The following is a 144,179-nucleotide window of genomic DNA, read 5'->3' as shown; positions in this document are numbered from 1 at the left end:
AGTGGCTACAGGTGTTGGCTACTGACTCTGGGTACACAGGCGACACCAACTTATTTTAAGCCTAAGGGAGAGACGGTTTACTAACAGTATCAGCCAGGACCTGGCAGGAAACAGATGGCACAATCCAGAGTGTTCAGCTGAAAAAAATGTAATGGAGGGACTATTTACAGAAGGGCAGGCAGGATGAAAGGAAGCAGCGTGGGGCGATGAGGCCCCGGAAACAACAAATGCCGGAAGCGGTCATCACCTCTAGGACTGGCGGGCTGATGGTGGAGGGACCGGGTCGACAGAAGGCAGGGAGCGCTGGGGCGGGGAGGGGACTGCGGCCACCCATGGGACGGCCCGGTCCCTTCCATCTCCTGCTGGTGCCTCCCCTTAGCAGAAAATTCAGGAAGCCCCGGGACAGAGGGGCCTCGGTGAGGCTGCCCTGTAGATGCCCCCAACCACACGGCAGAGGAGGGCAGAAGACGAAGGGATGCAGGTGAGGAGCGTCAGCCCGTGACCCACTCGTTTCATCCTGACCCCGCCCACTCCTCTTCTGGCCCGCCCACTCATCTCATTCTGACCCCTCCCACTCCTCTTCTGGCCCACCCACTCGTCTCACCCTGGCCCCGCCCATTCTCGTGTGGCCCCGCCCATCTCGGGACTGTTGGCTGCCTCTCTAATCCAGCCAAAAACTGGCACCTATTTAAGTGGACCAAATATTAAAGGGACCATCACCATCTCCTGTGTTTCTTCTCCCGGGGACAGGCCCGCGGGGTTCATTCAGCAGAGTCTTCCAGCCTAGCTTCCCCTAACAAAGGAGCGTTCTTCCCTGTCTCCCCCACCTTCTCAAAGATGAGCGAAGCAGCATTTAAGAGCTGTTTTTCTTCTCTGCGCCTGTCTCTCTTAACCCTTGGCGTCTCTCTCACTTTTATTTTTTTTAATTTAATTCAAGAGAAAGGAAGCAACAGAGACCAGATCAATTTCCAGACTGGCTGTGTTTACATCGTCGTGGGACAGCAGGCCCCTTGTTGTCTCTGTGTGTAAGGCACACACGTCTGCTAAGGATTTCTGCTGAGGAAGGAGGGGAGGGAGGAGAAGGTGGGAGGGTCCCGAAGCTCAAAGTGTTACCCAGGAAAGAGGAGAGGAGGCACTTTCTCCTGATAACCAGCAAAACAGAGAGAGAAACAAGCTTCAAAGCGGAAAGCAACCTTCAAGGCCTGAATACAAAATACCCACTTTAGAGGGAGTGCTTAGGGCCAGACCCTAAGGCCCTCCTAGTGCCTGGTCCAGCTGTTTTGGAGATTTCAGAATCTCAAAGCTTGGGTGACAACAGCTTTGAAAACTTTGTGTGGTGATGGGAAAGGGCAAGTTGGAAGGGGAGTTTTTGTATTGTATCTCTTTTTTTGGTGATGAAGATGGATTTTATTTAAATTGTGGAAAAGGGCGGTTTTCTTACCCCTGTTAGATTTTCCCAGGGCACCTGGAAGATCAGAAACCTGATGAGTTTTTATAAGAGCTTCTCTCCAGTGGAGGATGGTTCTACAAAACGGCAGGTCAGGACGAGACCCACTCGGAAACATGCTTGAGTCCCAAGTACAGGTGTGGCGAAAGGAGGGATGAGGGACTGTAAGTGGCCAAGCCATGTCTCTTCGTCTTGGTCTTGGGGATCCTACCCATTTTCCCTTACTGTTTTCACAAAGCATCCATGGTAGCAGCCAGGGGTGTGGTGGAGGTAGAGGCCAGAAAAGTCCCTAGAAAAATGCCCAGTGGTGTCAGAAGTCTGGGCTGCTCCATTTCCAGTATTGCTCCATTCATGGCAGGGCTTTTGGCCTGGTCACATGGGCCTGAAACCAGGAAGTCGTCTTGGACTCCTTTCCCCAACATCCCATAGTCCAACAATCACCAGGTCTGACTGAAAAAAATAAAACATATTTATTGTACACCTATGATGTGCCCAGCACAATCGAGGTAGTGGAGGGGATTACAGGCATAAGGACCTCATTATTAAGAAGCTTGCCATCTTATCAGGTGAGACAGTAATCAATATATAAACAGTCATCTCAGACTGCGTGTCAAACTGTTTTTGTCTATTGGGTATAAGAAACTGGCTTAATTTCCGTTCTGGAGAAGTCTTCAGGGACTTATGATCGGCGGTTCAAAAGTGTCATCAAGGACCTGGGATTTTTCCATCTTTCTGCTCCAGCACCTTGTTTTGCTTTATCCTAAAGCCGGAAGCAAGATGACTGTAGCAGCCCCAGGCATCACATCCAGATTTTACCAAAGCCAGAGGGAGTAGAACGCTCTTCTCCTGTGACACTCCAAGGAGAGAAAGAGACCCTTCACTAGAACCACCACCCCCTAGACTTCCCTCAGATCTCATTAGCTATAACTGGGTCACCAGCCTATTCCAGAACCAAGACTAGCAGAAAGTAATGGAATTAACTTTAGATCAAAGAGGAGAGAGTCTCTGCCCCAAGGGGGTGTGTGGGAGGATGTAGTGGACCAAAATTCGGGTTCTTTTCAGGAAGGAAGAATAGGGGAGCAAATTCTGGGTTGGGAGACAGCTGTGTTGATTACAATATGTAAAGAGCATTTCAGAATTAAATGGGGGAACAAGATAGAGGGGTGAGGAAAGGGTGTCTTAGACCTTACCTTATTGCCACTGGCTGGGGTTATGGTTGTAGCCTCTTAACTGGACCTGCAGCCACTGACCTTCGCTCTCCTCCACCTACTCCATGAACCCATTCTTCACGTTGTCCCATTGGATCTGCCTACAGTGCACATCTTGGGCTTCCCCAGTGGTGGCTCAGTGGTAAAGAGTTAGCCTGCACTGAGGGAGATGGAAGAGTCATGAGTTCCATCCCTGGGTCAAGAAGATCCCCTGGAGAAAGGCACGGTAACCCACTCCACTATTCTTGTCTGGGAAATCCCATGGGCAGAGGACCCTGATGGGCAATAGTCCATGGGGTCGCAAAGAGTCTAAAGCAACTGAGCACGCACGCACAATAGGAATCTGCTTATGTCATTTTATTGGTTAAAATGCTCCTGTATCTCCTTATTCACACTGAATAAAATAACTTTTAGTGTGATAAAAATCATTGAATACTTAACCACATGCAAGGCAGTGTTCTAAGCACTTTCTGTTATGTTATTTAACTTACCTCTCAGGGTATAGGTGAGCTAATCAAACACTGGTGTGTATAATACACTACCACAAACCTAGTGGTTTAAACTACACAAATTCATTACCCTCCCTTCTAGAGGACAGAAGTCCAAAATCAGTTTTAAAATCAAGACATCAGGAGCAGAGCGTTTTTTCCAGAAGTGCTGCATTTTCTCGCCTCTTCTGCCTTTTAGAGGCTGCCAGTGTTCCTTGATTCCTGACCTTATCGCTTGACCTGTGTTTCCATCATCACCTTTCCTTCTCTCTTTTCTGATTTCCCGCTCCCCCTTCTAAGGACCCTTGTGATTACACTGGGCACCCCTGGATAATCCGGGATAATCTCCTGTCTCAAGATCCTTAACTTAATCACATCTGCAAAGTCCCTTTTGCCAGGAAAGATAACATAGTCACAGGACACAGATATTAAGCAGGGATATCTTTAGGGAGCCGTGATTCTGCCTACCCCTCTCAAGGTCCTATGTCAAGAAGTAGTGGAACCAAGGTTTAGAATTTCAGGCTCCGCAAGCCCTGGAAGAAGCCATCCCTCCCTCCCAATCTAGTTGTTTCGTGTTTAACCGGGAACGTTTGTCTTGCATGCCCCAGCCCCTCTTGTGGCTCATTGCCACTTAACCTTGGGACCCAGCTCACGGTGACCTCTATTGGAAAGGCTTCTTGCCTACTTTTCTACCCCTGGACCCTCAGCTGGACTAGGTGTCCCTCTCCTCTGTTCCCACATACCGGAGCTCACTACTAAAGTCTCACTTGTAGCTCTGATGGGAACTGGCTTCTGCGGAGCACTCAGAGCTCAGGCAAACTTGTTGGTTGGTTGGCTGATTGGCAATGAACCCATCTTGAATCTTGCCTCCTCCACATCATCCAACTTTCTATTTCTGATTTCTGTAGCCAGCAATGATAGGAGGTGAAACTTTTTTTCCTCCTTCTAATTTATATGTGAATTAAAACCAGCCTTAAACAGTTAGACATTTATACTTTTATACATTTATACCATTTATACCCTTACGCATTATGCTGTAGCTCAGCAGCCCTTTGGGAAGCTAACTCATCAATTGCTAATGGCAGAAGGTCAGAGAAGGACAAATAGAAAAAAAAAATACTGACAAATCAACCCAGACCCTTCATCTGAACCATTTTCTTAATTCTTGAAATTCCATAGAACTTTCTCATTTGGCTCATATGCCATCCACCTGTGGTTCAGTTGGTGAAGTGGGTAGGGGGAGGGTGGCCTTGAATAACTCAGGCGTGCAGCAGTCTCTAAAAATGGGTTATTCATGAGGATGGATAAAGAGAAATATACATGGTGGGGTGGGGAGATGCAGGAATTTGAGGAGTTTCACATCTTGTGCAATAAAAGGGATTATCCATCCACCAACCACTGAGGTTTTAGAGAAGTAAAGTAGCTGTCCCGAGGATGCAGTTATGACCAGTCCTGGATTCAAAGCCAGGTTGTGAATCAGAGATTGGTTGGTTTTTCTCTGAATTGTGTTAGCATCATGTTTGAGGCTCATAGTCACTTAGTTGAAACCTCGAGGGACTAAACAGGTTTGAATTTAGAAGTTTTGAGATTTTAGAAACTTATGTTCATTAATACTTCTGTAGCAAAACATATTAATATTTTCACTAAATGGGTCTAGAAGCCTCAGATCAGCCATTCATCATCAGGCATGACTGTACCACTAAATTTGGGATTTTCAGAGATTTGGGGGATTTGGGAGTTGCAGATAAAGGGTTGTGGAGCGGAGCATCAAAGGAAATAAGTGCATGTACATAGTAATGAACGTTTGTTGAAGAGTGAATATTTGCCACACGTTCTGCAAAGCTCTGGACGTGCATAACTCTCTCAGAAACCTTGCAAGGTAAGTATTATTACTATCTGCACGCTCAAAATCAGAGAACAAGCATGGGTAGGCTAAGTAATCTGCCTAAAATCACTTCAGTCCATCCATCCATCCATTCAGTCTCCGTTTTAATTAACAACTTACAGTTAAATCTTTTGAGAATAACCTTTTCTTATTGAAAAGTGAAATATTTCCAGAGTGACTGGCTGGACACTGGGCTTTGATCAGAAAGTCCATCGTTTGTAGCTTTAAATTTCTGTTCACTTTGTATTATCTTTCTTGCTTTAGTAGCAACCAATTCATGCAAAACAGGTAGATTTTCAACACGGTTTTGAACCTTTGAACACGGTTTCAGGTCTTGGAAAGTTCAAGCAATAACTTGTGGCTGATTTCATATATTCATTTGCTGCTTGTTGGACATCCACAACGTATTGGCACTTTCCCAGAATTAGATCTATTTCCGATAAAGCAGAAGAGTGTGAACTTCTACTAAAGCAGTGTTTTCAAATTAAAGTTGGATGACTGAGGAAGGCTTTTCCTTAGTAATGAGGCTCTAAGAGTGGATGATGAACTTGGCCATGAACAGTGTGTTCTCTCTTCCACATAACTCAATTTCCTCTAGAATGATAACCTTTGCCTTCCCTAAAGTAAGCTAATAAAACTCACAGGAGTGGTTTCCTTCTACTGTACCTAATATTTTTTAGATTAGACTTTCAATATTCTCAAAGATTTATTAGAAAAGCATCACCATTCTAATAATTCTTGACATAGAAATTCTTGAACTCCACATAACCACTCAAAATTCTGGAAGAACAATGTGTTTGTTTCATCTTTCCCTTTTTCCCTTTTAGAACTTGAAACTATTGTGCAAAACAGAAGTAACCCTAGCTACCATGCATTTGTTTTGTGATTAACTGAATTTTATTATTTCAGGAAATTATAAAATTGTTTTTCCATAAATGTGTTCTTTAAAAACTTGTTTCAATATTAAGTGATTTTATTATGCCTTCAGTTCAGTCGCTCAGTCGTATCCGACTCTTTGTGACCCCATGAATCGCAGCACGCCAGGCCTCCCTGCCCATCACCAACTCCCGGAGTTCACTCAGACTCACGTCCATCGAGTCCGTGATGCCATCCAGCCATCTCATCCTCGGTCGTCCCCTTCTCCTCCTGCCCCCAATCCCTCCCAGCATCAGAGTCTTTTCCAAGGAGTCAGCTCTTCGCATGAGGTGGCCAAAGTACTGGAGTTTCAGCTTTAGCATCATTCCTTCCAAAGAACACCCAGGGCTGATCTTCAGAATGGACTGGTTGGATCTCCTCGCAGTCCAAGGGACTCTGAAGAGTCTTCTCCAACACCACAGTTCAAAAGCATCAATTCTTCGGTGCTCAGCCTTCTTCACAGTCCAACTCTCATATCCATGCATGACTACTGGAAAAACCATAGCCTTGACTAGACGGACCTTAGTCGGCAAAGTAATGTCTCTGCTTTTGAATATGCTATCTAGGTTGGTCATAAGTTTTCTTTCAAGGAGTAAGCATCTTTTAATTTCATGGGTGCAGTCACCATCTGCAGTGATTTTGGAGCCCCCCAAAATAAAGTATGACACTTTTTCCCCATCTATTTCCCATGAAGTGATGAGACTGGATGCCATGATCTTCGTTTTCTGAATATTGAACTTTAAACCAATATTTTCACTCTCCTCTTTCACTTTTATCAAGAGGCTTTTTAGTTCCTCTTCACTTTCTGCCATAAGGGTGGTGTCATCTGCATGTCTGAGGTTATTGATATTTCTCCCGGCAATCTTGATTCCAGGAAATGAAAATATCCCGATAATAAAGTCTAGTGGGGGAAAAGATTATCTATTAAAAAATTCAATACAGGCAACTTTGAACAAATTTATTCTTAAAAATAATAAGTGCCTTATGCTGGGGTGACTTGCCCTTCAATGTGGTCTGCTATTCAATACTATCTTAACAAAGCTCCCCCTGGTGTTTAATAAAGTCCAGTTTTCCCCAATTCTTTTTGGACTCCAAGTGCTTCTAATTATCTTTCAGAGCTATCCATTGATACCTCACAGATTATTACCAAAGCTCGAACATTTGGCCAGATTTTGAAAAATGCTGAGTAGGTAGTAATTCCTCAACAGATGCTTATTGAATGGACCGGGATAGTCTTACCAACCTCACATGATAAACCAGACAACCAAGGCAAAAACGCAACTGTTCTAAGCCTTCATCTCCTGGTTACGTGACCTTGGTCAAATTGCATCACTTCTTTATTCAACAAAATTCATTGATTGTTAGTCCATGCACAGTACCATCGCCCTGCCCTTCTCGGCGCAGGGACACAATAGTGGGGAGACAAGTGTGGTTCTCGCCTTCACAGAATATTTTAAATAGAGAGTCTCAACTTGCTGTGTAACAGAATCACCCAGGGGAAATGCAAATTACCAGACGCCCCTCCCTGGACCTACTGGGGGTTAGAGGGCAAGAAGGGGAAATAGGGAGGTGATAGCTAAAGACTACAAGATTTCTATTTAGTCTAAACTGACTCACAGACATAGAAAACATGCTTATGATTGCCAAAGAGGAAGGGGGGAGGGATAAATTAGGAGTTTGGGATTCACACATACACACTGCTATATATAAAAATAAGATAACAAACAAGGACCTACTCTATAGCACAGGGAACTATACTCAATATTTTGTTATAATCTATAAGGGAAAAGAACCTGAAAAAGAAAAATATATATTTATATTTATTTTTATTATATATATATTTATATTTATAAATATGTATTTCTTTTTCAGATTCTTTTCCCTTATAGTGAAAGAGAAAGTCACTCAGTTGTGTCTGACTCTTTGTGACCCCATGGACTCTAGTCCATGGAATTCTCCAGGCCAGAATACTGGAATGGGTAGCCTTTCCCTTCTCCAGGGAATCTCCTGCATTGCAGGCAGACGCTTTACCAACTGAGCTATCAGGGAAGATCTTTTTCCCTTATAGGTTATCTATAACCTATAGGTAATAGGTTATAACATTTTCCCTTATAGGTTGTATGTATTTCAGGTATATATATAACTGAATCACTGTACTATATATCTGAAACTAACACAATATTATAAATCGACTATAGTTCAGTAAAAAAAGAAATGTTATCAGGACTTTAGGGACTCCTTTGCGTCCATTATGATCACATTCTCATACTTTCTCAGAAGTGTCATTATTCTGACTTTTATGATAATAATTTTTGTTTTTTTATTCTTTTATTTTGTATTTTGTAATTGTCATGCAGTAAAATGGATGCTTCTACTGTTAAAAATAATTAAACACTCTCCGACATAAATCACAGCAGAATCCGCTATGATCCGCCTCCCAGAATACTGGAAATAAAAGCAAAAATAAACAAATGCGATCTAATTAAAATTAAAAGCTTCTGCACAACAAAGGAAACTATAAGCAAGGTGAAAAGACAACCTTCTGGATGGGAGAAAATAACAGCAAATGAAGCAACCGACAAACAACTAATCTCAAAAATATACAAGCAACTTATGCAGCTCAGTTCCAGAAAAATAAACGACCCAATCAAAAAACGGGCCAAAGAATTAAATAGACATTTCTCCAAAGAAGACATACGGATGGCTAACAAACACATGAAAAGATGCTCAACATCACTCATTATCAGAGAAATGCAAATCAAAACCACAATGAGGTACCATTTCACACCCGTCAGAATGGCTGCGATCCAAAAGTCTGCAAACAATAAATGCTGGAGAGGGTGTGGAGAAAAGGGAACCCTCTTACACTGTTGGTGGGAATGCAAACTAGTACAGCCACTATGGAGAATAGTGTGGAGATTCCTTAAAAAATTGCAAATAGAACTGCCTTATGACCCAGCAATCCCACTGCTAGGCATACACACTGAGGAAACCAGAATTGAAAGAGACACGTGCACCCCAATGTTCATTGCAGCACTGTTTATAATAGCCAGGACATGGAAACAACCTAGATGTCCATCAGCAGATGAATGGATAAGAAAGCTGTGGTACATATACACAATGGAATATTACTCAGCCATTAAAAAGAATACATTCGAATCAGTTCTAATGAGATGGATGAAACTGGAGCCGATTATACAGAGTGAAGTAAGCCAGAAAGAAATACACCAATACAGTATACTAACACATATATATGGAATTTAGAAAGATGGTAATGATGACCCTGTATGTGAGACAGCAAAAGAGACACAGATGTATAGAACGGACTTTTGGGCTCTGTGGGAGAGGGAGAGGGTGGGATGATGTGGGAGAATGGCATTGAAACATGTATACTATCATGTAAGAAATGAATCACCAGTCTATGTTTGATACAGGATACAGGATGCTTGGGGCTGGTGCACGAGGATGATCCAGAGAGATGATATGGGGTGGGAGGTGGGAGGGGGGGGTTCAGGATTGGGAACTCATGTACACCCGTGGTGGATTCATGTCAATGTATGGCAAAACCAATACAGTATTGTAAAGTAAAATAAAGTAAAAATAAAAATTTTAAAAATTTAAAAAATTTTTAATTAAATAAATGAAATTGACTGAGGTAATAACATATTCAAAAGCAGAGACATTACTTTGCTGACTAAGGTCCGTCTAGTCAAGGCTATGGTATTTCCAGGTAGTCATGCATCGATGTGAGAGTTGGACTGTGAAGAAGGCTGAGTGCCGAAGAATTGATGCTTTTGAGCTGTGGTGTTGGAGAAGACTCTTGAGAGTCCCTTGGACTGCAAGGAGATCCAACCAGTCCATTCTGAAGGAGATCAGCCCTGGGATTTCTTTGGAAGGAATGATGCTAAAGCTGAAACTCCAGTACTTTGGCCACCTCATGCGAAGAGCTGACTCCTTGGAAAAGACTCTGATGCTGGGAGGGATTGGGGGCAGGAGGAGAAGGGGACGACCGAGGATGAGATGGCTGGATGGCATCACGGACTCGATGGATGTGAGTCTGAGTGAACTCCGGGAGTTGGTGATGGGCAGGGAGGCCTGGCGTGCTGCGATTCATGGGGTCGCAAAGAGTCGGACACGACTGAACGACTGAACTGAACTGAATAGTTGCACATATCTGTGACTATACTAAAAACTGATAAACTGTGTGTGTTAAGTGGGTGAACTAGATACTATGTGAATTATATTTCAAAGTTGCTTTTTTTTTTTTAAGGCACACACATTGTATAAGCAGATTCTTGAAAGATGGATTAACCAGGCAGAAAGTGAGAGTACAGAGAGAAAGGAAAGGGGAGAAAAGGAAGAATGTTCCAGGCAGATGGGACTGTGAGAATGAAGTCCTGAACTCGAGGCGTCTAAGAAAATAGAAGAATTTCCATAAATTGTCTCTTGGAGGGAGAGTAGGGCCAGGCCACAGAGAGGTTTGTTCTCCCTGCTTTGTTCACTCCAGGCCGGGGGCTCCCAAAATATGTTCCCTGGTTTGCAATCAACCAGAAGCAACTTGATCAGAGCATCACCTGGGAGCTTATTAGAGATGCAGATTCCTCACCCTAGCCTGGGATGCCCCACGCCAGACCTACTGAATCAGAACCCTGGCACCCAGCTATCTGGGTATTAACAAGTCCTCCAGCTGATGACCCTGAAGTTTGAGAACCTCTTCTCTTGAGTTCTTACAAATCCAGCTTCCCCGCCACAGAAGCCAGTGTTTTTTTTAACAGTATAAATGTAGGTATGGTACCCCTTTGCTTGAAATCCTCCAACCTTCCCCTGTGTGCTGGCTTAGTAGGCAGGGGGCTGACCCAGTTGGGTGTATACTTTTGAAGGCCCCTCTGGCAACCCGCTTCAGTATTCTTGTCTGGGAAATCCCAAGGACAGTGGTGCCTGGCAGACTACAGTCCATGGGGTAGCAAAAGAGTCAGACACAACTTAGTGACTGAACGACAAACAATAGGTGGCTGCTCCTTGGAGAACAGATTAGAGAGAGTAAGGATGAACATCTGGCGACAGACAAGGAGGCTACTACAATAATCTAGGTAAACACGATGGGGAGCTGGACTTTCCCAGCAGCCTTAAGGAAGGCAAAAGCACATCTACTTGAGAGAGGCGTAAATAGAACCAACAGGATTGGATTTTTGTTTCCAGGTGGCTTCCTGAATCTTTTTTATTTTTCATTTTTAAATTGCGGTATAATATACATAACATGGGCTTCCCAGGTGGCTCAGGGGTAAATAACTTGCTTGCTAATTCCGGAGATGTAAGAGATGCCAGTTCGATTCCTGGGCCGGGAAGATCCCCTGGAGGAGGGCACGGCTATCCACTCCAGTATTCTTGCCTGGAGAATCCCCTGGACAGAGAAGCCTGATGGGCTATAATTCATGTGGTCGCAAAGAGTCAGACATGACTGAAATGACTTAGCATGCACGCATGCACGCACGCATACATAACATAAAATTTACCACTAACCATTTTAAGAGGGTAGTTCTCTGGCATTAAGTACAGTCACATTGTTGTCAAATCATCACTGCTGTCCATCTCCAGAACTTTATCATCACCAGACAGGAAGTCCACATCTATGGAACAAGTCCCCGTTGCCCCCTTCCTCAGCTTTCTGTCTCTAGGAATTTCTCTGTTCTGGATAACTCCTATCAGTGGATTCAGGCAGTATTTGTCCTTTGCGTTTCTGGTTTGTTTCACTTAGCATAATATAGTCAAGGTTCATCCAAACTGTAACATGTGCCAGAATTTCCTAATTATGGATGAATAATATTCCATGGTATGTTTACACCACCGTGTTATGTATCCATTCCTCTGTGGATGAACACTTGACTTGCCTCGATCTTTCGGATATTGTGAACGATGCTCCAGTGAACATTGGTATAATAATATCTATTTGAGTCACTTCTTTCCTTTTTTTTTTTGTTTTGGTATCTACCCAGAAGTGGATTGCTGGGTCCTGTGATTATTCTGTTTAACTCTTTGAAGACCTGCAAACTTGTTTTCCCCAGTGCTGCACCATCTCACATTCCCATTAGCACTGTATGAGTGCTCTAATAGCGCCACACCACACTAAGATTTGTTGTTTTGCTTTTTGATAACAGTCACCGTGATGGCTGTAATGTCCCATTGTAGTTTGGATTTGTGTTTCCCTAATGGCTAATGATGTTGAGGATCTTTTCATTGCTCATTGGCCATTTCTGTATCTTCTTTAGAGTCTTTTTGAGTCTTTTGCCAATTTTTTTTTTTTTAGAGACTTTTTGATGTGGACCATTTTTTAAAAAATCCTTACTGAATTTGTTACAACACTGCTTCTCTTTTATGTTTTGGTTTTTTGGTTCTGAGGCAAGTGGGATCTCAGCTCCTGACCAGGAGCTGAACCCGAACTCCCTGTATTGGAAGGTCGTGGACTGCCAAGGAATTCCCTCTTTGCCCGTTTTTTAACTGAGTTATTCGCAAGCTTTTTTCTTTTGCTTTTGCTTTTGTGTTGTGAACATTATTTATACACATTATTCTGATGTCCATCCCTTATCAGATACATGATTTGCAAATATTTCCTCCTGTTCTGTGGGTAGTCTTTTCCTTCTCTTGATAGTATCCTTTGATGCGCAGTTGCACTCTGAGTGCCAGCGGTACCTCAGGACCTAAGGAAGCACTAGGAATTTAGCAGGAAAAAGACATAGGATGAGGGGAGAGGGTGGTGGATAAAGGCACTGAGAAAGTCACCCGTTAAGACCCTAGCCTGCTTCCCAGGGCTGAAATCTTGAAGCATAATCCTACTTGGCATGTCAGAAGCATTGTCTATTATTTCTGTAAAATCTTCCAATTTCCCCAAAGCAAAAAGATACTTTGGGTAATGAGAAGGCCAGATTTTTGTTAGTTTTTGAGAAGGCAAATAAAGATCCCACTGCAGGCGCCACAGAATACGCGAGACCCCAGAGAGACCTGCACAGCTGATGGACCCTGGAGCTTAGATCTTGTTAGTTTCAAGGTCAGTCCGCCTCTGGCCTTCTGAGCCACTTGGGAAATTTTCTGAGGACAAAATCAAGGCTGCTCATCAGCATTGCCCAGAGGAGCTACAGAAGAGGAGGGATGGGTTTGGAAGGAGGGTGGGAGCAGGTCTTCTCTGATCAGTTGGGTCTCCTCCCTGAAGGGGGCCAGCCCCACTCATTGTGATCATAGACCGAATGGTTAAGCCTCCAGGTTACAGGAATAAGAAGTTGAGGCAGGTAGGGGACAATGCTCATTACACTGCCGTTGGTCTGGTTCTAAGAGGAGGGATTTTTCCATAAACAGTCTTCTCCCATCACCCATTCATCCTCAGGGGAGGAGCAGACACTCATCAGACCGGTGACTCTAGAAGTCATCTCTTTGCCTTTTCCTTTGGGAAACTGAGTTCCTGCAGAAAGCACTCTCCTTTTTAGATATGATTCAAGGTCAAGCTCTACATCTCCAAATGATGCTTCACTGCTGAGGAAAAATGTGCAACTGAGGAAACTTTAATTAACCATGCCAGAAGAAAGACTGGATTAGTTTTCTGTTCTTGCTACAGAAAATATTAGAAAACATAGTTGTAAGGAGATAACAAAGAGTAGGTAGCAATATATATATATACAGGATCAAACAATTGATTAAAAATAATGTTAATGTTTCTGGATTTGTGATATTTGAGATATCTGTAAGCTTTTTAAAATTGTAATTTTTATGATTTATTTTCTCATTCCAAATACATAGATACTTTCACACATAATTTCATATTCACAATTTTGTTCTTTTTCTTAAAAGAGTCACATGTTTTAAAAGTATCAAAAAAACCTAGATTTTGAATCTAGAATCTCATAAAACCTAGATTCATTTCCAGTTCCCCTCTCCAGTTAACTCCAAGATTCTGGAAAGCTAAAAACTCCTTTTCCTGGTCTATTTCCCATCCTAAGTCATCAGTCAGGTCATTCAGTGTCATTTATTAGAGGCTCCATCATGAGCTCAAACGGTATCATAATGATAAAAACATGCCAATAACACATTCCTCCTATCATAATGTCCACCATGGATCTGAAATCTGAAGGTTAAAATCTCAAAGAAGTTGAAGTCTAAAATTTTAAAATTCAAGTTCAAAGGAATTAATCAAATATTTTTGCCCTTTCAAGTTAAGCCTGAAATTCAAATTCGTTAGGTTAATTTTAAAATGAGTGACAGTCTTTCCCCAGTTTCTTCTACTTGGTTCCAATTGGAGGGAATCTTGGTGCCTTGGGTAGATGGACAGACTACCCAAGGAATGGTATGGCTATTCTGTAAAGAAAGTAGGGATGTCTTTAATGTTACTTCTTGAAAAGAAAGAGTGGAATTCTCCCCTACCCCCTAGGATAGTAAACAGAGTGCCACGGTTATTAATTTTTATTCCCTTCTCAGGCTCTCAGACTGATCAAGAAATCAGTTCCCCGATGAAAACTCCAAGCCTCAAGACTATGCCTCCAGTTGCTGGTATCTTCTGGAGAAGGCAATGGCACCCCACTCCAGTACTCTTGCCTGGAAAATCCCATGGACGGAGGGGCCTGGTAGGCTGCAGTCCATGGGGTCGCTGAGGGTCGGACACAACTGAGTGACTTCACTTTGACTTTTGACTTTCATGCATTGGAGAAGGAAATGGCAACCCACTCCAGTATTCTTGCCTAGAGAATCCCAGGGATGGGGGAGTCTGTTGGGCTGCCATCTATGGGGTCGCACAGAGTGGGACACTATTGAAATGACTTAGCAGCAGCAGCAGCAGCAGCTGGTATCTTCAAGGCAGTGGTTTTCAACTGGGAGTGGTATTTGTTCCCTAGGAATGCCAGCCTGGAGTGATTATGTTCCTACAGTATATCTGGAACGCCATCCATCACAGCACTTTTCAGAAGCGTTCACAAGAGGCAAGACTGTGGGTGGCCCTGGCCCCACACCTACTCATTGGCAAAGCAAAAATAAACACACACAAAAATCCAAGCAAAACTGTGGTCCTTAGGGCAGTTATCCAGGAAAAAATTATGTTTAAGAAACCATTGTGTTGATGTTGCCAATGACGTCGACAGCTGAGTGTTGAAAGAGGGCAAAGAAGGTCTTGTTGTCAACCTGATCAGGGGAGAGAACCAGTTAATCCCAAGAATCTATGAGTTGTGTGCATGTTTCTTTGGGAAACTACTTCTACTGAGAAATTAATTTTGCAAGAAAGTAGGGATGTTTTTAATGCTACTTCTTGAAAAGAAAGAGTGGAATTCTCCCCTATCCTTTGACGTAGTAAACAGAGTGCCATGGTAATTGATTTCTATTTCCTTCTCAGGTGCTCAGATTGATCAAGTAATCAGTTCCTGATGAAAACCCCAAGCCTCAAGACTATGCCTCCAGTTGCTGGTATCTTCAAGGCAGTGGTTTTCAACTGGGCTTGATTTTTGTTCCCCAGGTAGGGTTGCCAGATTTAGTGAATAAAACATACAGGGTGCCCAGTCAAATGTGAACTTCGGGATAAACAACAAATAATTTGTCCGTATAAGTCAGTTCCAAATACTGCATTATTTATCTGAAATTCACATTTCATTGGGCATTCTATATTTTATCTGGTAACCTGGTGGCACCCAGGGGATGGTGCTGGCAAGGTCTAGAGACATTTTTGGTTGTGACAACTCCTGGGATGGGTAGAGGCCAGGGATGCTGTTAAACATCCTACAGTGCCAGGGAAAGTCTCCCACCACAAAGAATTATCTGGTCCAAAGGGTCAGTGGTGCCAAGGCTAAGAAATCCTGCTCTAAGGCAAACCTTTTCCTTTCAGCTTCCCCAGAAAATAAGGCTCAAGACTCCTGCCTGACATCCTGTGCCCGGAGCGGGAACACATTCATTTATTTTTAACATCTCAGCATGACCCACGTTCACAGCAGAGACGCAAGCATTCTTTCCTCTTCGCTTTCTTCTATAGCTCACAAGCAGACCAAGGACATGCCAGCCAAGATAAGACTGCATTTATGTTCAGTTCAGGGGTATGTGAAGGCCTGGCTGTGCCTTGAGTCTCTTTTTGGGAAAGCCCCAGTGCAGAGCAGCCTCACAAAGCAGCCCCGAGGAGCTGGGAGTGGGGATGCAGAGGGCCCTGATCCATCTCATTCAGGCCAGACTTGCACCTTCCTGCCTGGGAGCCACGCAGCTGCACGTCTCGTAAAGAGACTCTTTCTTTGCAGGGCCCAGGGCTGGGGGTGGGAGGGAGCCGGCAGCAGAAGGTGGGGATGGTGTGACGCGGCTGTTAATCAAACAGCTTTTAAAAGAGCAGGAGAGGAAGGAAGCACACGGGCGGGGGAGGTTCTGGTTATGAGATGTGTATAAATTCGCGGGAGGTTATCTGAGGATATTCATCCCGAGCCCTATTCACAGTTGTCCCTGAAATGAATACCAGAGCATTAGCATTCAGGGGTCATCGCTCCTTCTGCAACAACCAGCCCTCATTCCCTTCCCTCCCCAGGGACCCGTGTGTCACACGTGTCGGTGTATGTACAAAAGAATGAACATGCAACTTAGCCATCCAAATTACAGACTTCCATGTCCCTAGGGAAAAAACTGCTGGTAGGTTCTTTTCCTTTCTTTGGTTAACTTTTAACCTAAGGAATAAAAAAACATTTTTTTTTCTTTTTTAAGCCACTAATTGCTGACTCAAGGAGAGAGAACAGGGTTTTTTGAGAATTTAAAAATAAAACTCCATTTGGGTATTCATTAAGTCAAGCAAGATGAATCAGACTTTTGGTTGTATAAAAACTTGGCTCTTTATGGAAAATCTGTCTTTGCAGTTCTTTGATTGCTGGAGAAAAGAATGCAAGAAACAAAACATAAGAAGAGGGGCCGGGTAGACAGTTTGATAAACACCCGGTTAGCTTCAGACGTGGCCTAGCATGGTCTCAACAACAAAATGGGGAGACCGAGGACTCGGGGCTGGGTGGGAGGCAATGGCAACCTGATGTTCTCACTGGCCATTCATGCAGTTTGGGTCCAGTAAAGCCCAATTTAATGTCTGTAAATTCTCTCCAAGTTTTAGTGATTTACTGTATTTCTTTCTGGAAAGTATTACAAACTAAGTTATTAATTTAATTGAAGTATAGTTGATTAACAATATTGCATTAGCTTTAGGTGACCAGCAAAGGAGATTCAGTTATGTATGGTATATGCATATATATTTTAGAATATTTTTCATTGTGTGTTATTATAAGATGTTGACTATAGTTCCCTGTGCTACACAGTAAGTCCTTGTTGCTGATCTATTTTATATATGGTAGTTTGTATCTGTTAATCCTATACTCCCAATTTATCCCACCCCGTCCCTTTCCCCTTTGGTCACCAGAAGTCTGTTTTCTATATCTGTGAGTCTGTTTCTGTGTTGTATATAGATTCATTTGTATTATTTTTAGATTCCACATACAAGTGATAGTGTTAATATTTGTCTTTGTCTGATTTACTTCACCTAGTATAATATTCTTTAGGCCCATCCATGTTGCTGCAAATGGCAATATTACATTCTTTTTTATGACTGAGTAATAGTCCATTAAACTAAATTATTAGTTAAAAAAAAAAAAAACTGGCCTCTTTATCCATTATAAAAGTAGTAGCATATCCAAGGGGAGAAACTCCAAAACACAAAAAACGTAAAAAGGAGAGAAAATAATAGTTGAATCATATTTGACTCGTAATTGAATACTTACAGAGATGACCTTTGCTTTTGACCTATTTCTTTCCAAGTTTCATTCTAAGCTTAGATTTTGGCTTAAAATCTTGTGATGATGACTTTAAATCCAAGGTTATATCTCGTGTTCATAAAATAAAAACTATAATTTATGGAACATTTACTATTTGCTAGTCACTTGGGTGAGCACTTTATGTACCTAATTCCACTTAACGGTCAAAACCTGATAAAGAAGATAACTGTTGTTACTTACTCTTATGGATGAGAACCTGAGTCTGTTACTCACCACCTAGTAAGCAGCCGAACAGGTATATCCTACTTTTTCCACTTAACATTGAGCCTGATCTTTTCCATATTAAAGTGAAAGGAAAGTGAAAGTGAAGTCGCTCAGTCGTGTCTGACTCTGTGCGACCCCATAGACGGCAGCCCACCAGGTTCCCCTGTCCCTAGGATTCTCCAGGCAAGAACACTGGAGTGGGTTGCCATTTCCTTTTCCAATGCATGAAAGTGAAAAGTGAAAGTGAAGTCGTTCAGTCATGTCTGACTCTTCAAGACCCCATGGACTGCAGCCTACCAGGCTCCTCCGTCCATGGGATTTTCCAGGCAAAAGTACTGGAGTGGGGTGCCATTGCCTTCTCCATTCCATATTGAAACTCTACTTAAAATTTCTTTTTAACTGTTGTCGAGTATTATGAGTTGCCATATCCCATTTTACAAAACAGTCACCTACCACTGGACATTTGGGTTATGTCCAGTTTCTTGTGGTTATGGGTAATGTTGAACTTCTTTTATTTGTGACTATGGATAAGGCAGTGAATATCTTTGAGCAAAGCTATTTTTGGATTTAGATGTTTTTAAGGATAGATTTCCAAAAATGGAACTAGAACTACTAAAAATGTTTTGAAAGGAGCTCTTGCCTATAAGAGTCACCTTGATGTCCAAATGGGCTACTTAATTTCTCATCACCAATGGAAATTTTTTTGAAAAAATAGTTGATTCTTTATAGTACATTGACATTTTATATCGACATAGTACATTATTTATATTGAATTTTGCTTTATAAGGAAGCAGGTCAAAAATTTTTTTTCATTCATTTGTTGGCCAGATATAAACCTTTTTAATGAATTTTTAATCCAATTATCTATTGGGGTTGTAATGTTTTTCTAACCAATTGCAATGAACAATTAGCAAATACTTTGTCATTGGTCATAGTCTCAGTATTGTCCTCAGATTGCTATTTCCTTTAACATTTGAATACCTTTTTCATAACACTTGAAAATGTTTATTTAAACCTCTGGGTGTTTTCCATTGTAACATCCTTCATGTAAAGTTTAGCTACTCACTTCTCTTTTCTCCAAGTAACCTGTTTTTAACTCTCCTGAGAGGTTTCTTGGTAGTATTTATAAAAATGAAGTTTCAAAATAACACAGAGAGAAAAACAACACCATCCTATCTTAACCCTAGCCTTACTTGGATAATTGGTTACTGTAAACTTCGCATCTCAAACCAGCCAGAACTGATTCGTGCAGGCCAGCCCCAGGCATGCTTCAAGCTTTGCCATCCCCCTGGCAAGCCAGCCTGGGATTAATGGATGCTCATTATGTGATGTCAAAAAATATCCATTACAACTACTTTGAAACTCTTCTTCCACGCAGATCCGTTTCCTTTGTTCCATCCTCAGTGGAGACAGAACAAGCGGGACATTGTTTCAGGCAAGGATTCCTCGTGAGTAGCACCAGCCCAGTTGTGCGGTGGGCTCTTGATAAATATTTCTGGGTTGAAGCTGATATTTAACATCATAAATCAGAACTATTCTCAGGCTTCCTTTCTCCAAGTTAAATGAGCTAATAACTTTTTTTTTTAACCCCTTGTATCATCTCTGCATCTCTTTCTTCTGGGAGCTCCCAGCCCTCTTGAAGCTTAGTCTCCAAGCTGAGACAGAAAAGTCTGTGTCCTTGGGTCACCCCTGCCCCACAGCTCTTAGGGTTGGGCTGAGAACCACTAGCACTTTCGCTGGCAGTTTGGCTCACCCAACGATGTGGTGTAGACAGTCCTTAAGCACCTTTTCCTCCCTGTCATAGTTGCAGGCTGAGTCACAGATGTAAGGCCAGAAGGAACAGGGCTGCCTGGGGACAGAGCTGAGCCCTCAAGTCCAAGAAAGCCAGGCATGAACAATCACTAACTGTGGCTCACAGTTCAGTTCAGTCGCTCAGTTGTGACTTATTGCAACCCCATGGATGGCACCACACCAGGCCTCCCTTTCCATCACCAACTCCCGGAGTTTGCCCAAACTCATGTTCACTGAGTCGGTGATACCATCCAACATCTCATCCTCTGTTGTCCCCTTCTCCACCTGCCTTCAATCTTTCCCAGCATGAGGGTCTTTTCACATGAGTCAGCTCTTTGCATCAAGTGACCAAAGTATTGGAGTTTCAGCTTCAACATCAGTCCTTCCAATGAACACCCACAACTGATGTCCTTTAGGATGGACTGGTTGGATCTCCTTGCAGTCCAACGGACTCTCAAGAGTCTTCTCCAACACCACAGTTCAAACGCATCAATTCTTCGGCGCTCAGCTTTCTTTATAGTCCAACTCTCACATCTATACATGACGACTGCAAAAACCATAGCCTTGACTAGATGGACCTTTGTTGGCAAAGTAGTGTCTCTGCTTTTTAATATGCTGTCTAGGTTGGTCATAACTTTCCTTCCAAGGAGCAAGCGTCTTTTAATTTCATGGCTGCAACCACCATCTGCAGTGATTTTGGAGCCCAGAAAAACAGTCAGCCACTGTTTCCACTGTTTCCCCACCTATTTCCCAAGAAGTGATGGGACCAGGTGCCATGATCTTCGTTTTCTGGATGTTGAGCTTTAAGCCAACTTTTTCACCTCTTCTTTCACTTTCATCAAGAGGCTCTTTAGTTCCTCTTCACTTTCTGCCATAAGGGTAGTGTTATCTGCATATCTGAGGTTATTGATATTTCTCCCGGCAATCTTGATTCCCGCTTGTGCTTCTTCCAGCCCAGCGTTTCTCATGATGGACTCTGCATATAAGTTAAATAAGCAGGGTGACAATATACAGCCTTGACGTACTCCTTTTCCTGTTTGGAACCAGTCTGTTGTCCCATGTCCAGTTCTAACTGTTGCTTCCTGAAATGCATACAAGTTTCTCAAGAGGCAGGTCAGGTGGTCTGGTATTCCCACCTCTTGAAGAATTTTCCAGTTTGTGGTGATTCACACAGTCAAAGGCTTTGGCAGTCAATAAAGCAGAAGTAGATGTTTTTCTGGAACTCTCTTGCTTTTTTGATGATCTAACAGATGTTGGCAATTCGATCTCTGGTTCCTCTGCCTTTTCTGAAACCAGCTTGAACATCTGGAAGTTCACAGTTCATGTATTGCTGAAGCCTGGCTTGGAGAATTTTGAGCATTACTCTACTAGCATGTGAGATGAGTGCAATTGTGCGGTAGTTTGAGCATTCTTTGGCATTGCCTTTCTATGGGATTGGAATGAAACTGACCTTTTCCAGTCCTGTGGCCACTGCTAAGTTTTCCAAATTTGTTGGCATATTGTGTGCAGCACTTTCACAGCATCATTTTTTAGGATTTGAAATAGCTCAACTGGAATTCCTTCACCTTCACTAGCTTTGTTCGTAGTGATGCTTCCTAAGGCCCATTTGACTTCACATTCCAGGATGTCTGGCTCACAAGCTGGCATTACATAGAATTTTAGCCAGTTTCAACAAGAACAGATTGTCATAGGCAGTGAAAATATTTGTCAGAGATGCAAGATGATATAGTAAAGAGTGTCCTAGTGACTCTATGTAACTCTCAAAATGATTAAAATATATTCTGAGACTGGCATGCATTCCCCTTCCTTAAAATATCCTCAAGAAAAAAAATCATACTAATAAAAATGATCATGTCATGAGCTTTGTCTCTGTGTCACTTTATATTTGAATAGTAAGATGGGCTTCCTTGTGGCTCAGATGGTAAAGAACCCACCCACAATGTGGGAGACCTGGGTTTGATCACTGCATTGGGAAGATCCCCTGGAGGGAGGCATGGCAACCCACTTCAGTATTCTTGCCTGGAGAATCCTCATGGACAGAGGAGCTTGACTACAGTTCTTACAGTCACAAAGAGTCAGACACGACTGACCAACTAAGCACAGCACAGCACGGTCAGATGGTGGAGGTTATCACTACTATTTTGCAATAAAAGAGCTACAGATTGGAAAAGAGATGGGTCTTAACTGACATCCGATGTTTTACTTCAAAACGGATGGTATGTGGTTTGAATTTTAAATCATCAGAAGTTTCTCTTTCCAATGTTTCAAAGCCTTGTTGTTGTTTAGTCGCTCAGTAACATCCAACTCTTCATGACCCCATGGACTGTAGCCTGCCAGGCTCCTCTGTCCATGGAATTTCCCCGGCAAGAACACTGGAGTGGGTTGCCATTTGCTTCTCTAGGGGATCTTCCAGACCCAGGGATCCCACCCACATTTCCAACATTGGCAAGCAGATTCTTGGGCAGACTAAATGAGCTTAGAAGCTGTGCAGAAATCTTGGTCACAGGTGAAAGGGATCCCCAACAGAAGTCAAAAAGAGATCGGTGCCTTCACTCTGGGGTTATGGCTGCTTATGAACAGAGTAGTAAGATCCTAGTTTTTAAGAGGTTTCAAAGTGGAATCAGGAAAAAGATATGCACTATTTTCACCAGAAGATGGTCACAAGAAAACAGCAGAAAGCATGCAATCGGAATTAAACTTCTAACATTTATTTTAAAAGTCTTGGAATCCTAAAACATTAGTGGTTACACATTTCTAAGTTTACTAATGACTCTTGTCAAACTTTACTCATATTTTGTGATAGTTATAGGCTCTGAAGATAGGCCAAAATTAATACTAGTAATAACATTCTCACCACCTTTCTGTGTACAAAGTGCCCTAACAAATTCTTTATGTGTTATTTAATTTTATGAAACATGTATTATTATTCCCACTTTACAGATGAAAAAACCAAGGCTCAGAGAAATTCAGTAACTTAACCAAGATCACATAGCCAACATGTCTGATTCCAAAGCTTAGACTCTTAACCTTTAATCAGAGCTGTTTGAAGCCTGGATGAACCACTACCTACATGGCCTTAACTAAGTTTCTTAAACATTCTGAGCCTTATTTTCCTCATATATAACATGGATTTCTGTAGTGCCACCTGTTGTTTTTGTCTGCCCAGCATCTAATTCTCCTTTGATTTCCAGTAGCGTTTTAATTTTCTCCTGGTGGTCACCCTCTTCTATTCTTGTGTAGCACCTGTGACTCAGATGGGCTGATCTACCTGTCTGGGCCGTAGGAGGACATGTGGCCCAAGTCTGCCTGACTACCCTCTTCCAGCCTCCTGGTCGCCGTTTCCACCTGCTCGGGGTCAAATAGCCACATACTTGCTTTTCTCTAGAAAAACTGCTTCATGCTGCTTCGCAAAGAACTCACAGCGAAGAGCTGAGACCATCCATAGCTACCTGCGAGGACAGAGGCAAGAGTGAACAAAGAAGTTAGTTGAGGCAGAAGCTTTTTCTACTCAGACTCAAGAATGAATCCATTTTCTTAGATTCTCTCACTAAATCACAATTGCTTAATTATAGGGACCTCTGGAAAGTCAAGGAAACTGAGTTTGAACTTGCTTCTAGAGCTTTCCTTCGGCCTTTCAGAGGAATGTAAGAAGGGAAATTGGAAGACAGGCAATCCTCTGATGCTGAAGCCTAGAAGAAGCAACTATTGATTTTACCTGGCAACGCCTGAGGATTCCTTTTAGTGCTTTTAAGCTTCCCTTGCTGAAAAGTCCTACAAAACAGTAGAGTATTCTTGCCAGATATATTTTAAATTGACCCTACTAGTAAGAAAAAATAAATAGAATATCAGCTACCCATAGCCTTTCAGAAATGACTACTACATAAAGCTAAAATTCCTTCTTTTATTGTCAATTTTAGTGACCTTGGATCTAAATCACCTCTTCCATCAGTCCCTCAGAAGGTCATTTTTAGAACATGACTGTGAATATATAAAAACACAGGGAGAGACATCACAAGTGACAGTTTTAGTGTCTGTGGTCAAGGTGCTGAACTGGATTGATTTACAAGTCCTATCACAGCAAAGTAACTGACCCTTCCCTGGCTGGTACGCCTCTAAGCAAGCTTTGAAACAAACCAGCTCAGCATTTAATTCATCTCTCCTTTGACTGTTAAAGTGGCCTGTGTTAAGTGTAGCCTTCTTCTGATGAATGATATAGTGTTGGATTCTTTTTCTGTTAAATTACACAGTCCCAGGTTTGACAGTGCCTCACCCCCTGACCTTGGGCCAGGCACTTAATCTCTACATCCAGGTGGCTGCTCTTAAAACGGAAGATGTTAACATTGACCTGAAGATTCAGGAAGGAATAACTTATTAATGATTGGAGAGCACTTAGGATGTATAAAACACTATAAAAATCCCTTCTGCAGTAATATACGGATAGCATAAGCTAAGCACGTTGCCAGAGTGGAAATGAACCACTTAGGTGCCATTTTGGTATTCTGTAACATTTAAACAAAAGAAGATAGCCCTTTTCCACCATAAAGTTTTTGCCAAGGGGAAATCAGTTCAAAGTAATGGCCACTTGTAAACTTTGCTTCTACGCATCCCCCTGTGGCTGTTCTGTAAGGATCTGGCGTGACCCAAAGCCTTTTTTCTGTGCCACACAGTCTGGGGCCTCCTCATTGCCTTTGGTTGTTTAGGTAGAACGCAAAGCTTTTATTCTCAAACATGTCAAAGCAGAAAATGCTAACAGGTTTGGAGCATTCAAAGGTTTGCTCCACTGTAGTGGAGCATGGGGAAGAAGAGGTGGGCACACAAGTGAATATCTTGTCAAGCATCTTAGTGTTTTGATGTGTATTAAACACTTGCGAAGTAAATGTGGAGAATTTCCTGTACTGGAATGTGAAGCATCTCTAGACCAAAGAGGCCAGTTTAAGACAACACTTGAAAGAGATGGTACCCACTGTCACAGCGGACGTGTCATTCTTTTTGGCCACTCAGCATCTGTTCCCCATTCCAATGTTAGGGAAATCCTCCTGCCTTAGAGGTTTTGGTGGGAGGTAGAGTTTGCCTTTGCTCTAGAAGGTGAAAATGCAAAGCTACTTGGTTTCCCAAAGGACGACTACAGGACGGAGGCATGGCAGGCAGAGGCACCTACACCAGACTTTGAAAATCGAAGAAGTGATACAAAGAACGAATCAGAAGGCCAAGTAGCAATGTGGAGGGGTCTCAGAAGAGACAGGTCCTCAAGCGCGGACCTTCTCCACTCAACTCTCTCCTCCCCCTACTCAACAAGTGTGAACAGCCTTCCATTTGCCACTGCTGCTGCTGCTAAGTCACTTCAGTCGTGTCTGACTCTGTGCGACCCCATGGACGGCAGCCCACCAGGCTCCCCCGTCCCTGGGATTCTCCAGGCAAGAACACTGGAGTGGGTTGCCATTTCCTTCTCCAATGCATGAAAGCGAAAAGTGAAAGTGAAGTCGCTCAGTCGTGTCTGACCCTCAGCGACACCATGGACTGCAGCCTTCCAGGCTCCTCCGTCCATGGGATTTTCCAGGCAAGACTACTGGAGTGGGTGGGGTGCCATTGCCTTCTCCATCCATTCGCCACTAAACACTCATAAGTATGGAGAATTCAGACATCTAATTGAGGATGGATGGAGGCATGAAAGGAGAGCTATATCTTAAAGATGGAAAGGAAAAGACACAATGGGGAAATTCTCTTTGCATGAGTGTGGTCACTCTTTCAATTTCTTTAGAAAGATAAAAGTTATTGCACCCGCCAAAAAATCAACAATACGTTGGATGTTTTAAACATGGAAAGAAAGGATGAGACTCTCGGGTGTTAAGAATTCAGGGATGAGCTCCTCCACAGCCCACCCTCCAGCCCTGAAAGACTGTCCTTCTCATTGCTCCAGACTGTCTGATGCAGCCTTGGTCTAACTACCTTGTGTTCCTTACCGCAGAGCCTGCAAACACCTGCCACCCCATTTCCTGTCCACCACCACTCAGTTCAGCTCCTCCTGTCAATGTTACTTCTTCAGCCTGAGCTGCGTGCTTGGTTGCTGTAATATATGCAGTCACATCCTGTGCAGACGCCCGGACCAGCTGCAGGGGGTAAAAGCCACAAGCCACAGTGCTGTGTGCATGGATCCCTCTTAGGGCAGGATCACATTTGGGGTTAGCTACCCGCTCAGAACTCATACTGGAACCCAAAGAACCTGAGGGCCTGTGCAGAGAGGGCCTTGGTCTCTTGCCTTCCTCCAAGAAGGACCCAGCATGTTGTTGGGAGTGGCCATGTGGCAATGATGTTACCTTGGCACGGTCTTGTGGAAACAAGTTGGGCTTTTGCACAATTTCTGGATTGTGTTGTGTCTTTTGCAGTTTTGTGATCTTGATTCTTATTTTCTTCTTATTCTCCCTTAGAAAGTTTTAGCCTTCTCCTAGTGTGTCAAAATCAATCAATCAATGAAAGACATCAAGCCTAGGGGTTTATGTCCAAGTTTATATTTGTATCAGAGGCTTAAAGAGGACAGTCCCCCCCCCCCGAGGGGCAGCATGACAGCCAGCAAAGCGAGTGGCCCCAAGAGGATGGGAAAAGTCAGGGTGGGGGGAGACTGTCTTTCCAGAGGTAAAGCTCGGCCTGTCTGCGTTTCACTAAAGGGAAGAGGCAGTACCAACTCCCGGGATATGTGCTCCTAAACTCTTACATCTCCTACCTGATTATGCCAGGAGACTCTCTGTAGATAGGGTGAGTTATTAATAAACTTATTTGCTTCTTTATTGTTTCAATTGTTTTGTCCTGCTAGGGACCCATAAGCAGCATGGAATAAAGTTGATCTGCTTTGCCTTCATTTTGGTAAAGATAGCCAAGCTGTTATCCTCTCAGTTCTGGGCTGCTTTTCTCGTGAGGTTGCTCATTCTTTTATTGAATACATATTAAATGAATTCACAAATTGAGCATCTCCTATCAGACACCATGAGGGACTGGAAATATCATTGCGAGCACAAGGGTCATCTTCAGGGAAACTCACAGCCTGGTGGGCAGATAAAATTTAATCAAATGAACAGAAATACATTTGAAGTCTTCATTGGGATAACTGCTATGGTGCTTTAAGAGCCTGCATCAGGACAAGGGATCACCTAGTGGATGCTGGGGGAGATGGGGGTCAGAGAAGGCTCCTTGAGGAAGTGACGACTGAATTGAGACTGGAAGGATGAGAAAGGAGTTACTGTTACCGAGTCCAAGGTTGCTCTGCCTGCTGCACAACAGGCCAATGGACTGGAGAGGAGGTGTTGAGGCAAGGAATTACTTTATTCAGCTGACTGAGAAAGTGGTAGACTAATATTTCAAAGTAATCATCTTTAGGGGGTCTGGATGCCAGGTATTTTTATGGATCGCAGATGAGGGGAGATGAATGAACAAAGTAAAAAGGCCATTAATCTAGCAAATATCTCCTAGAATGGCAAACCTCAGGCAGGGGATGTGTTAACTTCTTCCATCCTGCAGTCTACAGGTGGACAGCGTTCTGAACAAAGGCACTTTAGTTTACGGTCAGAAAGAGGGGCAGGACTCCCTGAGGCAGGCCATTCTGTATAATTACAATTACAAAAGCAACGAAAAGCAAATCAAAGAAACAGTCTCAGCATGCAGTAAGAAATAACTTTTCCCTGCAGCGTTACTACTGAGGGAATGAAAAACGAATATTCCAGAAAGAGGGACCAGCCTTTGGTTTGGAAGGACAAGACCATCAAGAAGTTAAGCTCGAGTTGCTCTAAGGATGGAAAGGATAGTGGTTGATGTTTCAAGAAGACAAAGTAGCCTGATATCGGCAGAAGAGTCAGCTTTTCTAAGCCTGGAAGAAGGTATGTGGTTAAGGGGTATGTAGTGGGTAGCTGTGGGTGGTGACTCCTGGGCCTTGATAGAATGCGATGTCCCAGAAGGGATCCAACCTGTGGCTGGTGCCATGGAAGTTTGCAGTGACGGGCACAGGGCCTCCCCCACACTGTGCCCTCCCTCCCCCCAGTGTCTGAATGAAGACAAGGATTGACACCTGATGACTAACATCAAAACCACAAAAAGCAGCTTAACATGTTAAGGAGAGGCAGTACAGGCAGTGGCGCAGACCCCTGTGGCTGGAGCCAAGGCATTTAGGCTCAAACCCCAGCTCTGCCATTCAACAGCCTATCTTGAGTAGTTACTTGGCCGCCTTGTGCCTCAGTTTCCCTATCTGTAAAGTGGGAATAACTGTATATCTTTTATTGGATGGGGAAGATTTTAACTGGTTAAGACACGTGAAGTTCTTAGAGGTGTCTGGTACAAAGTGCCATATATATGTTACAGAAAAAGTAGCAGCCAGACATAAGACCCTTCTCCAATTTTCTTGGGCCCCATAGGGCCCCTGGAGACTGATATAACCTGCGGGAGCAAGAGGGGTTCCAAAGCGGGTGGGACTTCCAGCCAAACTGAGTGGGGGCGGTTGAGGTCAGAGTTGGAAAAACAAATCCTAACATCACATTCTATGCACCCAAGTTCTCAGATCACCTCCCTTTAGGATTACTGGACAGTTCAGAAACAATTCTATTTTCGGAAAATTAGTTCTGGCTGTAGACTGAATCAAAGACAAAGAAAGATGACTGCTTTTAAGGGCGATCAGACGCGGGGAGCCACGGAGATCACAGAGTACTCGAGGCCTGGAAACTGGTCCCTTCCGACGCAGGGTAAGGATCTCAGCACCAGCGCTCGTCATTGGTAGGCAGGCCTGGGAACCCCCGCTAACCTTCACTGGAAATAGCGTTTCGGGGAAAGCGACCCCAATATTTCACATGCTCTGTGGCTAAGTAGTGCGGTCCAGCTAGCTGCAGGCTCAAAGAAGAAAGCAGCTCATTCGTCTTTCACGACACGTCTAGGAAGCTCACAAAGACGAGGCAAGAGCCCGTCCCTTCCCTCGCCGGGACCCCGCCCCAAGAAAGAAAGGCAAAGAAACAATCTTGTGAGACGAGCAGGCCCAGGGACTGGCCTCCAGGGCTCGGGAGCCGGATCAGCTGTGGGCCTCCGGCAGGGGCCGCTGCAGCCCCGGGCAGGTGGCTCGAGCCGCTCCGCCCCCAGGCTCGTTGTCCAGCCCCCGCGCCCGGGATCCGCCGCGGTCCCCGCCTCCTACAGGTGCGTGGGCGCCGGGGCCGGGCCGTGCTCTCCGCCGCCTCCCTGGACTCCGAGGGTCGCGATCGAGCACAGGGCGGCCGGGTGGGCGCCGTGGAGGGGGGCTCCCGGGGAGGTCGCGGGGTTGTGAGAGGCGGCCCACTGGGACGCGCATGCGCGGATCAATTGCCTCGGCAGGTTCCGGGGTCTGCGAGGTTGGGGGGGAGGCGAAGGGGCACAGGGGAAGGGGGGAAGGGGAGAGAGTGGAGGTGGGGTGGGGAACGGGGAGGGCGAGGGGGGAGGGGAGGGCGAGGAAGGGAATGGGGCGCGGACCCCGTTTCTTCGGGTGGATCCAGCTGGCAGTCCCCCACACCGCCGGCAGACACGCGTGCGGAGGCCGGAGATCGGGGGTCTTCCCGGCACGGCGCGGGGTGCTAGCTGCGGCCGGAGAGGCGAGGGAGGGGACCAGAAACGAGGTTGTAAAGTCAGGTGCCTGGGGCGGGTGGGCCTGGTAGGTCGCCGTGAAGGAGGGGTGGCCCGGGGGACTCGGGGCAGGGGTCCCCGTTGAGTAGAGGCCCTCCGGGCCCTGCTGCAGGCCGAGTGGCACACGGGGCGGCCTGGACCGGGTGGTGGGCGTGGGAGGCGCGGCCGGGTTGGGACACAGTTGTAAAGCTGCAGTTGCTGGGGGTATATCGGGTTGTGTGAGCGTGAGACGTGAGCCGAAGGGAGAAGTGGGGGCCAAGGAGGATGGCTACCTAAGGCTTTTGGGGGAACGTTCAAGAGTTGAGGCTTCACTGTGAGCTGGGAGCCTTGTGTTGGACATCCGAGGCGGGGTGCACTGGTGAAGCCCCGGGAGGGTGAGCGATCCAGCGAGGTAGGAGGAAAACAAGGAGCAGCGAGAGGTTCCCCAAGAGGTGATCAAAGGGGTCAGAGGCTGGACCTGGTCCAGGTGGACCGCTGGGTTTAGCAAGGTGGAGCGGGCTGGTGACCTAGATAAGAGCGAGCGGTGAACTGGGGAGAGGAAGTGAGTCTCCCAGTGTTGATAGCTGGGGCCTGGTACTTCGCATTTGTCTGACTCATAGGTGTTCAAACAGTATTTATTGAACACCCTTGGGAGTTTTTGTAGTTCCCTCTCGATGTACTTTAATGTTTTGTAAATGCTTTTTCTCTCGAATTCCTCATATAACCTTACATTTATTGTATTGTATTATTGTATTTTTAAGAATTGGGGTGCCCCCTTTCTTAACAGGGAACATAGAGACATTTTTCTGATTTTCTAATTGGGTAGGTGAGTTCCAGGTTTCCCAAAAAAGCCTGGTTAAGTGAGGATTGCCATTCACCGAAACTGTCAGTGTTTGAGAACCTATCCTGCGCTCAGAAAGCTCCCGACGACTGGGATGAATGAGTTTATTTTCTTCCCTGAGGCCTTGCCACCTGAAAGTCAAATCAGGGCCGGATAATTGGAGGCTTTACCCAGGGCAGTTTTCACCCTGAGGGCTTTTGGACCAGACAAACTGATGTCTTCCTCCTCTGACTCAGCACAGTGGGGGCCTTCTTACCCTCCCGATATTTGCTTTGGCGATATTTGCTTTGGCGTTTGAATTGGGTTGAGTTTGTGGCAGCTAGAACTACTGTCCATTCTGATCCCCCAGAAAAGCACATAAATATTGACACAGAGGATTCTTCTGATGAATACTTTGCAGTAGCATCTTGAAAATGTTTCTCAGGTGGCACAGTGGTAAAGAATCCGCCTGCCAATGCGGGAGACGCTGGCTGTATCCTTGGGTTGGGAAGATCGCCTGGAGAAGGAAATGGCAGCCTATTGCAGTACTCTTGGCTGGAGAATTCCATGGACAGAGGAGCCCGGCTGGCTATAGTCCACGGGGTTGCAACTGAGCGACTAAACAGCAACAACAAAGCATATTGAAAATAGACTTCTGTTCTGAGCATTTACAAATCGTGGAGATAAATTTCAGGTGGCACTGTTCTAAAACAGTGTTTATTTTAAAAAATTTTTTTTTAAGTTTTTTTTTAAACCTCTCCTTTGTTTTCACATTTACTGAGAGACTTGGAGAATATCTTGTAAATTAATGGAAAATTTAGCAAAACAGTTCCCATATTCATTAAAAAAAACTCGTGTTTTTTTTGTCTTGTAAATGTTTTTTATTTAACATTACAATTTCGACTTTTACCTAATTTCCAGTTGACGATCAGCAGCAGTTTGAAATACTCCAGCTTTTTAGTACCTTTTAAAGTTTTAACTATGAAACTAAAACTAAACTTGTAGTTTTTAACTACAAGGCTGAATAGTATTTCCCTGGATGAAATACATCCAGTGATGAGCTATATCTGTTATGGATGAACCACAGTTTATTTAGCCATTCATAAGTTGATAGGCCTTTGACCTGCTACTATCTGATAGGCCTGTTGAACGTAAATAATTTCACAGGACACCAACATCAAACAAGGCTACACTGTAATCATGATGAATCAGGACAAAATAAGACTTCATAACTAGGTCTAAGGTGAAGTGAAGTTGCTCAGTCGTGTCCAACTCTTTGTGACCCCATGGACACCAGGCTCCTCCGTCCATGGGATTTTCTAGGCAAGAGTACTGGAGTGGGTTGCCATTTCCTTCTCCAGGGAACTTCCCAACCCAAGGATTGAACCCAGGTCTCCCACATTGTAGACAGACGCTTTCCGTCTAAATAAGAACTTTCTCTAAACCATGAAAATGACAAAACACCCTCCTATCCTGGCTAGTAGGAGGGCCTATTGCCTCTTGACCAATCCCAGCACAAGCTTTACTTCACTCCCTCCTCTTTAGATCATGTTCCTTGAAATATCCAATAAAAGGAAAGTTTTCCCAGACAACATCCAGTGTAGATCAGAGCCTCTTTCCATGACTCTCCCTGCTGCTGCTGCTGCTAAGTCGCTTCAGTCGTGTCCAACTCTGTGGGACCCCACAGACGGCAGCCCACCAGGCTCCTCCATCCCTGGGATTCTCCAGGCAAGAACGCTGGAGTGGGTTGCCATTTCCTTCTCCCACCCGACACAAGCCCAAATCCTGTTCTGAGTCCTAACTTCATCAAGATGGGCTTCCCTGGTGACTCACTGGTAAAGAATCTGCCTGCAAGGCAGGAGATTCGGGTTCGATCCCTACGTTGGAAAGATCCCCTGGAGGAGGAAATGGCAACCCACTCTAATATTCTTGCCAGGAAGTCCCATGGAGAGAGGGGCCTGGCGGGCTACAGTCCATGGGGTTGCAAGAGACACACTACTTATCAACTAAGCCACACCACCAACGTCACCAATATGTCACCAATATGCCTGCAGCCCCTCACCCTGCGCTCCTCCCTCCTTGCACTTGCTCAGCTGCAGGTGTGTTCCTGGACTTTCGCCGGAGAGCACACACACTGCATAGAAACACATCTACTGAAAATCCTTGCTTCCACTCTTGTCTCCATACATTCTGATTCTCATCCTCATTCTTGTTACTAATGTCTTGGGAATTCTTCCTTTATTTTTTTTTAAACACATGCAAATAAGTACTCTTTGCACTCTAGAATGTCATACAGGAAGAATCATACATGCATTCTTTTTTTACAGCAACCATGCTGCGTATTGTGAATGTGTCCTTGTTTATTGAACTCATCCCCTGCAGATGGTCATGTAGGTTGTTCTAGACTCTTCCAAACAACAACTCTGTAGATACGTCATGTTGAATGTGTGCGAGTCTCACTGTTGTAAAAATGTCCAGACGGGATTGCTAGGTCAAAGGGCAAGTGGATTTGTAATTTTGGTAAGTTGTCCTCCAAAGTGATTGTAAAATGTTGGGAAATGTGTTCTTTTTCTATTTTTCCTGTACCTACAAAACTTTAATCCTGAGTTCTTCCAACAATTTGCGTTCTTCCACTAGGTAAAAGTCAGATATGTCAGCTACCCTTTTGATGTCATGGATGTGAATATTGCCTTTCTCTGTGTCTTTGTCTTTCTCCGTTATCCCTGTCTAACTCCTCAGGGACAGATAAAGATTTAGTCAGTGTGCTTTAAGACTCACAGATTTCTTTGACATGATCTCATCTTAATCCCATTTGTTGTTACGGTACATATCTTTCCGGCCTCGTTCAGTTCTCAGTTAGAATTTACATTCTCATAGAAACTGTATTTTGACTCACAGTCAAGCCAATGGCTCTCATACCTTTTTAAAAGTATCAGAACCTGTTTTTCAGATGAATTTTCCCATCTAACTCCTTCCTAAACCTCTAAGGCTGTGGTTCTCAAACTTGAGTGTTCATCCAAATCACCTGGAGCCAGATGGGGGCTCTGCCTGAAGAGTTCCTGGTTCAGTGGGTCTGGAGTGGAGCCTATGACTTTACATTTCTGATGAGATCTCGGGATGATGCTGGTCTGGGAACCATACTTTGTAAACCACTGTTCTAGGCACCTCAGAGCACTTGAGAGTACACACTGTAAATAGCCGTTTAGATGGTGTTTGTGTGAACACCATGAAGATTGCTATTGAAGATTTTTGTTAAGGCTATTCTTTTATATATGTGTGTATGTGTATACACATGCTAAGTCGCTTCAGTTGTGGCTGACTCTTTGTGACCCACTGGACTGCAGCCCACCAGTCTCCTCTGTCCATAGGGATTCTCCAGGCAAGAATACTGGAGTGGGTTGCTATGCCCTCCTCTAGGGGATCTTCCGGACCCAGGGATCGAACCCGCACCTCTTTATAGCTCCCGAATTGGCAGGCCTATTCTTTACCACTAGTGCTACCTGGGAAGCCCACATAGGGGTGTGTGTGTGTATATATATATTTGTAGAAATATGAACGTTTTCTGATTGTTTCTGTTTGTTTTGTGATTTTTCTAAAGTCCATCTCAGTTGTTAGCGCAACACAGAAAACCTGATGCCACCTCTCTGGATCGTCCCAAACCGACTGTTTTCCCAGCTGTACTGTGGACTGACGTCTCCAATCTCCACACAAACCAAGATTTGCCTAACAATGGCTCGTCCAAGTTCAAGTAGGTCTTTCATACACAGTGCCATCACCTCCCTCTGCAGCCCACTCTCTTCCTTCCTTTTCTCCATCACTGGTTTCATGTCTGAGGGGCGCTTGATTGGTCCAAGAGTTAGTTAGCCTTGGTCGCCACTGCCTCCCGGGGAGACCAGAGAGCCCGCTCCGTCAACCGAGGAACCTGCTTCTGGTCTTGCTCAAACCTTCAGTGCCTTAGCACCGATTGGCTACGCTTGGAAGGTGGCCTGTGCCCGGCAGACCCTGACTGGGTGGCCTGGGCCAGCCAGAGGCAATGCAGGTCCACACTGGCTTCTCCCGGCGTGGGCATGGAGGGGGCTCCCACAGCCTGTGAACCACTCAGGCCCGGCCGGTTGGGACACAACCTTTCCTTATCTCACGTGCGAGGGCTGCAGAGCCGCAGCGCCCAGGACAGCGGGAGCCGGAGGCGGTGCCAGGACTGAGTCTCCGCTGCAGGAGAGATAACAGCAGTTCCCAGTCTGGCTCTTGATCCTTAGCCTGGGATGATGCTATTTGGCTCAGGCCACCGTGTGATGCCCAAGTGCTCGGCGCAGAGCCTGGACACAGGGAGCCCTCACGGAAGGCGAGCTGCTGCCCCTGTGGGTCTGAGCTTGGGCAGGAGGATGCCTGGAGATGGAGGGCCAGCCCTTGTGTCCTGGGGCGCACGCTGCGGGCTGTGACCACGACTCCCTGCTGCCGAGTCATTCTGTGCGTTCAGTCCCCTTCCGTTACCCCAGGTCTCCGGGGCCGTCTTGTTAAAAAGACCAAGTCTCCCTGGAGCTGTAGAGGAGAGTGTGTCCAGAGTGGGACGGAGCATTTTTTCATGGGGAGGGGCCCTCATCCTCACCCTGGTAGTGATGCTGAGGGAAACTGGAATTAGCAGGATCCTCCAAGGGAAGTGAATTTGGGGAGGAAGGGACGGCTTTTGGGGTCCAGTGGGCCTGAGGTCAGCCCTCACACCACACAAGCTTGCTTTTACTTTTAAGAAGGAAGATACATTCCCACTCAGTGTGTGTGTGTGTGTGTGTGTGTGTGTGTGTGTGTGTGGTGTGTGTGTGTGTGTGTATGTGTGGTGTGTGTGTGCTTAGTCAGTTTCGACTCTGTGACCCCATGGACTGTAGCCTGCCAGGCTCCTCTGTCCATGGGATTTCCCAGCCAAGAAGACTGGAGCAGGCTGCCATTTCCTTCTCCAGGGGATCTTCCCGACCCAGGGGTTGAACCCACGCCTCTTGTGTCTCCTGCATGGCAGGCAGGTTCTCTACCTCTGCGCCACCTGGGAAGCCTTTTTTAATCCTCCCAGCAGCCCCGCTCTCTCAGGAAAGCACACTTGTGCACATGAAACAGCTAAGGAGACCCAGACAGCAGAGAGTCAGCAGTTCACGTAGGATCCCACTCGTGGGAGATGGTGGGGGTGGGGAGTGGGCAGAGTGGGGCTCAGAGCTCGGGCTGTTCACCCCAGACCCCCGCCCCTTTCTGCAGACGTCGTACTCACACACAAGGTGCATAGGGCCATCTTGAAGATTTTTATTTGGTTATCTTAAAAGTATAATCTCATGCAAGGTCAAGTTTCAAAATATAAGCAATTGAACTGGGACGTAAATGTCCAAATGAAACACTAGATTGACCAAGATTTTCCTCTCTTTAGATATGGCTGACTTCCGGAAGTGTTTTGCAAAAGCCAAGCACATAGTCGTCATTTCCGGGGCTGGCATCAGTGCTGAGAGTGGGGTTCCGACGTTCAGAGGAGAGGGAGGTTACTGGAGAAAATGGAAAGCCCAGGTTGGTAATGTTTCCAGAACTCTGAAAGGCTCTGAATGAAGCCGTTTAACAGTTTGACTCAGAATCTCTATCAGAGGGGAATGTTTTGAAATTTTCTGTGACCCTTTTATCCTGTTCTTTTTGGCATTGACGCAAAGTCCATAGGATTATAACCTCAGCAAAGCCGCCTCCTTTCTTTCTCAGCGTGTATTGATTATCCTTATTCAGATAGCAATTGGATTTCCTCTAGTAACCAAAGTGGAACCGGGAAACTTTGGTTAGCATAATTCATTACTTTTCTATTCATGTTGAAATTAAGAATTACACATTTTTAAAAAGTTCCTGTGAACTTTACAAATGAAAACCAGTGTTGAGTTGTTAAAGGCTTAGGCCTTGATGCTCAAAACTTTGTACAAAGGTCATTAGAATATAAGTTCTCTGGGGGCACGGAGTTTTTAAAATTCAGTTTTTATTGAGATATAACATACATGCAATAAAAATCACCAATTTTGAGTGTACAGTTCAGTGAGTTTTGACAGATGTATATATAGTGGTACAACTGCCGCCATAGTCAAGGTGTATAACATTTCTTTTTTTTTTTTTACTTTATTTATTTTTATTTATTTATCTTGGCTACACTGTGCACAGGTGGGATCTTTGTTCCTTCATCAGGGATCAAACCCTGCATTGGCAGGTGGATTCTTATCCACTGTACCACCAGGGAAGTTTGGAGGAATCGTACTTTTAAAAATATGTATTTTATATATCCTATTACTATAATGTATACAACTTTTTTTTTTTTTATGTGTAGTTGTATGTGTGTGTGGACCTATAAAAACCGAGTTTTCCCACTATGGCCATTATAGCTCAGTTGGGCGTTTTGCATTTTACTTTTCCTGGATAAATGAGATAGCCATCATGTCATGTGGAGCTCCATGAAAACGTGGCTTCCAGCCTAAGTTACCTTCCCATGTGTTGCTCTATGTTCGTAGCTCACCTGAGTAGAAGATGGGACGGGTTACGATCTTGCTGGGGAAATTAAACCTAATTTCTCCAGGGCCCCATGTGAACCTTCCCAGGACACCCCCTGGAACTGTGTGCCTGCCGCCCACAGCCAAGGGCGCCTGGGAGTGTCCTCCCACCTAAGTCCAGTGCCCCCGCGGCCCGGCTTCCAGAGCATCAGCCCTTCTTTCCCCCCTGACCCCCGCCTCCTGCCTGCCCCCCAGGACCTGGCCACGCCGCAGGCCTTTGCCCGGAACCCGTCCCAGGTGTGGGAGTTCTACCACTACCGGCGGGAGGTGGTGCAGAGCAAGGAGCCCAACGCCGGGCACCTGGCCATCGCCGAGTGCCAGGCCCGGCTGCACAGGCAGGGTCGACAGGTGGTGGTCATAACCCAGAACATCGACGAGCTGCACCACAAGGCTGGCACCAAGAACCTTCTGGAAATCCATGGTGAGAGGCCCTTGGTCTTCATGGGAGGGGAAACCAGACCAGAAAACACATGTGCTGCTGGGGCCCAGCTGGGTCCACCGAGTCAGAGCAGCATGGTGCCAGGACCCCAGGGTCTGGTGCGCAGACCGCCTGGCCTGGAGAAGCCGGTCTCATCCCTGCGTGCTCTCCCCTCCCCGGGGGTCCTGTTGCGGGGACCCTGTGCTCCCAGATGGTCCCCACCCCACCCCCACCTGGGCGCCGGGAAGCAGGAGGTTTGGGCCGTTGAACAGCTGGGGCTCTAGCAGGATTCAGGCTGCGAAGGCCTGGCATCCCTGGGAGGTCCATTTACTCTCCCTGCCCTGCCCCTGCTCCGTGGGCACTGTCCGCTCCGGCTGTGTTCCTCCTCCACCCTGGAGCCTTAAGGGGGCTGCCAGCTCAGTGACCTTCCCTCCTGGGAGCCCACCGGGTCTGTGACACCGAGGAGCTTGTCTGGGGTCCCTCTGGTTTCTCTTCTCTGCTTTCACTGACACCCTCCTCTTCCCTCTTCTCACTGAAAATCTAATGAATTTGTTCACACGAGAGCATAAATGGGTATGCCAGAATTTCTTCCCAAGGGCATTGGATAGTCTGTGATGCTGTGTTGAGCCGCTCAATCGTGTCCAACTCTGCTACAGTTTGGACTGTAGCCCGCCAGGCTCCACTGTCTGTGGGATTTCCCAGGAAAGAATACTGGAGTGGGTTGCCATTTCCTCCTCTAGAGGGTTGTCCTGACCCAGGGACTGAACCTGCATCTCCTGCATTGCAGGTAAATTCTTTACTGCTGAGCCACCCATAGAAGCCCTTTAATAGTCTACAAAAATTCAGTGCAAAGAAATGCATTTCAAATTGCAGAATTTCCAGAAGCAGTGACCCAGTGGGGCTCCACGCTCCCTTCCTCCAGTTTAACCATCTTCTCAGAAAATAAATCTCTGGATGGCCTGACCATCATTGTCCTTTTTGACCAAACACTACTGCTGGAGGGACAGGATGCCACAATTAGACCAGTCTGGAACTTGTGCCCCAGCTTGTATTTGGGGAATGTGACTGACAGCTTCATCAGCTTGGCGTGGGACAGAGGAGGGGGGTGGTTTCTCAAAGAAGAAGGCTTGGAGAGAATGGACCAGCGTGTGTCCCCTGCTGTGTGACCTGCTCAACGCTGACTATGTAGCGAACTGAGGTCACCTTCTATGGGTTAACTCAGTAAGTCTTTGCCAGTTTTAATGATTATTTTCTTCATTTATTATTTGATTATTTATTGAGCTGCTTTTGTAGAAAAGATTCAAGCTTTACTAAGTCAATATTAAGATTTTGTAAAACATATCCCAAGCTACTGAGCTTTCATCAGGCGTATTCTCAGTAAATCCTGCCCTTAGGGTTAGGTTGTCTTCTTCTACCCTGTTGCACATTTCGATTCCACCTGAACACCTGGGTGATCAGAGAGCTCCTTGGTCACGCAGTAACTTACTTCCTGTCCCTCTCTCCTCTCCTGATTACGAAGTCCAGGAGGGCATGTGTTCTGGCTTTTTCCATCTCACTACATGCCTTGAGGTTCCCCATGAAAGCCGGGATGGGTGCATTTGTTAAAGTGATGTATAGAAACTAAATCATTTTGTACTCTTTTAGACGTGGAGTCCGTTGCTCCCGATCATACTAAATTCCGGTCTTGTTCAACTTGGGTTTTTCAGGCAGCTTATTTAAGACTCGATGCACCTCTTGTGGAGTTGTGGCTGAGAACTATAAGAGTCCAATTTGTCCGGCTTTATCAGGAAAAGGGTAAGTATACTGCACTCTGGAATAGGTGTGTGCTGTTTTGCCTCTCCAGTTGACTATAAACATGAAGAAATTGAATATTCATCTATGACTCCCATGGATATTTATGAGACATAAAGCTAGAGACAGTACAGCTATATTGTAAGGGAAATATTTTGCTCACAGGTTACAGTAAGTGAAAATAACAGGCTCTAACTCTATACATTATGATCCCAGCTTTGTATTTAAACACACATCCACCCTCACCATGTAAATGTATCTGTATGTAGATAAACGTCCAGAAGAAAATCAACAGCATATTAACAGGGACAGCAGGATTATGGCAATTTTGATTTATATCTTTCTGAACCTTCCAACATGTCTATGATGAACATTTACTATTGTAAACAGTATAATTGGGGGAAAAATTAAGAGTAGACTCAAAATATTGAGAAAAATTCTACTTAGCCATTGGTATAAGTTGTATAAGTAACTTATTAATATAATATCATTGCAGGTGATTGAAATTGCAGTGACATATATGATGCAAATCATGAAACTCTCCTTAGCACAACAGTACTACACCCCCTCTCCTGTACATATTCCCTCTCTTGAAGTAGAACCACTGATAATCAATTGTTTGTGTCTACCCTCCTCATCCTCTTGTAAGCCAGTGTGTGTTCATCAGAGGTTTTGTGCCATAGATGGCTAGGCAAAGAGACAATCTTACTGGGTTATCTTATTTCTTTGTTCTTTGATTACATCAGTAACATTCTTCCTTTTCTAATATTATTTACTTCAGGGCTCCAGACCCCCAAACTCAAGATGCCGGAATTCCAGTGGAGAAACTGCCCCGGTGAGTAAAAAAGACTTTGATCTGTTTTTGGTGCTCCAGTTTGAACAAAAAAAATTAGTAGGAGTCCAAATCTAAGTTCACTTGGTGAGATGCCTCTGAAACATGCCAATGCAGAAACCAGCCCTGACCCATGAGGTCAAAGGTGAAAGGACAAAGGGTGAACCAAACCAGGCTTAAGAGAAGTACATCTGTCCTGTCCCTTTCTCCTCTGTGTTGTGGTGGGATCATTTGAGGTCTGGAACGTCTCAGAAGCTGCTGGTTGTAGACATTCCCCCGGTGTGTGTGAAGCGTGGCTGGCATCCCGGACCTAACTGGTCAGGAAGCCTCAGCTACTGTCCTCCCCGCCGTCTCCTCCTCATCAGTGTCACTAATCCAGGGCTATGGAGGCCGTAAGAGGCCTCACAGAGGTAAAGTTATGGGTCCGAGCAGAATTTGTGCAGATTAACAATAGCAAAAAAACTTGGAAAGATTTTTATGTCAGTGTTTCAAAACTTGACCTTAAAATGGCCTTTCCCAAAGCGTTTCATAGGGCAGTAGATCCATGTGACGTTGGTAGGCACTACTCGGAGAAAAAAGATGTCACATGTCCAAATGAATATGGAACCACGAGAGTGAACCAAGTTTAAAGCATCTTGCTTTGCTGCAGAGCTACTCAGAGCATTGAATGTATGAAAGTACCTTGCTACTCCCTAATGAGCAATTACACTAACACTTCCCTGGTTTACTGAACCTTCTGAATTTTTCTTAATAAGGATTTTCATTACTAAAATCAGAGTTTTGACCTAAAAGAGTAAGTTTTCATGACTAAATTCTAAAGTTTTGATCTAAAATAAACTTGATTAGGCAATTAATTTGATGAAAATGGAGTTTGAGGGAGATTATTTTAGAACGTAAATAAATACATTGACTAGAGATGACCTAGGTTAGTAGCTCATAAAAGATGAGAGATTTTGGGAAATTGACACAGGAGAACTTGGCTACCAACAAGGCAAGAGAGAGGTGAATTTGAGAGAAGATGAGGGAAGTCATTGATGACATTAGCAAGTGGTTTGTGTGTTGAAGGCAAATCTGAGTCCAGTAGTCCTCCTGGGTCCAGCTAACCGTGAGCACGGCTGTGCCTGAGTGGAAGGAAGTAGCTGGGAAAGAGAACGCTATTTAGAAAGAGAAGGTCAAGGTTGGCTGAGACACATTCACCAGCAAATCACCCCAGTGCATCCGGACACAATAGAGGCTACGATTTCTGCCGATCCACCTATGCAGGCCTTCCCAAGAGTAGGTCTTGGGAGTGGGTTAAGGATGTCACTCTTACAGGTGTGAAGAGGCAGGGTGCGGGGGCCTGCTGCGACCTCACGTGGTGTGGTTTGGAGAAAACCTGGACCCTGCCATCCTGGAGGAGGTGGACAAAGAGCTGGCCCTCTGTGACCTGTGTCTAGTGGTAAGTCACAGCCTTCCCTGATCTTTTCAAAGAGCAGAAACAACTAAGACTAATTTGGGTGGTGACCAGATCATTTCTTTGCCACTCTTGCCACAAGCTCAGCTCTCTTTTTCATACCAGGTAACTGGTGGTAAAGAACCTGCCTGCCAAGGCAGGAGACGTGGGTTTGATCCCTGGGTCTGGAAGATCCCCTGAGAAGGAAATGGCAACCCACTCCAGTGTTCTTGCTGGGAAACTCCATGGACAAGGGGAGACAGGAGGGCTGCAGTCCATGGGGTTCTAAACAATCAGACATGACTTGGTGACTAAACATGAAAAAAATCCTTCCTAAATTCTAGGGATCAGCCAAAGGGGAGCCTCCCCATCCCCTCTTGTCCCCCAGACATTCTCCATTTATCCCGCCCAGCTTACCTTCCCTCACACCAGCAGCCGCAGACTGGCCCGAGTTTCCGTAAGGTTTTCTGCAAAGACGCTGCTTCTCCACCGTGTGGTCACTTGTGCACGTCCGTTTGTCTGCTCTGCAGGTCGGGACTTCCTCCGTGGTCTATCCTGCGGCCATGTTTGCCCCCCAGGTGTCAGCCCGCGGCGTGCCGGTGGCCGAATTCAACATGGAAACCACCCCGGCCACCAACAGATTCAGGTACGGGGTCACCGGGGTGGGAGGCGGACAGGGCTGAGCAGGTTTGGACGTGGTCATCCAAGCAGATTTGACCTGCTGTCCTGGTTTTGTAACACAGAGTTCGTGTTTTCTTATTTGGTCTAGTTGCTTTGATGGAAGAAAACAACGTGCTATTTGTAGACCGATGGAAGAAAGCATTAACTGTAGATTGAGGTGGCCATGTGTTTTTACAGGGAGTTTGCCGTAGGGTTTTTGTTTTTCACATTTTGAAAGTTCTTCTTTGATGCTTTAGACTTTACTTTTATTCATGCGTTGAAGCTAAGCATAGTAATGGCTTTTACATGCCGGTCAGCTGAAGACTCAGCACGTAAGCCAGGGAGACACCCACATACAACTCCGTCACCCACTGTTCTCCGTGGGGCTCCCTGGGCATATTCCTCTCTGGTCTTATTGCCAAGAATGCTTGTACTTGTGGCCATTTAATGATATCGATCCCGCCCCCCCAAATCTGTGTGGAAAGTATAGATTATTGTAGGATAGTCACATGTCTCAGTCTAGGCTCCGTTTACATCTCCTTTGTTTTGCCTTCTTTTTTTCACCCCTGCTTTTCTGTCTTCCCTTTTAATGTACTTTATATATTCCTAAGAGTCTAATTTCCTTTCCAGAGTTAGGTGGACTATGAACTAATACACCAAAATGACTAAGTAAAATGTAAAACGTTACTGAAGCATCTTGTCAATATTTTAGTCGGTGACTTTTACGTCAACGACGTATTTTTAAAAATGATGACTGGGAACTTCCCTGGTGATCCAGAGGTTAAGATTTGGCCTTCCAGTGCAGCGGGTGTGGGTTCCACCCCTGGTCGGGGAGCTAAGATCACACATGCCTCTTGGCCATCAAACCAGAACGTAACAGAAGCAGTATTGTAACAAATTCAATGAAGACTTTAAGAATGGTCCACATTGAAAAAAAAAAAAATCTTAAAATTTTTTTTTTCTAAAATCTGATGACTGGGTACCACTCAGGAGATTCTAATGTAACTGGTATGAGGTATAGCCTGGGCCCCCCCTTTTATACGCTTCCTGGGTGATTCTGATATGCATCCAGTGTGTATGTCTTCATGTGAAAGGAAAATGAACTTGGCAGTTTTCCCTGCAAGTTCAGACGAAATTCTTGGAGTGTAATGATATTACTTCATAAGTTGGGCCTCCCAAAACCACAAACCTGCATCAGCTGCTACTCATCCTCAACAAAAATTCTTCAGCTTCCCATCCTGAAAACCAGCAGTGTCTCTGTTCAAATAAACAGGCCTCTTGCTGGTCTGAGACTTTGATCAGATCTGAACAGCACCAACTGTGAAGAAGGCTGAGCGCCAAAGAATTGATGCTTTTGAACTGTGGTATTGGAGAAGACTCTTGAGAGTCCCTTGGACTGCAAGGAGATCCAACCAGTCCATTCTGAAGGAGATCAACCCTGGGATTTCTTTGTAAGGAATGATGCTAAAGTTGAAGCTCCAGTACTTTGGCCACCTCATGCGAAGAGTTGACTCATTGGAAAAGACTCTGATGCTGGGAGGGATTGGGGGCAGGAGGAGAAGGGGACGACCGAGGATGAGATGGCTGGATGGCATCACAGACTCGATGGACGTGAGTCTGAGTGAACTCAGGGAGATGGTGATGGACAGGGAGGCCTGGCGTGCTGCGATTTATGGGGTCGCAAAGAGTCTGACACGACTGAGCGACTGAACTGAACTGAACTGAACAGCACCAACCGCCGGAACCACAACAGATGCTCAGTGGACCTTTTCAGAAGCCAAGACTCTTTGTACCACAACGTCTTGGAATTTTCCCAGATGAGTATAACTGATCATTGAAGCCAGCGATGCTTTAATCTGGGCATCATCAAAGCTGACATTTAGAAGAGGCATGCGTGGTCATCTTCTCATCCTACTTGGGTTTTCAAACAGGGAACCAAACCCAGAGTGACTGAGAAGCTGGTTTAAACATGCATCTTAACAAAGGCCGAAATTTCTCACATCTCAGATGTAACAGATGTTGGCTGAACTCTAGCCTAGGTCAGAGGTCAGCAAACTACTGCCTGCAGGCCAAATTCACCTACTGCTGCTGCTGCTGCTAAGTTGCTTCAGTCGTGTCCGACTCTGTGCGACCCCATAGATGGCAGCCCACCCAGGCTCCACCGTCTCTGGGATTCTCCAGGCAAGAACACAGGGGTGGGCTGCCATTTCCTTCTCCAATGCATGAAAGTGAAAAGTGAAAGTGAAGTCACTCTGTCATGTCCGACTCTGCAACCTCATGGACTGTAGCTGACCAGGCTCCTCGATCCATCGGATTTTCCTGTCAAGAGTACTGGAGTGGGGTGCCATTGCCTTCTCCGAATCCACCCACTACATTTTTGTAAATAAAGTTTTATTGGCCCCCAGCCACAGCCACATGTTCCTGTATTGTCTGTGGCTGCTTTTGCACTTAAACAATGGAAGTAAAGAGTTGCAGCAGAGACTGTCTGGCCTGCAAAGATGAAACAGTAAGTCTCTGACTGTTCACAGAAAACATTTTGCCAGCCCCAGCTCTAGGTTAGTAGGAAAAATGAAAATTGAAATGATACTGCCTTTTCACCTGATTTGTTACCTAAATAGGTTGTAGGAAATGATGCCTGCATTTTATGTATTTATTTATTTCTGCTTACATTTTCAATTTGGATTTTGCAAGACTCCTTCGACCTTGCACAAGCTGTTTGGATTCTTTGCCCCAATTCTAATTTAGAAACAGAGTCATGGTATTTGCCTCCCATCGAAATGTATTAATGTTTTCAAGGTGTTAATTGGCTCCTGTTTTGTTTTTTGTCATTTCCCCTGTCCCAGATGGTTATCTTGGATGATTTTCTGAGAAACCATTAGACTACGTATTTGGGGATTTAAGCATCAGGGATTTGACTGTTTCTCAACCCCAGGGGTCTTTGGCATGTAAGGATCTGTATATTTGTTGAAGCAGAAATGGGATTAGTGTACCCAAGGGACTGGGGTGCAAGGCCTTCCAAGGACAGTGGGCCCCCCACGCCCTGTACCCCCAGTCGTGCAGCTTTCCATTTCTCTAAACTTTGGAATTTAGTCCAAGTCCACGAGTGTTTATTTAGCACCTACTATGTCCCTAGACTCAGATATGCAGATGACACCACCCTTATGGCAGAAAGTGAATAGGAACTAAAAAGCCTCTTGATGAAAGTGGAAGAGGAGAGTGAAAAAGTTGGCTTAAAGCTCAACATTCAGAAAACGAAGATCATGGCATCCGGTCCCATCACTTCATGGGAAATAGATGGGGAAACAGTGGAAACAGTGTCAGACTTTATTTTGGGGGGCTCCAAAATCACTGCAGATGGTGACTGCAGCCATGAAATTAAAAGACACTTACTCCTTGGAAGAAAAGTTATGATCAACCTAGAGAGCATATTCAAAAGCAGAGACATTACTTTGCTGACTAAGGTACGTCTAGTCAAGGCTATGGTTTTTCCTGTGGACATGTATGGATGTGAGAGTTGGACTGTGAAGAAGGCTGAGCGCCAAAGAATTGATGCTTTTGAAGTGTGGTGTTGGAGAAGACTCTTGAGAGTCCCTTGGACTGCAAGGAGATCCAGCCAGTCCATTCTGAAGGAGATCAGCCCTGGGATTTCTTTGGAAGGAATGATGCTAAAGCTGAAACTCCAGTACTTTGGCCACCTCATGTGAAGAGTTGACTCATTGGAAAAGACTTTGATGCTGGGAGGGATTGGGGACAGGAGGAGAAGGGGATTGCAGAGGATGAGATGGCTGGATGGCATCACTAACTCGATGGATGTGAGTCTGAGTGAACTCTGGGAGTTGGTGATGGACAGGGAGGCCTGGTGTGCTGCGATTCATGGGGTCACAGAGAGTTGGACACGACTGAGCGACTGAACTGAACTGAACTGATGTCCTAGAGTTTGTTGTTGTTTAGTGACTCAGATGTGTCCAACTCTTTTGTGACCCCATGAACTTTTACCCACCAGGCTCCTCTGTTCATGAAATTTTCCAGGCAGGAATATTGGAGTGGGTTGCCATTTCCTTCTCCAAGGGATCTTCCCCACCCAGGGATCGAACCTGCGTCTCCTGCATTGGCAGGAAGATTCTTTACCACTGATACTGTTCTGAGTGCTTGGGATAGGATATATTAGTAAACAAAATAAAAATCCTACCATGTGAAGATGGCCTCCTAGAAGCTTCAGAGGGCAAACAGTGAACAGTAAGATAATAAATGTGCAAATTGTGTGGCCCATGAGGAGTGGGATCGGGCCGTGGGAAAAAGCAGAGGTAGAAGGGGGCGGGGGGAGCAGGCGGGCCCGGGATCCAGTGGGTGGTGGGGGGCTTCAGAGAGAAGGGGTCTGACAACACTGGAGGAGAAGAAACGGTTCGCTGAGGGGACCTCTGGGCCAAGAGCCTGCCAGGTGCGAGGACCACCTGGGCAAAGGCCCCAAGGTGGCAGCCAGCCCGGGAGGCCCGAGGGACAGCAAGGAGGCCAGTGTGTGTGGAGAGGGGGCGGGGAGGGGGGCTCCAGGAGGTGGAGGTAGTAGTGTGTGGAGGGCACGTACCGTGTGTGCGGGGGACGTGTCCCCAGAGAAAGCGCCCTGCAGGCGGAGTTTAGAAGTCTCAGGAACTCTTAGCTAGAAAACAGCTTCATAGATGGTTTCTTGTTTATGTTTGTACCCCTCAGGAGGATGAAGAGGTTACTTGTAATTTATGGTTGGCCGCATTTGATCGGGAAGGGCAGTGCTCTGCCTGCCGAGATCATCAGGTATCTGGTAGGACCCTGTTAGTCCATGCAGTGGGGCCCTAGTGGTCCCTTAACCAAAAAAGTCACTTAAAGCAAGAATAGTAAAAAAAGGACACGTCAGCATCTCATTTTCATTTAAAGCATAAATGGGCATTCGTTTACTTTTTTTTTTTTTTAATAGAGAAAAAGGCCATTTCTTTGAGTAGGAATCTGCAGATTGGGGCTCACCTTTGTTGCATAAATCATACTCATAATCCTCCTGGTGGTGGTGGTTTCGTCGCTCAGTTGTGTCTGACTCTTGCGACCCCATGGACTGTAGCCCACCAGGCTCCTCTGTCCACGGGATTCTCCAGGCAAGAATACTGGAGTGGGTTGCCATGCCCTCCTCCAGGGGATCTTCCTGGCCCAAAGATCTATCCTGAGTCTCCTGCATTAGCAGGCGGATTCTTTACCTCTAAGCCACCGAGGAAGCCCTAGAAATAGGAGACATTTAAAAGCAAAGCTGCCGTTGTCCTGGTTTTAATTGTATCTTGTGGAGTCTGAATGACACAGCAACTTGACACCCACCGTCATTATTTACAAAACAAATATGTAAGTGGGTTTTCCACAGTGAGAACCTTTTTTTCTTTTTCTCTTTGAACTTGTATCCCCATCCATCCTATTTTTATCACAGAAATTTATACTATATGTATTTTTATGCTTGAAAATCTTTTGTTGACTATCGTTTTGTACTTCTGCTTCAAAGTATACGAATTATTTATTCTCAGTTTCCTTAAAAATTGTTCCACAGAAAAGCTCTTCTAGATGGAATTATCACCGCAGTAATTTATCCTATGTAGTTGTTGAAAACAACAAATAATACATTTTGGTTAATAATTCTGTAAAAGTCAAACTATGGGAAGTGCATCTCTTAGTAGATGCGTGGAGCGTGAGGTTTTTGAATTAGTTCAAGTGTCCACTGGCTTCCCTGGTGGCTCAGACGGTAAAGAATCTGCCTGGTAATGCAAGAGACCCGGGTTCGATTCCTGGGTTGCGAAGATCCCCTGGAGAAGGGAATGGCAACCCACCCCAGTATCCCTGCCTGGGAAATCTCGTGGACAGAGGAGCCTGGTGACTTACAGTCCATGGGGTCGCAAAGAGTTGGACACGACTGAATGACTAACAGAGACACACACACATCCACGCTGAGTATTTCGTACCATTAGGAGGAGGCAGAGTTCATGGTGCTGCAGGCCTAATAGGCCTGTGGTCACAGGAAACAAACCTGCATCTTAAGAAGATCAGGTTTCCTGACTCACCGCAGCGCAGGGGACCCCAGAGAGCCCTGCTGCGTGTTCCCAAACAGAGGAAAAGATGGAGTTACTGTAGGATGTGGAAGGAGGGTTGAGTTTAGGTGAAATTTCACGGAAGCCGTTTTTGATCAACTCAGCAGCTAGCAGGACTGTGTGTGTGGAGAGGGGTTAGATCCGCTCTGGCTGCAACGTGGTCGCAGGGTCCTGTGACCTTGGAGGTGGGCGTGAAACACTGGGCCCAGACACCTCTCAGCTGTTTGCACCTGGAGCTCCGCGCCTGGGCTGGAAGTCAGGCTGCTTCTCTGTGGCCATGTGACTGAGGTCCTCCAGGCACAGGAGTCTTTCATTCTTTACTGCCGTCATTTCCAACAGTGAAGTGTCTGATAGTGTATGATTTGAGAGGACAGACTTCCTTGGTGAGCATCAAAGCAGTGGTCGCTCGAAGAAGGGAGCTGTTGTGACCGTGTGCAGCTTGTCTTGGAGTGGGGCAGGGGGAATTGTGTTTCGAGTATCTGTGTCTCTAACTCCAGTCTGGGGGGGTGGCAGGCCAGATTTTCCAAGCTAAACACTTACCTTTTCAATGTCAACTGTAATTGACAACTGCAAAAACTAAGTAGTCATGTACAGATGTGAGAGTTGGACCATAAAGAGGACAGAGCACCTAAGGATTGATCCTTTCAAACTGTGGTGCTGGAGAAGACTCTGGAGAGTCCCTTGGACTGCCAGGGGATCAAACTAGTCAATGTTAAAGGAAATCAGTCCTAAATATCAATGCTAAAGCTGAAACTCCAGTGCTTCGGCCACCTGATGCAAACAGCTGACTCATTGGAAAAGACCCTGATGCTGGGAAAGATTGAAGGCAGGAGGAGAAGGGGACGACAGAGGACCAGATGATCGGATGGCATCACCGACCCAATGGACATGAGTTTGAGCAAGCTCTGGGAGATGGTGAAGGACAGGGAAGCCTGGCAGGCTGCAGTCCATGGGGTCGCAGAGTGGGACACGACTTGGCAAGTGAACAGCAACAATACCATACATAAAATACTCAGAAACCAGAGCCACATAAACCACGGGCATGAAAGAACTTTGTTCCGGCCACTCAGATTTTGGACCACCTTCCATCTTATATGCTGAAATATCCAGAGTACTCCTGAATCGACTTTAGTGATCTGTTTGGCAATTCTGTAAGAGCATCTTTCAATTTTACTGAAAGCAAGAATGAAGTGGCCCTGTTTGTATATATCACCCAGTCTTTAGAAACCATTTGTTTTCTCAGATCCACAGCAGTGTTTCAAACATCCCTTGGTTTGGCAGCCCGTTAAGTTTTCACATTCTGGGATAAGAGGCACCATGTAAGATTTGGGATGGGTGAGGTCAGGTGCAGCTTGCTTTGGTAAATGTGAGGAGGATGAATGTGGAAAGGGGCACACGAAAGAACAGGCGCAAGTCGAGGGAAGTCCCTGAGTGCTCTCTGCCTGGCTGTGCTTCCTGGGAAGTCCTCAAGGGACTGTGCTGGGAGGAGCTTTCTAGTGGGCAGCCTTCCTCGTGCTGGGAGTGGTGGGGATGGGGTGGGGCTGCGGGAGGGGAGGCAGAAGGATCAGAAATGCCAGTTGGTCAGGGGCATCCATTCATGGCACAGAGGGAACATTCTTAATCTGTGTTGTATCAAGAATAAGTAATAGGACCAGATGCTTTTTTTTTAATTTTAAATTGTGCTCAGTTGATTTTCATTTATTAATAACACAGTAGAATTAGTTGGTTTCTTTTTTTCCTCCTGTCATAACTGTTTTCCCTTGAAGGAAGCAGAAATCATTGTTTTTTCTTCTTTTCTCTCTCTCTTCTTTCTTTGATCTTTCTCTTTTTCCTACTTTTTAACTGCAAATCAGGGCTAGTTGTGAATTTCAATGATTGGTGTGGGCCAGCTGACTCAGTTAAGATCCTTATGGTCTGCATGGTGTATGAGGTTCATTTTCTCTTGTCCTTAGTACCAGTGAAGGCGGTTTTACGTAGTTGTAAAAGAGTTTATAAAACTTACAATTATGAATTTGGCAAAGCAGTCACAAAATACAATCATGTCTCTCCTTCCTCCTTAAAATAAAATTCTCATTTATAGGCACCTGAATTCTAAACGCAACATTAAAGAAACTAAGATCATGGCATCTGGTCCTGTTACTTCATGGGAAATAGATGGGGAAACAGTGGAAACAGTGGCAGATTTTATTTTTGTGGGCTTCAAAATCACTGCAGATGGTGACTGCACCCATGAAATTAAAAGACATTTACTCCTTGGAAGGAAAGTTATTACCAACCTAGACAGCATATTAAAAAGCAGAGACGTTACTTTGCCAACAAAGGTCATCTAGTCAAGGCTGTGGTTTTTCCAGCAGTCATGTATGGATGTGAGAGTTGGACTGTGAAGAAAGCTGAGTGCCAAAGAATTGATGTTTTTGAACTGTGGTGTTGGAGAAGACTCTGGAGAGTCCCTTGGACTGCAAGGCGATCCAGCCAGTCCATCCTAAAGGAGATCAGTCCTGGGTGTTCATTGGAAGGACTGATGTGGAAGCTGAAACTCCAATACTTTGGCCACCTGATACAAAGAACTGATTTACTGGAAAAGACCCCGATGCTGGGACAGATTGAGGGCAGGAGGAGAAGGGCACGACAGGGGATGAGATGGTTGGATGGCATCACTGATTTGATGGACATGGATTTGAGCAAGCTCTGGGAGATGGTAAAGGACAGGGAAGCCTGGAGTGTTGTAGTCCATTGGATCGCAAAGAGTCAGACACAACTGAGCAACCGAACTGAACTGAAATTCTAAGCAACTGCTTTCCCAAATTCCCTTGGGAATGAGGGTGCCAACCCATATTAAAGTGTCTGCATTTGGCCTTGTCAGAAACTCGATGAAAGAACTGGGCTCCAAGATGCCTAGGACTCCTATGGGAATCGGGATTTTATTCTGGCTGTAACTAAGAAAGTTGACTTGCTGAAGCAGAATTCTCACTTTGCTCATAACTTTGCTGTGTTCGTCCTCCTGTTTCAGGTTTCATTTCCAGGGGCCGTGTGGGACGATTCTTCCCGAAGCCCTCGCTCCTCATGAAACTGAAACTGTTTCATAGCCATCCTGGGGAAGGAAGAAATCTCAGCGCGTCTACGTACCGAGCCACCAGCATGGGAGGCAGTCTTGTGGATGGTGAGCCAAATACTGGAAAGTCTGAAAATATCTTTTGATTGCTGGGCTGGAATCCAAACTGCTAATGGTTGATGGGGACTTGGAAGCAACAGTAGTAACCGTGTTTAGAAGAAGTCACAGGACTTGTGAAGTCAGTTCCTGTTATTTGGTTTGATCCTGAACATAAGTCTGATGTGTTTGGTTGGTTACTGGGTAACTTTGTGATTAGATTGTCTAAAACAAAGTGATTCTCCTGATTGTGTTTCTGCTATTCGGGCAAAGATAGACATAGAGGGGTAAAACTTAGGTATTTCTGATTGTTGTGCAAGGTTTGGTGGGAAATAAAATCACTCCCTATGTAGGTAATTTATTGTATAAAAATGTTAGCCCAAGAGTTGTCTTTGTTTGGGACATTTTCTTTTCAGTGTTTATCTGTTTGACTGCCTTAACCTCAAGTTCGGGGCGGGGATAGCTTACAATAAGAACTCATGCAAGGATGGAAGAGAAAATTAGCAGCAAGGTAGAAAATCAGGATGAGAAAAAAGAATGATGCAAATGTAGGTTAAACAAAGCTTCCTAAAACTGAACACAGCCGAAGAGGAAAGGGAGAGGCGACTGTGGGCTGCTTCTCAGTGTCATATACACGGAAGGACATTTCTCACTGTTATAAACACACACCCTGTGGGCTCTGCCAAGCTTCCCCAGACATGGAACCTGGAAGGGAGTTTTTCCCATGGGACTTAAAAAGTATATGCTCAGAGTACCTTTTTTGTAAAGCAGGAAGAACACAGCCCCCCCTTCAACTCCCCCCACCTAATGCAGACCCAGGGCTGCCTGCTGTCAGCAAGCACCAGAGACCAACGCGGGGAGTGGCCGTCAGCACCCAGCACGGACAGATCTAACTCCCTTAGACCAGGTGGGCTCCCCAGGGGTTACGCAGCTGGGTGACATCACTTCCGGCCCTTACAGAAGTGCATTTACTCTCACACCCTTGGATTTCGGAGAAGCCACATGGTGACGTAAAGCTTTGTGCTGCCTTTGCACGTCACGCCTTTTAATAAATGCCAAGGATCCTTTGCATCGGTAGGAGGAGATTTATGATACTTATAATGTAGTTTCGGTATGAAAACGGGGCTTCTCTGGTGACTCCGATGGTAGAGAAGGGAAGTGAAGTGAAGTCGCTCAGTCGTGTGACCCCAGGGACTGCAACCTACCAGGCTCCTCCATCCATGGGATTTTCCAGGCAAGAGTGGGTTGACTGGAGTGGGTTGCCATCTGCCAGTAATGCAGGAGACACAAGAGACCCGGGTTCGATCCCTACGTTGGGGAGATTCCCTGGAGAAGGGAATGGCAACCCACTCCAGCATTCTTGCCAGGAGAATCCCATGGACTGAGGAGCTTGGCAGGCTACAGTCCATGGGGTCACAAAGAGTTGGACATGACTGAGCGACTAATGGTCAACACTTCTTTGTACATAATATACCATCATTCCCTTCTACGAGGTTTGTTGTCGACCTTTTCAACAGAGCACTCTATATACATTGCCCTGGTGTTAGCAGTGGTGGAAGCCAGTACGCTGGCAGAGGAAGCCTGACTATGTTTTTAATTTGTAATTTCTATCTGACCAAGGCCCAGATATTTCAGAACTGTCCTTTGTAAACACCTTCCTACTAGGCTATTGGTTCCTGTAGCTTTTTTGGGTTCCATTTCATACTTTTTGTTCGTGTTTTGGACTTCTTGCTTTTAAGCTAGGAGATGCTTCCAAGAGAAAAGGAAAAGCTAATTGAAAATACTGCAGAATTTATGTGAGGAGGGATTATTCAATTTAATATTTATCGAATATCTACTCTATGATAGACATTAGAAATACAGTGGTTAAGAGGGCTGTACCTTCCTTCAAGGAGTTCAGAAGAATTTGGTTGGGACCACTGGCACAGAAAGTGTTACACAACACGGAAGCTACAGTAACAGAAAAAGATTCATAGGAGAGTGCAATTAGAGATGAGCAGGGTGGGGATGGGGTGGACATTAGGGTGTCTGAAAGGCTTTGAGAGGAACTCAGCCTGGGTGCGGGTTTTTCAGGTAAAATAGGAGTTCCAAGTGAGGACTGTGTACAAGAGCATGTCCAACTGCAAGGTAAGCATGAAGTAGCTTGGTTTGTTCAGAGAATACAGAGAAGGCAATGGCACCCCACTCCAAGACAGAGAATCCCAGGGACAGAGAAGCCTGGTGGGCTGCCGTCTGTGGGGTCGCACAGAGTCGAACACAACTGAAGTGACTTAGCAGCAGCAGCAGTTCAGAGAATGATGAATCATTTGCTGTTGTATAATGGGTGTGTGCTTAGTCGCTCTGTCCTGTCCGACTCTTTGTGACCCCATGGACTGTAGGCCACCAGGCTTCTCTGTCCATGGGATTCTCCAGGCAAGAACACTGGAGTGGGTTGCCATGCCCTCTTCCAGGGGATCTTCCCAATCCAGGGATCAAACCAGGGTCTCCTGCATTGCAGGCGTTTTCTTTACTGGCTGAGCAGGTGGGAGAAAACACAAAGATCACTGAATGGCCACATACGCTAAGAGATGAAATAGGTGTAGTAGGGGCGGAGCGGGACATAAAAATACACCGTACCCGGGTTTCAATCACTTAGTGGAGGTGCGATGGGCAGTCACTGGACAAGGTCCCGAGGTCACAGCCGGGAAGTGGGGGTCCCTGCTCTCACTGAGCTCACGTTCTAAAGGTTGGGGGGGAGGGAGGGGCAGTCTGGAGCGAGAGTCTGTGCGGACAAAGAACAGGCAGCGGCCAAGGGCTGGGCAGGGATGCCTGCGAAAGGGCGGCAGACGTTGCCACACCGCACGCTTGGTGCCGAGATCGATGTAACTGTGGGTCCGCCCACCTTGTTTCTCCTCAGTGCCAACAGGGCTGCAAGGCATGGGGTCCCGCTGCTACGGCGCACTCCCTCCTCTTGAAACGGCACTTTTATGGGGAGTGCGGAGTGGAGGAAGCCGAATCTATATACTGATTTAGATCGACCCAGCGGCTCTCTGGGTCGTGTATGGATGAGAGAGTTGGACCATAAAGAAAGCTGAGCGCTGAAGAATTGATGCTTTTGAACTGTGGTGTTGGAGAAGACTCCTGAGAGTCCCTTGGACTGCAAGGAAATCTAACCAGTCCATCCTAAAGGAAATCAGTCCTGGGTGTTCATTAAGGACTGATGCTGAAGCGGAAGCTTCAATACTTTGGCCACCTGATCCGAAGAACTGACTCCCTGGAAAAGACCCTGCTGCTGGGAAAGATTGAAGGCCGGAGGAGAAGGGGACGACAGAGGATGAGATGGTTAGATGGCATCACCAACTCGATGGACATGAGTTTGAGTAAACTCCAGGAGTTGGTGATGGACAGGGAGGCCTGGCATGCTGCGGTCCATGGGGTCGCAGAATCGGACACGACTGAGCGACTGAACTGAACTGAGCGTCTCTCTGAGCGGAAAGAGGCGGCGACAGGGCGACCGGGGCTCGAGGTCCCCGGGTTCTTGGGCATCGGGCGGCGTGACCTGCACCAGCCCGCCCCGAGGAGCTCAGGGATCCAAGCAACAACGCTCTCGGCATTCCCGCTAAGGCGGCAGCAGCACGGATCGGCCCTGCCTGGACACAAGCCCCCAAGTCCACCGGCTCTCGTAACCGTGGGCGGAGACCGGGCATCCTGGCCCGCCGCGCGCAGGCTCCGGGCGGTGTGGAAGGGAACTCCCGGAGCTTTCCTTAGGCCACGCCCCCCGTCCCGGCTCTGCGCATGCGCCTCCGTACCGCGCAGTGGGGCCTCCGAACCTGCAGAGGGCGGCAGAGCCCCGGCCGCTCCTGTCTTTTGCGTCACTCACCGTGTTCGTGAGGCTTCCGGGTCAGAGGTCAAGACGGCCGCCGAGTCCCCGCAGCTCGGGTCATGGTGCAGCTCCGTCCGCGCGCCTCCCGCGCCCCGGCATCGGCCTCGGCGATGGTGGACGAGGGCCAGCCCGCCTCCGAAGAGGAGGCGGGGCACGGGCTGCTGCTCGGGCAGCCCAGCAGCGGCGCGGCCGCCGAGCCGCTGGAGGAAGACGAGGAGGGGGACGACGAAATCGACGACGAGGCCCCGGAGGAGCTGACTTTCGCCAGCGCCCAGGCCGAAGCGAAGGAGGAGGAGCGGCGAGTTCGGGAGACGGTGCGCAGGTTCGGAGCCCGGGGGGCCGGGCCGGGGGCGGGAAGCGCCGCCTAACCGTCCCCTTTCTCTTTTCCGCCCACCCTGACTCGTCGCGGTCTCTTCCAGGGACAGAGCGCTTCTGAAGGAGAAGAGGAAACGGCGCGAGGAACTGTTCATTGAACAGAAGGTTAGAGGTTTGCAAAGAGGGGGGAGTTTCACGGGCCGGCTCGGGGCAGAGTTCAAGGCTGCTGGGGTCCGGGGCGGAGGACAGCCGCCGGTGGTCTCTTCCGACAGCACTGACATCCGCGTGCTAGTGCTCCTCGCCGTCCACCGATTCAGAATAGGGTCGGGAAGAGGTGAAGTAGAGCCAGACCCACCTCTGACGCGCGGCGGAGGTGGTTTATGTGAACCTGGGTCGCTGTGTGGAGGCAGCGCTGCGTAAACGGAGGGCTGTGCAGAGGATGCTTGGTTCGCGCTCTGCTGTTCCGGAGATTGGCCGCAGGTGGACGTGACTGTGAATTGCCCTCGGTGTATAACGTGACCCGAGGGTTAGAATAAACCGGGCACTCTTTCCAGCCTTCACGTCTTCCAAGTGAAGTGGGAGTAGGCTCTGAGTCTTCCCACAGCTCACAGGTAGTGGAGGGCAGTGTTCGGATCATTTATTTGCCTAGAGGTAAGGCTATCCTTAAAATGGTAACTTCAAGAGCACTTCAGGGCATGTTGTCCTGTTGCTTACTTTTTATGATTTTTTTTTTTTAACGTCTTTAAGAAAAGAAAACTCCTTCCAGATACTATTCTAGAGAAGTTAACTACAGCTTCACAGACTAGGTAAGTGGTGGATCTGGTTTTATTACTTGTTTACATGCAGTGTTTCAATGCTGTCTTGGTACATTTGTCTGAACTCAAGTTTTAAAGTTTAAATTAACAAGCTACCCAGGAGATACTTGAATTTGGTGGGACAGGTGGAGGGAAATGTTCCACTTATTTTCCATCTGTGGCTGTTTATTTTTGTTGTTCGCATGGGTAACTCTAGCTTCTGAGTTGCTGATCTCAGTGAGTTCCTACAGTATGTCAGTGTGCTAGGGGCAGGATAGATGGTGTGAATAAAACAGTGTTTTGAAGTTCATCCTTTAGTGGGGTGTGGAGTACTAGTCTGTTATCCATAGGCTCCTAAAACTCAGCTTGTCCCGTGCTTGCCTTACCTACTTCTCCCTCCTTGTTAAAGTGAAGTCACTCAGTCCTGTCCAACTCTTTGTGCCCCTGTGGACTGTTTCCATGGGGTTTTCCAGGCAAGAGTACTGGAGTGGGTTGCCATTTCCTTCTCTGGGGTATCTTCCCGACCCAGGGATCGACCCTGGGACTCCTGCATTGTAGGCAGACGCTTTACCATCTGAGCCACATAATTTTCCTCTCCTTGTTCCCCTTTTCATTTAGTAGCTTTGCCATCCACCGTATGTTTAAAGTTCCCCTTTCTCCTCTGTGCTATGGCATCAGGTTCTATACTGTACTAAGTTTAGATTAAGTATTTGCTATTTTTTTTCCTGTTCCCCTTTGTCTCCTCTTTTTGCTTTCAATTTAGCTTAGCCCTGCTAGAACAGTGGTTCTTTTTCCGTAGGAGAACTTTTCCAAAGTTACTCAGTTTCTGAATACATCATGGTGGCAAAGTCCCTTTCATCTTTGAAAACCAAGTTGTCACCTGTCCCTTCTTATTCCCTCTACCCCATCACTGCTCCAGCCGATTAGCTTTTCCACTTCTGTATAGACATCTCATTGTGTTCTGGCCTTTGATTCTCCATTAGACCACACTTCTTGAGACTACCATTGTTTGTCTCCATTCTTGTGTCTGAAGTGTTCAATTAATCCTTTCAGCTGTCTCCACATAAAGTGAGGCAGGCCTACCACCTTTCACTTCATGTTTCAAATACTGTATTACATAATTCTTAAATACTTTTTACTCCATCAACCACAACAATCTGCTTCTTTGGAAGCCTGCTAATATACTTTCAGATTTTAAATTCTGATCCTACAAGCCTAGTATAGTTTGTTGATTGGGAGTTGTTGACAGTGCATTGGGGAGTGACTTTAAGGATGCTCAGTAAAAATTGAGAATGGTGGTAGTAAAAGAGGGTTATCTTATTTGTAAAACCAGCTGAAATTTTGTGGTAACCTGAGTCATCGTTGCTCTCTGCTATCCCAATCAGTGTTTTGCTTGTCCTTCCTTAGTGTGAAGAAATCACCGGGAAAGTTGAAAGAAGGTATGAACTATTTACGTAACCTCTTATTAAGTGTCAAGGGCATTTGCTGGTATTTGCAAATGTTGTTGACCCTGAGAAGGAGCATGGGAACAGGCCTGGTGGGCTTTAGCTTGTTTCTTTTTTCAAAAAAATAATTTATTTGGCTCTGCCGGGTCTTAGTTGTGGCATGCACATCTGTTAGTCTTGGCCTGTGGGATCCAGTTCTCCCAGTAGGGACGGAACCTAAGCCCCCTGCACTGGGAGCACAGAGTCTTAAATTTTAGCTTATTTTGTACTGTCACATACTCATTGGTGTGTAGTGGTTATTTAAAGTAAACTCCAGCATATAGTCTTGACTTATTTGTGCACAAATGCTAATGAGAAATATTAACTCAATTTTTTAGTTAATTTGCAAAAGAAAAATGAAGAACAAGAGAAAGGAAGTGACTCTAAGAAAGCTAAAGTGCAGAAAGTACAGACTGTTGGGTAAGAAGTCGTCTTTCTGTGTAGGATGTAGAGGTGACCTTTGAGGGGGGTATTAGCTCAATTAGTATCGGTTTCAGATTGGATCCTCTGTGGGAAATTTTGGGTATTTATATTTAAAAGTATTTGCTCTACTAAAATGTAAACGTTAGTTGTAAAATGGCCCTGTAATTTTATCATCTAACCTGTGCTTACACAAAATTAGGATTTGGGGATTTTTCTCCACTATTTGAATCAACTAACAGAAATACTTTGAAAATAAGTATGGCCTCATTTTTACCTTTTGTATTGATCACCAGCCAGAATAAAAGCTACATGGCTGTAAGGCTAAAAGATCAAGATTTGAGAGATTCAAGGCAAGAAGCTGCCAAAGCCTTCATACAAAATTGTTTATATGGTCCTGGAACCAACAGAACTACTGGTAATTTCCTTACAGACTGTTTTTTCTTCCTTTTCTAACTGTGAATTAAACCAAAAAATGACAAATAATCCTCTTTCCTAGTAAACAAGTTCCTGTCTCTTGAAAACAAGAGGTTACCGATGAAAAAGGCTGCAGCCCAGTTTTTGAATAATACTTGGGGTAAGATTTGGCTTTATTCCTTTGAATCTGAGTTTTATATATTGAACAATGTTTCTTGTTAAGGAGCTGGTAAATAATCATGAAGTATCTTTTTTTCTTAAGTGGCTTCTGTTACTGTTTTAAAGTTGCTTAGAGAGCAGGTCAGTGTAGTATATATGTGCATGTGTGCTCAGCTGTGTCCACCTCTTGTGACCCCAGGGCCTGTAGCCCGCCAGGCTCCTCTGTCCATGGGATTCTCCAGGCAAGAACACTGGAGTGGGTTGCCATGCCCTCCACCAGGGGATCTTCCCAACCCAGGGATTGAACTCATGTCTCTGGCATTGCAGTGAGATTCTTCTACCATTGAGCCACCAGGAAAGCCCAGTATATGTGTACATATAGCAAATTTTAATTATGTAGAAAATTTGTGAATTGTTTCTTGGGAATTTTATTTATTCTTAACTGCACAAAACTTTTTATTCTAGGATCTCAGAGAAAACAAAATGCCAAGAGGTTTACCAAACGTTGGATGATCAGAAAGATGAAAACTCCTAAGACATAAATCAAAGCTAGATGAAGAACAAGTACTTTGTATGTATAGAACTTAGTTATTTAAAGAATGTAATTTTTCTGGGAAAAAAAATAAATCACTTATAAATCCTTCTGAAGAGTCATTTTAAAAATCTCAAGTCTCTTAGGGGCAGTACCTAGTCACACTTCATCCACCTGGTGTATAACTGTGTCTCCTAGTCTTTGAGCATCCTGGAAACAGCAGTTTAAAAGGACTTGTTTTCCTTTTTTTCCCTGTTTTTCCATTTTATTGACCACAAGCAGTACCCACACCAGGAGGGCACCTCTGCTACCGCCCATCCAACCCCCACCCCCGGTATGGCAGTAAAAGTCTCTCACTGAAGCTCTCGGATGTGTTTGTCTCAGGTATTTTGGTGCCACTGATGAGACTCTCACAGGATATGTGGAACAGTGCAGTATCCAAGCGTAGATAATCTGTTCTTTTAAAAGAAGGTTTAAGACTCAGTGTACAGCCAACAGACACCTTTGCCAAACCAAAGGGTATGGTCATTCTGTTGAAGAGCTTGTTTATATTTTACTTTTAACCAGTTTGGGGGTTTGCTTTAAAACTGGCAAGTCACACGCCATACGATGATCATGAAAATAAGATCGACTCCCTGCTTTTGCATCATCTATAGCATCAGGTTTGGTCCTGATCCAGGGAGGCCAGTAAATGCAAGGCAGTCTTGGGTTGCAGAGCTCAGATTTATAGTAGCAACCACTCATTTTACTTGTTCTAACTTTATATTAATCATAAGTATGCAAGTACCTAATGTATAAATTCAATTGACACTCTGGTATCTGTAGAAGTAAATTTTTAATGGCTGGTTAATTATATCACTACATTTTTATTGCAATATAGTACTCATTTTAAGCACTTAAAAATGGAAGGTGTACAAAGATTAAATTAAGACACAGTAAATTGACTAAATATTTGGTTTTTATATAAATAAAGGTCATAACCACACTGTTGACATGTAATACTGTTATAATACAACAGTTCAACTTGTGAGTCTACAACAGAAGTTATCTGTAGTTAAACAGGAAACAAAGTTGAGAAAGACCATGTTAAAACAAAACTACTGGGACTAACAGGTCGGGATTGTAAGTAGCAACAAACATATTCACTCAGCTCCTGAGTATTTCAAGTTTTACAGTACACATTAAAAATGATTTCTTCCATCAACACTATAAATTCAAACTGTCAGATGTTTATGCATTTTGCAAGTTACACTGATTGAATGCTTATATGGGAGCGGGGGTCAGAATACCTCCCAATTTGAAGTTTACATCACCCACATGCTAACACAAACACAACTTATTCCGTTTCCTTCCCCCCTCTCTCCCCCGAACAATGAAGGCAGGACTTTTTGGTTTCTTTTAGGTAATTGTTTTAGAGGATTTGTGATGATCAATTTGAATGTCTGGAATTCAGTAATATTTAACTCTTAGACAACTAAGAGGCTAAAGATGGAAAATAATTGCTCCTAACACTAAGTTAGAAAATCGTTTGCATCATGCTGTAAACTAGGAAGCAATGTAAAGCGACAAAAACCTGTCCCCAGTACATAATTAAAAAAATCTAAGTTTCAGATCAGCAGAGCTGGTCTACTTCCATGTCGTCTATATGCCGCAATGTAAGTGTGAGCTCCGAAAATGCATAGCTAATGTAGGTAGTCGTCCACTGTGGCAAAAGCACAGGATCCGATTCCTGATCGAGCCATCAGTCCCAGACACTGGGTGGCCTGTCCCATGGCTAGGGCGAGTGGAGGTTGCTTTGGCAGATTGTGGGTTTCTGAGGAAAAATGATTAAAAGTGGAAACGCCAATTAGCAAGACATTTTAAACAGCATCTCTCAATCAGGAAAATACTGCATTGCTTACAAAATTACCAATGCCTGTACTGCACTTAACGAGCTAAGTAGCAAAGGTGGTTTTTAAGCAAACAATACCTTGGACATTACTTTGACAAGGTACTATATGGTCACTGGGTTTTCAAGTAGTAGTAAATTCTTGCAGAACTAAGACTGTTAGATATTCAAAAACTTTTACTTCCATATTTACTATGATGGGAATGATGTAATTTCTTAGCTAATGTTTATCTAATGTTGACATTACCAGAGAAAAAGGCACCAGGCTTTCAGTAAAGTTTTACTGATGGATTCTTCATCTTTCTGGGGATACGGCCCAACAGAGGCCACCTACTCCTCTCCAGGGCACAGTGGTGAATGCTATTTGGGTTGGTAAGCACATTGTTACACTTTTCTTTTGGCCAAGGGAGGCACATCAGTTATAACTGTCCTTTAGATTTTTTTTGGAATACAAAACTTGCAGGCATCACATACAGTAATGTAACTTGAAGCCCCATTGAGACATGAAGCTCTACAATACAGCACAGTATACAAATACGCACACATACACCCACAGCAGTTTAAGTCTGGTCATTCCTTTGGCAGGAATTATATATAGTTAATAAATTTAAGCACTATTTATAGTTGAACTACATAATTTAGGGCACAATATATAAGACTATATATATATCTCCTGGATAATGGTCCTAAGCAATTGACTACTTGAAATTTTAATTCCCCTGGAGAACATAAGATTCTTAACTGTCACATGAAAACTGGTCACTTTTCTTCAAAAATTCTGAATCTGAGCATTACCCAGATACAAAGCAATTAGGACTTCATGATTACCTATAATGTAGTCATTTCAAAAAGACAGTTACAGTAAACTAAAATTTGCCCTACAATTCTAGCACTGCTACTGAGTACACTTATTTTTTATCAGAACTAAATTAATTTTGAATAACCAAAGCAACATATTAACCAAAGAAAGTTCACATCATTATATACAAATTCTAAATGTGAGAAAATTATAACAATACCAATTCCTATGCCAAAACTTCACTATTAAGCCACAACACAATTAATAATGAACTTTATCAGAGAAAAGAAATAAGGCCCCAATGTCAGAACTCTAAATCGCTCCCCTGGCTTTGGCTCCAGTCTCCTGCCTGCACACTGAATGTGTGCACGGCCCTCATCTAAGAGTGTCTCACATGTTCCTCAAAGCTCCCAAGCCTAATGGCCAAACAGCACACAACAGACTTTAAACTGGTAGCTCCCATTTTTCTTGACGAATTACATTCTAAAATGGAAGGTGAAAAGTCACTCTCATCCAAATTCCCTTTGAAAAAAATGCCCAGGTGTTAAAATGTCGTTTTATGTAAATAATCAACCCTATGTAGCTTATATTGGAGAAGGCAATGACACCCCCACTCTGGTACTCTTGCCTGGAAAATCCTATGGACGGAGGAGCCTGGTGGGCTGCAGTTCATGGGGGTCACTAAGAGTTGGATACAACTGAGCGACTTCACTTTCACTTTTCATTTTCATGCATTGGAGAAGGAAATGGCAACCCATTCCAGTGTTCTTGCCTGGAGAATCCCAGGGATGGGGGAGCCTGGTGGGTTGCCGTCTATGGGGTCGCACAGAGTCGGGCATGACTGAAGTGACTTAGCAGCAGCAGCAGCAGCATGTAGTTTATATATAAATGCATAAAACATGCAGTTACTGAATTCATTTAAAGAGCATCTGTTCAGTTTATAAGCACCGCACTCTGCTCACAAGGAATGGCCACCAGTCGGGACAGCAAGTCCCGTTTCCCACTGTGGGCTCCCCCTGGCTAAGCCTACGTACTGCTGCCCCCCCCCCCACACCCTTTTTCACTTGCTAAGGGCATGTAGTTAAATCTTTAATGCAAATAGCCTGCGTCTCCAAGAGCTGGGACTGACAGCACTGAAAAGCCCCCTGGAGGCCCCGAGTGATTCAGGCCAGGAATGCTGTGTCCACATTCACACAGACACTTGTTTTCCAGACTTGTTTTCTTGTATCACAAGATACACCCCAATGTACTGTTTTTATTCCATTGGAATCTATCTAATCTGGGACTGAGATAACAGGAATTTTTCTATACTGTGAGGTAATTTTTTTTTTTAATGTAGAAAACATTTTCCTCAAGATTTTACCAAAGGATAAATGCCAGCAGAAATACTGTCTCAAATACTCAAGAGACTAGTTGAAGCTGTGCTTTCTGGCTTCACTTACCTAATATTGCACTGTTAAGAGCTGAGCACACAGGTTCTCTCTGAATTGGGTCAAGCTGATTTCCAACTGGGCTGTTCCAAGGATCTGAATAGGCTAGTAAACTGAATGCATCCTGTTGAAAACAGCAAGTTGATTAAGTCAGATAGTTCAGTGTCTGCTCACTATGGCTTCAACTTGAGAAACAGGTAAAATACAACCTTAAGGCACTGAATTAACACTTCAACTCATTTACCCCTGTGATCTGAGACTGTTTTTTAACAACTAGATTATGCAGCAAAGTCTAATCTGTTTTCCTGTTTTTTACAAACAGCCATTTTCACCATCCACCACTTACACCTACAAAACATACAGGACAGAAATAAAATGGAAAAAACTCATTCTTGTGGAATGGGCTACTACTGTTTAAGTTAAAGACAAAACATTCAGATGCTCTATAATTAATGACCACTGATAGGAATGTGACATTAAAAGGATATGACCTGCCATATATTTTTTAAAAAAAATAGATGGGGGAAACTGGACACATCTTACTGGACGTCTTCTCAAACTCAGCGATCAAAACAACTAGCTCCCCTTCAGGAACACTCAGGCGTCCCAACCACCTTCAGACTGCCCCTCCTGAAGCAACTGACATCCAGCATTCTTTTCAGGTGATGGCTCTTGTCTTTCGGTGGGAGGATAGAACTACGGATGGAACTACGACGGTTTCAGACGTTGGCCTCAAGTGGAGCTGCATCACCCGTGTAGCCTTTGGCAAGAACCACTTTCCTAAGTATCAGTTTCATCATCTGTATAACGGGGATTGGGCTTCCCAGGTGGCTCAGTGGTAAAGAATCTGCTTGCCAGCGCAGGAGCCACAGGCTGCAGGTTCAATCCCTGGGTCAGGAAGATCCCCCAGAGGAGGAAATGGCAACCTGTATACTTGCTGGGATAATTCCAAGGACAGAGGAGCCTGGAGGGATACAGTCCATGGAGCTGCAGAGTCAGACACGACTCAGCGCAACCCCTCCTCCCCCGACATCACAGAGATTATAAGAGGTCCTATTTCAGTTTATGAGGACTCACTGAGCTCAAGAAATTAGCCATGTCAGTTCACGCTAACCTTTCAATGAATGATAAATTACTGTTTTGCCAGAAATCAACACCCCAATCCAGAATAATATGATGATGCAGATATAGACAGTTAGACATAGGACACCTTCCTAGTTCACATGGGGTACGTGGAGAAGCGCTGAGGAAACGCGATCAGTGAGTTCAGTAACAACACTCAGAATGCCGGTCCCTGAGATGTGGAAGACACATTCCCGAAGAATACTCTCTTCCCAGGTGAACTGCGCCAGCATCCCTTGAGTCATCTTGCTAGTGGGAAAAGGTTTCCTGGTCAAGTCTGACCTTGTCCTTTCTCATCTGAATTGGCCTCTGTGTTGTGGCGACTAGAAAAGAGCTGCCCATTAAGCAGAGCTGTGCAGTCTGGGGTTGACAACAGGAATACATTAGGCTCCCCCATCCACTGTCCTACACGGCTGAGCATTTCATTCACATTAGACCTCTTGCCCCACCTATTAATGAAAGTTCTTTGAACAACTTATACTATTGTTCCCCTGCAGTCCTCAAGATGCTGGATACAAAGGGGTGAAAAAAAAAAGGCTCATAAACCTGTTGATTGCAAGACGGGCTTAACAGTACTTAAGATATCTTTTGCATCCCACAAAGCTACTAGATTCTGGTTCTCTCCCAATCCAAATTTATTCATGGAGAAAGTACCAATATCCTGTGAAGCTAACTGATCAATCACTATTTCTAAGGACTGAGCTTTGCTCAAGACTTAATTCACCCACATCCATCTCATGACGTGCCACCCCTATAGCACACTTCAGCTCCGTTCAGTTGCTCAGTTGTGTCTAAGTCTTTGTGATCCCTATAGTGCAGATAAATTTTAAAAGACTGAAGAATCTGTCCAAGGAATAATCGCTACATAAAACTTTAAGCACAAGACTATGCTCCTGAATCTACATCCTGACTTGCTCCCCGAAAGGTGGGATGCTGCAGTTCCAAATCTCCCATCAAGACCATTCTGTCTACACCTCCTGGTATTTAAAATATTAACAGAAAAAGATCGTGATGGTAGTAACTTATTGTGCGCTAACACTGTGCAAGGAAGTGTTTCAAGGGCTAACGTGAACCATCTTATTTAATCCTCACAATAACCTTGGGAGCCAGATGTTTATGCCCACCTTAGAAGCAAACTGAGGCCGTGAGAGGTTACCACCACAGCTAGTACTTCCTGTACTTCTTTTAGTAAAAACAGTTTCTTTCAATTACCAATCTAAATATTACAAGCAAAAAAGTCTAAGATCTTGGCCCAGTATTTTCAGTACAGTTGAACAAGTATTTCTTGGACGAAGACGGGGATCACCAGGGCCTCGTCACTGTTGTAAGGACTCACAGTCCTGGGAGGAAGGCAGACATGTGAGCAGTGGCACGCCGGGTACTGCTTGCTAACAGAGTGTACTGTGTCACAAGCAGCAGCCGGAGACACAGGCTGAGAGGAGAGAAAAGCCCTGGATGGTGGGAGCCAGGGGTATGAGCTTAGATCCTGAAACACCCTAGAAAACTCCCATTTTTTCCAGTGCAGCTATAGGAGCTGTTAGTCACTCAGCCGTGTCCCGACTCTCTGGGGCCCCAAGGGCTGTAGCCCGCCAGGCTCCCCTGTCCCTGGGAGTCTCCAGGCAAGAGGACTGGAGTGGGTTGCCATGCCCTCCTCCAGGGCCTCTTCCGGACCCCAGGACTGAACCCGTGATTCCTGCACTGGCAGCCTGGTTCTTTACCACTAGCACCACCTGGGAGCTGGAAATACATTTTTATGACAGTAAGGACAACACAAAATAGGATAACCACAATTACCAACCAGATAAAATGCCCAGGCATTTAAGACAGAAAACTGAAAATACCTGTAAAAGATCGTGGTATTATGGGTTACTTTTTATTTTAGAAAAAATTTACCTCAGTGGAAATAATTTCTGAGGGAAATACGACATTTAGGTAGGATTCTCAAACCGTACTTATATTTGGCTTAAAATCAGTAGCAGTTTCTAAGTAGGATGCGCCTAAATGATTCAATTTCTGCTTCAGTTACTAGATTAAGAGCCACTTGCAGACTGGGGCTGCGTATTCTAACCTGACCCACCCAGCCCTCCAGCTTGACCCTCCGCTCTGCAAGGTTCAATACACAGCTGCTGAACAATTTAGGGCGCTCTCTCGGGAGCCACTGGCACTCAGGCAAGTAAGCAAGAAAAACAAAGACAACAGGAAGACAGGAAAGGACTGAGAAAATGAGAAAAAGGTCAAGCGAGCCCGGGTGCAGCAGGGACCCCCAACCCGTTTTCAGCCCAGCGGGGTGGCTACTCCAGGGGTCCGCCGTGTGCCTGCTACTCCATGACTGAGGAGAAGCAGAACACCCAGGCGCCCTATGATCACTTAGGAAAACCTCACCTCAGCTTTTACTAATTCCGTCTCTCTCTACATACGTATATATGCTTCAGAAGCTTGTGCAAATTAAAAAAAAAAAAAAGATAAAAACGCCCACTTCAGCTACCCATGACCTGAAGTGAAGAAAAAAAAAGCACTAATTTCTAATGCTTCTTAACCAAGGCAAACCAAAGTCTTCTCTGTGTCCCCCTCCAACACAAATCCCCCAGCACTGTCCCCCAGGTGCTGAGACACCCCTGGGCCAGTCACTTGATCTACCTGGGAGGAGATTAAGCCTGGGGAGGGTGAGAAGCAGCTCAGAATGCTGAGACAGTAGTCAGCATCTGCACAAAGGTCAGAGGTGCAAAATCAAAGCCATCCGCGTTCCTTAGATGATAAATTACCACTTCACTTCATTCAACATATAATCCAGGAGTATCTCCGAGAACAGGCCATGTAATGCCCTTTTCTGTGCTTCACACAAATTACAATCAGAGAATAAGCCACGGAGTGAAATGTTAAATTTTCAAAGGGACTACATAAAATGATACTCAATTAGCATAAAGTTTTAACAAGAAAACACATGATATAGTGTAAAAAGGTCTACGAGTTCTTTTTAAAAAAACATTCCCTGTCTCCAAAATATCTCCTAAAACATCAGTTCTCTCCAGGGACAAATGGGGTCCAAGACCCTTTCATGGGCTCTTGTGAGGTCCAAACTATTTTCATGATACTAAATTAAAATAGTCCTGGCTCTTTTCTCACTCCTATTCCCTCACAGCTCTCCCAGTGGGGCTTTCCAGAGGTGACATGATGTGTGAGTTCATGAAAGACTGAATGCAGAAGCAAGGACGAGAATCCAGCTTTCCTTTTATTAAACCTGGCATTAAAGAGATTTACAAAAATGTAAAGCAATGCCACTCTCTTCTCATTGTTTTATTTTAGAAAGATTAAGTAACACTTCTATGAAAAATACCCATGTAACGATTTGTTAAAGTGAGTGAGGTTTTTTTTTAACTTCTAGTAGAGAAAAATCAATAAATATAACTCATACAAACAAAAGCCCTTTGGGAATCTTTAATCGGTTTTAAAGGGTTTAGATACCAAAAAGGATGAGAACCACTGCCCTAAAACAACCCAGTACCTAGTAAGGAAGTTTCCCAGATGGATAGCTCTGGATACACGAAGTAATAATAAAGCCTGAGAAGTAAGCTTCTTAGCACTGTTGATAGCTGAAAAGATTTTACAAAGTTGTATTAGGTTGATACAAAAGTAACTGCTGGTTCGGATGGTGTATTTTAAATCATTATAACGAGGCTCAAACACATCTTTATTAATCAAAATAGGAACCATTACAATCAACACATTTTTGCCATCGAGAATTAAGCCTGTTTATTCCTGTAGCATAAAAATCCATGCTTTGGGATTCGACTAATTCTTGGAAAGCATTTTCTGCCTCCTGCTGGTTGAGGAAGCATTTTCCCTGCAAAAAGTTGTTGTGGTGCTTGATGTGGTAGCTGGTTGGCAAGAGGTCAGGTGAATACGGCAGATGAGGCAAAACTTTGTATCCAAACTTGTTCAACTTTTGAAGTGTAAGTTGTGCAACCTGGTCCGGCGTTGTCACAGAGAAGAATTGGGCCCATTCTGTTGACCAATGTCAGCTGCAGGCGTGGCAGTTTTTGGTGCATCTCATTGATTTGCTGAGCATACCTCTCAGATGTACCAGTTTCACCAGGACTCAGAAAGCTGCAGTGGATCAGATGGGCAGCAACCACCAAACAGTGACCAGGACCTTTATTTGGGGCAAGTTGGCTTTCGGAAGTGCTTTGGAGCTTCTTCTTGGTCCAAGCACTGAACTGGTTGTCACCAGCTGTCTATATAAAACCCACTTTTTGTCACATGTCACAATTTGATCGAGAAATGGTTCATTGCTTAGTACAGTAAGAGAGGATGACAGTTCAAAATGACAATTTTTTTGATTATCGGTCAGCTCAAGAGGCACCTGCTTTTCAAGCTTTTTCACCTTTCCAATCTGCTTCATATGCCAAATGAACACAGAATGATCAACACCGAGCTCTTTGGCAACTTCTCATGTAGTTTAAGAGGAACAGCTTCAATGATGGCTCTCAACTGGTCGTTGTCAACTTCCAGTGGCCCACTGTACTCCTCACCTTCAAGGCTGTTGTCTTCTTTGCAAGGCTTCTTGAACCGCCACTGCACTGTGTGTTGGTTAGCAGTTCCTGGGCCAAATGCGGCTGTTGGTTTTCCAAGTTGCCTCCACTGCTTTACGACCCATTTTGAACTCAAAGAAAAAAATTACTCCAATTTTCCTTTTATCTAACATTTCTATAGTCTAAAATAAGTCATTAGCAAAAAAAACCAAAGTGAGAAATGCGCATTAAAATGATGTATAACATAATCACAGTTATTTAAGAATGTATTCCAATATTATATGGCAAAGTTCAACAATGAAAAACTCCAATTACTTTTGCACCAACCTGATAGAATGATGAACATTTGCAATCTGGAAAAATCCAGTTATGCGTGCCTTTTTATCTGGAAGTGTCAAAGTGGCTTCTTGAACCTTCCTAGACAGGTACATTCTGCCTACTCAGGTGCTGTACTAAAGGTCTCAGTGCAGGTAGCTGGGGCGGTTATTTCCCCCGATTTTACACGTAGTTAGCGCTAGTCGCTGCTGCTCACTGGCCCTCTCTCAGTTCAGCTCGGGAAGGGGTGACGGGAGTCCTGAGGCTCGCCCTCTCCTTCAGTACCCAAAGTCTCAGTGTCAAGGCCACTATGTGCCATTTCTCCTTCACTTTTGGACTTATTTCAAAACACTGAGAAGAAAATGTTTTAACAACCTGACACTGAGCCCAACCTGATGCAGGGCAAACAAAACAAAGCACACCAGCACAACGGCTAGGTTCCTGTTTCACAGGCCTACAGGGCTGGTGGGACTTCTGTGACTACGAAAACAAATCCCATCCCTAGCTGACTGCAGTGCTGAGTTAAGGGAGCCAAAACTCCATCTTCAGCTGCTACACAGAGCTGCGGCCAACTAACTGAAGTGTTTCCATTCTGCCTGTTATCACCACCCGGCACAGGCATCAATCCAGAGGAGACCTGAGAACATGTCTTCACTCTGCTGCGGAAGACGACCCAACCCTTCGCCGACCCAGCCCTTCGCCGAGCACCATCAAAATAAATGGTGCCACATATCGCACATTCAGTTGGCTGCAACCCTAAGCAATGTTTACTAAAATCAAAGTATCCCACATTTATAGTTTGATCAGCATACTCACATTTCTCCTAATGACTCTGCCAATTTTATAGCTGAGAAAATAAAACTAAGAAAGCAAGTTGGTAAGAGGCACACGACACTGGGAAGTGCAGAACTGGGGGCTAACCTACGTGTTTTACTGAAATCCAGTGCTTTCTTCAGCAGAGCCTGGCTGCCTCACCCCGTCGCACGTTTTCACCTTCGACTGGGCAGGAAGCCAGGGAGGAGCTCGTGTCCAGGTTTCCCAACATGAACTCCAGTACTGCTCAGCGTTTTACAAAACGACGTTCTAGTTTCATCCGCACATTTATAATTTTTCAAGGGAAAACAAATTTACCTTCAACATTTTTTTATTTGCTGTGTTCTTGCCACATTCTCTCCTTAGCTGTTCACTCATCGCTTGCAGCTCTCTTCCAAAGTGAATCATTCTTTCTATGGCAGCTTGACTTCCTCCACACAACTGGCGCCTTAACTGGCTTGAATCAACTTCTGTAAGCAAAACAAACAGGTATTTTACTACCGTACAGTTGGGATACAATGGAGAAACAAACATACATTGCTTACAACATTTTGGACATTTCATTTAGTAACTACTTCCTAATATTTTACCTAAATATGTGGTTTCTTTTTAATTTATTATAATAGGGAACCTTGTAGCTACAAGGAATACTTTCTCTAGGGCTCATGAGTCTAGGATCCAATATCTATCTAGCTTGGAGTTGAAAGTCAGGTGACAAGCTTTCAGTGTTATGATGTACATGTCTCAAGGAAAATGTTATGAAAAATTAAGCACAATTTTCTAAAAATATAGCAACACTGCAAAAAAAAAAAAAATAGAAAAGGAAAAAGTAACTACTTCCCAGGCTACTTTAACTGACATAAAACAGTTAGAAGGTAAGATAGTCTAAATGACTCCAATAAAAACACAGACGATACCACACCTAATCAAAAGGGTTAATTATACTACTTTTAGGAAAAAATTTTACAGTTTATATATCTTGACTGACAATAATCACTGATCAACAATGCAAAAAGTATACATCACTAGTTAACAATATATAAATCACTAATCATGACGGTAACAGTTAATGTTTATGAAGCACTTACAGGCAGTTATCATTACACCCATTTTACAGATGAAGAAACTGAGGCAAAGAGCTCCTAAGTAATTCACCCAAGGTTACACAGCTAGTAAGTGGCAGTTGCAGAATTCAAATCCAGGTGATCCGGCTCTAGAACTCCTGCTCTTTATCCCTAGGCACAAATTATTCTTGGAATATTGAGGCTGCTTGCTAATATTTGATAGCGTAAAACTAGGCTGCCTTTCAGTCATACTCCTTGCTTGACAGAGTGAATTATACATTGGAAGACATGATCCTAAACAAGAAGGTGGTTGTGTAAGTAATATTAAGTTTGCATTTATAAAATAGTTTCTAGCAATTTTAATAAATTCCCTTTAATATAAAAATATTATAAAATCAAATAAAAATTTATAAGCTTCAGTAATTTTTACTCTCCAATTGATGGGAAAGTTTGCTGTTTGTTTAACTTTATGGCACAATTTACTATACAAGTTGTCCACAAAGTAAAATTATGCATGCTAATACATTTTTCAGCCACATAATTTTGAGGGAGAAGGAACCAAGGGAGGGTGTCTAAACAGGCACCTACTACCTGCCAGGCACTGAACTATGAACAGTCGCATATATTCGGGTTAAATGAATTAAAGAAAATCTGATTAGAATTTATAAAATCATCTCTACCCATGGGGCCTATCTATATTGGCTATATTGAAATAGGTACACAAACTTTTTGTATCTCCAGCCTTACCAATCCTTTCAAAGGATAGTGAACACTAGTAAGTTGGCACTGCTGCATGACTGAAAGCGCTGCAGTTGTGCAGAAACAGTTCAGCAAAGAAAACTCCACAAGATACTAAAAAATTAAGCTCTAGCAAGCCACTCTCAGAGACTTCTAAAATATGTTACTATCAAATCCAATGGCACACACATCTTTAAATTTCATTTATGTTCATCAGCTGTGAATCAGTACAAGTAAAAACATAACCTTGTAGTCATCAGTTTTTATTAAAAATGTAAGAAATATCACTGCAGACCCATTTCGGTGTCACAGTCCTCCATTTCGTGGTCATGTTTAGAGCTACCGTTTAGGAAGCCATTGGACGAAGCTTCTCCAACTCCATTGGAGTGGTGATCTGCTTCCATCATGTCTACATCATTACTGGAAATGAAAAAACAAACCTGATTTTAGAGACAGCACAGGTGCAGCTTAGTGTAATATCAATCAGTACTCGACTACAGAGCCTACTTATAAAACTGACTTCATAAGGCAACAGCAATCTGGAAAAAAGGTATTCAGTTAAATCTTGAATGTATTCAAAGCCAAAGATGTAGCTAACTTTTAACAAATTTGTAGTCCTGGAGATAAGGAAGGAAAAGATACATGTACTAATATGTAGTGGCTTTAAGACTTCCTATCACTATGGAGAAATCATTTTTCAGCACATATTTCCCATTATCTTTCAAAATTAGATCTGCACTTCATTTAATCAACTCCTGCCCTAAAATACCACCCCCTCTGCCCCAAGCATGTAAGGGTAAAACCTCCCTGACAAAACAAACTGCTCCAGGGACCCACCTCATTTCGCCTCATTCCCTGCCCTCATACTCAGCTTGCTTCTAGACTACTTTTTCTCTAACAGTCTTGGCGTTTGGACCTTTGTCCTTACTACTCAAAATTATACTCTTTCTCAAAGGTATTAAGTGATGCCATGAAAAACGACTACTCAGTCTCATCCCCTCAGCCCTTTTCAGAACCCAACACTACTTTTCTCTGACAGGCTTTCTTATCCTCAGCCCTTTTCAGAACCCAACACTACTTTTCTCTGACAGGCTTTCTTACTGGCTGAAGATTCTAAATATACTGCAGTCTTAATTTTTGAAATGCTGTTTCGGATACCTAAGGCATTTCCAACTCGCCCATTTCACACTGACTGGATGAACAACATGTGCCAACAGCTCTAAGTGGCCACACTGAGGTTGCCAACGTTTGCCCTTCGTTCCATCCACACCCCGAGCAACAATATCTAACCTTCCAGATTTCTCCTATGAAGATCTAGGTAATGATTATACAGTCCAGAAGGAAACACTTGATGAAACTTTAGAAAATATTTATGTAAATAAAGACGACCGTCTCCCGTTAAAAAAGCAATGCATATTCATCTGTAGTAAAACAACAACAACAACATCGAATGCAGAGAAGCAGAAAGCACTTTGTGCACAGTGCCAGCAAAGGCAACCACGGGCTTCCAGCCTGGGTGAGCGGGTGCATACACTCTCTGTCCGTAAGACCATCAGGGCACATGGACACGCAGAGACCTAGAAGCACAGGGCGTGGCCCCAGCACATCTCCGTCAGTTAGAAAAGCTTGTGTAGCATCTTCATGAAATTTGAGAATTGATAAGAAATCATCCTGGAAGAGGTTAACAACCGAAGTGGAATTTTACAGCTTGAGTAGAATCTGGGATGGAGGAGAAGGTGGCGGGGAGAAGAGCATTTCTCATGGGGAGTCTAAGGGAGAAAGCGCGAGTCTAGAGGTCAGACATCCTGGGAAGTAGTCACCGTTCTGCAACTTACTAGTTACTGATTATTCACCTTTTTAAAAAAGCCACTTGCTTCTCTGGTACTCAGCTCTACATCTGTAAAATGGTTTTTGTGGTTGGTTAATACCATCTTTGCCTACTTCACCACACTGGCACAAGGAAAGCCATTACCGACTAGAAAATAACTGTTACTGCTTAACAGTTTAAGGCAGTTTAAGAGCTTACTTTCTTCTATGCTGCACACAAAAGAGGATGCTGTGTCATCAACCCCTTCCGTTCAGCTTGCTTCCCTCAACTCAGGTAATTACAGGTCTTTTGAGCAACTTCCTGCCATGAGCATAATATTGAAGTGAAAAACTCAACAAAGTAACTGCAATCCTACCTTCAAACTATGGTAGAACCATCTAATAATCATAAAGTACTGTTAATAAACACTATAAAGTATGATGATGCACTGAAGGCTTGTTTACATCGCCATACAAAATTTTTATTATGATATTCTAATTTCATATTTTAGTGTGTCATCTCCACTGCCTACCCTGACCTCCCCAGCAAGACAATCCCTTTTCCTGCTGCTGTTTTCGGATCATTTTTGTGGATTTCACAGCTGTACCACATAATACCATTATTTCAGTACATATTTGTCATTTATAATAGATAACCTGGAAATTCTGATTAATCTCCAAATTGCTAAATACAGAGTTTTTACATGCACTTCTCCAGAAGCATATTTACACTGAGAGTCACTGTAAACATTAGGTGCTGTCTCCTTCAATGGGAGAATTTTGCACTGATGCATATTCCCCCAAAATGCAGTGTGACCCATCAACTCATGTTCTAAGACCAAACCAACATCAATCAAATTGATAAAAATCCATAAGAACTTGCCCTCACACACTAGCATTTAATTCAAATGGTTGTATTTCACGAACCTTTAGGTTTCATGAACAGAAACTTGAGTATGTCAGAGCACCATGGCAGGACCACCTCTCCTCTCAAAGCTCTTCGAGTGGAGACCACACTAGCAGCACAGTGTCTGACACCCAGCAAGTCTCCAATCCCCTCCTTGCGCTGTGTGTTTACTAAATGACTTAACTATATGCTATAAGCAAGCTATTCAAATTAAAGGTAGGTTCTCATCAACAAATATTTTTTGTAAAGTTAGTTATTTGTAACTCAGGAAACACTTATCACACTGAAAAACCCACACACAGAGAAAAAATACTTGAGAAAAAAATAGTTGTGTATGTATCATATGTCAACTCCAGAGCTTAAATACACTACAGTGACTTAACTTGGAAACATTAACAAATGGCATTTCTGTGACCACCGTAGGGGTCTGCGGTGGCAGGAAGGCAATAGAGAGCCTGGATCCGCCCCCGTCACCCTCCAGAGGAAGAGGAAGGGACGGCACCGGGGAACTGACTCCTCACCCTTTCATTCTCGCAGACCCCCACAGTGGCCACCTAACTCCATTTTTCCAAACTATTTCAGACGATGCCACCCGTAACGGAGGTTGCTCACAGTGATGCCGGTGCTGGGGGCCTCGTTACCTGGTGAAGCTGCTGGCCTGCTGCGACCTGGACGTGTTGATGCTATTCAGCTCTGGTACGTTCAGACCGCACGGCTGGTGCTTACTGTGGCAGTACGCCTGATGCGCTTTGTTAGATATCACACCGTTACTACAGCTTTCAAAACCTGGGGAGAAAAAGAAAAGACACTTTATAAACACAGAAACAAATCAGGCTGCGACAGATCTACCATGTTCTGATGATGTACTTAAACCTTTCATTATGTAGGAAAGTCAGTGGACTACTTAAATAGGAAACAAGTGGGTAACTTCTCCGAAAGAACACCAGGATACTTAATTGTGAGCTGTAATCTCCTCCTGCATTTATTGAAGGCTTAGTTATGCATCTCATTTAATCCCTGCCATGAGGCCCAGCGTCACCATAACCCCGTTTCACTAAGTACACAGCGAGACCAAGATCTGCCCCAGCCCGACAGGACACATGGTGTCCGAGGGGCGCCGACGAAGAACACTAGCGTGAGACCCCCACACACTGCGCAGGATGGTGATGGGAACAAGCTGAGAGGCAGCAATGCAGAAAAGTGTTGCGTTGAGGAAGAAACAGCAAACGTGAAACCACAGGAAACAGTATCTGAGTTGGGTTTTAGAAAGTTAAACGTCCAGAGGAAAGGTAAGACCTTGGGAAAAACAGAGAGAGACAAGCAGAGCAAAAAGACTGAGAAGGACGAGAAATAAATCTGTAGAAGAAAGAAAGGAGAGAACTTTAATTAAGCCTCACCAAAAGCCTCCGTGAGTCCAGGAGGAAGCAGACAGGCAGACCTGACTTGCCAGTGGCTGGGCCGGGAAGGGAGGAGGGAGAGGCAGCCCGGCTAGGAGCCGGGCGTGGGGCCGGGGGCTTCCGACACCATGGCCACGTCACTGCCTTTACACGCAGACTTGACTAAAACACACCACTGCCTTCTCATTACCAGAGACCTCTGATTTGACTTCTAGAGACAAAACTCGAAAGTTGCCCTTCATTTATAGAGATCTGTTAGTAACCCACTCTTAGAAACAGCTCATCTTGAAGTTACTTTCTGGTACTAAAAACACACGAATCTGACTCACCCACAATTTTTCTTCCAGAATCTCTTGAGATCTAATTACAAATGTGCAAAATGGCTGGCAGAAATGTCTACATTTTGTTGTTGTTGTTGTTGTTCAAAATCATGAAGAAGGGTAAAAATTGTAAGATAACGTAAGACTGAATCTCACCAGAAAAATGTGCAGTACTTCCTTTGCCCGACGCTAAACTGTGGATACTCATCCCATGGCTGGGGCTCATACTTGGACTACTAAATGGTCGAGGACTAACAGGATAGCTGTCTTGAGACTTTGGACTTCGGCCTCCCAAACACCGTACTTCACTATCTGTACCATTCACCATTTCTATAAACTGACGGACTCTAAAAAGAGAAAACAAAAATTTATTTACATCATCTCCAGATTACTGTTCAGTTACCTAATAGCAGCAGATTTCTACCAGGAAACACTTTAATAGTCTGCATTTATCAGAAAGTCTGGCCTTTAGATGGTATACTAAAAACACGAAATATGGCTCTGTATACTGCACTGCCTAGAATATTATTTAAAAGTTTCCCGAAAAATGAGAGTATAATGCAAAGACATTCTATCACCTTTAATCAAGATTTACTAAGAAACTGAAAATCTGTCTGTAGCTATAGTAAACCAAAATGGACCTCATTTTTTTTTAACCTAAAATAATCAAAATAATGTTTGCACTTGAACGCAAATCAAATAGTACCTAAGAAGGACCTGATGTAGTTTCATGTACACATCTGCCTTCACACAAAATAAGGGCTTACTCCCCACATTTCCTCACCCCTAGCCCTCTGCAACCTCTTAATCAAACGGGCCACATTTAAACTTTTATTCTAAAGCAAAGTAGTTCTGTCATCGGGTTTAGCATTTCTGATCAATTTTTATGATCATTTCTGATCAATTTCTGATCATTTTTTATCATTTCTGATGCTTAAAAGTTTAAATCTTAAACTTAATAATAGCTGAATTTTAAGATAACAAAGATTCATACAACCAACAAAAAAAGCCAAATAGCTATTATTTATTTAGAAAAAAAATGAAAGAAACAGAAAACAGTAAGTTTAAGTGAGGATGAAAAACTAGAATCTTGTCACTGTTGGCAGGAATGTAAAATTGTACAGGGCTATGGAACTTTGAGGACTAATTTTCAAAAAATTAAACACAGAATTATCCCATATTCCACAATCCCCCTTCTGAGCATATATGCAAAAGAATGAAAGCAGGAACTCCGACACAGACGTGCACACCCATTATGCTAAGGGAAGTAAGGCAGTGACAAAGGACAAACATTTTATGATTCCGTTTACATGAAGTGCTCAGAGTACTCAAATTCAAGTGTACAGAGACAGAGAGGAGAATGGTTGCCAGGAGCTGAGGGAAGAGAGAGAAATGCAGAGTCAGTGTTTAACAGGTACCAAGTTTTAGACTGAGATCATGAAACAGGTTCTAGAAACAGATGGCTGGTGGTGGCTGGAAACAATGTGAGTGTACCAGAAACCAGGTGACTATCAGAAAGCTGTGCACGAAGAAATGGCAGATTTTATGATGTGTGTATGTTTACCGGGCATCCCTGATAGCTCAGTTGGTAAAGAATCCCCCTGTGATGCAGGAGACCCCATTTCGATTCCTGGGTTGGGAAGATCCCCTGGAGAAGGGAAAGGCTACCCACTCTGGTATTCTGGCCTGGAGAATTCAGGACTATACAATCCATGGGGTCACAAAGAGTCAGACACAACTGAGCGACTTTCACATATATTTTTACTGCAATTTTAAAAAATGCTGCAAACTTACTATAAGGTATTTTACAAGAGAAAAAACAGATAACCCATCTTCTAAGTAAGAGTTTCACATTTTTAAAATACAGGTATAGAATGACAGAAGAGCAAACACAAAGTAGAAAAATGCCTACTTAAGAGTCCTCAACACAAAAGTGTATTCCCAACCCGGTACTTAAATGTGCCACATTACACAATTATGTCTAAATACCTGAAACAAGGTGAAACAAAAATTAAAGCTATTAAAGCAAGAAAATAACCGTGGTTATGTAACGCATATATATAATTAATATCACATTTATTAAACTCACTTTAATGTGAAAAGGAGATTGGGATTTCTTTCAAGTAAACTTGGATATAACTGTTGTGTCGTTTCAATGGCTTCTCCCATTCTTCCTGCTAACACCAATTTCTGAATTCCTATTTAGAAAAGGAAAGCAAAAGATAAATTTTATAAGACTAGAAAAGGAAACTTAGTAGACCCTCAAAAAATTAGTAAAAAATAATCTTTAAATTGTGACTGAGTCTGCACTTATTTTTCTAACTCAGTTTCTATTTTAAGGAGTATTTTCAGACAAAATAACCAATTAGAAAAACAAATACTTTAATAAACTATTAAAAAAATTCAAACATATAAGTAATATAGGAAAAACAGCTGTTAAGCAATACTGATGTATTAAACACTGAGATGAAAAAGATGAGTATATTATGCCATATACTGTGGTGATGGTCTCACGGATATATACAAACTCATCAGGCTGTGTAGCCTAAATAGGCATCATTTTTCATGTCAACCATATCTCAATAAAGTGGCTTTTAAAGAAAAGACCACAGGAGATATTAAAGAAGTAATATTCAAAATGTCTTATCAAATACTACATAGCCTTTTGAACCCAGTACTAAATGAAAATTAGCCTTTGAGTAAGACCTGAATTCAACAGCCACTGAATGAGCATGCCCTGAAGGTTAGAACATGAGGATAGGGAAAGATTAAGCAGACATCTCCTGTTTGCTACAGCCTACACAACGTGGTGAGAAAGACAAGCATACCATCAGCTACAACACAACGCCATCACTGTTTTCTAACAATCTCATCTATGAAAGTTCTGTTTGCGTCCCTCTTGTCTCGTTTTTGTCTCGACACCCTCATCAAGCCACACTCTCCCTGAGGGACTGATAGCACCCACTTGAAGACGGCTAACTGCGGGTCAGTTGTCATGCTGATTTGCCCCTGTTGGAACAGGCCCCACAGCACTGGCCACTAGCACTGGGACCTAAGCAATAAATACTTAAGACCAATACTATCTTAAATTTACATAGCAATTTAAGTGCAAACATTTCACACATTATCTCCACTAACATCTAATAATCATGGGACTACTTTACCTGTTGAAACACACACACACACACACACACACACACACACACACACATTCTTATTAAATGTTTGCTTTCTGAAAGCTCAAGAAAACATTTTTAAAGAAAAAGTGGCAAACATTTTAACAAAAATTTTACCACAATTCTATCCTTCTACATCCAGAATACTACTACAGTCCTGTGAATTTTTTAAGGTAACCTTCAAAAATGTCAGTGAAAGACAATTTCAGAGGCATAACTTCAAATTAATAAATTTGAAAAAAAAAACTTTCATGAAAAAAATCAGGTTTCTAAAAGTCAAGGTAACCAAACACTGTAATCTGAAAACACACGTTAGCCATGCACCACAGGTCCTTACTTTGTCTGTTTTTAATGGAAGCTAATTCCTCTAGGACGGTCTGGTCTGTGGATCTGGCAAAGGCCTCTGCTGTGGCACAGTACCCATGGTGGACTAGGTAAGACGAAACCATTCTTAAAACAGAAAGAAGAGACACACAGCTTTTAGTCAAGGGAAGGCAGGCTGCACACTACAATTTGCATACACAAGGTCTACCCTGGTGTTACAAACCCGGTCTATGCCCTGGGAACAATGAAGGCTTTAATTACCTCAGGTTCAAAATCAGTTCAAAATTTCGTTTTGTCTTATTCACAGAGTTATTTTCCAAAAAGAACTGCAAATGCTACAGTCAGTCTACTCTGCCTAAAAATAAGTATTACCAGACAATCAAGGACAAGAAATAACTTTGATTCTTAGCACTCCACTATCCCCACGTCCTTTCCTATTATTTCCCATCCTTACTCAATCGTACTAACCATAATTTCTATTTTACCATTATCATATGACTTACCCTAGTAAAGTGCTGGCATTTTGTAAAATAAAAAACAATAGATTAACTCTTCCTGTTCTGTAGTTTAACTCTTTGCAGTTCTGTCCACCAATAAAACGGGTCACAAGGTGTGAACACAAAAATATGAAGGTGACCCCACAGACAGAATCTTCCAGAACAAAGTCTATGAGGGTGACCATATTAATCAGTGAGGAGTCAGCCTTCTAATCTAAATCAGGTGGTATGTTCGCGCACAGGAGACGAATTCCTTAAACATGACTGATGAGTGAGTGACACTTCCAAAGAGCAAAACTGATTTTTTAAAAGCCAAATGGTGTTTACAAGTATGGTATTTAGATCTAATGACAAAATGTTAGAAAAACCGCTGACTAAACAATATTAAATGAAATACCCAATATATCTATAAATATTCAACTCTTGAACCTGCCTCCATCCGGCGCTACTAAGGGCCCAGTAGAAAATGATATGAAGCAATGGTTCAGGAAAGGGACCGAGCTGGCACAAGGAGATTTCTAACAAACGGATTTTTTTCATTTTATTTCATCTAAATGTCAGATTAATTTAAGAGGGTAGGGGAGAAAGTTTTACCATGAACTTCCCCCAGTGAGGATCTATTTTGTGAGGAATGGGGCAGGGGAGGGCACTCTCCCTGAACCCTGGCTGCAGGACTAAGGTAGGTGATGCTTCTTCTGTAGCCACCCGCGATGCTCAGCGGGAACCACTGGAGAGCATGAAGAGACGGGACCCCAGAGAGCAGTCCAGCCCAGCTCACACTGTTAACTCACTGTAACCAGGGGATTCTGAGTCAGAGCCACTAGCCTTCCAACTGTGCAGGACAGAAACAGTGGTGTCGAGACTCTAGATATCAGCTCCGGGGAAGAAGCTCGTTTTCGGAATCATCATCCTACCCCAAATTATCTCCTCCAAAAAACATGACATGTTTTACGAGATTTGCAAATTTAAGATTGTTCAATTATACATTTAAGATGAGCTATGTCAGATTGAGGGTATTTTGAATTTTCTTGGGTTAGATTATGATAGTGAAAATAACTACTGAAACTTAACAGTATTTATTTTGAAGTCTGCACTATTTGGAGTTTTAAGAGCTACTGCTATTCAGTATGACTGACATTCACATGTCATCTCGAGCCTTTCAAACAAAGGCGTAGTCTAAAATAGATGACTGTCACAGGGCTTGTATTTTCTTGCTGACTCCAATATTAAAATTCTACCTTTTCATAAAAAGCTGCCCAATAAAACAAATTGTAAACTGCGGGTAAAGAGTGAGCTGAGACAAAGGCCATTCATGTATAGTGCTCTCACTAACGCCCACTATCTGCGCTGCTGCTGCCTGTCCACCCTGTTACACTGACTTGTAAGCATTTAAACTGCACTGAGGAATCTAAGCTCCACACTCACGGTCTCTTGATTTGTATTCCCTTTCCCTTCTCTTAAATGTCTAATAGAATATACAATAAGTAAATGGAGTTCTGAAAATTCTTTAGGCTGCAGATTTTTTGTCAGACAAAAAAAAAGGGATCCAAGTAAAGAAAACTAGCTGATATTATTCTTACATAGTTACCCATTCACTGGAAAAATTTAGCCAAATCCTGAAAGGTGCAATGAGCACATCATGTCTGTATTCCACGATGTAAAATACGCCATTATTCTGATGTTTATTCTTACTGAGCAGTAATTGTTTTTTCTCCTAAGTGTTTATACCACTGCTGAACAACACAGCCAAGCTCCTGCCCCAAAACCAAAATGTGAATTCTACAATCTAAATTATATTTCTAAATTTATCTTCTGCACTGGCACTATTAATAGCTGAATCATGTAACTTATGGAAACTGTTAAATCCCATTACTAAGGACAGCAAATGAATTAACCTACGTGATCTAGTGTCACTTTCTTTCCTCCAGCAAATTAATAAATCAGATAAAATACAATTCGGGACGTGTGTCACCAAATCAAGCATTATTAATACATTAAGATCATTAGGACACATATGAAGAGATACAGTCTTTCACACCGAAAGGCTGAAATGTTTTACAAGAAACGTGCTCTTGAAGACGTCCCTGCGCACCTCCCCACTCACTTCTGTATCATGGTCTGCCACTCCCCTTCCCGGTCTCCGATAGGAAAGCGGTCTATCTGTGCCTGCGTCTTCGTTCTCCACTCGCGCATGTAATCTTCTATATCGAACACGAAAGGGTGCTGCCCAAAATTAGCATCGACAACTTCTCCTGGTGTCTGGAGCCCCACGGTTGGATATAAATTTGGCTGTAAGACAACACAGTTCACTAAATATCCATCCCTTTTATGTTAAAAAAAAATTCATTCTTTCAAATGCTACCTTTAAAATTACAGAATTGCAAATCTGCTCCACAAATATTTTAAGATCTCAATCAGAAACTAGTCGAGGAAGAACTAAAGCAAATGATCAAGAAAAATACACAGCAACCTAAGCTCCGTGTTTATTCAGACCATAGAGCATTATACTTCTAGTAAGTGGAGGTGCTTCTAATAAATAAATTCTTGCTCTTAAGAATGTGTCATACAGACTCAGGGAACTGAAAGAGGGGCTCTGTGACAGGCTGAAGAGTGGGCTAGAGGGAGACAGGCGAAGGTCTGGGAGGGAGGGGACACGGGGGTACCCATGGCTGACACTTGTTGATGTATGACAGAAAACGACACAATTCTGTAAAGCAATTATCCTTCAGTTAAAAAATTGGAAAAAAAAAAAGTATGTCATACAATAGAGAGATTCAAGCATAACTCATGTTTATCCTCTTACGTACGATACTGCGATGCGCTTCTAGAAAGTACACGTGGAAGCTGATTCCCACAGAAGAACATTCTAACTGGGCATACACTATTTTAAGTTTACTAATTTCTATTCTCTCTACATCTGGAATGCCTTTATTAAGGAATGGTATAAGAACTTAATTATAAGCCAAACAGTGCCTTTAAGAATAGAGATTCTTTACATAAAAATAGAATGCACACATTTCCTGAAAGGATTTAAACATTCAAATTCATAAAGAAATGCATTTCCTCCCAAGATATACTCTAAGACTTGAGGGTGAAACAAGTTCAACAGCTTCAAAAATTTGTACAGAAAATACAGAAGTCCTTCTGTTGGCCCTATTACTAGCTGTCACATCTGAAGGGAGAATAAGTTACTGAATGTCTACTAAATGCCCGGGTTTAATCATTATAATTACCCTGTTAAGTCATCATCATTGTTATTATTTGCATTGTGAGGATAGAGGAACTGAGGACTGGGGTAAATTAATGTGCTCACAGATGTCCTATACTATGGCAGAGCTGGGACTGGAACACAGGCTTATTTAACACCGAAATCTAAGTTCAGTGTACCTTTCCGTAACTCCAAACCCTACTTCATCTTCAGTCTCTATATTTATGCCTATTTCGTTGCTTTAATGATTATCACAGGTATCTTCAGTACAAAATCAGGTAAAGATTAAGAGAATATAATGTGCAGCAATATAAGATGCTTAGATAGAATTTCACTGCAAAAAGCTAAGAAGGTATTTTTAAACTCAGGTGACCAATCAAGCAACCCAAATCAGAAACAGAAGGAGTACTGTGGTAATATATTGAGAAAGACAGTCACACTGGGTTAGGGAAATAAATGGTAACACAACACACACATATGTATTGATTCTTAATAATCAACAAAACTCACAAGTTAATAGAATTTTACAGTGAAGACAAGTGAGATACTCATTATAACCTTCTCATTTCACCAATGAGAAACGGAGATTTAAAGAGCTTGCACGGTGTCTCCAAAAGCACCAGTTTGTTAATGACACGCAGAAAGGGAAACTCATGGCTCCACTCCGAGCACAGTATTTTCATTAAAGCCCGTTACAAAATTGTGACATAGTTTAAAACAAAAGTATTTTAAGCCAAAAAGTTCTATGTCAAGAAAAATGAAATTTATAGAAAAAAAAATCTGCCACACATTATAAGGACCAATATTCTAAATACAAAAAAATAATCTCAGAATATAGGAAAACAAAGACTACTAGTTCGTCTGCTCAATGTTATGTGGCAGCCTGGATTTGAGGGGAGTTTGGGGGGAGAATGGATACATGTATATGTATGGCTGAGTCCCTTTTGCTGTGTACCTGACACTATCACAACATTGTTAATTGGCTATACCCCAATACAAAACAAAAAATTAAAAAACAAACAAAATTACTAGTTAAAAACAATTTAATTGGCAATAGATACATAGGCAATTTGAAGAAACAAGATGATTAAAAATATAAAGAGATGCAAATTAAAATAAGCAGATTATTTTGCACAACAGATTAAGATTTTAAAAGCTGAGAATACCCAGTGTTGATGAAGGCTGAGAAAATAAGCCCTCTCATTCACTGTATACAGAAATAGGAATCAATATAACCTTGTAAGAAAGATATTTGGCAAAATCTATTAAAACTGACAAGACAATTTTACTTTATTTCTTTCTTTCCAATTTGAATTGCTTTTATTTCTTTTTCTTGTCTGATTTTGAAATTATAGATTCAATCTCCTTGCTGGTAATTAGTCTTTTTCTTGTAAGAAATTAATCCTACAGAAAAACAAACATGTGCAAAGATATATGTCCTGCAGCATTATTTTTAATAGCAAATAAAAAATTAAAAAGAATGTCCATTCACAGGTGGTATGATACACCACGATCAGGGAAGCTCAGCCCCCACTGACTATAAGATCTACCATCATTTTATGTGTAAGCAGAAACACTGTCCATTAAACTGGGACAGGCCATGGATTTCTAGGATACACCCCATTTCATAAATGTCAAATATGCAAAAACATACATCTTTAAATCGTTGCAGTGCATCTTACAGTAAGATATTATAAAAACAAGCAAAAAGAAAGCGTTAAAAATGTGTATACTGACGCAGAAAGAGGCACAATACACATTACTAAATGAAGAAAGCAAGCTACCAGAACACTGCCTCAACTACGAACATCCTCTTCCAGCCGACAGTCACGGACGTACTAGCTAACGTAAGTTTAAACCAGATCTCGAAGGGCATACACTCAACACAATCATCACACCTAAAGATGGTGAGGTGAGTTGGGGAAGAGTGATCACCTTGACAAACATCTCCAGTTTTCAGAGATGTAAAGCACCCTCTGGTTCCATAATAGGTAAGCCTTTTTTCTGTAAACATCCCCTCCACGGAGGCTGACTGCCATGACTGGCTAGTGAAGGATCACAGGTGGTGGGGACTCTAAGAGAAAGGCTAACTTTTTCTTTCCTTTTTAAGTAGAAGAATGATATTTTGTGTGTGGAAGTCCCAGAAGATCTCACAGTCACAAAAATAAAGAGCTCTCAGAACCACTGTGTTATTAACAGAAAACTTGCAACCACTACCCTAACCACCACTTTACCCACTGAGGCAGAAATGAACATCCCCCTTGGCTAATTACAGACAAGGCAAAAAATATAACTGGTGATTCTAAAACGGGACAAAAAATGATCAGAAGGCAACCCCAAACATTCAACGTATCTACAACTAGCTACGCCTTTTTCAAATGATCATCACTATCAGTGAGGACCAAAATCTGCTAACTGACAAGTTGATTTTGCCTGCTTAGTGCCACAAAAACTGGGGGAAGAAAAAAAAAGAAAAATCAAACCAGCTACATATGCCCTTTCTCCAAGTCCATGTGACACGGAGAGTTTGAGCAAAACGTCTGCAACAAGACTGGGCTACGTGGGCCCTCGTACCCGCACCAACACCCAGCCGCCCCCACCAGACGCTCTTCTTGAAAGCCTCTCCTTTCCACTCACCCACGGGATCACCCCCTGTCCATTCAAGGGCAGGATCACGGCTACTTTCCCTCTGGATATACAACATCCCCTGTTTCTCTTGCTATTGTATCATTCTCAACAGAAGGCAAACACCCTGCTAACCCTAACAATGAACCCGCCGGTCAGTTCTCAGCCCGTGTGTCGAGATGCATCTCAGTGGCATCTGACACGCTGACTTCTTCCTTCTGGGTAGATCTTCTTCAGTTGGCTCTGAAGAAGGACACCCCATTCTTAGCCCTCCTCCTGCCCCACTCACTGGTCGCTGCCTCTTAATGTCCTGTTTCAGGCGTATAATAAGTGATACCGATCAAAAGTCTATTAATAGATTTACATATCTGAAGAGATCAGTGAATACAAACTGTCAGTCCTAAACGATAAGAAAGCGCTGTATCAGAGTTAATTAGTCCCCAACGCCCTTCAGGGCTAGGTACGATGCATATGACAACTGATAGAGGCTTAGATTTGGGGCGTAAGGGGTCTAGAATCGAGCCGCTCCTCATGTCTCTAGATGCCGAGTCACCAGCATCTCCTGCCGGAGTTTCTGCAACAGCCCCTCACAGTCGGCTTGTCTCTGTCTTTACTCCCCCCAGCTGCCGTCTGTTGGTCATCCCGGCGTGTCATGACAGCTAACACTCTGCACTGTCAGTGCACTTCGTTCAGAGTAAACGCCCAGGTGCCCACAGTGGGCCCCACCCTCGGGTCTGACTCCCACCGCCTCAGCCTCTCTACCTCCCTTCGCGCTCTTCAGGCGCGCCCCCTGCACTCCCGCCTGAGCGCCCGCCCCCTAACTGCTCCCTCTGCCTGGAATGTTCTCCGTGCCCTCGCTTCCTCCAAAGATTCTGCTCAGCAATTACCTTGAACAGTGGTGAGCAAACTGTACCACCTGGGTTCTGTCTTTGGTCCTCTCAAGTGCTACTGTTTTTCCTCCTTTAAAAAGTATTTAAAATTTTAAAAATATTTTTAACGCATTATTTATTAAGGTCCTCAACTCTCACCACACAGTGGCATCAATAGACGCTGAATTAGTAAATGACTGTCATACAGCCGTTTACTAAAAAGCCCAATAATAAAAGAGAAAAATATTTCAAATGAATCCACAGTGATACTAAAACGTGTCTTCTAAATAAACATTTCCGATTTGGTTCTCAGCCACAGCTAAGTTCCCCTGGGCAACGGTGCCCAGAGCAATTTTGGGCTTACTTTCTGATGGTCCACACCAATGGAAGCTCAAGAAAAGCTTTCTGGTCTATGTGCAGCATGGCTTATAAAATTAATTATCAATAAGACTGCATTTTAAATGTGAGTAGTACTAGTTTCGATATACTTCTTTTAATTAAAAATACAAAACTACTTTTACAAGAAATTATGTCTTACCGGTAAGTCGGTGAAAGCGATACCTAAAAGGAAATGAAAACGGCATTAGAAGTCGTTTTTCAAAGGCAGAGTGTGGTGACAAGCTGAATTTCTCACCAAAAAGAAGGGAAGACATAGCAAAGGACGAAAAAAATTAAAAAGCTAAATATAAACTAACAAGACCAGTTTTTCTCTCAATAACACTAATACAGGTCTGAGTGAATGCCATCCTGTTTCAAGCTCATGACCCTTGTGTTAGGGACACGCCAATTTTATTTCTGGGGTACGGCTGTTGCCTCCAGGATTTCTGAAATGGTTTCAGATATATATTCAAAGCTATGTGAGGAAGCACAAAAGAAAACTGGTTGCAAAATAATTACATTTAATTTCTGACTGACACCTAAGCTGCTTTATCCAGCCTTGTTATTTAAACCTTCCTTACCTAGATTTAGCTTTTAAATAATTTTAAGGGAAAAGGAGACTTTCTGTTACAAAAAGGGGTGAAGAGAAAATATAGTAGCCTTGTTTACTTTAAAAAATTCTCATAAAAATACATTCTCAAAGTTTTGATCACTCTAGAAAACAAAATTAATTCCTCCTTCAAAGGACAAAGATACAGTTGAGAATGTCTCTTAAAGCCCTCTGACAGCAATTTCAACAGTTATGTACCAAATATATTTGAACAATGGCAACATCACTGGAATAAATCTACTGACATCCCAAAGTGATGATGTAATCACCCTTTAAATATGCAAATAAATTACTTAGCTGAAAATAAGATAATAAACAAACCAGATATTTCTATAGTACCTCAGTTATATGTTAAAAAAGACTGAGCTCTATAATAATGGGAAGGGGTGGTACTGTTGAGTTGGCTAATCGCAGTTCTTCAGTTTAAACACACATTAAGACAAAATGAAACCATGTCAGCATCCCTCCCTCTATGGTGATGATCACCACCTAAAAGAATGAGGGCCCTTCTGTTGAAACATTATCTTTAAGGTCTCTTCCCAGTTGAGAGTCTGTGGCTCTAGAGTTGTGCTGTACCACCAGAAAATACAACTACCTGACTATTCATTAAAGTGATAAAGTTAAAAGGCAAACTGACTATAAATCTCTACTATATACGCCTTGAAATAAATGTGAAAATAGTGCTTTGTAATTAAAATACTGTTTTTATGACTGCTAAAAACCAGTAAACTCATACGTTAACTTGTCAAAAGTGAAAACATTCAGATTACCTTTAGTTTCATTAATAAACAGAAAGTAAAGTGATTGTGGGCCAAACAAATTTGAGAATTTATCCTAAAAATTTCAGAAAACTAAAAAGAACAAAGAAAATAGCAAGAATAAATAAAACATGACCATATATAATTTTACCACCTTTCATAAAACAGCAGCCTAATCACTTTTCTTCAAAAATGTCTATCGATAAAGACTGTCTAAATTTATATTGTTTAAGCAAAAATTTACTTTTGTCAGTAATTAATGAGATCCTTCCTCACTTTACCAAAATCTCTAATGAAATATCCAACTTTATTCTATAGAATAACACTTCTGAACACTGTCAAATATATTAAACACAACCTAGACATATTCAGACCACAAAAATGGCACTTTAACAAGCTAAACAATTATTTAAGTTTTACACAGAAAACAATTTTTTCCCAACGTCGTAATCTGATTATCAAGACACTTCTAGAAAAGTAACCATCAACTGAAGAATGATAACAAAATTTAAAAATGCAAATGAATTAACTTGCATACTGAAATATTTCTCCTTTAATTATTTCCTCAAAACCCTTTTTATTTCTCTTTATATGGTAAGTAAATATACATTTTGAAAACCTCCATGAGACAGAAACTAAGGATGTACCAAGCTTTGGGGCACAAATTATCCACTTTGTGAAATACGAAGGAAAAGTAGCTGAGCAATATTTTATCTTCTACATGCTAGAATCTGGTCCAGAGAGAAACACATTACTCTGTAGAGGGTCAGCTCTCTAGGCTTGTTTCAACTACTTAATTCTGCTCCAGCAGCAGGACAGCAGCCATACACAGAAAATAAATGAACAGGGGGTGGGGGTGGGGTGGGGGGTGACTGTGTTTCAATGAAACTTTACTTAGAAAGCAGACCCAAGACTGATCTGGCCCGTGGGCCATCACAGCTTGCTGACCTCTGCTCCAGAGGAATAATTTTTGCTCACTGCATCCCCAGCACCTGGGCCAGAGTCTGGCAAATGACGATAAACAACATTTACTGAGCACTCGCTAAGTGTATGGCAATCACTTAACTTCACACACATCACTTCAGTTTGCCCTAGCAACCTCAGTAAGGCACATGTTATAGTGATCTGGTTTTATGATCTGAGGCACAGAGATGTTTAAGTAACTCGCCTAAGGTCACAAGCCCAAGCCAGGAGATAAACCCAGACAACTGAACTCTCATACTGACCACCGTCATCCTGACTCTCCATGTGTTTGATAAACACATATTAGGTTTATGAATGAATAATGCCAAGTGTTTCAAACTGACAGTTTTAGAACGTGATTCCATGAGCACCCTTGTTCTTAAACAGCATCTCGTGTGCTGCAGTTCATGGGGTCACAAAGAGTCACACACAACTTAGGAACTGAACGACAGCAACATATTTTAAAAACAGCTTCCTTACGCAAGAGAAAATCTCAATGTAAACGCTTGTGAAAATCTAATAGGAAAAAAAATAATATCATATCACCTGTGATCTTCTCAAGTCCCCAAATAAAATTTCTTCTCTGAAATAAAGTTTTTGTAAACTATGAAAAGACTCGTTTTGGTTTTAAAAATGTCATCTTTGCATTACTGAACCAAAGGACCTACCTACAGGCAGACTTCTGGTTTAAGATCTTAAATACCTTAAGCTGCCAAGCCAATGAAGACTATCCCAGTTAACTGCTTTGACAAGTCAGACAGAGCCTGAAGAGCAACAACAAACTAAAAGGGCTGCCTCCTTCTGGAAGCCAGTCTGCAATAACAATCAGATCACAAATACACACACTATATATACATGGCATCCTTTATCAACGGTCTCGTACTGAGAAGAATGTTAAGAATCTCTGTGGACTTGTGAGAGCTTTTAAGTTAGCCAGCATAGAACTTCAGAATCAACAGTAATAATCAGAAGGAAAAGTTTTAAGCCAAATGTAACTAACTATGACTAAGACAGTAACATTATATGAGGAGTATGTCGAGACACTAAAAAACCCAAATAACTATTACCAACGTAGCCCAAAGTTTAGAATTCTCTACTATTAAATTACAGAATACTTTTTGCATTATATTAAAAAGTATTTATTACATGTCTAAGCATACTATCTGCAGTTTAATTTTTAAATACTGTTTATAAGCAAACTGAATTTTCTGCCTTTGGGGATTAGTTTATGCCTTCTTTCACTTTATCTCATCAGAAATAACCTGCTATAAATCAAGAATGTTTTAAACAGTTAAAAATCTGAAACTTTTTTAAAAAGCATCAACCTTGCTATCCTTTATACTTACTTTAATACAAAACAAAGACAAAAAAAAAATCTAAGAAAAGGGAGCATAAAAGTATTAAATCTGAGTAGTACAGATATTCGACCAAAACCCGTAATTTCCTTGTTAGTCTTACAGCAGAGTGATTTTCTCATCCTTTCGCTAATCTGTTTATTTGCCAGCTGTCTTTTAGAAGTTTTGTTATCATTTGCTCACTTTAGTTCTGCTCCCTTTTGCAGAACTAGCTTGTAGTTACAATCCTTATTAATTTTTTGTTAGCAGGCCTGATTTTTCAGTATGTCAATGCCCTTCATTTGGCTGGGAGCATAAGCTTTTCCAGGCTCTCTCATTACCCTCATATTATACTAAAAACTGACCGCTTTTTTCTCAGCACCCAGTATGTAGAAAACTGGATCATACTGTAAAGGGCTTTATTCAAGGCAAACCAGAAAACATGTAGCATTTCCGTTACTAGAATAAATATCTGACCATGCAGTTCTTTCTAGTTAGTCCCACAGGTGTGATACGATGTGGCCTTCAATGTAAAAAATTAAGATTTTTAATTGAATATGTGCCCATTACATAATACTTCAGATTTAAATTTTCACCGTTTGAAATAATTTCCAGAGGCATCTACTCATAAAGGAGAATTACATAATAAACATTACTACCATGTTGTAAGTACAATAACCATAACATCTGGTTATTTTAGTACCTAAACTATGTCCATTCTTGGTGTAGAAGCAGGTGTTGTTGATAAGGTTAACACAACAGCCAATGACATCACCAGTTGTAAAAGTTGGTCCATAAGGTTGTCCCGTTCCAGAAGAACAAAATGAATGTCCATCATCACCATGGTAACCATATGAATGTTTATCCCAGCCTAAAAGAGAACGTTTCAGTATATTTACAGTGAAAAGTAAGGTTCCCCCATACTAGAACTATTCAGTAAATTTATAACAAGACAAGCAACAACAGTACAATCTCTGTAAATTTCACCTTTGCAAAGGTAAAATTCCCAAGAGTACATAAATTCTGTATTAAAACACTGCTTACATTAACAAAAATAAATCTGCCACACAGAACGCTAAACTATGTCATAAACAGAGAGGACTCTTAACAGAAAAAGCAAACAAACAGTAAGACGCAGTCTCCATGCATATTTCCTTCGCTAATAGACCAAAGGAATTTTGCTTTCATTTGGTTTAAGCACACACAGAGTTTAAAATAACATACAAGATTTTTCTTTCAATTTTCAAGCAGTTTCCTCTACAGTTAATTTTTAACAGTAAACAGAACATCAGAAAATATAATCGAAGAATCACTTTGGTACAATTAATGGTTTTAGGAAAACAGTCTACCATTGTGTTTCACACCTTCCTTACTTTGCCTTTTTTCTCCTTAGTTTACTTTTAATATCAGCCTAGATACCCAGAGTATTAAACAACTGAAAATGGGGAATTCCTAAAAGTCAGGAATGTGTTGGGTAGGAGACAGAACCAACCACATTAAAACATCTAACGTAGTTGATATCACTAGGTACTAGAAGTTCAAAATACCAACAAGCAAAACAAAAACAAGCAAAACAAAACAAGGCATGGCATATTTTGCAAAATAGCATAAAATTTATTAGCAACATTTAGCTTCAACTCTGAACTCATAAAGTGATCAAAAATATAGAAGATTAATGTACTTAACTATCTCAAGTTATTATTACTCAACATTTTTAGCCAGAATTAGCCACAAGACCGTACTGTAATTCAATTACAAGTGTACCTGGCAGTCTGTTCATGTTCACACCTTGAGCAGAAAGGCCAATTCCCATGTAACTGTTTAAAAAAAAAAGGAAGAAAGAAAAGCTGGTGACTATAGTTATATATAAGTATAAATTACCAAACAATCTCAAACATTATCACAATTAAGCCCAAGATGAAATGCACAGGGTAGCTTCAAAAAAATTCTTCGAATTCATGAAAAAGCAAAAAGGGCAATATTAAGCCAACAACAAAACCCAGACTCACAGTAAATTCCTATAGCTATCATTCATAAACTTACCCAAAGAATTACTTATGTATTCTTACAATTATAAAAATCTTTCCAACTTATCTACACATACATATTTGGAATTAAGAATTCTAACAAAAAGTACAGGGGGCATGTGGCTTTTAAAAGGACACAGTAAAAATCTAGTTCCTCCCCTCCCCTAAACAAAGACATGGAGACATATTTGAAAAAAATTCAATTCAGATAAAAGCATCTGCAATACCTAAATATCCTAAAAAGTATGCGGTACAGGGTAACTATGTATTGGTTTTCCGAAAGTATTTAGGCAAATTGACCATATGGACTTCAACATGAAAGCCTTAAGTATTAATGTATAAAACATGAGAACAAAATTATCTCTGCAAAAGAAATACTAGAGCAAAAGGTAATCATTAAAGTATGCGATTCATTTAAAAAAATTTAAATATTAATAAAGTCTGATAAAGGGAGTTCAAAATATAATGTAAGAGAAATATTTTTTAAGTATAAAGTACAAAAAAGTATAAAAAGTATAAAGAAATTCATTTACAAATATTGATGCAAAAAAGAAAAACTAAAAAAGCAAACTGAGTCCATTAGTTAACAATTAGTTAAATTGTTAATTGTGCAAGATTTAAAATGGTATTTGATGAATTCAGCTACCACTCCTAATAAAAACTCAAATAAAAGGGAAGTACCTAAATAAGACACACTTTTTGCCAAATCTAATACAACAAGCAAGGTATTCAACAGTGAAACACTTAAGTCATTTCCAATAAAATCAGGCACAGAGATGCCTACAACTGTTAAACATTGTTTTAAAGGTGTTAGTTTAATAAGAGACCTAGATAACAAGTATAAATATTACAAGATATAAAATTATATTAATTGTGGTTGCTCTGATTATATACCTTGGAAACTATGGAATATACTCTAAGTTTTTAGAATTAACTAGGTATTTGGGGAAAATTTAAGATCCCCTGGAGAAGGTAATAGACACCCACTCCAGTATTCTTGCCTGGAGAATTTCATGAATAGAGGAGCCTGACCGGCTATAGTCCATGAGGTCGCAAAGAGCTAGGCACAATTGAGCAACCAACACACTTTTGGAAATTGACTGAATGTAAGAAAAATATTTTAATTTCTTTTCTAGTAATAATCAGCTAGAGAAAGGAAGTAGAATCTGTAGTTACTAATCATAACTACAGACACTATAAAACAGGGGTATCATTAAGGATGGAGGCTTCCCAGGTGACTTAAGAGACACGGGATCGATCCCCGGGTCGGGAATATTCCCTGGAGAAGGAAATGGCAATCCACTCTAGTATTCTTGCCTGGAGAATCCAATGGACAAAGGAGCCTAGCGGGCCACAGTCCATAGGGTTGCAAAGAGTCGGACACAACTGAAGTGACTCAGCATGCACGTATACAAAATAGGAGTAAAGAGCTCAAGTAAAGCTCAAAAACGGTATCTTAAAAGTGGTAATAAATGAGTATTTTAGTATCTGGATAATATAACAGCATAAGAATAGCAATCTTTCTAAAATCAATATATATGTGTACTGAGGTTCAAGATAAGGCTCCAAATGAGTCTATCTCTTGAAAACTAGAAAAGGTGATTTTAAAGTTCACATGCAAAAATAGAGAATTTTGGTCAAGACAAAGTTAAATAAAAAATAACTTGTGTCTGTCCTACTAGATATTAACATTCACAGATAATGGAATTCGCAAGTGCAATATGACCAACAAGAGTTATGTGTCAAGGGACACAACAGTGACAAACCAAGAAGAAACATGTTGGATGTCCAGTCAAGACTCATTAAGTTGGTGTTCTGATTCAGCTCCTTTGTCCCAAATATAGCATACAATGTAATTATTTATGTTTAAAGAAAGTAGTGAGTTACAAGAGAACCTCCGAGAAGAAACACAAAGCAAGCAGGGACAGCTCTGGGCCCGAGGACACCCATGAACCGGGAGGAGTTCCTCCTGAGGCACCAAGGGCTAACAGGCTTCCACAATGGATCATCAGCTCTGCTCACTGCTTAAAGCCCACAGGGAAGAGGCTCCCCCTCCTGAAGGGAAGAAAACACAGATACCACCTGCGGCCTTGGCTAAAGCTCATCTGAGACTGTGGCCTAGTTAAGCGGGAGGGAGAAGGAACAGCCTCTTAGCTAAGAGCTGGACAAAGTTCCTGACTCCATCTGTGACACAGCCTATAACATTCACCCTGAACAGAGAACCTGGCAGCCCTAATGTAGACTGGCTTTTGACTGGGGGCCCAGGAGTTAGAAAGCAACTGTAACCAAGAGAAAGTAGACAACTAGATAACAAAATGAAGAAAAATGTTTACCTTCCTAATTTAAATAATGCCACAAAAACAGAATTCTAAAATACACCAAAAATGTGCCATGTTTAATTGTGGCCAACTCTTTGTGACCCCATGGACTATAGCCCGCTAGGCTCCTCTGTCCATGGGAATTCTCCAGGCAAGCATACTGGAGTGGGTTGTCATGCCCTCCTCCAGGGGATCTTTCCAACCCAGGGATTAAACCCAGGTCTCCCACACTGCAGGCAGATTCTCTTTTTTTAAATTTTATTTAATTGGAGGCTAATTACTTTACAATACTGTAGTGGTTTTTGCCATATATTCACATGAATCAGCCATGGATTCCCCATCCTGAACTCCCCTCCCCCATCCCTCCCCATCTCATCCCTCCGGGTCATCCCAGTGCACCGGCCCTGAGTGCCCTCTTTCATGCATCAAACCTGGACTGGCGATCTGTTTCACATAAGGTAATATACATGTTTCAATGCTATTCTCCCAAATCATCCCACCCTCTCCTTCTCCCACAGAGTCCAAAAGTCTGTTCTTTACATCTGTGTCTCTTTTGATGTCCCACATATAGGGTCATCATTACCATCTTTCTAATATATGCATTAGTATACTGTATTGGTGTTTTTCTTTCTGGCTTACTTCACTCTGTATAGTAGGCTCCAGTTTCATCCACCTCATTAGAACTGATTCAAATGCCTTCTTTTTAATAGCTGAGTAATATTTCATTGTGTATATGTACCACAGCTTTCTTATCCATTCATCTGCTGATGGACATCTAGGTTGCTTCCATGTCCTGGCTATTATAAACAGTGCTGCGATGAACACTGGGGTACACGTGTCTCTTTCAATTCTGGTTTCCTCGGTGTGTATGCCCAGCAGTGGGATTGCTGGGTTGTATGGCAGTTCTATTTCCAGTTTTTAAAGGAGTCTCCACATTGTTCTCCATAGTGGCTGTACTAGTTTGCATTCCCACCAACAGTTTAAGAGGGTTCCATTTTCTCCGTACCCTCTCCAGCATTTACTGTTTGTAGACTTTTTGATAGTAACCATTCTGACCGGCATGAGATGGTACCTCATTGTGGTTTTGATTTGCATTTCTCTGATAATGAGTGATGTTGAGCATCTTTTCATGTGTTTGTTAGCCATCTGTATGTCTTCTTTGGAGAAATGTCTGTTTAGTTCTTTGGCCCATTTTTTTGATTGGGTCGTTTATTTTTCTGGAACTGAGCTGCATGAGCTGCTTGTATATTTTTGAGATTAATTCTTTGTCAGTTGCTTCGTTTGCTATTATTTTCTCCCATTCTGAAGTCTGTCTTTTCACCTTGCTTATAGTTTCCTTCGTTGTGCAAAGTTTTTAAGTTTAATTAAGTTGCATTTATTTTTGCTTTACTTTGGGAGGTGGGTCAGAGGATCCTGCTGTGATTTATGTCAGAGAGTGTTTTGCCTGTTTTCCTCTAGGAGTTTTATAGTTTCTGGTCTTACATTTAGATCTTTAATCCATTTTGAGTTTATTTGTGTGTATGGTGTTAGAAAGTGTTCTAGTTTCATTCTTTTACAAGTGGTTGACCAGTTTTCCCAGCACCACTTGTTAAAGAGACTGTCTTTTCTCCATTGTATATTCTTGTGCAGGCAGACTCTTTACTGTCTGAGCCACCAGGGAAGCCCAAGAACACTGGAGTGGGCAGCCTATCCCTTCTCCAGGGGAACTTCCCCACCCAGGAATCGAACAGAGTCCCCTGCATTGCCGGCAGGTTCTTCACCAGCTGAGCTACACAGGAAGCCCCCCGCAAAAGGTGCATAAGACCAATGAAATACACAACTGGAACATGAATTCATTCTAGAAGACATCAATGGAGAGTACGATTAAAAAAAAAAGCATTTAAAAAATACATATATTTAGGATTATGTTAAAAAAAATGGAATCATCATTATTAAAAAGTACAGTGGAACACCAATATTTACTGAGAGAGTTTAGCGAATGATTTCCCACAATTAAAAAATATTTTGGTTAAGTTGAAAGTGCACATCACACACACTGAGGAAGATAAAAACAGACACACACAAACACACTATAGACTGTCGATACAAACAAACTCCTAAAAGCTTCCAAAGAGAAAGGCAGATCAAGTCAGAAGGAATGACAATTAAAACGAAAGCTGACTCCTCTCCAGCAGTGGCTGATGACAGTAAACGATGGCACAAAGCATTGAGAGTAAAGAACTGTCAACCCAGCACTTAATCCCAGGTAAAGCCTCATCCAAGAATGAGGGCAAAACAAGGCATTCTATGGCATAATAAAGCTAATACTCTGCTATCCACAAATGCTCACGAAAGAACTATTTGAGAATAGACTTCAGTAGGAAGTCCAGTGAAACCAGAAGGAGATGCATGAGACAGAGAAATGACAATTAGCAAAGAAAATTATGAAATGTCATTAAACTCACTGAAAAATATTGTTAATTTAAAAAATTATAATCCAGTTACAACATGCAATTCAAAATTACCTGACATATAAAGACACAGTATAACATGATCCCTCACTAGCTTTCACACGCAAGGAACAACTCAGAGGTGTAACAAATTTATAGCAAGGACTGTGTTACTGTGACTATTAGCATTTTGTTCTCTGTGCAGAGGGGCGGACTGGCACAGAGGAGGTGCTCAATGCACATTTTCGAATGAATGGTTAGTTTGACTAAAAAATATTGCATAAATTAATGGTAGGACATTTTTAGAGTTCAGCATAGCTTATTGCTAAAAGCTAAATACAGACAAATATATTCATCTAATAAAAACATCCTATTCAAGAAAAAGGGGAAGAAATAAATCTGACTTTATTTGTAAATAACATCACTTTAGCAAAAGATAAACACAAAATAATCAGTAAAGTTAATAAGTGAATTTAAGTACAGCTGCATGATACAGAGTTACTATATAAAAGTATCTACTGTATTTGTATATACTGGCAGCAAACACTAAGAAAATAAAATTTTAAAAACAATTACATCTACAAAAGGACCAGAAAGCATAAAGCATTTAAGAACTGAACCAAAGACATGTAGAATTTCTCAGCTGAAAATTACTAAACAATGATGGGGAAATTAAAGAAGATGTAAATAAACAGAGAGATACATCACATTTATGGACTAGAAGACTCAATATTATTAAGGCTACAATTCTCTCCAAATTGATCTCTAGTCAATGCAATCCAAATTATACTCACGCTAGGAGGTTTCTATAAAACTGACAGGCTGATTCCAACATTTGAAATAAACAGGATCTAAAATATCCAAAAGAAAGTATGAGAAAGAATACAGATATAGGACTTACATCATTTGACCTCAAGATTCACCTAGCATAAACCTGAGTAGTCAGGACAGTGTGGTACTGGCACGAAGGATCAACAAACAAATCAAAGCAATGGATTCAGAAAGAGACCCAAAAGAGTTCCACACTTATCCAATCATTTTTACAAGGGTGCCAAAACAGTCCAAAAGAGTAAGGGAGGTTTTTCTATCAACAATGATAGAACTGATATCCATTTGCAAAAGTAAACATTAATCTCTACCTCACACGATATATAAAACTCAACTGAAAATGGATCACAGTCCTAAACACAAAGATTAAATGTATAAAGCTTCTAAAAGAAAACACGTAAAAGTATCTTACTTACATGGGGATAAAGCAAACACCTATTAGGACACAGAAAGCAAGAACCATTAAATAACAAACTCGTGAGTCAGACATCAACAAAATTAAACTCTGCCCCAAAGACATAAGACAATCTAATTTTTATAAATGAACAAAAGATCTGAATAGACACTTCACAAAATATCATAGAACACTGCAAATAAATGAGAAGTACACGAAACGCTGCACTGCAGTGGCGAGTAGTCACTAAAAAGGGAAATTAAAGCCACACTGAGGTACCACTATACACCCAGCAGAATGGTCACGACTTCAGGCTGACCACACCAGTACTGCCAAGGATCTGGTACAATAAGAACTTTCGCACGCTGTTGGGGGGAACGTAAAATGGTACAACCCCTTTGGAACATGGCTGGCAGTTTCTCCTAAGTCTGAGTGTATGCTTACCCCAAGACCCTGCGGTTCCACTCAGAAGAGAAATGAAGGCAACATGTGCACCTAGAAACTTGTATAACCATGCTCCTGAGAACTTTCTTCACAAAAGAGAAAAAGCTGAAACAGCCCATGTATCTATCAACAAGTGAACGGATTCACAAACTGTGGTATGTTCTGCTCAGAAATAAAATGGAAAGTGAAGTACTGATACACACAACACGGATGACCTAAAAAATGTAATCCTGAATCAAAGCAATCTACAAAAGAGTCTATGCTGTGTGATGCCTTTTGCAGACATACCTCATTTTACTCAGCTTCACAGATACAGCTTTAAAGCAACCAACTGAAGGTCTGTGGCAACCCTGCGCCCACAATGTCCATCAGCACCGATTTGCGAGCAGCAACTGCTCACTTTGCGTCTGTATCATGTTTTGGGAATTCTTGTAATATTCCAACCATTTCCATTATTACTAGCATTTTTAGCAATAAAGTACTTTTAAATTAAGGGATATACTTTTTTTTTGACATAATGCTATTGCACAATGAACAGATGATAGTATAATGTTAACATAACTTATCTGTACTGGGAAACCAAAAAAATTCATGTGACTTGCTTTATTGTGATTATTTGCTTCACTGCGGTGGTCTGAAACTGAACCTGCAATTTCTCCAAAGTATGCCTGTATATGAAGTTCTGGAACAGGCAAAATGAAAACAATGGCACTTCTGAGACAGTGAGGACAGGGCCTAACTGGGAAAGAGGAGGAGGAAACACTTCTACTCATCAAATGGTACACTGCAGACTTCACGGTACGTAACTTTTATAATTTTTAAAAGAGCAGTAAGCAAGTATCAAACTCTAGTTAACGCTATGCATACCATAATCATTAGGACTTAAGTCTGTTTACTTGGAAATACATTAAAAAATAAGATCGATGGCTGGGTGGACAGGAATGGGCAGATATGGGATAGAGCAATTACAGTCAGTTCTGCTATTATCATGATGTCTGAGTTCCTTAAAATCATTGCAGTTACAACATCATGCAATAAAAACCACAGAGCTTAAGGAGCAAATGGGTTTAAGAGCACAACATTCAAAAACTTCATCATATCTTTTTTTAAAAGGGTAAAAATCCAATTAAAAACTACCAAAATTCAGTAACAATGGTTTTACACATGTGCAATTGTCAAGAAATACATAAATACTATAATAAATATGGCACCTTACACTGACAAAGACCTAAAGGTTACTTGGGGAAGTTGGTGAAATAGAACTGCAGCTTGTGAGTTGCAAAGTGGTAGAAGGAGTGATTGGACAGGGGAGATTTGCAACACCAGATGTGCAGGGCTGTGGCTCACAATCAAGAGTGAACCAAGACAGCTGGCAGCTGTCTGAGGTGTTGCATGACATACAAAAACAAGCTCACACTCAACAGCAGTGAGAGAGTGACAAGATTCGATGGACAAGAAGCTTATTGTGGTAGTATGTGCAGTAAGCCCCCTACATATGAATCTTCAAGCTGCGAACTCTCACAGATGCAAACGTGCGTTCACATGTCCAATCACGTAAGTTAGTCCACGCGTCTGGAGTACATGGTCATGTGCGTGCATCCTCTACAAGTGGTCGCGCTTTTGCGCACAGTATCGTTATTTCAAGGGTGCTCAGAAGCAAGCGGAAAAGCAGCGGCGACGTAGCTGGTACTGCTGGGAAGAGCGACTGGTTATAATCTGTCAGAAAGCATCTGCATCACCTGTAAAGCAGTGAAGGGTTACTTGAAAATGGACTTAATAGTGCTTGAAAACGTCTACTGCAACTCTACCAATAAATTTTTTTAAAGAACTATACATGCTATCTCAAGATAGAAGAGAAAATGCAATCATTTTAAAAAATGAACACTGACGCGGGGAAAAGATTTTTTAAAAAGCCAACAGGGAACAAATGCAATGGATAAAATAGTTAAAATCAAGGCTGATATCACCCCAGTTATAACAATAGTCATTTTCAATGTGAGAGGGCTAAATACAACAATCAAAAGAAACTGACTAACTGAGAGAACAAGACCCACAAATGCTTCTACAAGAACCTAGTTTACATTATAAAGACGCAGATAGACGAACATGAAGGGGTGGAGAGAGGGACACTGTGCTAATACTAATCAAAAGAAGCTGGACCAGTCATATTAGTTTCAAACAAAGCAGATTTCAGAACAATTCTTAATGTTGATGCACCTAGTAACAAAATGTCAAAAGATGTGAGGCAAAACCTGATAGAATTACACAGAAAAGTAGTCAAATCCACTATTATAACTGGAGACATCTGTAACCGGCAGACAGAGCAGGAGGAAAACCAGTAAGGATATAGAGAACACCATCCATCAACTGGATTTCACTGACATTCACATCTAAAAACATCAGAATATACATTCTTTTCAAGTTCACAAAAACAGTCACCAGGAAAGATCAGATTCATATTTTTAAAAACTAAAATAATACAAGGGACACTCTGAAACCAATAATGAAGTTGAACAAGAACTCAAAAGCTGAAAAATCTCAAATTATTTAGTGATTAAGCATCACAGTGCTAAATAACAAAAAGGTCACAAAGATTTCTCAAAAGAAATTTTAAAATATCTTAGACTAAATAAAAATGAAAATATAACTTATCAAAATTTGTGGGATGCAGCTTAAAAAAGGTACTTAGAGGAAAATTTATAGTACTGAACATTATAATAATCTAAAATCAATAATTTATGCTTCTATCTTAGGGAATCAGTAATTAAGAAAAATATAAGCCTAGGAAGAGAATAAATAATAAAAATCAGAGCAGAAATCAATGAAATTGAAAACAGGAAACCTGAGAAAATAAAAAAATCAAAAGCTGGTTCTTCACACTGTTAGTCATCAGGGAAAAGCAATCAAAACCAGAGTAAGCTATCACATCACACCTGTCAGAACAGCCCTCATCAGAAAGACCCCAAATAAATACTGGCAAAGATGTGGAGCAAAGGGAACCTTTGTACACTGTTCATGGGAATGTAAATTGGTGCAGTCAATTAAAAAATAGTTCTAAAAACAGACTACCATATGATAAAGCAATTCCACTCCTGAAGACAATGAAAACACTAATTTTAAAAGATACATGCACCCTAATGTTCACATCAGCATTATTTCCAACAGCCAAGATATGGGAGCAACTTAAGTGTCACATAAATAGATAAAGAAGATGTGATGTCACACACACACACAGAGTGCTATGCAGCCAAGAATTCTGCCACTTGCAACAACATGGAGGACTTGGAGAGTATTAAGCTCAGCGAAATAAGTCAGACAAAGAAAAACAGATACTATATGTTATCACTTATATATGGAATCTAAAATATAAAAGGAATAAATATAACAAAACATAAACAGACTCACAGATACAGAAAACAAGATAAAGAATAGAGGATGAAGAGGTATAAACTACTATGTATGCACTAAATAAGCTACATGGGCATACTGTATAGCATAGGGAATATAGCCAGTATTTCATAATAACTTTAACTGGAGTAAAACCTAGAAAAATACTCAATCACTATGCTGTACACCTGAAACTAGTACAATACTGTAAAGCAACTATACTTCAATCAATAAAGAGGAGGACTGGAAAGAGTCCCACCCCGCTCCCCCAGCAAAGAAATCTAAAGGCTGGCTATCCGAAAAACTCAATAAAAAGATTCTAGGAAAGCGGGAAGGGAAGGTCCAAAAGAGGTTAGTAGTTAATTCCATCACTGCTCACAACAGAATATCTTTAAAGAGGAGACTACAGGTATTACTATAAACTAATTTTCTAAGCGTAAAAATACACTGATGCCCCACCTTTAAAAACAAAAAAACAAAAAGAAAAGGCAAACAGACCACATCATAATAAAAAAACCAAAATTCAAACGTGACGAAAATGTTTAAAGCTTCCTTTCTCTCCTATTTCCACCTAACCACTTCCCCAGATCTACAGGCAATTAGTGTCACCAGTGACTTGTGAGATCCGTTCATAGTCTTCTCTGGCATATTTGCTTGTAAGTTCAAAAGGAAATAGTAGAAAAAAAACAAGAATCAGTGAAAATGGTTACCTATGGGGGAAGACCAGGGTAAAGGGGGCCTTCTGTGAAGGGCCTTCTTGTACAGTTTTAATTTGTGAACAATGTAAATGTTCAGACGTGTTATTTAAACAAAAATCAAAAAGAAAAAAGCAATCCCTATAAACAAAGATAAATTTTAACAAGTGAAACTAATAAAATGTCAATTGGTGTGAAACTGTAAAAAAAAAACCATGTGGTATTCAACATTCTTTTAGTAATAGTATTGGTATGTTCATTCAGAAATGTATAGTTATGGTCTAGGACAAAGCAAATAAAATCATGTCAATAGGATTAGAAACAAGATTTTCAGAGTAAGAAAAGAGATTCAAGTGTAAAGCTGGAGAATTAAAACTGGTTTGGAAACTCTGACCTTGAAATGCATTTAGAAAAAAAAAAAGTATTCCTGGATGGACAGATCTGGGATAAAGCAAATAGAGCAAAAACCCTAACTCTAAACTTAAGGTGGTATGTGGGTGTTCACTGCATTAACTTTTCTTGGCACGAGGAAGGCTGCTGAGGTCCCGCACCACCTAAATCACAGAGCGGGCAGCCCTAGGATGAGGGGCAACTCCACGCCAGCCTGTGCTTCTTTCCCAAACAGTTACTACTCTGTCATCACTTTAAACATCTCAAGCAGCCCTCCTGAATAACCTCTCCAAGTGCCAAATCACCCAGAAAAAATCAGAAGGTCCAGGACTAACAGATCACGTCTCTCTATTCTGGAACATTTACTTTTATGTAAGTGATTTCAGCAGTAAGCAAACAGCAAGCATGCAATATATCTGAAATAAACATAAATGGACTGGTTACAAACTGTTTTCTGATTCTGTATAACTGAAATATGACTAAGTAATAATATATTCATTACGATGGTGATTGCAGCCATGAAATTAAATGACGCTTACTCCTTGAAAGAAAAGTTATGACCAACCTAGATAGTATATTCAAAAGCAGAGACATTACTTTGCTGACTAAGGTCCGTCTAGTCAAGGCTATGGTTTTTCCAGTGGTCATGAATGGATGTGAGAGTTGGACTGTGAAGAAGGCTGAGCGCTGAAGAATTGATGCATTTGAACTGTAGTGTTGGAGAAGACTCTTGAGAGTCCCTTGGACTGCAAGGAGATCCAACCAGTCCATTCTGAAGGAGATCAGCCCTGGGATTTCTTAGGAAGGAATGATGCTAAACGCTGAAACTCCAGTACTTTGGCCATCTCATGCGAAGAGCTGACTCATTGGAAGACTCTGATGCTGGGAGGGATTGTGGGCAGGAGGAGAAGGGGAGGACAGAGGATGAGATGGCTGGATGGCATCACTGACTCAATGGACGTGAGTCTGAGTGAACTCCGGGAGATGGTGATAGACAGGGAGGCCTGGCGTGCTGTGATTCATGGGGTCGCAAAGAGTTGGACATGACTGAGCGACTGAACTGAACTGATTCATTACGACAAAGCTATACAACCTTAACAGGCTTCCCTGGTGGCTCTGTGCTCAAGAATCCACCTGTTAATGCAGGCGACTTGGGTTTGGTCACCTGGGTAGGGAAGATTCCCTGCACAAGGAAATGGCAACCCAGTATTCTTGCCTGGAGAGCTACAGTTATGGAGCCACAGAGTCAGACACGATTCAGGGACCCAACATGAACAACAAATACAACCTTAATGCTGTATTGAAAGACTGTGGGTATCTTCAAGACATTATTAAAATGGGATTGTCTCTCAATTTTTAATTAAACTCATATTAAGTATAGGTAGTGATATACATGATTCGCATATATCTTAAACCAAATTTTCATTCTTAGACTAATGTTAAAATCTGTTTAAATAGAAGGAAAAAAGGCAGAATATACCCCAAAATATCAACTGTAGTTCAGTATGAGTGGTAGGACTGCAAATGCTATTTAAAATAGTTATGCTTTTTTCTACTTCACAGGATTTGTCTGATTTTCTCTTTTGCATAAGAATACACTACCAGGGGACTTCCTTGGTGGTCCACTGGTTAAGACTCCAATAGGCTTCCAATGCAAGGGGAGGAGGTTTGATTCCTGACCAGGGAATTAAGATCCCACATGCTGCATGCAATGAGATATATATATAAATATAAAAATATAAATATATATACACACACACATATATATATATTCCTTGGAAGAATACATTACCTTACAACTGGAGAAAATGTTCTTTAAAAAAAATCCACATGCATTTGCTGGGCATAAAATAAGTGATGGAGCAGGCGTAGAGGTGACTTGGGATTTCAACAACACTGAAGATAGATAACCAACTCAAGAATAATTGAAGAAACATGGTGGTTATGTATCTCTAGGGCACCTTTCCCACATTCACTAGGCACTTGTTAAATAACACATTCCTCCTCGCCATCAAAAATGCAGCTCCCAAGCATCTTTGGTGGTTTCAAAACGTAGGTAAAGAAGTATCTAAAACCCAAGTTTCCCCTTGTCCGTTTTGTAAACACCAACACCTATACTTGGCGCGTGCCACAGGGCTGGGGTTTGCCGAGGAAAAGCTGTTCTTCCCGCCACCCGCACCCAGGCCCCTGTTCTGTGCCCGACATTGTTCTGTGCACTGAGGACACATTAGTGAAAAAAACTGTCCCCAAAGCCCTCCTCCTCCTCCTCACGTAGGCTCTCTGTCACTGGCGCACCCTGCCTGGCAGCTCCAGGGACGCCACCGCAGAAATGCCACCACACCTCCTCTCAAACCGCACGAGAAGCAGCAGGCCTCACATGTCTCCATTCCGCCTATTTTTTTGCTGGCTCTTTCCTGATTTCATTTCTCCTTCACCCAGCCTGAACTAAAACTGTCCGTTTGAAAGTTCCTTCACCAGTAAACCTCAACTACTACAACTGTTCTTCTAACTTCCTAAACTGTAATTTTCCACTCTGCATCAATCATGCAATTCAACTTTCCTCCCCAGCCAGCTGAGTACATAGTGAAAAATAATGTTACATATGTAAATTGCTGTCACAACAAATTCATGGTTTTAGATCTCACAGTTCAACATTTTTACTTCTCTGATCAAGGTCTATTTACTAAGTAACTATGAGTGGGACAACAGAGATTAAGTCGTAAAGAAGACAAAAGTCTGTGCTCTAGTGGAGCTCACACTCTAACAAGGAAGACAGATCTTACACAAATAATTATGAATATGATGAAATGCTATGACGGGGAGAAGTGCTATGAAAGCAGATAAAAGGAGTCTAACCTAGTTTGGAGGTGCAAAGGCTGTCAAGACAGGCTCCCCAAAGCAGAGATGTTTCTCTTCTAATCAACTGCATATTCCAGCCCACATTCCTAACTTATATTTAACCCCTCGACCCCACTCTGTCAGTAAAGGAGCTTGTTTCCTCAACTTGCCTTGGATTCCCCGGTGACTCCCTCTCCTTAATTTACATATATGACCAAGCTTCTCCTGCCCAAGCAGAAGTTGAACTCATTTTTCTAGAGAGTAATTTGGCCATTGCATCATGTATCTAAATGTGTACATACTCCTTCTTTTGATACATTAATTCTACTTCAAGAAATCTTTCCTAAGAAAGATTTTTTTAAAAAATCATTTAACGCGAATACGCAAATGCAAAACATTTTTTAGAATAGCGAAAAATTAGAGAAACAACTTAAATAACAAGAGGAGAACAGCTATGGATGGGCCTTAATACACATACAATAGATGATACTGCAGGAAAAAAATAAAGTGAAAAGAGGAAAGATGACCAAAGCTTTTAACCTTAAAGCAAAAGGCTTACACCTGTAAGCAGGTTAAAAAATACACAGTAAGTAAATCAATAATAAAAATAGGCTATAAAACTGTTTAAGGAAGAGTAGAGCTGTGTAATAAAAGTGTATATATAAACACTGGAAGGAAACAAGTTGAATCATTAATAGAATTTATACAAGATGTAATTTTCTTCCTATTTTTCTGAAGGGACAGAAAATAACTATTTCCCATAAGAGCCACACAGCTCGGCAGCTCCATTAACTCCGTCGCATACTCTTAACTCTCTAACACACTGCACTCCCTCTCACCCCAACTTTAAGGAATTTGCGAGAACAAGGATTAACCACCTCCCCAGTGACCAACCAGCAGACACTTCAGTTCTCCTTTTAACTGACCTCCCTGGCTTCTAACACCCAGGACTCTTCACAACCTTCCTTCTGACTCTGACGATCCCTGCTCAGAATTCTTAGCTATTAACACTCTTCTACATTTCCTATAAATGAGGTGTTTCAGATGTCCATCCTCTCGCCTCCTCTTTTTTACGCCACATACTTGGATGATCATATCAATCCTCATGGCTTCAGTAACTTACATTCTGAGGACTCTAAAATCCACTGACAGCTTTTCTCTCTCCTAAATCCCATTTATTTTTAGTCAAAGCCCTACTATTAATTCATCATCTGGATCTCTCACACTGTTCCCATTATCTGCAATTTCAAAGCTCCACTTCCCTCCAGTATTCTTTATTATGTTCAGTCACAGCACCATCTATCTAATTGACTGTCCCAGTCACCACCCTTCATTCTTTGCATTTTAACAGCTACCCTTACTATTCCCACTTCCTAATCAAGCCTCTTCGTTTTCTTTAAAGTCCTAAAGAGCTAACAAATCCATCTATTTTTGTCACTAACTCCACTACACAGATTAAGCCAATTCAAAATCATAATGGCCCAACTGGTCCTCTTGTGTCTCTCAGACCTCTCTTTTATGTAACAGAGTAACCGTCCCAACATGCAAATCCAATCGTTATCATTCCCCATTAAAACTAGCACCTAATAGGCAGAGATTATCCATTAGAGGTCCCTTCATGATAAACCCTAGACACATTCCTGCCACAAACCTTTGCGTTTCTCTTTCTCCATCGGCAACAGCAGCACCAAGGATTTGCAGCAGGCACTGCAATAGCTGCTTTACCTGAACTATTTACAACCCTATGAGGTTGGCACTGTTTCCATTTTACAGAAAAGGGAAAAAAAATGTTTGTCAAAAAGTATAAGGACACAGAACTAGTAAGTAGCAGAAAAGTGAAAGTGATGCAGTCGCTCAGTCAAATCCAACTCTCTGTACCCCATTAACTATGGGGTCCCAGTCCCAGTAGGCTCCTCTGTCCATGGGATTCTCCAGGCCAGAATACTGGAGTGGGTTGCCATGCCCTCCTCCACGGGATCTTTCCTACCCAGGGATCGAACCCAGGCCTCCCACACTGCGGGCATTCTTTACTGTCTGAGCCACCAGGGAAGCCCCGATTAGTGGCAGAGCCAATATCCAAATCTCCATCTTTCTAATCCCAAAGTACTTCACTGTATTTTAGCAAAAGTAACTAAATCAGCTTCTAAAGCAGCTATTTGTCTTTGAAAACTCTGCTCAGGGATGAACTCTGGAGGGATTCCTAGGAAGCCGGTCTAAGGAGGGTGAGCAGGTGGCTGAAGGACAGGGAAGTGAGAGAGACTTGTGTTTGGCTTTCTTCCTCTTCCATAACTACATGCACTTTCTAGAGGCTTCCCTGATTGCCACCCCATCTTCCAACAGAGCTGGTCACTTTCTCCACCACACTTCTCTACTTTGTCCATACAGCTGTTATTATACATGTTATAATGTGTTGCCATGCTCACTTCTCATCTTACTGACACACATCTGGAAGGCAGGGACCCAGTCTCAGCCAACACATCCTTGTAAACCCTGGGTTCCTAGCATAGCAGCTGGTACGTAAGAGGCGCCCAACAAGGGGAACTACCTCTTCTTCCTCTCTTCTTTTTAACCTCTATCACAATTCAATCCTAGGCAACACCCTCAGAGCCTCACTCCCCTCTCTGGCTCTTTTCCACACTGTATCCCCTCCCCACCCGGTACTGTTTTTCTGAACAGATAAAGTATCACTGCCTGATTCAAGAAGACTGAAGGCCCTCTTCTGCCTACAGAGTATCCACCCACAGAACTATCATCAAGGCTCTCCAAGATCCGATTCCAATTCTGCTCATACGTCTGTAAACTCTTCACTAGAAGCCCTCAAGTCGCCACCAGTACTGGGTCAGGTACCTCAGCCAAAGACACCAGACGGTTCCATTCCTGCCACTTGGCACAGTCTGGAATATTCTTCCCCAACAAGGTGTCTCAAATTCTAACTCATTTTCTAAGGCCTATCAAATACTATTTCCCTTATAAATCTGTTTCCTGGAGCTAGAATCATCATCTCCTCAGTTTTCCCATATAGTCGCTCATTCTTTACGCACTTAGTATGTCTTCACCTAGAGTTATTCGCACATACCTGCTCCCTGCCCTGCACCACTGTCCCCTCCATATACTGAACTCTGTATTCCTTGCGGACAAGAACCCACATTCGGCTCACGCAATGCAGTTACTGGGCTGCCGCTGCCTGGTTCTCTACTAGAATCTGGGGAGAAGGCAGAAACAAATAAGTTCTTATTTAAACTCACTCAGTTGATGAGAGTGCCTGGTACACCATATATCACTCTTGTTCAGTTCATTAAATTCACTATGTTAATAAATATATTGCTCATTTGATTTCCGTCTGTGTTTCCCTTCACTGCTATCACCAACAGAAACTAGAAGGAAAGACTTTTTAAGGCTAGGTGGGGGAAAAGACCTTTGATTTCTTTTCTATTCCCCCAGGAAATTATCCAGAAAAGTCAGGAAGCATAGAAGCAATGTTCTGAAGACTACATTTTATTATCAGCAGAATCTAGGAACAGAACAGAGACTGGATTACTTGCTGATTTCTCCTGAATCACACTGGCAGAATGGCATCAATATTTTGTTTGAAGAGCTAAAAATATCACACTCATAATAAATTATTCTAAAAATTTCCAAATAAAAATTTTATTATCTCTCACATTTATAATTAACTTTATCTCCACTGCCTCTATTAGTATGCATAATTTAAAACCTGAATGAAATTCCTGAACTGAAAGTACATTCATGAGACAAAGTCTATTAGAAATTCATCCTGACTATCAATAAGAATTAACAAGAACATAAAGTAAATATATACCCTTTAAATATGTCTCCTAAAAACTGATTTTATGCAGATAATGTGACTTAATTTTCTGGTTGCAAAGTGTGTTAGAAATTCATTTTTAAATTAAAAAATCTAGACTGGTCATTCTGTCCTAATAAAGTAAGCTTATTTTGCTGAACATACAAAAAAATTACATTTAAATGAAAATAAACATTTAAATGAAATTGAAAATAAATGAAAATCCAAGGCAGGAAGCAAAACATATTGTTTCATTCAACAAGAGGAGCTTCCTTCAAGCCTCACTTCTTATGGAATGAAGAAATACAAGTAATAATCATCACAGTCATATTCCTAATTTTCCAAGGCAACCTAGAAATCATGCATTTTACAAATAAACTGAAGAGCAATTCATACCCAACTCCTGCCACTTTATGAAAAAGCCTCCTACAATGACAATTTCTCTTAAGAAAACTGCCATCTTGGATCCAAATACTTATTTACCTTGGATAAACACATTGCTTTAAAAAAATTCAATTTTAAATTAAATATAATAAACTCTCAGATGAACATATATCACTACAAATCAAAGAAAACTGACAGCAGCTCTTTCTGGTTAAATCTTCACAACAATGTTAGGATTTTAGGAAGGAATTCTTGTATCTCTTGATAACAGTTCAATGTATCTCCAGAAGGACTTTCAGTTCAGTTCAGTCGCTCAGTCGTGTCCGACTCTTTGCCACACTACGAATCGCACCACGCTAGGCCTCCCTGTCCATCACCAACTCCCGGAGTTCACTCAGACTCACATCCATCGAGTCGGTGATGCCATCCAGCCATCTCATCCTCTGTCCTCCCCTTCTCCTCCTGCCCCTAATCCCTCCCAGCATCAGAGTCTTTTCCAGTGAGTCAACTCTTCCCATGAGGTGGCCAAAGTACTGGAGTTTCAGCTTTAGCATCAGTCCTTCCAAAGGGCTTATCTCCTTTAGAATGGACTGGTTGGATATCCCTGCAGTCCAAGGGACTCTCAAGAGTCTTCTCCAACACCACACTTCAAAAGCATCAATTCTTCAGTGCTCGGCTTTCTTCACAGTCCAACTCTCACATTCATACATGACCACTGGAAAAACCATAGCCTTGACTAGACGGACATTTGTTGGCAAAGTAATGTCTCTGCTTTTGAATATGCTATCTAGGTTGGTCATAACTTTTCTTTCAAGGAGTAAGCGTCATTTAATTTCATGGCTGTAGTCACCATCTGCAGTGATTTTGGAGCCCCAAAAAATAAAGTCTGACACTGTTTCCCCATCTATTTCCCATGAAGTGATGGGACCAGATGCCATGATCTTCATTTTCTGAATGTTGAGCTTTAAGCCAACTTTTTCACTCTCTTCTTTCACTCTCAAGAGGCTTTTTAGTTCCTCTTCACTTTCTGCCATAAGGGTGGTGTCACCTGCATATCTTAGGTTACTGATATTTCTCCTGGCAATCTTGATTCCAGCTTGTGTTTCTTCCAGTCCAGCGTTTCTCATGATGTACTCTGCATAGAAGTTAAATAAGCAGGGTGACAATATACAGCCTTGATGTACTCCTTTCCCGATCTGGAACCAGTCTGTTGTCCCATGTCCAGTTCTAACTGTTGCTTCCTGACCTGCATATAGGTTTCTCAAGAGGCAGGTCAGGTGGTCTGGTATTCCCATCTTTTTCAGAATTTTCCACAGTTTAATGTGATCCACACAGTCAAAGGCTTTGGCATAGTTAATAAAGCAGAAATAGATGTTTTTCTGGAACTCTCTTGCTTTTTCCATGATCCAGCGGATGTTGGTAATTTGATCTCTGGTTCCTCTGCCTTTTCTAAAACCAGCTTGAACATCTGGAAGATTATGGTTCACATATTGCTGATGCCTGGCTTGGAGAATTTTAACCACTACTTTACTAGCATGTGAGATGAGTGCAATTGTGCGGTAGTTTGAGTATTCTTTGGCATTGCCTTTCTTTGGGATTGGAATGAAAACTGACTTTTTCCAGTCCTGTGGCCACTGCTGAGTTTTCCAAATTTGCTGGCATATTGAATGTAGCACTTTCACACGACCATCTTTCAGGATTTGAAAGAGCTCAACTGGAATTCCATCACCTCCACTAGCTTTGTTCATAGTGATGCTTTCTAAGGCCCACTTGATCTTACTTGGCCAAAATAAGCTACATGACTTGCTTTTGTTCCAAAAATGAACTGTTTGTTCTTCGCTTCCAAAAGCATTGGGTTGGACCTAAAACTGCACTAAAAAAGATTACCAGAAATAAACAAAATCAGACCAAAAAAAACAATGGTTTTCGCCAAGAACATACAGGCGGTAGGTACTGTTTCCCATCTATCCATTTGTTCATTCATATGAGGGCCAGCTAAAAATAAAGCCCTGGAATACAGAAATATAAAACAGTCCCTTATCCTTGGATCAATAAGTGACAATTACAGCAGTATAGGTACTATAATTTGTCTGCCCTCAAAAGAAAGGAAGCATGATAAAGGCACGATCTTATTTCGGGAAGGAGAAAGTGCCACCAAAAAAAAAAAGTACCTGTCAACTAGGACTGGAAGAGTATTAAGTTAGCTAATAAGCTTGGCAAATGGGGAAAGGGACAAGAGAAATTCATTTTTTAATTTTTTGCCAGGTTGACGGTTAACCGCTCTATCCAAAACTTGATTCCCTTTCTGTCCTCACCCCTCTTCCCCTCCAGAATGAGACGTATCAGAAAAAGGGAGACTGAAACCCAGGAGGTCCCTGTGAGGCCTTCCCGGGCACGAAAGCCCTTCCATGTTTCCTGAGTTCCGAAGAGCAGATTCAAGCAGTTACTAACTAGGGACGTGAGGGAATGCAGAAACAAATGAAAAGCGGTCATTCAGAAAAAGTAATGACAGCTTGCTAGTTCAGTGACAAAACAGAGCCCCAGTCTCCCTCAAGGGATGCACGTAACAATCTGACGAGTATCTCTGAGGTGTTCTGAGGCAACTGAGACCCCCCCCCGACCCCTCCCAGGAGGTGGATGGTGACTATGTGCTGACCCTGGACAGGCTGGAACCAGAAGGCTGATGATTAAGATTCCCAAAGCATCACCCTGTTATCTCACCACACCTGAGGAAAGCCCACAGGCTGAGCATATACCCTGCAGCCCTCGCCTCTAATGCTGCCTTTAGAAAACCTCCCCGGAAGCCACTGCGGAGTTTGGGTCTTGGGGCGTAAGCCGCCCATCCTCCTGGCTTTGTGCTCGAACTAAACACTGCTCTTCACCACAACCCGGTGTTGGAAGACTGGCACCGCTGGGTGCTGGGCAAGTGGACCCCAGTTTGGTTAGGTAACATTTTCTAACCTCCAGTGTGTCCCATCCCTCTCCTGTCGGGTCACTTTATATTGGCTTGGCTCTGTTCAACAGCCTCCTCTCTGTCTTCTGGGGCTTGCCCCTCCAAGCCCACGCTGGCAGGCAAGTGGGAATGGAGAGTAACTGGGTGCCTCACTCTGACGCCCTCCAGCTCAGGAAAGAGAGGAGAAATAAGGACCTTAAATTTAATCAGGGTGAAGGCTAAAATGAGACTTGCCCTAAGAAGCACTCCATTCAACTGTGCTCGCCAGTTCAGTGTCCTTAAGTGTATCTGTTACATCCTTTCTTAACCATGTCCATAGTTGCTGACAAGAAATTAATTTAAAATTAAAATGAAAGAATTATTAAGTTTGTTTAAAAAAAAACAGGACAGATGAGAATTAATGATTCTTCAGCATCATTGGTCATTAGGGAAATGTCAGTTAAAATCACAAGAAACCACTAGGTATCTATTAGAATGGTAGCAAATTAAAGACAGACAAACAAAACGACCCTGACAATACCAAGGGCTTCTGCAGAGGCATGGCCCCCGGGACCCCACACGTTGCTGGTGGGAATGGAAGCCAGCACAGCCACACTGCAGAACAGCTTGGCAGTTTGTTATACAGTTAAAAAGACACTTAACGAACGAACGACCCAGCCATCCCATTCCTGTGTCTTTACCCAAGTTAAGTGAAAACTCACGTTTATGCAAAAACCTATACATAAATGTTTCTAGCGGCTATATTCCTAGTTGCCAAAAAAACTGGAAATAATCTGACGTCCTTCAACTGAAGAGTGAGTAAGGACACTGTGGTTGGTTCCTCCACACAACCAGCGGTAACAAGAACTGATCTACCAATACATACAACAGCAGGGATGAATCTCACATGCATTATACTAAGTGAAAGATGCCGGGCTTAAAAGGCTACTATACTCTTTACACTACATGACTCCATGTATATACCATCCTAGAAACAGCAAACTATAAAGGAAGAAAACAAATCAGTGGTTGCCAGGGGCTGGAGATGGGCAAAGGTTGCCTGAAAAGGGATATGGAGGAATCTGGGTGTTGGTGGGTGATGGAAATGTTTTATATATTGATTGTGGTGATGGTTACAAGACTGTACACATCTGTCAAAACTCACAGACCTGCACGCTAAAACAGTTTAAGATTTACTACATGTAAAATATACCTAGTTTTAAAAAATGAAAGAAATTCTGGCCACAAAAAGATGAGACTAAAAAAATCAGCAAGGCATTTGTCATACATCGTGAAGGATCCTGCGAAGAAGTTTTAGATTTTATCCTCCAAGTAACCAGTGTATTAAATAATCTTAAGAGAAGGACGGACACTTCAGTTCTGTATCAGGTGGAAGATGGACAACAGTTATAGACTGGAGTGAGAGCAAAGCAGGGAGCACCTGGGAGGTCTCAGTCACTCAGGGCACAAATGACCAACACCTGATGGGCAGAAACTGTAGACGTGGACAGAGAAAGTTAAAGGCAGGAAATTTGCAAGTTTCTAGCAATAGTGAAACCATGAGCCAGGCTACGGTTGAGAAAAAGATTTTAAATAAGCTAAATTTAAATGCCTATGGGACATTCAAATACAAACACCTGGTCCAGAGCTCAAGGGAATATCCTGAGATGCAGTTTCAGATTTGAGACTCGTCAGGGTACCGGCAGCCATGAAAATGTAAGGTCAAGCTCATGCAGGGTATGTAGAATTAAAGGTAAAGAGAATTCTGGGAATTATCCTGAGCAACGCCAGCCTTATGGAGCTAATGATGGAATCTGAAGTATAAAGGAACTGGGTGAGTGTGCAGCAGAACTAGAAATGGCTCCAATGACGTGCCACTTCACTCTGGGGTCTCTCAGCCACTTAACTCTTGGCTTCTCTGATTTTATCTTTGGCCTGATCACCCTGGGAAAACTGAAGCAGTGAAAAAGTTACTGTGGAATCCAAGGCTTCACTTTGTACTTTCCATACTGCTGACGTAGATAGTGTTCAGCAAATAAAGTAAGAAAAATAATCTACTGAACACACTTATTTAGTCAATTAAACCCATAAGAAGCACTAAAAGGGGTGAAATGATTCACTTCAAATACAGGTAGTTACACATTTTAGTAACCTCACCTTGGGAACTGGACAAACAACTCTAGACATGCTTTAAAGGATCTCTGATACCACAATGAATTTATCAGGAAATACCACAGGACCAATCCAATGAGTCTATATAATCAGCTCTCATTCAGAGAGAGGTATGCACCGAAATTCCCTGTGGAGTGTCCTCAAAATGTCCATCATGTCCAAGGTCTACACCTGAAAATACTGATTAAGGAACTCTGGGGGTAAGACCCAAACTACTATATTTTTATTAGTCCCCTAAGTGACTCTGATGTGTATACACACACAAAGAGTGGTGTGTATACTGTGTGTATACATCACAGGTGTGTACTCTGCTGTGTACACACCACACATCACTGATCCCAAATTGAAAAGCAATGATACAAAAGTTAGTTCCAGCAGCTACACAAAGTTGTCAATTGGAAGGCAATGGCACCCCACTCCAGTACTCTTGCCTGGAAAATCCCATGGACGGAGGAGCCTGGTAGGCTGCAGTCCATGGGGTCGCTAAGAGTCGGACACGACTGAGTGACTTCACTTTCAATTTTCACTTTCATGCGTTGGAGAAGGAAATGGCAACCCACTCCAGTGTTCTTGCCTGGAGAATCCCAGGGACGGGGGAGCCTGGTGGGCTGCCGTCTATGGGGTCGCACAGAGTCAGACACGACTGAAGCGACTTAGTAGTGGTAGTAGTAAACTATATCCTAATCCTTGCAAACAGCTGAGAGTGTACTAACATACATTCCCTGACCTAAACCTAAAATTCTGAGTCTCCAATCCTATAAAATATCTGTGAATCAACTTTTGGTTTTGGTTAACTATCTTTGAGAGGATTTAACTTCTAGTGGAATTCAGAAAATGGCAGTGGAAGAAAGGCACGGAAAATAAGTCATTATCTCTCTATTGTTTTATTCCAATTCTCTGTTTTAACAAGAAACCTACCAGAAAAATCTGGTAATTTTATCAACTCAAGTGTTAACTTCAACGAGTATTTAAGCAGAACCAGATAAAACCTGCTATACTACAATATTCAGATTCCACTCTTTCAATTATCAAAATTTTCCCCAAAATTCCAATTTCCCAATTATATCATAAACGGTTATGAATGAAAACAAAAATAATTATCCATAAACAAATTTTTCCCACCAAAATTCACACTTACCCATCTCTTCCCTTACTGACAATTTTTACTTCAAAATAATAAATCCCACAGGCTGCTGGTATTGGATGCGTGGCACGAACTGATGCTGCATCTTTTGGGGTTTTGCCATGACCTGCATGAGGAACAGGAAGAAAGACAATCAAGACAGATATTCAAATGAAAATCTTAACTCAAGAACGAACACAGCTTTTGAATGATATATACATTTCTACTCTCATCAGTACAAATAATCAAAGATTTAGTAACACACTTCTCACAATTAATCCAATATGCAAAATAGCACAAGTTAAACATGGAACTCTTCACACAGTTACTAGTTTGAGTGAAATTTCCGAATCTAATAACCACGTTGAACCCAGTAATCCTTTTTGCAAATTAAATAAAATATTTTAAGGTAGACGATATTTTTAAGAGACAAAAGGATACACTTTAAGAACATGATGAGAATGAGATTCATTTTATTAGATCTAAATTTGCATGTAATTTGTAAAATTCCTAAACAACACATTTTTGCCAAATGACCTTTTTAAACCAGAAGCATCTCTATCATTGACTATTTTTTATACAATTAGATTGAATTGGTGAAACAGCTTTCTTACTTTAAGAATTTACAAAGCTGTTCTTGGACATACTTTGATCATTAATTCTATACAGAGGCTGATCCATAAGAGCTCTGTGGCCCATCACGGCCCACCGAGAAACCTGTCTGCCCTCCAGCTGTCTTTTCTTTTCTAAGAAAGGAAATGAATAAGCCATACTATTGCTGACAAAACCAGACAACAGCTTTTAAACTTTTACATATCAGATTTTCCTCAATCTAATCGCAGAGAATTTTATTCACTAGTATCACATTCCCCACTATGTCTATCACCCAAGACACAATTATCTTGAAAGCTAGTGTTGTGAACAAACCCATGTGAGCAAGAGAAAATATGCCCAAATATGCCCATAAAACCACCAGGAGAATAAAGACAGAAGCTGAAGCAGCATGTCAGAAAGGACTCAGAGTGAATGAGACAAGCCCCACAATCCCCAAAAGGGCTGATGAGGAAAAAAGCTCTAAGTCATTACTCAGGTGTTCCAGTTAGATATGCTTCACCCAGGACAGTCATCAATCTTCCAGTCAGACTATACCACTACCTTCGAGGGTAGGAGAATTCCGCTTCTTAAATTTAACATGATTGTTTTAAAATTAAACCTCTCTTTTAAGTCAAAAATTATACTGGCTATACAATAACCATCACACATCAATGAGATCATATCTTTTCTTACCATATGCTCTGTCAAATTATCAATGCATATCCTATCATTAAACAGTTGAGTGTACACTTGCAGTGCAAATTAGCACACGGTCACATGGCCTAAAAGAAACAGAATGAACTCAGCCACTCTAGTCTACAACCGTTCATAGGTGTCTGAAGTATACATATTATGGACACAAGTTTTCAGCCCAGGGGACAACTGAGAGGTGATCAACCTAGCTAGGAAGATAACAATGGAAGTGGCAATGTACAGATGCTGATAAAAATGCTTTAACATAAGTAGGTAATATTTACACTGAGCTAACTGGAAGAAAAATATAACAGCACAAATCTCAAGAATGATATGCTAATCACTTTTTAAAAACTGAAATTTTATAAATTATCATTTCAGCAAAACATCTTCCTACAGTAAAATTATGTTCAAATAATTGAGCTGCCTGGGAAAAGGTCATGTAAAGAAAAAGCTTTTTTAGAATTTAGACAGCTAAAAATAAATCTAAGGAAAACCCCAATTAACCCAGGAGTCCTAAATCAACCAGCCTTTATTTTAGTTTTGGCTTTTCTGAAGAGGCGTGCTCAATAAGGGAATCTGAAACTATACTTAATAACAGTATGTGATAATAGATGACATATATTTAATACTATGTGAAAGGCACCATTCTAAAAGCACTGTATTGACATAGAAAACAAACTTACAGTTACCAAAAGGGATGGGGCTGGGGTAGATGTATTAGGAGTTTGAGATTAACATATACACACTACCATACATCAAACAGATAAACAAGGACCTATCGCATAGCATAGAGAACTATATTCAATATCTTGTAATAACTTACAATGGAAAAGAATCTAAAAAATTTATATGAACGTATAACTGAATTACATGCTGCGCATCTAACACACACACACACAATGTAAATGAACTGTACTTCAATTTTGAAAATGGTGAATAAGCAAATAAAAGCACTGTGTTTATTAGCTCATTTCATATTCAAAACAACTCATGAAGTAGATACTATTTATTACCATTTCACACTTGAGGAAGCCAAAGGAAGAAATTCAGGTCTCACTGCTGAGTGAGAGTCCCAAACCAGGATCTGTGCTGGGATTTTAATTCAAGAAGCCTGATCCAGAGCGAGCTCTGAACTCACAGGAAGGATTTAGTTACCATGGCATTCTGGGATCACTTCAGAAGTACTCCCACCTCCTATTTAAGCTACTTCTATGAGAAAAGAAAAAGAAAACTAATATTTGAGCATAAACAATCTCTCAAAGCATTAGGTGCTTTTGTATAGATTTTTCTCATTCAACATCTGTGAAATAGGTATAATTTAGGGCTGCCGTCTATGGGGTCGCACAGAGTCGGACACGACTGAAGCGACTTAGCAGCAGCAGCAATCTCATTTTTAAAAATGAAGAAATTCTTACAGAGGTAATGTAACTTGCCCCGAATTGGTAGAATCATGCATTAAATCCATGTCTGAATTAAAATCCCCTACATTTTACTACTGTGCAAAAATAACTGTAAAGAATTATACAATCTTAAATCTCCAAGACTAGTATATTCATTATGTTTTACCAAGACACTATAGAAAAATTCTGTAATGGTGAAAAGGATTTGCTTCATTTTTAAATTAACTTTAAAAGGTAAAGATCCAGGAGAAAGGTGAGATGTAAGATTACACGGATGCATACTATTTTTAGGTGAGACTAGTAATATCATAGGGCCTATTTCTAATAACATTTGTCGGCAGGAAGTATATTACCTTAAATTTTGTGGTGACCAAAGTACAACCTCACACTACCGAAGTGCACATTTTAAAAACCACAGTCTTCAAGGTTAAGTGTTTTCTAGATGGTTCAAGAAGAAAATACATGTGTTGCTTCAGGATTCTAAGGCTAGCAAGGTCAGTTTCTCCCTTGCACACCATCTGCTGACTGCATTTAACTGGACCGTTCTGAATAAAGCCCCCACGCCTAGAACCCGCCACTCTCCAAAGAGCAGCTAAGTGCCATTCTGAAAACATACCTAGTCTTCCTTGTACCATTAGCCTTCAGCACAACTAACATCCTCCCCTTCCAGCCAAGAAAAAGATAAACTTCCTGAAAACCCTGTCTGACCTCTCCCTCCCTCTGCGTTTCCCACCTCTTCCTTTCAGCTCCAGCCACGCTGGCCAGGCCAGGCGGTGCCCACACAACTCCCTCGAGCTGCAGAGCGGTGCCCTTCCTTCTCAGCCTTTCTATCTCAGCTCAAGCTTTACTTCCTCAACTGTTCTTTCTCTAATCTCTCTGACTCAGTCTAACCTTGTTTATAGGCCCTCCATACAACATTCACACACGTAACACTCATACGTGATTATTTTATTGTTTCTGCATTTCAACTCCTGGACCTCTCTTTTCTCCATGGACTTCCACTCTAATTTTGACCATTCTTCCTGGAGCCATGCTCTGGATTCAGACATCACCTGAAACTACTCCACGGCAGAAATATTAAATTCTAATAAAGTCTGTCTTGCTACTAAACACGTTTCTTGAATACAAATTAGCTCACATGCACTTGATAAATATGGGAATGATGTCAGCATAATAAAGAAGTCATTCAGTTCATAACAGCTTTTCCCAGTACATTAATGAATTAAAGGGAAAATTTTAGCAATATACAAAAGGCCCGTAAATCAAAAGAGCTGGGATTCCTCCAGAAGTGTATTCCTATTGTCCCTGGTGTTTGGTGGCTTCAGAAACTGCTATACTAACCACCATATTAAGCCATCTGGGAAAAATTCGACAGCAGCACAGACCAAAAGTGCCACAGTACTCCTTCTCTGTTTATAACCGCCTGGATTCATGCATCTCACGCCTACTTATTTTACACTTCGGGTTACAGTTCAAGGCCAGCTCATGTCCTCTGCTGCTCCGCTAAGCCCCATTCAGCCACGGGGCGCTTCTTCAGTTGGCTGCTCTGGCACTCTGATACACCTCCATTTGTGTTTTGTTCTTGTTTGTTCCTTTCTGGCAATGCAAGATGCTGGGAGCTCATCTGGCTTATTTCCTGCCCCAGTCCCAGAGTCAGTCATTTCTCTAAGGAGCCCTGGCTCCTTTTATGGACAAATGGCAGTAGAATCCAAGATCTAGGTACCAGGTATGCTCATTGCTGGGCTTCCCAGGCACAGCTGTAAAGAATCGAGACATGGGTTCGATCCCTGGGTTGGGAAGACTCCCTGAGGAAGGAAATGGCAACCACCCTGGTATCCTTGCCTGGAGAACCCCATGAACCGAGGAGCCTGGTGGGCTACAGTCCATAGAGTCGCAGAGTCAGACACTAACACTTCCACTTTACTATACACATCCATACTTTTTATGTAACTATCTGTGTAAATATTAAACTAAGCAACCAACTCTAATCAATGACCACATCGATCACTCCAACCACTTCAATGCTGAGAAACCTAGCTCCCAGTGTCCAGCATCCATTGATTAATCGTTGAATTCCAGTTTACGTGGATAACAGTATCACAACTGTTAACCCATACCCCCCTGAGGTACAGCTTATCAACAAGAATTTGGCACTTATCTACTTTCATTTACCTTTTTTAGTTTTACAGACTCCACTGATTTCCAGTAACTTGTTTATTCAGGTCAGCGCCTTTTCCCTCCTTTCCTGAGACTGTTTCATATATTTGCAATATTGCTAGATTGCTTTGTTACATTTCACATTCTATCCTGGGATCCCCCAACCTTCCTCCCAAGTAATTTTTTAAAAATATGTACTAAACCAAAACGACAATGAGACGTCACTTCACACTGCTCAGAATGGCTATCATCAAAGAAGCCACAAATAACAAATGCTGGAGAGGGTGTGGAGAGAAGGGAACCCTCCTGCAACTGTTGGTGCGAATGTAAATTGGTATCGCCACTATGGAGAATAACATGGAAGCTCCTTAAACAGAGCTACCATTTGACCTGCAATCCTACTCGGGGGCATGTATCTGGAGAAAAACATGATCCAAAAGAAAAACACGCACCCCAATATTCACTGCAGCACTGTTTACAACAGCCAAGACATGGAAGCAACCTAAACGTCCAGCGACAAGAGGAAAGGATAAAGACGACATGGAACAGATATACAATGGAGTATTCCTCTGCCATTGAAAAGAATGAAACCATCCCATCTGCAGCAGCATGGTTGGACAAAGAGCGTCATACCAAGCGAAGTAAGTCAGAGAAGGAGAAACACTGACTGACATCCCTTATATGTGGAATCTAAAAAGAAGTGATACAAATGAACTTACTTACAAAACAGAAAGACTCAGAAAACAAACTTTTACGGTTGCAGCATGGGGGTTGGGAGAGTAAGGGACTTTGGGAAGCTCCTGTACACACTGCTATACTTAAAATGGATAATCAACAAGAACCTCCTATACAGCACGTGGAACTCTGCTCAACTTTTATCTGCCAGCCTGGACGGGAGGGGGGTGTGGGAGAGAATGGATACATGTGTATGGATGGCTGAGTCCCTTTGCTAGTCACCTGAAACTATCACAACATTGTCAATTGGCTATAGCCCAATACAAAAGAAAACGTTTAAAGTCTGGGGGGGAATGCATGTATTAAGGTTCACCTTAAAAATAATACTGATTTTATTTATTATGTATTTATTTTCGGCTGTGCCGGGTCCGCACTGCTGCGCAGGCTTTCCCCAGCTGCGGAGAGTGGGGGCCACTCCTCACAGCAGTGTGAGGGCCTCCCACCGCAGTGGCTTCTCTTGCTGCTGCGCACAGGCTCCAGAGCATTCCGCCTCCAGTAGGCGCAGCTCCCGGGCTCCGGAGCACAGGCTCGGGAGTCGCGGCGCACAGGCTTAGTTACTTCAAGGCGCGTGGGGTCTTCCCGGATCAGGCATCGAACCCGTGTCTCCTTCATTGGCAGGCAGATTCCTTACCACTGAGCCACCAAGGAAACCCCAAGATGCTTGCTTCTGATTAAACAGAAACTTACATCGCTAACAGGGAAGACCAAGCCTGCGGGTTGAACGCTAGGAGGGATCAGCAGCCTGTGATATCAGGCACACACGGGAGCGGGAATTTAACCAGGCTTGTATTTTATTAGAACTGTTATTTCTGTAGTGCTCTGATTACAAAGTTCCACAGGTTTTAAGTGGTCTGCCCCAGCCCTATTTTCCCCAAAAGCCCTGTTATTTTTAGTGTGAGACTCTGTGGAAAACATGAGGTTTTCCCAGCAACTCAATTCTGGCATTACAGCCGCAAGGTCGACGTCTTCCCCAGGACACACCCTCCTATCCTCTCCCCTTCCTAAAGAACTCACTTCTGCACTTCAAAATCCAGGGAACTTCAGCTCACTGAACTCTTTCTTGTTTGTTTTTCCTCTTTCAGGACGATATACGTGGTAATTATTTTAAAGCGCTCAAATGCCTTGATTTCCCTCATATGCCTACCCTTCCATCACAGGCAGCAAAACCACAGCCTAAATCAACGTTACAAGCCATCTTCCCCACTCCTGCACCAGGCAGCTGGCCTTTGCTGAATACACGTCCAAACATCTTGCACAGTCACCTCTGTGAACAAATAACGTCAGCAGGGACCCCCACCGAAATCCACACCACATAGACATCTTCAGAATGAGGGACATGGCTCACACCCTCACCGTTCACTTTAGGCTCTAAGTCCTCTATCTGAATTCAGTGAGCAAACTGCCTCGCCTCCTGTCTCACAAGACGGGACTTAAATGGGACTCCACCGTTATACGTGGTTATGTCCTTCTCTCCGCTCCCTCACTGCTAACTGGTGGCCTCTTTCACTATTATCGAAGGGCCAGTGCGTATTTCTCCCTTCTTCAAGGCCAAGCATCTTCCACTTCTGAACTACTTTCCTCCCTCCACGTCCTCACTCTGCCAGCCTCCCAAGCTCGTATTTTCATCTTTCTCCTCTTTACTCTCCTTCCCTTCAAGCTATAAGGGCACAGTGTCCCCCAGATGCATACATGTTTCATACAACGATATGCCTCTGTGTTATAAGCCATTGTCAGTGATGCACTGGGGTTGGTGGTATTACGAACTTTCCCCCTAACTTTAGGGTAATAAAACCAGGTATCATTACTATTTATCTTTTTTGTTAAAACACGTTAAATCCTGTAGGCATTTACTGGGACTCCATACCTCGCACTAACATCATACTGTCACCTAACTTACGTCACTTCAGTTTTATACCCACGACCAGATTAAAATGAGACCTACTTAGAAATGACACAATACTGTCCAAAAGACTCTTAGGGATACTTTTAATTATGTGGATTTTCATCGTATATGCTGATGTTAGAAGCTGATTTTCAGATATCAGTGAGCCACAGTATCAGCCACAACGAAGAAAAAACAAAAAATCGGCCCTATCCTCCATTTCCCTCCAGGTACTGCCTAATCTCTTTCCTCGTCTACATTCCTCGAGAATAATTTGTATTCACCATACTTTCTGCTTGGTCCCTTCTATTCACCCTGATTTCTGCCCCCGTCACCCAATTCACACTGCTCTGCCTAAGGTCACAGTGATCTAACTTCCAAATCCAGTGGAAACTTTCCTGTGCCTATTTCACTAAACCTGTCTGTTGCCTTTGACGCTAAAGTTCACTTCCTCATTTCTGACACTCCACTTCTCTGCTCAGCTACTGTGACACAACCCTCCCCTCTGTGCAGGTGCCTCTTAACTACTTCTCCTTGGGCTCCCTCCAGCCTTCAATGTTGCTCTTGGCTCAGGATTCCATCTTCGGCCCACTGCTCTTCTCACTTTACTTTCTCTCTCAGACACTTGAGTTTCAACCACCAGCTAGCGGTGACTCCCAAGTCAGTCATGACCTCGACCTCTCCCCCAGGATTCCGTCCATGGTGGTACGTGCCAGCCCTTCCAAGGAGAAACTGGCCCCCACGCTGTCCCTACTGAAACAAGGGGGGCCACACTCCCCTTGTGCCAGGAGGACATCTCGTAACAACCATCACATCCCTACAGTTGACTCAACACAGACCAGCACCCACGAGAAGGCCACCAATGTGCACCACAGCATATAATGAAAAGATCTGTCCAGCTGAGAATGATGGCCATTAGCTAGGCCAATCTGAAAAGGCTCTTGGGAATTTAAAATAGGAAAAAGGATAAACCAGCTAGTAGGGAAGAGAAGAAAACAACCAGAAACCAGCACTGTCGCTGAGTCACCTTAACATCACAATCAAGGGGAAAATCACGAGCTCCAGCTGTGCGCTGACACTGCACCTCCCTGACTCCAGAAGACCACTGGCTGTTCTTTTAATGCTATTTCTTTGCCTTCTTCTGGATTACACGAAGTCAGAGCACATGGCTGAGATTCACATTTTTACTTATCTCTAAATATACTGTAATATTTCCCTGCCATCATCATTTACACCACGATTCACTGCAATAAACTAATAGGGCTAGACACCCAGCATTGGCCTTGATTTCTTTTTTTTAATCAATCCATCATATCCTGTCAGGGTGACTTCAATACAGATCACAGATATGTCTTTTTTTCTCTACACCCAACACTGACCAACCAATTCAGGTCCTTATTTCTTCTATGTATGCAACAGCCTTCTGAATGAGTCTGCTACTTCCAGTCTTATGGCCCCTGAATCCATCTTCCAATTAGCTGTGTAATCTGACAAAGATGAAAATGAGCCAGTCCCTTCCTATTTAAAATCCTCTGATGATTCTTCATCTCCTACAGAATAAGATCCAAGCTCAATGAAATATCCTGTAAGGCCCTGCTGGATCTTTTCCCAGCTGTTCCTTGTCACACACTTACATTCCAACAACCTCATATTGCTTGCAGATCCAAACATTTAGAATCATTCTCGCCTCTACACTGTTGTTTATGCCTTTTCCCTTGTAATGTCCAGCCCCTCCTCCTCCCCTGTATCATATCCATCTTTTAAGACTGACCATTGGCCTCATCCCCTTCAAGAGGCTGTCCCTCATCCACCAGCTTCACCCCTGCCCACGCAGCCTGCAGTGGACACCCCTCCCATCTTCCTCAGCACTCGGTAACACACCTCCCCACTATATATACTGCACAAAGTCCTTGGAGCGCTTTGAATTCAAAGACAGTGTCTTACTCACCTTTGAATGCTCAGAACCTGGCACAAAGTAAATACTCACTAAAAGCTTGCTAAATAAATAGACAGTTGGGCTTCCCAGGTGGGTCGGTGGTAAAGAATCTGCCTGCAATACAGGAGATGTGGGTTCAATCTCTGGGTTGGGTAGTTCTGGAGAACAAAATGACAATCCACTCCATATTCTTGCCTCGGAAATCTTGTGGACAGAGAAACCTGGTGGGCTGCAGTCCATGGGGTCGCAAAAGAGTCGGACATGACTAAAAACAGCAAGCACTGCTGCTGCTGCTGCTGCTGCTGCTGCGTCACTTCAGTCCTGTCTGACTCTTAGTGACCCCATGGACTGCAGCCCACCAGGCTCCTCCATCCGTGGGATTTTCCAGGCAAGAGTACTGGAGTGGGTTGCCATTTCCTTCTCCACAACAAGCACTATATACATCAATTGCTTAAGAAATCATCATTACAAAAAAAAAAAAATATGATTATTAGAATCACTTAATTCTTGCAGTTATCAAGTACTCCTTAAAAAAAAAAAACAGATGTTCTTTGATGTGGACCATTTTTAAAGTCTTCATTGAATTTGTTACAATGTTGCTTCTGTTTATGTTTTGGCTTTTTGGCCCTGAGGCATCTGGGATCTTAGCTCCCAGGATCCAACTCTGCATTGGAAAGGGAAGTCCTCTCAACTAGCATTCTTAAAGCAAAATTTTGGCAAAAAAGTTTTTGTGTGTGTGGAAAAACTGTTTTTAAATTCCTTGATTTTTAAAAAACAGTTTCTGTATCACCTCCCATGAATCTCAAAAGACATTTGTATTGGTATGCAAGCAAATATGTGTTGAGATATTTGTTCTACCTAAAGTGCAAGAAATTGATAGGCAATTAAATTTGGGAAGTGTTAAAGGTCTAATGACTGGTAATACTGAGTGGGAGGGGAGCTGGGCATACCAAAAGTTCAACCTATTTGGTTACTGGTTAATAATGCTTCAATTAGAAGGTGAGACTCACTGTTTACTTCTTCCTATCATTCCCAACTTTCACATTTCTTCTAAGCTGCCCTAAATCAGTATAATCCGGGTATCTGGACTTTTCCACGGCATTAGTGTGCTCCAGGCAGCACTTTCCCCAGAGGGAGTACTTTCAACATCAACTATTCTTCAAAGTCAACTGTTCTCCAGAAAGTTCTAAATGTGATCACTGGATTTTATCTAGTTGAGACAATTACGTCTCATACACTCTGAAGAACAGTAAGCTCAGAGTCTGCGAACGTGAGTTTCCATTCCTGGCCTGCCTGTGGTGGGGGAGCTGTGCCTCCAGGTGCCCCCACTTCCTCGAGTCTTAAAGGAGAGCTCTACCACCCTATTCAAAACCAGTAACGTGCTCTTGGTGTATGTAGCTGAAAGCTTTGCAAAGTATCCAGACTGTGGTAACGTCACAAATACAAAACTCCAACCTGCAACCGAAACATCCAGAACAGTCAAACTTACTGTCATATTTGTTAAAATGCTTTAAACTGGAATAAATGTATCATTATAACTAAGTCTTAACTTGTCATATTTGTATTTATTCAAAGCTAACAAGAATTTTAAAAATAAAAGGGGCCATGTTTAAGGATTTCAACAGTTGGTGTATGACTGCTAAGCAAGAAGTCTTTTTAAAAATTTTAACAGAGTAAACACACCCAATTCCCCTGCAATCTAATCAACTTTGTCTGCATGGCTGGCATTGTTTAACATCAATTCCCTCAAACACTTAAGGAACCCCACAGCTTCCAAAAAGAGTTAATTCCTATTGAGAAGAACTACATCTTCAAACCAGAATACATTCAGAGCAAAAGAAATCTCTTTTTCAAAGGCAGGGAAAATCCTCACCATTCTGGAAAATAATTACCTTCAATCTTTTGAAATTTTACAGCATGCAAAAAATACTTTATGAACAGTAGTTTTCAATGTTATTTTGTGCCTTGAAGTTTGATTACCACTGCCTATGACACCTCTCCTTTGCTCAGATGCCCAGTAACTTCTCGCGTGGTCCACTCAGAAGCACACAGAAAAACAAGAGGAAAAACACACATGCACACATTAAAATCATAGGGCATGGCGGGGGGGCTGTACTTGTGACAAGGGGGGAGGGAGAGACAAAGGAGAGAAAGAGAAAGGGGGAGCAAAGGATGACAAACAGCAAAATCTTTTTTTCCAAAAATAATGGTTTATGTTTACAAAACAGTGGTTTCCAGAAAGTGAATCTTAGTATTACACAACAGAGTAATAAAGAGGCCAACAGGAAAAATAATTGAGACAGCAGTGTCATAAATATTCCAAACTCCAACCAATTTCACATAAGCTGTACTTTTCCCTGACCCAAATCAACAATTTTATGTCAAAGGAGTTAGTAAAACTAGTCAAGGCATGTTACAGTGCTAAATAAACTATAATCACAAATCTCAGATACCATGGAAATTCAGAGCTGGAAATTTCCTTACCAACCAACCACCTAGTTCAACTCTCTCATCACTCAGAGGAAGAAACTGAGGCCCCATCTGGTAATATGCCTAAAATCACAAACGATGGCAGGATTCAGAAAGCTAGAATTCTTTGTTCAACAATACCCTGTAACTTCTGTCTCTGATTTTATAAGCTAACTATCAACCATAAAATTTCAAGTTCTGTCGAGTCTAACAAAAAGCATTCTGGTGGTCTGATCAGAAGTGAACCCTTCATTAGAGCACTGTTCACACAAAACACAAAATTAAGTAACAGCCTTCAGAGGAGGGTATTAACAAAATATCCTAACATAAAAAAAACAAAGGTCTGATATTTTGAAATTTTCAGTCACTTAGACCAAGAGCCATAGCATTTAAAATTGAAAGTTCTTCTCTGGATCTATGGATAAAAGGAAGAAATATTCAACAAGGCCTATTTTTGTGCATATTCTTTGCTGCCAAATCATTTGGAAGATTTCTGTGGCTATTCTCCTTTCTGATTAAATAGTAACTTATTTATCAAGGTTCTTCTCAAATTTCAGTCCAGTAAACTTTTAAGAATTTCACCACAATGGTTGTTTATACCCTCTATATCCATGTCACTAGGATCTGAGTAAGACCGTCCCTTTGAAGCCAATCAAAAATGAGACTGCTTTGAATGTAAAAGCAGCAGGTTTGGGGCCTAAAAAAATGGATTTGTTTTCAGATTGACTGATATAATGGATTGATTCCCTCCCCCTCCCCAGACATGTAAACTTGATGCATGCTATTAATTTGGGCTACATTTCAAAAATTCCCATGGCAATTAATTTTATATACAATTAATCTGCTTAAAGCTTTGTTTTACATAGGAGACATAGGTGAGGGGAGGAGGGACACAAGAGCAATAGCCTAAGGCCTTTTTTTTTTAAACTGCAGGTGGAAAACAGAAGCCAATTTTATTTAAAACACTAAAAACCATGGTTTTTTTTTAAAAAAAAAAAACAAATTCCTGTTTTCCACGAGACTTTACGTAACGCCAACAACAAATATAGGGCATTTCCAATCGGTAGTGGTACGTTTCTGCTTCCCCAAGACAACACGTCTTCCTGAGGTTTCAACCTCTCTCACCCTCCAGTTGCTTTTATGGAGATAACACGGACGACAAACTTCGGTCGCCGGTCCTTTTGTCGTACCCCCTAGACAATCTCTGGCCTAATTTGTGGCAAACCCCACCAAGGATCACTCCTCCCCCCCTATACATCCCTGCTCTTCCTTGATTAGAAATTAATACCCCAGAATCTTGCCTCTCTTCCCATTCCTCCCGCCGCCCCCCACGTAAGAGGAGAGCGCCTGACCCACCACCACCTGGAGAACAATGTAAACCCAACTGAGAACCCACAGATTTCCTCTATCTCGGCCCGACGATTTATCTCAAAAGGCAATCAGAAAGCGAGTTACGTCCTGTCATCCTGGATTCCCCCGAGGTGTCCTGCTCCCGGCCTGGGATTACCAGCTCCCACTCTACACGCAGGGAGCCTTAACCCTCACCACCCCATCCCGCGATCGCCCCCCGTGGACCCCGAGCCCGGCCCCGGAGCAGCGGGCGGGCCGCGGGCCCCGGCTCCCTGCGCACGCCGCACGCCCCGCACCTTTGTAATGCACTCGCAGGTTGTTCTGAGACAGGCCGATGTAGCTGAACTTGTCCTTTGGGCTCCAGGACCGCGGCAGCGGCGTCTCCTGCTCGTCCACGGCAGGGTAGAGGCGCTTCAGCCGTCGCTGCAGCTCCTTCTCCTGCTCGTTCAGGGCCGAGTCCCCGTGCGGGAAAGGCGCCGCGGCGCTGCCGCCTGACGCCGGGGCCGGGGCCGGGGCGCCTCCGGCCGGGCCGGGGCCCGCGGAGAGGCCCGGGGGAGCGGGGGGCGCGCCGCCGGGGGCGGCCGCCGAAGCGGGCGGCGGCGGCGGCGGGGGCGGCGGCGGCGGCGGCGGGGCCGCGGTGGCCGGGGGCGGCGGCGGCGGCGGCGGCGGCGGCGGGTGCAGGAGCAGGGCGGCCGCCGCGGCCCCCAAGCCGCCGCCCGCGCCGCCGCCGCCGCCGCCGCCGGGCGAGCCGGCCGGAGACGAGCCGGCGCTGACGGCCGGGGGCGCCGGCAGGACTCCGGGCACCGGGGCCGCAGCCGCCGGCGGGGGCGGCGGGAGCTGCTGCTGCTGCTGTTGTTGTGGCGGCGGCGGCGGCGGCGGCTGCCCGGACATCCCGGCCGCGACTCAGCCTGCGGCCGCCTCCGCCTCCTCTCTCCTTCCTCCTCGGCTTCCCGGGGGCGCTGTGGCGGCGGCCGCCGGCACCAGGCGCCCAGTCCGCCCGCCCCGGAAGCAGGCGGCCGGCCGCGCGCCCAGACGGAGGGAGCGCGACGGTTGGGGGGCTCGCAGCCGGGGCAGTGGGTCAGCGGCGGGCCCCGGGCCCCCGAGAGAACGTTAGCCGGAGCGCGGGCCCGGAACAAGGCGCCGAGGCCGCAGCGAGGCGGGGTGGGGGGATGAGAGCGCGGTGCCGGCCGCCGCGGCCGCTGCTCTCGCGGCTGTTTCCCTGCGGGCGGGCCGGGCCGCCGCGAGACGCTGCGCGCGGGCGGTGCTGCGAGGGGGCGGGGCCGGAGCGCGAGCGCGGCGCGGAGGGCGGGGCCGGGCGACGGGGCGGGGCCGGGCGACGGGGCGGGGCCGGGCGACGGGGCAGAACCCGAGCGCGAGACGAAGCGCGCGGGCGGTGCAGCGAGGGGGCGGGACCGGAGCTTGAGGGGGCGGGGCCGGGAGAGGGGCGGAGCCGCGCGGGCGGCGGAGGGCGGGCCCGTGCGGGTCCAGCCGCCCGGTCCAGGCTGCTAGTGGGACGCGCGCGGTCGGAGGAGGATCGCCGGCTGCCGGCGGGGCGGCCGCTGGCGTCCCCGCCTCTGCCGGGAGCTCGCCGTATCGCCCCGCCCGCCCGGCTGGCAGACTCTCCTCCTACCTGACTTCTTTTTGTTGCCGTCGCCCCTCCCCCGCCACCGTAGAGTCGCCGCTGGCGCGGCCGGGCCGTTTCCCATCCAGGCGAAAGCAATCGAGCCCCGTTGGGAAAGCCGCGAGCCCGGTCGGCGGACCCCCGAGGCCAGCGGGACCGCCCCGGCTCCCGGAGCCCAAATCGGGTCCGTGAGTGAGCCGTCCGGGGCTTGCCCGGGTTCTGCTCGAGCTCGTGCCCCCGGACAGGGCCCTGTTTGCCGCCTCCCGCTTGATGACCCAACTGTTCCGCATCCTTCACAGTTATGTTAATATCTATTTCTAAAGGGAAAGTCTCCCACTTAAACCAGAGAGCGTCTTATTAATTGATTTTATGAGGCCTTAAAAGTGAACCTCTGGTGGCAGAAGGTGTCACTAATTTATTAGGAGTGCTAATAAAGAGTGGCATGTCATCGGAGAGCAGGAACACGAAATTACAAGTTGTATTTAGAAAGGGCTTATGCTGCTGCTGCTGCTGCTGCTAAGTCGCTTCAGTCGTGTCCTACTCTGTGCGACCCCATAGATGGCAGCCCAGCAGGCTCTTCTGTCCCTGGGATTCTCCAGGCGAGAATACTAGAGTGGGTTTGCCATTTCCTTCCCCAATGCATGCATGCATGCATGCTAAGTCGCTTCAGTCGTGTCCGACTCTGCGACCCTATGGACTGCAGCCCACCAGGCTCCTCGGCCCACAGGATTCTCCAGGCAAGAATACTGGAGTGGGTTGCCATTTCCTTCTCCAGGAAGGGCTTCTAGAGGCGTCCAAACACTTTGCAGACTCGTTAATTTTCATAACAAACATCTTTATTAGGTAGCAATGAATTATGCCCATTTTTAAAACAAGGAACTATGCACTGAGGTCAGCAGAGTCAAAAATAGGACTTCCTACTCTGCAATTCCCAACAGTGCTTTGCTTGGTCGACTGATTGGCACAACTGGTCAAGCGTTGCTCTCCGACCCCTCCCAAAGTTACTATTTTGTTTTCACCACTTTCCCTTAAGTTATCCTTTACTTAGCTGGCAAAATCGAGTTTTACAGTGTGTAATCTACACGATATAAATTCTAGTGTTTTGTTTACTTCCAAAGGTATTATGATGGTAATTGTTTGGCCAAATAAGCAAAGAACATTCCTTGCTGAATAGAGAATTATTTGTCTTGGAGAGAGTAGGTAGGTAAATGGTGACTTAATTGAAGGCCCTCAAGGGCTGGCCAGAACTAACAGTCATTCAGTCTAATTTCTCTCTCAATTACCCAGCCACTAGATGCCCTGTTGCTCTTTAATAAAAATACCCGAAAATTCTAACCTAGCACTTGATGACTTTTTTCAAGCCACTGCACTTTAAATTACATGAAGTCATTGTGTTTAAATTGTTCTAAGATTGTCATTTATATTACAGTAAGGAGTTAATTGTAAGCCAAGCTTTATTTAAATATTGGCTAGCCAAGGTAGAATAAGTGAGCTCCAAGTCTCATCCAACTTACTTAAAGTAGTCACCAAGGTTTTATTTACGAAGGTGTATTTTCTTCTGTCAGTACACTGAGAAACCATTTATAATTTTACATATGCTTAGGACATGGCATCCAGTCCCATCACTTCATGGGAAATAGATGGGGAAACAGTGGAAACAGTGTCAGACTTTATTTTGGGGGGCTCCAAAATCACTGCAGATGGTGACTGCAGCCATGAAATTAAAAGATGCTACTCCTTGGAAGAAAAGTTATGACCTACCTAGATAGCATATTCAAAAGCAGAGACATTACTTTGCCAACTAAGGTCCATCTAGTCAAGGCTATGGTTTTTCCTATGGTCGTGTATGGATGTGAGAGTTGGACTGTGAAGAAGGCTGAGCGCTGAAGAATTGATGCATTTGAACTGTGGTGTTGGAGAAGACTCTTGAGAGTCCCTTGGACTGCAAGGAGATCCAACCAGTCCATTCTGAAGGAGATCAGCCCTGGGATTTCTTAGGAAGGAATGATGCTAAAGCTGAAACTCCAGTACTTTGGCCACCTCATACAAAGAATTGACTCATTGGAAAAGACTCTGATGCTGGGAGGGATTGGGGGCAGGAGGAAAAGGGGAGGACAGAGGATGAGATGGCTGGATGGCATCACTGACTCGATGGACATGAGTCTGAGTGAACTCCGGGAGTTGGTGATGGACCGGGAGGCCTGGTGTGCTGCGATTCATGGGGTCGCAAAGAGTCGGACACAACTGAGCGACTGAACTGAACTGAACTGAACTAGGACAACTGAGAGAAGAAAAGTAGCTGATATTTTGTTGGAAGCTTTTTATAGGGGTGACTAATTACTTACCAAACGGGCAGCCTCAAGAAATTAATGATTTCAGTTGTGTAAATTTCAGGATTCTGTAAAGCAGGCTCTTCCTTACCCTGAAAGTTTCCGAAAACAGCAACATCGTTTTAGACAGCCACAAATTTATCATGTTTATGTGTTGTCCTTAGTTGCTTGAGTCGTCTCCAACTCTTTGCGACCCCATGAACTGCAACCCGCCAGGCTTCTCCGTCCTTAGAATTCTCCAGGCAAGAAGCCATTTCCTTCTCCAGGGGATCTTCCCAACCCAGGGATCAAGCCCAGGTCTCCCACATTTCAGGGGGATTCTTTACCAGCTGAGCCACCGGGGAAGCATCATCATATTTATAAAGAGACATAAAGGTGTTCATGCCTTTTGACATATTCCCACCAAAAAATTAGAACCAAGTAGCAAAATATGAAGTGTTGAAAAAATTAAGGCCTAAAAAAGTTCAACAGGAAATACTGATAGATCAAACATGGAAGCAAACCAAATGCCCAACATGAAGGGACTAGTTGAAGAGATTCCACTCAAGGGAATCAGAAGCATATTTAGCAAATTTGTTAAAAAGAATTTTTCTTAATGCATCCCCCCTGGGCAGTGCAATCTCCAAAAGAAGGTGGACAACTAGCGAGAGAACAGGCACGCCTTCCTCTTGAATCAGTCAGTGGACACAGGGCACAATTCGTACCCAGTCCTTCCAGGCCTCTTGCATAAGCACAGCCTGAAGTAGATATATACATTATTAAAGATGAAGACACAGAAAAGTGATTCTGATGTTCTAAATGGAAAAAGGCTATACAATAATTTGCCAAAATTATTACCAGAAAGACATGAGGGAAAAAAATCACAAAATTCTTCTACCATGCACAATTATAATACATAATTACAGTGAAAGTGAAGTCGCTCAGTCATGTCCGACTCTTTGCCACCCCATGGACTGCAGCCTACCAGGCTCCTCAGTCCATGGAATTTTCCAGGCAAGAGTACTGGAACGGGTTGCCATTTCCCACTTCAGTGAGAGGTTGTCATCCCCTTCTCCAGGGAATCTTTCCAACCCAGGGATCGAACCTGGGCCTCCCGCATTGCAGGCAGACGCTTTACTGTCTGAGCCACCAGGGAAGCCATAATTAAAAGTAAAGTTTTATTACAAAAATATGAGACTTTCATTTAGAGACCTAGATGGTTAAAAACCTATTAGCCTTGAACCTGTCCACAATCATTTTACACCTATATTTTCAATCCTTCCCATGCATTGCTATGATACTGATACACACATGTGTGCTGAAGTTCTCAGTAGTAAACAATTAGGAGCCAATTCTGACTGTCTTAAGTGGAAGGAACTCATTGGAAGCATATTGGGTGGCTCTCAGGATTAACCAGAAGCCTAGACAACCAGGCCTAAAACAAGACCAAAAGGGGCCAGGCAACATAAGTAGAGTAGCCCCACCACTGGTTCCATCAGCCACCATCAGATGCTCCCTCTGCCACCTTTCTGACCCCCAATCTTTTCATCACTCACTCAAGCTTCAAAGTTGGCCAAACCTACGTTGCAACCTCCTGCCAAGGGCTACCAATGAGTAGAGATTTCCAGGTTATAGAGGTGCTAAGTTACTGAGACCTTCAACTCGGGGTGGGACTGAAGTGGCTAGGGCCTGGGGCACCTTCTGGCAATGAGCAGTCACGTGAGTTCATAGAGAACCTGACACCTGTAATTTGTTTTCTTTGCTTGGCATGACATGGAGAGGTTAGAACACACTGCCCTAATGGGACCAGGACCACTGATATCCACAGTTAAGGATTTTCCAGTACCAAGAAAGAGGTTCAGACCCTGGCCCACCAGTTTCAGTAAATGTCCATGACCGTATCCTTCTAGGCCCTGGAAAATGGGATGGCAGACTGTGCCATCTGTCATGTGGTGTTAGGGTCTGTATTAGTTTTCCATTGCTGCTGAACAAATTATCTCCCAACTAAGTGGCTTAAAATATTTATTATCATACAGTTTCTGTGGGTCAGAAAGCTCTTTGGGCGGGGGTAGGGGGAGGTGGAGGAGCTTCTCTGGAGATCCAGTGGTTAAGCTTCCATCACAGGGGCATGCCTTCTATCCCTGATCTGGGAACTAACATCCCACATACCAAGAGGTGCAGCAGAGGGGAAAAAAAAGAAGGCTCATGGGGATTCATGGTGCCAGCTGGGGCTGAAGGATTGATGGGGAAGGATCTAAGCTCACTCACACGGTTGTCTCAGGATTGGACTCTGTTCTAGAGACCGTTGGTCTAAGGGCTTGGTTACCTGCTGGGTATTGGCCCTCTATTCTTTGCCGCATGGGGCTGGCTTCATTGAAATATGCCTGCCAAGGAAGCACTAACCGAGGGACAGAAGTCACAGCCTTTGGTAACTGCATCACAGAAATGACATCCATTACCTTGGCCACAATCTGTTTGTTCAGAGTAAGTCACTAGGTCCAGCCTACTTTTAAGGGGAGGGTTTGACACAACAGCATGGATACCAGACAGCAGGGAATTTCCTTGCAGGGTGTCTGAAAACTGCCTCTTACAGGGTTGTTACAACTTCCAGTGACCCAGGAGACTGCACTTGCCACACACACATCAACTATGTCTTCTCAGACCAGGAATTGGCCAACTTTTTCTGTAACGGGTTATGTAGTAAGTATTTTAGATTCCATGCACCTGTTGAAACTATTCAACTTTGCCCTTGTGGATGAAAAGAAGCCACAGACAATACATAAACCAATGGACGTGGCTGTGTTCCAATAAAACTTCACTTACAAAAAACAGGCAGCAGGCTGAACTTGGTCTACAGACTGTGATCCCAGTTCTAGAGAACACCGCTTATAAACCATCCTCAGTACTAAATGGCAAGACCAAGCCACTAGCAATGAAATCCCAGAAGGCAGCAAGTTGACTTTATGACCAATGACATGTGCTTCACCCTAGGGTCCTGGACATGCCTGATGCCATACATGAACAGAGTCGGGATATTTCTGCCACAAATGTGTGGCACATTGAACTGGATGGCAGATGGCAGAACAATGCTAGGAAGCTGCTGCAGGAAGGGGTTTGGAGTAATGCTCAGTCAGCATTTATTAAGCACCTATTACGTTTGGAACCCTGTGTTAGGTTCTGGGCACAGAGTCAGGGAAAGAATGAAGAAGGATTACAAAGACAAACAAGGCGATATAGAATCTAAGCCTTCAGTGAACTGAATCGAGGTGGAGAGGCTGGAGTAGTACCCACGACTAACAACAGGGCTTCCCAGACCTGCACGTGGGCATTTGCTGAGCGGCATCCGAGATGCTACATTTCTAACAGGCTTCCGGGGAATGTCACTGCTGCTGGTCCATGGACCATCTTTTGAATAACAAGAAGTTAGAGAAACAGAGGAAGCTCTTTAGAGACAGAGGCTATCACTCACCTTCCTTCTGCGAGTTAGCCACCGATTTCCTGACATGTGGGCTGTACATCAGTCATCATTTATTTAGTGCCTACTCTATGAAATACACAGTGCCAGGCAGCATGTTGAAATTAAAAAGAGAGAAAGAGGGAAAGAGAGAAAGAACTTAAGCTCCTTAAGTTTTGTGGGAAAAAACATTACTTCCACAGCCAGTTTTTCCAGGGTGGAGTATGAAAAGAGCCACAGTAGAGACAAAGAGCACCAGGGCTATTTTTCTAATATCCCAGGAGAAGGAAAAGTAATTCCCCAACTGAACCCATTATCACTAAAATGAATTTTCCAATGTGAGTTTCTTTGTATCTGGTATAGCATGGAGATAACTATATGTATATATGGGCTTCCCTGATGGCTAAGGCAGTAAAGCATCTACCTGCCATGCAGGAGACCTGAGTTCGATCCCTGGGTCAAGAAGTTCCCCTAGAGGAGGATATGACAACCCACTCCAGTATTTTTGCCTGGAGAATCCCGTGGACAAAAGCTACATGGACTGGCAGGCTATAGTCCATAGACTCACAAAGAGTTGGACATGACTGAGCAACTAACACTTACTTTTTACTGTATATATATATTTTTTTCATACATATATATTATATATATTCAGTTTGGTTCAGTTCAGTTGCTCAGTCATGTCCGACTTTTTGCGACCCCATGAATTGCAGCACCCCAGGCCTCCCTGTCCATCACGAACTCCCGGAGTTCACTCAGACTCACGTCCATCGAGTCCGTGATGCCATCCAGCCATCTCATCCTCTGTCGTCCCCTTCTCTTTCTGCCCCCAATCCCTCCCAGCATTAGAGTCTTTTCCAATGAGATAACTCTTTGCATGAGGTGGCCAAAGTATTACACATATATATATTTCATCATTATGGTCCTCAAAGAAGGTACAAATCCTAATTTGCAATCTCAGTAAATATAAGAAGAAAGTAATTTAGTGAAGTAATTTATTTCACAATTCACTGTCTTTCATCATGATTCTATGTCATTTTATGCCTCATAATTAATTTTTTAAGCATTTTTGCTAGTTTTTTCCTTAACTGCCTTTAAAGACATGCAAGGAAAAATATGCCCAGCAATATGTGAAGCTTTTAAAAATTATACTATTTCAAAGATATCAGAACATCTGTATCTTAAAAACTGTTTCAAAGACTTCTTTAGTCTTTCTCTGCTTCAACTGCAATTATCCTAAGAATAGTTAATTTCGAAAGAGATATCAATTGTTTAAAGAGGAGTCGCGTTTTCTGTGGAATTACTTGTCTGTCTCCTAATGTTATCAACAGTCTCAGTCCCTCAAATATGCTTTATGCTACTGTCCACCTGAAAATCGCACATAGGTAATTGATCTTTGGCTATTCTTAAGAGGCCCAAGACCTTTCCAAAATCCTCAAACTCCTAATTCTACCATAGTGTATTATGCCACCCCATAAAACTCAATACATATAATGAGACTAATCTACATGATTAGAGAACACCAAAGTCACATGACACGAAGGCACTGAGTGGTGTTGGCTAAATCACTCAGTGACCACGTGTGTACTTTCAAGTCACACTAATCTCATCACACATGTGATGCACTTTGTGCTTGGGCACAATTATGAACCTGAATTACATCAAGAACTTTCTGGACTGCTTCTAAAGACTGTGGGTGTTCAATATAGTATGTAAGTACTTATACCTAAGTGTGCAAGTTCTGCCCTGATCAGATACTTTCAATGTACGTGTCTCTCTTTATCTCGGTGTGATTGTGTCTGCACACACGTACACACTGTGACAGGCCCAAAAACGCCCCTTCAAGAGATTCACCTGCGAATCTGTGCACATGACCTTCTTGGGAGTGGGGGTCTTTGCAAATGTGATCAAGGATTTTGAAATGAGATAATCCTGGATTATCTCAGTTCAGTTCAGTTCAGTCTCTTAATCGTGTCCAACTCTTTGTGACCCCCATGGACCGCAGAATGCCAGGCCTCCCTGCCCTCACCAACTCCTGGAGTTTACCCAAACTCATGTCCATTGAGTCGGTGATGCCATCCAACCATCTCATCCTCTATCGTCCCCTTCTCCTCGTGCCTTCAATCTTTCCCAGCATCAGGGTCTTTTCAAATGAATCAGCTCTTTGCATCAAGTGGCCAAAATATTGGAGTTTCAGCTTCAACATGACTCCTTCTAATGAACACCTAGGACTGATCTCCTTTAGAATGAACTGGCTGGAGCTCCTTGCAGTCCAAGTGGCTCTCAAGAGTCTTCTCCAACACCACAGTTCAAAAGCATCAATTCTTCGGTGCTCAGCTTTCTTTATAGCCCAACTCTCACATCCATACGTGACTACTGGAAAAACCATAGCCTTGACTAGACAGACGTCTGTTGGCAAAGTAGTGTCTCTGCTTTTTAATATGCTGTCTAGGTTGGTCATAACTTTCTTTCCAAGGAGTAAGCATCTTTTAATTTCATGGCTGCAGTCACCAAATGTAATGATTTTGGAGCTACCCAAAATAAAGCCAGCCACTGTTTCCACTGTTTCCCCATCTATTTGCTATGAAGTGATGGGACCAGATGCCATGAGCTGAGTTTTCTGAATGTTGAGCTTTAAGCCAACTTTTTCAACTGCTCGTTCACTTTCATCAAGAGGCTCTTTAGTTCTTCTTTGCTTTCTGCCATAAGAGTGGTGTCATCTGCATATCTGAGGTTATTGATATTTCTCCTGGCAATCTTGATTCCAGCTTGTGCTTCTTCCAGCCCAGCGTTTCTCATGATGTACTCTGCATATAAGTTAAATAAGCAGGGTGACAATATACAGCCTTGATGTACTCCTTTTCCTATTTGGAACCAGTCTGTTGTCCCATGTCCAGTTCTAACTGTTGCTTCCTGACCTGCATACAGATTTCTCAACAGGCAGGTCAGGTGGTCTGGTGTTCTCATCTCTTTCAGAATTTTCCACAGTTTATTGTGATCCACACAGTCAAAGGCTTTGGCATAGTCAATAAAGCAGAAGTAGATGTTTTTCTGGAACTCTCTTGCTTTTTCGATGATCCAGCGGATGTTGGCAATTTGATCTCTGGTTCCTCTGCCTTTTCTAAAATCAGCTTGAACATCTGGAAGTTCATGATTCACATACTGTTGAAGCCTAGCTTGGAGAATTTTGAGCATTACTCTACTAGCATGTGAGATGAGTCCAATTGTGCGGTAGTTTGAGTATTCTTTGGCATTGCCTTTCTTTGGGATTGGAATGAAAACTGACCTTTTCCAGTCCTGTGGCCACTGCTGAGTTTTCCAAATTTGCTGGCATACTGAGTGCAGCACTTTCACAGCATCATTTTTTAGAATTTGAAATAGCTCAACTGGAATTCCATTACCTCCACTAGCTTTGTTCATAGTGATGTTTCCTATGGCCCACTTGACTTTGCATTCTAGGATGTCTGGCTCTAGGTGAGTGATCACACCATCATGATTACCTGGGTTGTGAAGATCTTTTTGTATAGTTCTGTGTATTCTCGCTACTTCTTCTTAATATCTTCTGCTTCTGTTAGGTTGAGACCATTTCTGTCCTTTATCGAGCATATTTTTGCATGAAATGTTACGATGGTATCTCTAATTTTCTTGAAGAGATCTTTAGACTTTCCCATTCTATTGTTTTCCTCTATTTCTTTGCATTGATTACTAAGGAAGACTTTCTTATCTCTCCTTGCTATTCTTTGGAACTCTGCATTCAAATGGGTGTATCTTTCCTTTTCTCTTTTGCCTTTTGCTTCTCTTCTATTCACAGCTATTTGTAAGGCCTCCTCAGACAGGCATTTTGCTTTTTTGCGTTTCTTTTCCATGGGGTGGTCTTGATCCCTGTCTCCTGTACAATGTCACGAACCTCTGTCCATAGTTCTCAGGCACTCCCGTCTATCAGATATAGTCCCTTAAATCTATTTCTCAATTCCACTGTACAATCATAAGGGATTTGATTTAGGTCATACCTAAATGGTCTAGTGGTTTTCCCTACATTCTTCAATCAAGTCTGAATTTGGCAATAAAGAGTTCATAATCTGAGCCATAGTCAGCTCCCGGTCTTGTTTTTGCTGACTATATAGAGCTTCCCCATCTTTGGCTGCAAAAAATAAAATCAATCTGATTTTGGTGTTGACCATCTGGTGATGTCCATGTGTAGAATCTTCTCTTGTGTTGTTGGAACAGGGTGTTTGCTATGACCAGTGTGTTCTCTTGGCAAAACTCTATTAGCCTTTGCCCTGCTTCATTCTGTATTCCAAGGCCAAATTTGCCTGTTACTCCAGCTGTTTCTTGACTTCCTACTTTAGCATTTCAGTCCCCTATAATGAAAAGCACATCTATTTTGGGTATTAGTTCTAAAAGGTCTTGTAGGTCTTCATAGAACCATTCAACTTCAGCTTCTTCTGCATTACTGGTTGGGACACAGACTTGGATTACCGTGATACTGAATGGTTTGCCTTGGAAATGAACAGAGATCATTCTGTCATTCTTGAAATTGGATCCAAGTACTGCATTTCGGACTCTTCTGTTGACTGTGATGGCTACTCCATTTCTTCTAAGAGACTCTTGCCCGCAGTAGTGGATATAATGGATTATCTCAGTGTGCTGTGAATCCAGGGGCTTATGAAAGGAAGAATAAGGGGATTTGAGACAGCCAGATGAGGAGGAAGCTGTGTGAAAATGGAGCAGAGAGATGGAACCGCAAGCCGAGGAACGCCAACAGCCACAAGATGCTGGGAGAGACAAAGACTGGATCCTCCCCCTGCAGAACTGAGGGGGAGTCCACCTTGATTTTGGACTTCTGGCCTCCAGGACTTGAGAGAATAAGCTTCTGTTGTCTTAAGCCACCAAAACTGTGGTCATTTCTTATAGCAGTTGTAGGAAACTATTACACACACGCTGCTCAGATCTTTCGGGTCTTGGGGAGAAGAGTTGTACAAAGTTGTTAAAAAGATCAAGGGTACCAGTGGATTGTGGAAGCCACAGTGATACAGCACTGTATCTCTCCCCCATCAGAACTGCAGTGCTTTTTATTGGAATGTACTTTTTTATAAGAGGCAGAGCTCATATGTTATATAAATTTTATGCATCAATAAAAGCAAATCTAAATTCACTGCTTGTCTTCATAATTTTATGGTTTACTCTCTCTCTCTCTCTCTCTCTCCCTCTGGTTTCTGACCACTTTTCAGTAAAAAGGGGGTTATAAGCACTCTGGTTTGATGGAAAAGTAATTTTTTGATTAGGATATGAGCTGAAATTACTCTTCCACTGAGCAGAAACATAAATACCATAATGCTGCCTTAGGAACACTGCTAGTGGGTCACCACGGCTGCCAAGTTCAGGGCTATTCCTTTTTATTTTCATTTTTTTAAGATTTACCTGTTTGTTTTATTTTTAGCTGTGCTGGGTCTTCATCACTGCACGTGGGTTTTCTCCAGTTGCTGCGAGAAGGGGCTCCTCTTTGTCACAGTGCTCAGGCTCCTCATCACGGTGGCTTGTCTTGTAGTGAAGCACAGGTATGAGGTGCCTGGGCTCAGTAGCTGGGGCACATGGGTTCAGTTGTTTTATGGCGTGTGGAATCTTCCTGCACCAGGGATCAAACCGGCATCCCTTGCATTGCAAGGCAGATTCTTAACCAGTGGACCACCAGGGAAGCAGGGCTGTTACCTTTTAACCATTACCTGCCTAAATATCATCTGTGTTGTACTTTAACTACCATTTAAACATCTGACTTTATGAGGATAACTTTATAGGATAGGTCAGGGGTCTTGTATCAGGTTTCCCGCAACAGACTCTGAGACGGAGTTTCTGATGCAAGTGACTTTGGGAGGATCATGCTCACAAGTGAAATATGTTAGGGAATAAGGGGAGCAGGAGAGCCCAGGGGGAAAAGTCAGGCAAAAATCAAAGTTCGAGGAAGTCTGGCTTCAGTCTAAGGAGCTGGAGTGGGTGTAGCACTGCAGAATTCCCGGCCCCGCCCCCGGCAAGAGTCCAGGACTTTTGTAACCTGTATTAATCACTCATTAGCTTCAGACTAGCTTCCTCTGGGGAAAGCATAGCATCTTGAGCATCTCTGGGCAAGGAGGCTCCTTCTGGAGAAGGATGTGGTGTGTCATTGGTAACCAGTGCTCATGGCAGCCTGAGATGGGCACACCAGCAGGTAAAGGGGAACTGATCAGGGTATCAGCTGCATCGAAGAATGCAGATTGTGCACATGTTAAGTTGCTTCAGTCATGTCCAACTCTTTGTAACCCCATGGACTATAGCTCTCCAGGCTCCTCTGTCCGTGGGATTCTCCACGCAAGAATACTGGAGTGGGTTATGATGCCCTCCTCCAGGGATCTTCCTGACCCAGGGATTGAACTCGAGTCTCTTAAGTCTCCTGTATTGGCAGTGAGTTCTTTACCACTAGCACCACCTGGGAAGTCC

At 43.0% G+C, this 144,179-nt stretch overlaps 3 protein-coding genes across 6 annotated transcripts; 2 read left to right on the top strand and 1 right to left on the bottom strand.

Annotated features, from left to right (window-relative positions):
• The first annotated feature begins 33,406 nt into the window (after nt 1-33,406).
• On the top strand, nt 33,407-51,408 carry SIRT5 (sirtuin 5). 3 transcript variants are annotated; one of them, XM_068960624.1, is made up of 8 exons: nt 33,418-33,916; nt 35,573-35,706; nt 36,912-37,137; nt 38,841-38,928; nt 39,707-39,760; nt 41,072-41,195; nt 41,720-41,835; nt 50,949-51,408. In XM_068960624.1, exons 1-8 carry the CDS (start codon nt 33,802-33,804, stop codon nt 51,022-51,024), a joined length of 933 nt encoding a protein of 310 aa, XP_068816725.1. In that variant the 5' UTR covers nt 33,418-33,801; the 3' UTR covers nt 51,025-51,408. The 3 variants fall into 3 exon arrangements, with proteins under 3 accessions (XP_068816726.1, XP_068816727.1, XP_068816725.1); XM_068960625.1 differs by lacking the exon at nt 41,072-41,195 and having other exon boundaries at nt 33,407-33,916; XM_068960626.1 differs by lacking the exon at nt 39,707-39,760 and having other exon boundaries at nt 33,409-33,916.
• Nucleotides 51,409-54,994: 3,586 nt separating this feature from the next.
• NOL7 (nucleolar protein 7) lies at nt 54,995-63,870 on the top strand. 2 transcript variants are annotated; one of them, XM_068994099.1, is made up of 9 exons: nt 54,995-55,270; nt 55,368-55,428; nt 56,011-56,069; nt 57,465-57,496; nt 57,880-57,961; nt 58,258-58,379; nt 58,461-58,538; nt 59,003-59,108; nt 63,849-63,870. In XM_068994099.1, exons 1-8 carry the CDS (start codon nt 55,008-55,010, stop codon nt 59,077-59,079), a joined length of 774 nt encoding a protein of 257 aa, XP_068850200.1. In that variant the 5' UTR covers nt 54,995-55,007; the 3' UTR covers nt 59,080-59,108; nt 63,849-63,870. The 2 variants fall into 2 exon arrangements, with proteins under 2 accessions (XP_068850200.1, XP_068850199.1); XM_068994098.1 differs by lacking the exon at nt 63,849-63,870 and having other exon boundaries at nt 59,003-59,146.
• RANBP9 (RAN binding protein 9) lies at nt 59,926-131,215 on the bottom strand. The gene is made up of 14 exons (XM_068994097.1): nt 130,621-131,215; nt 117,121-117,232; nt 92,704-92,756; nt 91,643-91,810; nt 87,435-87,457; nt 82,299-82,483; nt 79,711-79,823; nt 78,287-78,395; nt 76,354-76,544; nt 75,122-75,266; nt 72,063-72,187; nt 70,284-70,435; nt 63,199-63,310; nt 59,926-60,882 (listed from the first exon to the last, which is right to left on the bottom strand). The coding sequence occupies exons 1-14, from the start codon at nt 131,213-131,215 to the stop codon at nt 60,752-60,754; spliced, it is 2,214 nt and encodes a 737-aa protein (XP_068850198.1). The 3' UTR covers nt 59,926-60,751.
• Between the last annotated feature and the right edge of the window lie 12,964 nt (nt 131,216-144,179).

This window comes from Capricornis sumatraensis, chromosome 22 (genome assembly GCF_032405125.1).
Source record: "Capricornis sumatraensis isolate serow.1 chromosome 22, serow.2, whole genome shotgun sequence".
Taxonomy (NCBI): domain Eukaryota; kingdom Metazoa; phylum Chordata; class Mammalia; order Artiodactyla; family Bovidae; genus Capricornis; species Capricornis sumatraensis.
The sequence above is the reverse complement of the archived record's forward strand: the minus strand, read 5'-3'. Positions and strand labels throughout refer to the sequence as shown.

Coding starts and splice junctions, on each gene's coding strand:
- SIRT5 (XM_068960624.1), top strand. CDS start 33,802: ATGCCACCTCTCTGGATCGTCCCAAACCGACTGTTTTCCCAGCTGTAC. Junction 33,917..35,572: donor AATGGCTCGTCCAAGTTCAA/GTAGGTCTTTCA, acceptor TCCTCTCTTTAG/ATATGGCTGACTTCCGGAAG. Junction 41,196..41,719: donor TCTGTGACCTGTGTCTAGTG/GTAAGTCACAGC, acceptor TCTGCTCTGCAG/GTCGGGACTTCCTCCGTGGT.
- NOL7 (XM_068994099.1), top strand. CDS start 55,008: ATGGTGCAGCTCCGTCCGCGCGCCTCCCGCGCCCCGGCATCGGCCTCG. Junction 55,271..55,367: donor GTTCGGGAGACGGTGCGCAG/GTTCGGAGCCCG, acceptor GGTCTCTTCCAG/GGACAGAGCGCTTCTGAAGG. Junction 55,429..56,010: donor AACTGTTCATTGAACAGAAG/GTTAGAGGTTTG, acceptor AACGTCTTTAAG/AAAAGAAAACTCCTTCCAGA.
- RANBP9 (XM_068994097.1), bottom strand. CDS start 131,215: ATGTCCGGGCAGCCGCCGCCGCCGCCGCCGCCACAACAACAGCAGCAG. Junction 117,233..130,620: donor CCTGCGAGTGCATTACAAAG/GTGCGGGGCGTG, acceptor TTCCTCATGCAG/GTCATGGCAAAACCCCAAAA. Junction 82,484..87,434: donor TCGCTTTCACCGACTTACCG/GTAAGACATAAT, acceptor GTTGTCTTACAG/CCAAATTTATATCCAACCGT.